Source organism: Pan paniscus, chromosome 1 (genome assembly GCF_029289425.2).
Source record: "Pan paniscus chromosome 1, NHGRI_mPanPan1-v2.0_pri, whole genome shotgun sequence".
Taxonomy (NCBI): Eukaryota; Metazoa; Chordata; class Mammalia; order Primates; family Hominidae; genus Pan; species Pan paniscus.
The window spans coordinates 190,989,601-191,133,779 of record NC_073249.2 but is presented as its reverse complement, the minus strand read 5'-3'; the positions used below and the strand labels follow the sequence as shown (position 1 = coordinate 191,133,779).

Below are 144,179 nucleotides of genomic sequence, written 5' to 3'. Positions count from 1 at the left end.
GGAAACCTCCCCAGGCTGGGTCCAGTCATTTCTGCCAGGGGTGGGGAGGAGGAGGGAGTATGTATGTGGCTCTGTGTCCCGGAGTGTGCATTTGTGAGTGTGAACGAACCATGGTGCATGTGTATGTGTGTGAACGGGTGTGGGGGCTGGTGCCTGCGCGTCTGCAGGTGCCTGGTGGGCATGAGCACGTATACCAGTGTGGATTTGAGGTCTGGCTCAGATCCCAGAACATCCCCATCTCAGGCTCCTCTTCTCACCACCTGCATCCTTTAACTCCTGGGCCTGGGATTCCAGATGCTACATGCGTCTCCTACCTGTGAGGGCCTTCTTGTCCTCTCCTAGTCAGATAAAAACAATTAACATTTGTAGACTACTTCCTGTGAGCCAGGCAGGCTCAGGTCTAAGCCCTTAACATCTGTTAACTTATTTAACTCTCAAGTAACCCTGTAAGAGAAGTACTCCCATTGTTCCCATTCTACAGTTGAGAAAAGTGAGGCACAAGTAATAAGTGGAGGATCCAAGACACCTGGGTCCACTCTGCACTAGAAATCACTATCCTCTGTTGCCTCCACTTCTACTGGGTCTCCAAGCTCCTCTTCCTCCAGGAAGCCTTCCTTGACCAGGCCCTTACAGATCTCGCCTCTCTCCTGTTCCTGTCACCTGTTCATGCTGAGAGTAGGAGCAAACCTACCTACACAGGGTTTCCGGTGAGGCTTGAAGGCTAAGAGGCAGGTAGACAGGTCACAGGCTGCCATCAGGGGGCAGTCAGTCTCCTTAGAGATAGCCATTATACAGAGCCCTAACAAGCCAGATCCCCCACCGGGGAGCCCACCTATGATATTCTGAAGACTTCTTCTGCAGTCTTCTAATGCTTTACCCTCTTACTCAGTTCCCAGTTCATTTTCTGCCTCCCTGCACTCAGGCTTTAACCCCATTTACTCTGATCATACTTGATGGGGCTGACCTAGTTGGTGTCCCTGGAGAGCAAGCAAGTTCTCAGTGGACCCAGCCTCACAGGCCTCTCTGCTAATCCCTTCCATGCTTTCCATCCTGTACCTGCAGCCTACTCAGGCCTCTGCTGTGTGCCCTGCCCGTGTTGGTCTCTGGGTCTCTGCTCCAATCTCATCCCTATGTCTCCTACTAAGCAAGACGACTCATGTCGCACCCAAAACCTAGGTTAGACTTCCTTGGCATTTTATTCTGGTGAGAGAGGTGAAGGGGTGGAGGTAGCTGACTGGCCAAACTCCTACCAAGTGCATGAACCTTTCCTACTCTCCTCACTGTCCCAGGGACTAAGGAATTCCTACCCCAATGACTTTTTTTTTTTTTTTTTTTTTTTGAGACAGCCTCACTCTGTCACCCAGGCTGGAGTGCAGCGGCACGATCTCGGCTCACTGCAACCTCCACCTCCCAGATTCAAGCAATTCTCCTGCCTCAGCCTCCCGAGTAGCTGGGATTACAGGCATGTACTATCATGCCCAGCTGATTTATATATTTTTCATAGAGACAGGGTCTCACCATGTTGGCCAAGCTGGTCTCGAACTCCTGACCTCAAATGATCCACCCGCCACAGCCTCCCAAAATGCTGGGATTATAGGCATGAGCCACCGCGCCTGGCCCAATGACTTTAAGACAACAACCACGTATAGAAGTCCCTGACTGAAAACTAGACAGACAGCCAGTCCTGCATTCCCCTCTCCTAGGTCACGAGTGGCTTGTGCATTAAGCTTTTGGGGTCTTTTTGTTGGGGAGGGGGTTGAGACAGGGTCTTGCTCTCTCACCCAGGCTTCAGTGCAGTGGTGGGATCATAGTTCACTGCAGCTTCAAATTCCTGGGCTGAAGTGATCCTCCAGCCTCAGGCTCCTGAGTGGCTAGGACCACAGGCATGTACCACCATGACTGACTAATTTTTTTCCCTTTTTGTAGGGATGGAGTCTTAAACTCTTGGCTCAAGCCATCCTACTGCCTCAACCTTCCAAAGTGTTGGGATTACAAACATGAGCCACTGTGCCCAGCCTGCACTAGGCTTTTGGATGCAAGTCTCATCTACCTGTGCACACCACAGCTCTCAAAGACAAGAGCAGGCTCCTCAGGGCCTGCAGGGGAGGCACACAATCTTCTTAATCCATACAGAGCATCTTCATGTCCATTTCCTCATTCAGCCCTTATAGTTGCCACAGGTGAGGAAACTGAGTCTAGAGAGTGTAGCTCAGATCTGCCTATGGGAGGTACTGTGGTCACCTCAGCACTTCCCATGATTAGGCCTCGTGGCCAGTGGACCTGATGGAGAACCACAATTCTTGGCTGAGTTGGTTCAGCCACTGGAGTCCTGCCTCCGGTTCCCTGCCCCAAACTCTGCCGTCCTGGCTGTGGCTCTATTCTTGCCAATCTCCTTCCCAAACCCATCATCCCCCAGGGAGTCCCTGACCTTTAGTGACTGGCAGGGGTCCTGTAAACATACAATTCACGACACATTCCCTTGGTCTCACCTTCTTCTTTTTCTCAGCTCAAAGAGTTCTTTTCTGGAAAGGAATATTAGGCAGCTTTATTTTTTAAAAGTCCCCTTCCCCTTTAAAGATGACATTCAAATTTTAGATTCAGCCAGGTGCAATGGCTCACACCTGTAATCCCAGCAGGTGGGGAGGCTGAGGCGGATCACTTGAGGCCAGGAGTTAGAGACCAGCCTGGCCAACATGGTGAAACCCCATCTTTACCAAAAATACAAAAAAATTAGCCGGGCGTGGTGGTGCATACCTGTAATCCCAGCTACTCGGGAGGCTGAGGCATGAGAATTGCTCAAACCCAGGAGGCGGAGGTTGCAGTGAGCCAAGATCACACCACTACACTCCAGCCTGGGCGACAGAACCAGACCCTGTCTCAAAAAAAAAAAAAATTTTTTTTTAGATTCCAATTTCATAAGAAAAAATGTTTTTCTATGAAAAAGCTGTATGTACCAAAAAAGTATGATTTATAATAATCATAACTCATTAATGTAATTTACTATGTGTCAGGTACAGTTCTAAGTCTTCTATATATTACATATTTATTTAATCCTTGCAGCAACCCTGCAAAGTAGTTATTACTATTATTCCCATTTTAAGACGAGGAAACTAAAGCACAGAAAAGTTAATTGACTTGCCCAAGGTCACAAAAACATAAAACAATGGGGACAAGGTCCAAATCCAGGGTGTCTGGCTTCAGGGTCTCTGTCCTTCACCAGGGGCTGTGTTCAAAAGAGCCCTCACACATTTAGAAAAGGGGCTCCTGACCGGGCACGGTGGCTCATGTCTGTAATCCCAGCACTTTGGGAGGGTGAGGTGGGCCGACTGCCTGAGCTCAGGAGTTTGAGACCAGCCTGGGCAACACGGCAAAAACCCATCTCTACTAAAAATACAAAAAATTAGCCAAGCATGGTGGCATGTGCCTGTAGTCCCAGCTGCTTGGGAGGCTGAGGCAGGAGAATGGCTTGAACCCAGGAGGTGGAGGTTGCAGTAAGCCAAGATCACACCACTGCACTCCAGCCTGGGCAACAGAGTGAGACTGTCTCCAAAAAAAATGCTCCTTATAAAAATTCACCCTCTTATGCTCTGAAGGTTTGACAGACGTCTTATTGTCAGAAATCTCCATTCAAATTTAGCCTTAGCCCTTTGCCAAAACATCTCTTAGTAAGTGGAATTTGTAAAAATTGGTTCAATACTATTTCTGTTTAAGTGTCAAGTGTGGAGATGACAAGAATTATTAACTGTTTCAGTGAGAAGTATACTTTGTGAGGTTTAAAATAAATATGTTGCCGGGCACGGTGGCTCCCAGCACTTTGGGAGGCCGAGGCGGGCGGATCACGAGGTCAGGAGATTGAGACCACAGTGAAACCCCGTCTCTACTAAAAATACAAAAAATTAGCTGGGCGCAGTGGCGGGCGCCTCTAGTCCCACCTACTCGGGAGGCTTAGGCAGGAGAATGGTGTGAACCTGGAAGGCGGAGCTTGCAGTGAGCCGAGATCGCACCACTGCACTCCAGCTTGGGCAACACAGTGAGACTCCGTCTCAAAAAATAATAATAAAATAAAATAAAATAAAATAAAAATGTTGGCCAGGCGCAGTGGCTCACACCTGTAATCCCAGCACTTTGGGAGGCTCAGGTGGGAGGATGGCTTGAAGCCAGGAGCTTGAGACCAGCCTGGGCAATATAGCAAGAAGCCATCACTACAAAAAAACTTAAGAATTAGCTGGGTGTGGTGGTGTGTGCCTGTAGTCCCAGCTACTCAGAGGCTAAGGTGGGAGGATCACTTGAGCCCAGAAGTTCAAGGGTACAGTGAGCTATGATTGCACCACTACGCTCTAGCTTGGGCGTATCTTGGAGACGCTGTCTCCAAAAATAAAGAATCAAATCAAATAAAAATAAAATACAGTATTTCAGATTTGTGAATTTTGGTATCCCTGGGGATCCTGGAACCAATCCCCTCAGATAACAAAGGATGACTGTATGTTATAACTACATGTGTGTCAAAACCATCTAAGGACCCGAAATCATAGTCATAGTCATAGCACCCTTCAGGGAAGTGATGACACCAGGGTACTTGGTGTTTTATTTTTTGTTTTATTTGGTTTTTTGAGATGGAGTTTCCCTCTTGTTGCCCGGACTGGAATGCAGTGGCACGATCTCTGCCCACTGCAACCTCTGCCTCCCAGGTTCAAGCGACTCTCCTGCCTCAGCCTACTGAGTAGCTGGGATTACAGGCACCCGTCCCCACGTCTGGCTAATTTTTGTATTTTTAGTAGAGACAGGCACCATGTTGGCCAGGCTGGTCTTGAACTCCTGACCTCAGGTGATCCACCCATCTCAGCCTCCCAAAGTGCTAGGATTACAGGTGTGAGCCACCATGCCCTGCCCAGGGTACAGTTGAGTATGTACGAGTGTATATGGTATGTGTCCCTCGCAATTCATTTAGGCCCAAAGGTGACACAGGACAAGGACAATCCCATATGGGGCTCTCAGTGTAGAAGTCAAGTCTCCTCTGTCACACTGGATGGCCCCTGAGAGACTTCTCCACCCCATTGGATCGCCAGGCACAGCAGTCTAAATTCTTCAGTGTCTTTCCCCAAAACCACCTCCCTAGCTCCTAGTCCAGGACCCTACTCAAAAGGGGAGCTCAGATGGTATGAAAAAGAGGCCATCAGACAACAGGTAGAAGAAAAACACATACTCAAGAAATGTAATTCTCTGCCCCAGTTTATTCATCTTGGGTTGGTCCAGAAGCCGGGTTTATACACTCAATATGCAAGAGCTACAGACAAAAAGTCTTCAGGGCCCACCCCTCACCCCCACTCTCTGGATCTTTCATCCATCCACCTGTCAGGGATGAAACTCTTTAGAGATAGGAAGAGCCCCCCACTTTGCCGATAGGGAGACTGAGGGCCAGAGGCTGCATCAGTGACTTCCATGCCACTGTTCACCCACCAGTGTCCCCTCTTCATACCACTGCTCACCCACCAGGATCTTGCATTCTCTTGGCTCCCAAGAACAAAGCAGAGAGCTAAGCTACCTTAGTCATTGGTTCTCTCCAAGACTCACCCACTCTGTAACTCACGGAGCCTGCCAATCCCTGTTTGAAGGGCCATGCAGTGAAAGAAGGGGTTAAAATTCAGCATCCTAAGCATTTCCAGAGGCTTAGGCTGACACCGTCCCCTTCACATCCCAGAAAGCCAACCTCTGGCTCCTCCTGACAGTCCGACTTCAGAGAAATGAACCAAACCAATTCAACATCCAATGCTGCTAAAGCCAGAGAGGCACAGCAAGGTAGAGGCAGAGACAGGGAAGCGATATTTTCCTCATCGGCCTTGGAACATCTTGTCTGTTACTTGCAAGCTTATAAACATACATTGCTTTTCATCAGAAGCTTAAATAAACAGGGTTTGCAACAGCTCCTTTTCCAATGGAGAGATGGTTTGTTTGGGAACTGGTATTTTAGAATTCCCATTCTCCTATTCTTCACAGGGTTCCACTGTTATCATCTTTCCTGTCCCCATCTCCCATGTGCCCAAAGGCAGAGTTCAAGAGGGACAGTCCCCTATGTCCTCTGTCCCCATCCCCACCATCATCTTCATCACTACTCCTGGTTCTCCTTCCTGATACCAGTTCTCCACACACTGCCAAAATTGCAGCCAAAATTCCATGGCAGGCCAGAGCAGCCACTAAACCTCCTACAAGTAAAGCCAACATCAGGGACAATAGCCTCAGCTGAGCAAGTCTGGGTTAAGTGAGGGAAAGGGAAAGGAGAGGTGGCCTGGGAAATCTCAGGAGAATGGGTCAGCCACAACCTTCAGATAAATGACAGCATGCTAGCCCTCTGTCTCCAGGGAACAGTGGGACCCAGTGGAGAAGAAAGGCTGGGGTAGGCCATGAGGAACACAAGGTGTGGGTGGACACCCACAGTGCAGCTGGATATATATTTGCACACACCTGCTCATGAGTCTGCCTACAAACACACATGCTCCTAACATACACCTCCCATGCCTGTGGCCAAACATGTGCACCCCTGCACACACAAGGGCTTCCTCACATACACCTAATACAAGCCTGCACACTCAAACTCACTCATAGACACACACATCTTCTGCCTATACATCCTCACTCATGCGCATATACACACACTGCTGGGTACCTGTCTACACATGCACATACAGAGTTCCTCATTCTTACATACTACACACACACACATATGTTCACTCTTACATGCTCACATATAGGTCTGCAGATAAATTAGCTGTGTGTACACATGTGCACACAGCACACTTAAGCTCATTTATACATGCTTATTCACACATGCCTACACACACCAGCCTACATGTTAGCACATACACACTCATGCCTACCTGCAATCATGCCAGCAAATTATGTACTTACTAGTGCGCCTCACACATGCCTGCAAATATATACATATACCCTTGCACACTTGTGGAGGCACACCCTTAGGCCTGGTCCTGGGGCCTGGATGGTGCTGCCCTCTGCTGGAGACAGCGAATAAGCTCCTTCCGGTTGTCTAGGATGGTGTCGAAGCTCTCCTGCAGTCGGGCCTGCTGGTCAATCAACTGATGCTGCAGGCCCCGGATCCACTGGAGCAGTGCCAGGCGACGGTACATCACCAAGTGCACGTGGTGCTTTTCCTTCTCCTGCTCTTTGTAGCGCTCCTGGACTTGTAAGTGCTGCACAGCCTGGGCCACTGAGGGCAGAAGGGGATCGGGAGGGCCAGGGCCTCGCGGGGTCCCACAGGCAGGCTCAGGACTGCTGCTACGGCTGTCAATGCTCAGGGAACTGCTGGCATAGCCGTTGTCCTCCAGAGGGGAGCAGACTGTGCCAGCACCACCCATCTTCTCAGGCTCAGCCCTGGGAATCTCTGCCCCCTCTGGGGGGCTGCGCACCCCTTCCTCAGGGGATCCAGGGGCCTGGAAGGCTTGGTTGTCAGAGGGTGACTCAGAGGAGCTCCTCCTCAGGATAGGTTCCACTCTGCCTGGCATCCCATGCCAATTCTCGTTAGCATCCTTGGCACTTGCCATGAAGTTGGAGTTGCTGTCTGGTTGGAGCTCGGGCTGACATACTCCAGGAGGTGGGTCCCCCAGGAATTGGCCCCCCTCAGCTAGCCCTGGCTGGATGGCGAACATCTAGTCTGTAAAGGGAAAGCAGGAGACCGAGTCACAGTAGGACAGGGTGGGGTGCCTGAAGTCAGGGCAACTTAGCTGCAGGGACAAGGCTGCAAGCAAGAGCCTGGCCACTCCCTGTCAAGCCCTTTCTCTTGACTCTGGTAACACTTCCCTTCGTGGTTTTCATCCTCCCTGTCTACCTGTTCATTCTCAGTCTCCTGCAGAGGGTTTTCCTCCGTCCTGAGCCAGGCTGTCTTCTGATTTTGTGCATTTCTCTCCAGAGGACCTCATTCTCTGCTGTAGCTTCAAGGACCATCATATGCTGGTGACTCTCAGATCTGTCTTCAGCCCAGATCCAACTGCTATCCAACCCTGCAACCAACCATAGGCTCCTCAAATTCTACATAACCAGTCCAGGCATGGTGGCTCATACCTGTAATCCCAGCACTTTGGGAGGCCGAGGCAGGCAGATCACCTGAGGTCAGGAGTTCGAGACTAGACTGGCCAACATGGTGAAACCCCATCTCTACTAAAAATACAAAAATTAGCCAGGCATGGTGACAGGCACCTGTAATCCCAGCTATTTGGGAGGCTGAGGCAGGGGAATCACTTGAACCCAGGAGGCAGAGGTTGCAGTGAGCCGAGATTGCGCCACTGTACTCCAGCCTGGGTGACAGAGTGACATCATCCCCCTCCACCACCGCCCCCCCGCCAAAATTCTACACAACCAAACAAGCTCTCCTTCAGTATCCTCAGCAAGATGGCTCTGTACTCCATCCGGAAAGCTGAGAGAATCCTGGGCTCCTCACTATCCTTCCTTCTCCCATCTCATTAATAACCACATTCTGACCATTCTTCCTCTTCCAGGCCATTTCTGACCTGGATTATTGCCTCGGCCTTTTCACTGATCTCTCTGCCTCCAGTTAAAAATGTAAATTTCACTTGTCACCACTCCTAATGCCCTCCCTGAATTCCTGCTAAACCTCTACCTGGCCTACAACACCCTGTTTGATCTGGCTCCTGCTCACCCCTCCATACCTGCCTCTTGCCACTCTGCCCCTCCCATCATAGCAAACTGCCCAGAGATCTCAAAACATACCATTGTTCTTCTTACAGTATTCCTTTGGCCTACAATATCCTTCCTCTCCCCTCCCTCAAAGCTCCTCCCTTCTCCACCCAGCAAATTCCTTTTTGTACTTCAAAATTAGCTGTAATATCCCCATGTTTCCATGTCCCCATGTCTCTGAAGCCGTCTTAATACTGCCCCAATCAATATTACATAAACAAGCATGGTTAGTTATGCCTTCCTCTGGGTCCCCACTGCGCTGGGTATACACTGTCTTATCCAACTTTGCATCCGTCCCTGGCATACATGGTCGACGATCAGTGAATGTCTATTCAACTGGCATTTTTGGTTTGTGGTAATGATCTTGTAATAGCAGTTTGTAATCTGGCTTGGACTTCCTGTATATATCCTCCATCATATTCACCAGAGTCAGCCAGCATAGAGCCCTGAACCAGGCTGTCTGTGCATACAGGTACTTGCTAAGTGAGTGAATGGGAGAAGAGACTGCAGTGAATTTCCATGCTCAGAAATCCACTCTCGACTCCCCAGGGCTGGAAGAGCTGGGTTCTGGAAGAGCTGGGTTTGGTTCCCTTTCCTACCCCAGCCAGGGAGCCCCGCCTTCCCCAGTGACAAGCTTTTCTTCTGAGCCTGCCCCGTTCCCTCCCAATGCCTCTGGAACACGGCCACTATCTTGCGTCCCCGTCCCTAGCTTGCTCCATCCTGAGGCCCTGGAGGGAGGGCATACCACACCACTCTTCTCTCCTCCATAACCTGCTTCTAACCAAAATTAGGGTTTGAACTGATAAAGGGATTCTACTGACCAAACAGCACTGGGATTAGAACAATTGAAGAGCATGAAGAGGAAGGATATTGTAAGTGGAGCCGGCACTGGAAGGCGCTCCATACGTGGCATGGACCCTCCCCACCCCCAGCAATGGGCAGAAGTCCTGGGGAGAAGGGTGTAAGAACAGTTCCTTTCTAATCGCCCTCTAAGCAAGGCTTGTGGGAAGGTGCCTAGAGATCTCCCCTCGCCCCAATTTTTTATTTTTCCTATACTTGGATGGGGCCGTGAAGAAGCTGGGATGGGGTGGGGGTGGCGCTAGGGATCACAGGGTTCTCAGAGATAGTAAAATGGGAACCCCGACACACCAAGACTAGGTCTCCGCCCAAACAGGAGGCAGCCTCCTTTTCTGGCCTTGCGGGAGTGAGAGACCACCCCAGGAGACAGAGACCATCCTTCCCTAGTCTCCTCGAAGGAGGCCGCTGTGACTCCCCGCTTCCCGCGGCTGGGCCCCAAGCCCCCCCGCCCCCGCGCCCCCGCCTCGGACTCACGGCGTAGAGGCGCCCGCTCCGGCGCGTCTGGCTCTGGCTCCGCCCGGCCCTGGTGGTGTCTAGTCCCTGGGCTGGGGGTTCCTCGGCCTGGGCGTCTCCGCGGTCCAGGCGTGGGTGCGGGGATCCCGGGCAGCGCGCCCAGCCCCAGGCCCGGACTGCGGAGTCAGGCGGCGTCTGCGCAGCTGGGCGGAGCTGCCGGTCCCACGTGGGCCGGTTCGGTTTTCCGCGGAGCCGCGCGCCAGGCCCCTGCGCCGGAACCGCTTCGCCCCCGCGCGGGGCCGCGTTGACCCAGGCCTTCCAGGTCCGGTGCTCTCTCCCATTGGCATTCGCTGGGCCCTTCCCATCAGTTAGCCTCGCTGCAGACACCGTGCCATTTTCAAGTGAAATCTGATTAGTCACCACCTTCCGGCGTTAAAGTCCTCAATGGCTTCCCCACCGCCGGGACAAACCCTAAGGCGGCAGCCGCGGGGCTCTGTGCGTCCTGCCCTTCGTCTGCCTCTCCGGCTTCGTCCTCTACCCTCCCTCTCCGCAGTTACCCTCCCGCACGCCCCTTTCCGCCACGCGGCTTTGGCACGCACTGTTCCCTCGGTCTAGCATTCTCTTCCCCCTCTCGACTTACTCCTATTTCAGATCTCTTCTCGGAGAGATCTCTGACTCCCTAGATCACATTCGTTCCCCCCTTTATGTCAGAGCACATTCCTTTTCTTCATAGCATTTATCACAATTTGGAATTATATATTCCTTTTTGTGCTTACTTGACTAAAGTCACTGAGGCCGGGTGCGGTGGCTCACGCCTGTAACCCCAGCACTTTGGGAGGCCGAGGCGGGCGGATAACCTGAGGTCAGGAGTTCGAGACCAGCCTGGCCAACATGGTGAAACCCCACCTTTACTAAAAATACAAAAATTAGCCGGGCTTGGTGTCAGGCGCCTGTAATCCCAGCTACTTGGGAGGCTGAGGCAGGAGAATCGCTTGAACCTGGGAGGTGGAGGTTGCAGTGAGCCAAGACTGCACCACTGCACTCCAGTCTGGGCAACAGAGTGGGACTCCATCTCAAAAAAAAAAAGAGAGAGAGAGAGAGAAAGAAGATCCAAGCCTGGGACAGGGCTCAGGGCTGATGTCCTGTACCCAGGACGGGGGCTCTCTGCAGGACACAGAGCCCACCCATGATGCCGTGAAGTGGGTACCAGTGCTTTTGCCCAGGTGAGGAGGAACAGCGTGATAAAAAAGGGTCTTGGGTTCCAAACTCCAGTGGATTCTTCTCAGAGCTCCACTCTACTGAAGCTTGATCCCCCTCACTCTTTTGCATCCTGGGGAAATGTGAAGTTGGGGGCCCTGTTTGGAATAAAAGAGAACAGAGTTCAGTAATTGCTGACCCTAATATATGAGGTGCCCTCTTCCAGTTTCAATTTGATTCCAAGTCACCATTCTGCAACCTAGAGACTAATTGGCAAATTAAATCACACCAAGAAATCCTATATGCAAAAAGAGAAAACGGAAAAGAAATTTTTATGATTATGATGACTATTTTAAGAGGGAAAAGGAAATAAGGAGAAGGCAGAAGTAATTCAAACTTTGCACACTCCTCCAGCTAAGAAAATACAGGTGGAGACGTCAGCCCCATTTCTACATCAGATCCTGTGGCCTAAGTCTTCTCCCTTCCCTTATCCACTTCAGGTTCCCCTGGCCTTCAGCCTGGGGTGACCCAAATCCTTTTTTTTTTTTTTTTTTTTTTCTTGAGATGGAGTCTCGCTCTGTCGCCTAGGCTGGAGTGCAGTGGCGCAATCTCGGCTCACCGCAACCTCCACCTCTCGGGTTCAAGAGATTCTCCTGCCTCAGCCTCCTGAGTAGCTGGGATTACAGGTGCATGCATCACGTCAGCTAATTTTTGTATTTTTAGTAAAGATGGGGTTTCACCATGTTGGTCAGGTTGGTCTTGATCTCCTGACCTTGTGATCCACCCACCTCGGCCTCCCAAAGTGCTGGGATTACAGGCGTGAGCCACCATGCCTGGCCCAAATCCTCACTCCTAAAGGCTCTCAGCTTTGGTGATCTAGGGTTATGCAGTTCTGCCCAGACCACAGAGCCATAAAGTCATCAATTGTTTGTTCTGCCCAGAATAGCCCTTCTCCGCCTCTCTTTGGACTCTGTCTCTCCCAGCTTAACCATGTGGGTCAAATGAAAGCCTGAAGAATCCAGGGATAGGAGTTCCACCCAGGTGAGCCAGTCAGAGTCCTTCTCTGGGATCTTCTGAAACGAAATTAAAGGAAGACGAGGCAGGGAAGAAACAGAGATGAGAGACAGAAGTTCTGATAATGTTGCAGACCCTGTTTCCTGCATCTAAACTTATAGTTTTGTATGCCTTATTTTGCCAAGCCTAACTTGAGTGGAATTTCTTTCACCGACAATCGAAAGAATGCTGATTAATACAATAGCACAAGGTGGTGACCCCAGGGTCTCTGGGTTCCACTCACGCATCTCTCAACACTTATTAAGTAACAGTAACTCCCTTTCTCCTTGATAGCCATGATCAGTCCAGTCTACACTGAGACCACCCCCTTCTCCTATTCCTCTAGTGCTACCAGGAGCCGAAATCCCAGGGAATCATCTTTGTGTTTCTTGGTTAGAAACATTCCTCCCATGATGCTATCACCATGTTTTTTTTTTTTTTTCCCAAGACAGAGTTTCACTCTGTCACCCAGGCTGGAGTGCAGTGGCGTGATCTCAGCTCACTGCAACCTCCGCCTCCCAGGTTCAAGTCATTCTCCTGCCTCAGCCTCCCGAGTAGCTGGGGTTACAGGCGCGTGCCACCACACCCGGCTAATTTTTGTATTTTTAGTAAAGACAGGGTTTCACCATGTTGGTCAGGCTGATTTCAAATTCCTGACCTCAAATGATCCGCCCGCCTTGACCTCCCAAAGTGCTGGGATTACAGGTGTGAGCCACTGTGCCTGGCTGATGCTATCACCTTCTGACGTGCAATACCCAGAATCTCAGAGACAGGAAGAAAACTCTTAGTCCTTAGGTAAATCATATAAGGTGCCACAACCACCGCTACCTCTTCTTCTTATGCATTCTGGCCACAAAGGACAAAGCATTATATACATTGATTTAAAGCCTATATTGGGCCTGGTGTGGTGGCTCACACCTGTAATCCCAGCACTTTGGGAGGCCGAGGCAGGCGGATCACTTGAGGCTGGGAATTCGAGACAAGCTTGGCCAACATGATGAAACCCCGTTTCTACTAAAAATACAAAAATTAGCCAGGCATGGTGGTGCGCGTCTGTAATCCCAGCTATTCAGGAGGCTGAAGCAGGAGAATCGCTTGAACCCAAGAGGCAGAGATTGCAGTGAGCCAAGATCGTGCCACTGCACTCCAGCCTGGGCGATAGAGTAAGACCCTGTCTCAAAAAAATAAAAATAAAAATAAAATAAATAAAGCCTATATCGTGCTCTACAGGGCAGCACCCCAGCCTGGATAGCTGAGTCATCAATTCCATTGTTCTAAAAAGCTAGTTATTCCTTTTTTTTTTTTTTTTTTTTTTTTGAGATGGAGTCTCTCTCTGTCACCCAGGCTAGAGTGCAGTGGCATAGTCTTGGCTCACTACAACCTCCACCTCCTGGGTTCAAGCAATTCTCCTGCCTCAGCCTCCTGAGTAGCTGGGACTACAGGCGCCTGCCACCTGGTGAATGTTTGTATCTTTAGTAGAGGCAGGGTTTCACCATGTTGACCAGGCTGGTCTCAAACTCCTGACATCAGGTGATCTGCCCACCTTGGCCTCCCAAAGTGCTAGGATTACAGGCGTGAGCCACCACACCTGGCCTAAAGCTAGTTATTCCTAAATAATACAATACCTGCTAAGTCAAGTGAATTCATTTGAAGGAAATCAGATTGTAGCCTCTTTCTTTTTTTTTTCCCTGAGACGGAGTCTTACTCTGTTGCCCAGGCTGGAGTACAGTGGTGCAATCTCCATTCATTGCAACGTCCGCCTCCCAGGATCAAGTGATTCTCATGCCTCAGCCTCCCGAGTAGCTGAGACTACAGGCGTGTGCCACTGCACCCGGCTAATTTTTGTATTTCTAATAGAGACAGGGTTTCACTATGTTGCCCAGGCTGGTCTCAAATTCCTGGCCTCAAGTGATCTGCCCACCTCGGCCTCCCAAAGTGTTGGGATTACAGGCGTGAGCCACCATACCCAGCCTGTAGCCAGTTTTGTTAATCAAGGGCAGTGTTGTATGGAATACTCTAGCACTGTATAATTAATACAGTCAGTGCTCACACAGCAGTCCTGGTCACTCCATAATTTTCAGAGCTCAAAGCCTGAAGAAAAAAAAGTTCCAAATGCAGGGATGTCCATGTCCACAGGAAGACAAAAAAGCAGCTATAGAGATGCCTGTTATTCATTTGCCAGAGGCTTTTCCAGTGAGGACACCAGAGAATAATTCACCCCCAAGTGAAAGGGTATCTGTGGCTGGGTTCACCTACCCACATATATGCCAGGAACTTAAGTGGCAAGGACACAGAAACCTCCAGAGATGGCCAGTATCAGCCTGAACAGGGCTTTACAAAAGGCCATGCCATCAAGACCCAATGATGGACAGCGGGTAAGCCTCTTGGCAAACAGATGTCAGAGCCAAGAGAGGCTAGCAGTGAGTAGCCAGATCCAGGTCCCAGGGCCTGGGGTGTCAGGCAAGGAGACCAGAGAAGATGAGAGGAATTTCTCATCCAGGAAATAGGACAGGCCTAAGGGTTATTCATAGGTGGATAATTTCTCAATATCAGTATTCTCAGGAAGAAAGGGGTGGGTAAGATCAAGGTGTTTCAGCTTCAAAGACCTTGTCCCTTCCCACCCATTCATTTACATGTATCATACAGTTACAGAGTGCTTACTTTGTGCCAGGTACTGTGTTGGGAATTCAGAGCAGTATCAGAACTGGTCGTGGTCTTGGGGAGCTCCTTGTTTAGAAAGGGAAACAGAAGTCATGGTGTGTTGGCTCATGCCTGTAATTCCAGCACTTTGGGAGGCCGAAGCGGACAGATCACTGGAGGCTAGGAGTTTGAGACCAGCCTGATCAACATGGTGAAACCCCGTCTCTACTAAAAATACAAAAATTAGCCAGGCATGGTGGCACACACCTGTAATCCCAGCTACTTGGGAGGCTGAGGCACGAGAACTGCTTGAACTTGGGAGGCAGAGGTTGCAGTGAGCCAAGATCACACCATGGCACTCTAGCCTGGGTGACAGAGCCAGACCCTGTCTCAAAGAAAAGGAATAGACAGAAGAATGGGCTATAACAATGTAATGGGCCCTGCAACAGAGCCAGGAGGCAAAAGTAGTAAGCCCAAAAAAGGGTAAGGAAAGGCTTCACAGAGGTGATTTTTTTTTTTTAAGAGATGGGAGTCTTGCTATGTTACCCAGGCTGGTCTCGAACTCCCAACCTTAAGTGATCCTCCCACCTTGGCCTCCCAACATTCTGGGATTACAGGCATGAGCCACTACACCCAGCTAGCACAGAGGTGATATTTGAGCCAGGCCTTGAGGGATGAATAAGAGCTCACCAAGAGAAAGCAAGAGAAGGCATAGGAGACTGCATTTTCAGAGTGAGTTCAGGAAACACCCCGTAGGCCAGTGTGGCTGGAGCTCGGTGGGAAATGGAGGTAAGGTGAGGCTAGAAGATAAAGTTGGCCCAGTTGTGAAAGTTCTTGACACCATCCCAAGGAGCTTGGGCTCCATCCTGGCGGCAGCAGGGAAATAACTGAGGAAGCCCTCAGAGTTTCCATATCAGAACAAAGCACAATCCTGGATTACAAACTACGTTGCTAACCTGCTTTCTTCTCTCTTCCTGAGGTCACATCATCTGTCAACTTCCCCACATGGCTTTGGGAACTTAGGCAAATCAAATCATTTTAACCTTTTTGGGCTAAATAAAATAATATGCCTTAAAAATTGTTCAATAACATAGTGGTGAACATTGTCACTTGGGCTCCCAAGACCAGGCACAACCCCAGAGGACCTTTGACATGCCAAAGAGCCATTAAGGCAGATTGGAACGAACATTATTCCCCAGAATTGGTTCATCTTGGGAAAGGAAGGCCTAGGAAGCTGATGACCTACTTGTTTTGTTCATCCATTTCTCTACTGCTTCTTAAAGGTAAAGTGCCTCTTTAGTCTATCAAGAAATTACTATGTGTTTACCTTAGGTAAAATATGCCCATTCCCCTATCTTCCATTTTGGCTGTTTTCCCAGCTGTAAAATGACAAGGCGGTACATTCAATTAGAAGTTTTAAAGCATTTTTAGAGCCTTGAAGTCATTTCTTTTTCCTCAACAAAATCTTTCCAATATATCCAGTTTGAGATCTGTCTTCCCCTAAACCCTCCACCTAAGGGCTCCGAGGGAACTTCAGAGAAGTTTTAAAAGTTCAGCAGGGCACAGCTGCAAATCCACTGCACCAGATGAACCTAGGAAATGAATCCTCCCCCTGTCCCCAACCCTGTTCCCCTTCTCACCCACCCCTTCCAAGGGAAAAGGGAGAAACAGGTCTTTTCGGAGCTGCTGGAAGAATGAAAGGTAATATAAATTCTTTCTCTCCAGTGCACTCAAGCGGTCACCAGGACATCAGAAAAGCCAAATCCAAGGTCCCAAGGCTCTTGATCATCCAGTGCCCACAACAGAGGGAGTAAGCTAGATGGGGAAGCTGAAGTGAAGGAGGAAAGAGAGAAGGGGGTGCCTGTTCCACCCCCTTCCTAGCAGCTGCCTCTGTGGGCTCCATAATCCCCATGCCCTCTCCCCCACCCCACCCTCCGGCCGCCCACCTCTCCTCCACCCACCCCATTCATCAGTAGGAGGGCACTGTATCAGTACAGCCTTTCAAGGCCTGACAGTTCCTTTCTGGGTGCCCCCCACATGTAACCACTTAACCCCCAGCACAAAGGGCCAGCCTGAATGGGCTTGGAGCCGGTGGCTCGTGCGGAGGGGGAGGCCTCAATAGGATTTGGGGAGCTGGGTGTATAAACCGCTCTGCTCCAGCAGCCCTCAATGGAGGAGCTGGAGTTGGGGCATGTGCCGAGGGGAGGAGCTCGGCAGCTGCATCCCGCCCCTGAACAATGATTTATTCATTCTCCTGGCACGCACAGAGAAGACAGGCTGGGGAAACATGGCCCTACAAATCGCCCTCAGCCTCAGCTGATTCCCACGGCAATCATTGCAGTTCAGAGTGCCCCCTCCCACTTGTAATGTTTTGCCTCAAGCTTGCCCTTCCTCTTCCTCGTAAGGAAGTAGACTACATTACGGGAGGCCTTAAGTAGCCTTAAGTTCTGGCAAGCATCGTTCTTTGAGTTGGTTGCACCCAAACTCAATCTCACTCTCTGAAAGCTTTCTGGCCAGGTTTTCCTCACACACCCAGAGAAACAGATGCAGACAAAAAAATAAAAAAAAAAAGCACATAGCAAAACCTGTCTCCAGGATGGCCCCCAGCAGAGAGTTGGGGAGCTTAGCCTAGAAGTAACTGACAGGTGATGGGAATGTAGTAAATGTTTGCTGGATGAGTTAATGGCTGCTAACAAAAGGTAGTGCGCTTGCTGCTCTCACTCCTCTTCCCAGACCCTTTCCTCCTTCTTGTAGTCACATCCATCTGGCTCCAATTCCCAGAAGAATCTCTTAGAAATCTTTGGGGATGAGGGGACAGAATGAAGACAGGTAAGCAAAGATGCTAAAACCTGTAAATAAACAATGCTGGGTGGTGGTGGTGGGGGTGCGGTTTCAAGAAGTCAAATTGTGACAAAAGGAAATTTGCTCTCGCCCTCTTGCCTCCATATGTCATGTCACCAGGGCCAGATCACACACACACATCATCATAATAAATAAAACTGAAAATCAATACCGTTAGCAGAACAGGGAGAGCCAGAATGAAGTGACCATCCTCAGACTGGCCCATGGGCCTACTGGCCCCAAGCTTGTAATTACCTTGTCACACAGAAAACAAATCTATTGTGGGTGGTAAGTGTGAGAGGTGGGGGATCCCAGGCACGGAACTTGCCGGCCGGGGAGCAGGGGAAGGGGCACAGTAGGAAGACTGATTGGCCTTCAGTGATGGTGGTGCAGGAGCTTGAGACTAACAAAACTAAGGCCTGGACAGTTTAAGAAAGTTTTGTTGTTTTAGTCAGGAGGGTGAACACCCTAAGGGAGGTGATCCTGCCCAATACTGGTGTGGGGCGTGAAGTTGCCGGGGAAAAGGCTTCAAGCCCACTCCTGGAGCTTCAGAAGGGCAGGTGGCTAGGATGCTGCTGCCCTCTGGTGGGCATAAAGAGACAGTATCCACACCTCCAACGCTGGAAATCCATTGCAAAGGAGTCTCCGTTCTTTGTTGTTCTAAAGGCTTGGCCACCAGGACTAGTGCATTCATAGCTTGGATTTCCCAGGAAGCCAACTCTGAGACTGTTTAATGTGCCGGATGTTTATTAAGAACCTCCTTTGGGATCAACAGCTGTGGAAGAATGAGAATGAGCAGGAGTGGGCAGAGGAAGAAGCTGATCTACAAGACAAGACAAGCCAGTGACAGCCTCAGCCAACCCCACAGGGAGCTCTGAAGCTAGAATGGCCCTTCAGAGTTGACCCAAAATAAGCTAAGAAGGCCAGGCCTTTATACACCTGTTGCCATTGAATGTGGGCTATCCTTGACCTTGGGCAAGGTGCTCTCTGAGGCAATTCCCACCCTGGAAGGCTGTCTGCATAGTGCTTCCAACAGCTAGGCCAACAAGGCCTTCATGGAAGGGTCCACCCTCCACACCATAACTCATCAAATATTTGTCAAAGGAACAGCAGGTTTAGATCATGCCTCAGGCTGCAGGCTCAGTTGGGACAGTCTACAAGTCTCAGTTACCGGGGCTGTTATGCACTGATCCTTGGAAACGGTGAGGGGGGCCTTAATGCTCGGATTCATGGATTCATTCATTCAACGAGCATTTGTTGAGATTTACTCTGTGCCAGGCCTTGAGGCAGACACTTTACAATTTTTTTTATTTAATCCTCACAACTGTGAAGCTAGTATTAACTCAGATTATTCAGATGAGATCAAGTTATTAAGTAGCTTTCACAGTCCAATGACACTTTGAAAAAAATGCCACTCACAATGGGACAAGGGCTATTGCTGCCGCCAAAGATTTCTCAGGCCAGAAAGGGTCTTGGCTGTCTTCTGTGTGTGTGCATATGTGTATGAACGGGATGGCTTGCTTTCTGCTTTCAGCCAGAACATTTCCTCTATGGCAGCCAAGAGCTATGCCTCAATAGCCTCCTGCTTTAATTCCTTCCTAAAAATGTTGCTGCTCAAGGTAACAAAACCACAAGCTTTTTTTTTTTTTTTCTTTTGAGGCAGTCTCACTCTGTCACCCAGACTGGAATGCAATGCTGCAGTTTTGGCTCATTGCAGCCACAACCTCCAGGCTCAAGTGATTTCCTACCTCAGCCTCCCAAGTAGTTGGAACCACAGGTGTATGCCACCATGCACAGCTAATTTTTGTATTTTTTGTAGAGATGGGGTTTTGCCATTTTGCCCAGGCTGGTCTCAAACCCCTGAGTTCAAGCAATCCCCCCACCTCAACCTCCCAAAGTGCTGGGATTACAGGCATGTGCCACCATGCCTGGCCCAAAACCACAAGTTTTACAAATTCCTGGTTGTAGCTACAGAGCAAGCCACCATTGCCCAAAAGAAAACTGGGCTAGCTCCTTCCCTAGATAGTCAATGGAGAGACAGCCCTGGATCCTCAGTGTTCTTTTAGCCATTTGATCATCAGAAAGTTGATGATAAGTTCTTCCCTAATGTCTAACCTCCATATTTGCTGCAACTCTTTGGGACAATAACATTGAAGGGACAAGAGGCACAGGTTTCTGTTTCAGAAAACTCTCAGTACCCTGCACCTCTCACTAACCTGCCCACTCTGTGTAAGGGACTGAGGGCTGGAAAGATAGAGAAAACTGTCAGCTGCTGTTCTTCTATAGCCCTGATGGGTTCTAATCCTTGGTCAATTAAGACATCCAGCAACCAACATGAAGATTTTAATTTTCTCATTTAGATTCTAATCATAAAGAACTTGAAGGAAAATGAAGGAGGGAGTATGCTTGGAAGTCATGGAACAATTTCTGGGTCTAACTACAGAGACATTCACTCAACCTCACCCTCCCCTCAACCATACACACACACACACACACACACACACACACACACACACACACACACACACACACAGATACGCCTTTCCTGCTGGGCCCCCAGAACCTAATTTTTCATGTTTGGAAAACCCAGATGATTTTTGCCTAGGTCCATCTGGTTTTCCAAATAACCTGTCTTTTTGATAAATAACGTAAGTTAAATTAGACAAGACAAACCAACAGAAGGGTGGGCAGTCAGCCTTTTTCCTTCCCTCAGCCTCTGAGAAAAAGAGATGAGGGCCAAAAAACCCAAACCACGGCTCACTCCCAACCCTGCCCCAGCACTTTCTACCCCTTGGACTAGGCAATAATTCTCCAGCCTGGAGCTGGGAGCTGCCTCTTCAACCCTACATCTAGCCCACCAGCCATCAAGAATTCCGCGGACTACGGTTCTCTCTAAAATGAAGGGAAGGAACTCAGGTGTCCACCCCAACTCCTTCCAATCACCCTTAGGCTGTAGCTACTTCAAACTCCCTTTTCCCATTATGAATCCCACCACAGGGAAGAACTAAATCAATAAACTGAAAATGAAAAACCTTTAAGGTGAGAGGAGAGAGGACAAAAAGAGGGGATGGGAAGGACGTGGATGATACAGACCAAGACAATAAAACTACTGGGGACAGAAACCAGGCACCTTGGTCTCAAAAGGTAAAATCTGAGGTGACACCAGCCATACACAAGCCATGTCTATCTCCCCAGCGCACTAGAGAGTCCAGGCATACACACAGGCCTCCATTTCTACTGCTATAACAAGTCTCAGCACATAGCTAGCCACCAATGGTGGACTATGGAGCTTTGTTGGGGCTTGGCTTCTCCTTCCCACTCAGCTCTACCCATTCCTCAGCAGTGAGTTAGCCTGCATTAGTGCAGCCTCTTAAATATGTACATTCACTTCACATTAATTTGTACCTTTGATCCTAACCATACCCTGTGAGCTAAACCAAGTCATTTCACATGAGCCCCATTTTCCAGTTGAGGAAAAAAGAGACTGACTTACCCAAAGTTATGATGCTTACAAGCTGCAGAAAGAGCAAGGACTAAAGCTCTACACCTCTATTCTGTCCTACACTAGAAAGCTCCTCTGTATATAATTCAGCTCTATGCTTTTCACCATTAGCTCTTCCAGGCCTCCCATCACTCACTGCTCAAAAAATTCATTGAATTATTTTATGTGCCAGGCATGGTGCTACCCAAAGCATACATTTTCCAACAAAACAGATATGGTCTGTTTTCACAGCACTTACAGTCTAGTAGGGAAAGCAAGCCTCAACAAACATTAAGGTAACACATCATGATGATAGACCCAAAAGAACAGGAAACCTAAGGCTGGGTGTGGTGGCTCATGCCTATAATCCCAGCACTTTGGGAGCCTGAGGTAGCTGGATCACTTGAGGTCAGGAGTTCGAGATCAGCCTGGCCAACATGGTGAAAGCCCGTCTCTACTAAAAATACAAAAATTAGCTGGGCACTAAAAACACAAAAATTAGCCAGATGTGGTGGTGCGCACCTGTAACCCCAGCTACTTGGGAGGCTGAGGCAGGAGAATTGATTGCCCGGGAGGCCGAGGTTGCAGTGAGCCAAGATCACGTCACTGCACTCCAGCCTGGGTGACAGAGTGAGAATCCATATTAAAAAAAAAAAAAAGAATAGGAAACTCAAACAGAGGTAACCTAATTAAGAAAGGGGTGGTAATGGTCAGAGAAGGCTTCTCTGAAGAAGTTAGGCTTAAGCTAACACCTTCCCTGTCTCTATCAAAAATACAAAAATTAGCCAGGTGTGGTGGTGCGTGCCTGTAACCCCAGCCCCTTGGGAGGCTGAGGCAGAATTGCTTGAACGGGGGAGACAAAGTTTGCAGTGAGCCGAGATCGTGCTACTGCACTCACTCCAGCCAGGGCGACAGAGCGAGAATCCATCTCAAAAAAAAAAGAATAGGAAACTTATACAAAGGTAACCTAATTAAGAAAGGGGTGTTAGGCTGGACTTGGTGGCTCATGCCTGTAATCCCAGCACTTTGGGAGGCCAAGGCGGGCGGATCACGAGGTCAAGAGTTCGAGACCAGCCTGACCAACATAGTGAAACCCCGTCTCTACTAAAAATACAAAAATTAGCTGGGTGTAGTGGCGCATGCCTGTAATCCCAGCTACTTGGGAGGCTGGGGCAGGAGAATCGCCTGAACCCGGGAGGCGGAGGTTGCAGTGAGCCGAGATCGTACCACTGCATTCCAGCCTAGGCGACAGGGCGAGACTCCGTCTCAAAAAAAAAAGAAAGAAAGAAAAAAGAAAGGGGTGTTAATGGTCAGAGAAGGCTTCTCTGAGGAAATTAGGCTTAAGCTAACACCTTGAGAATTATGCATTAGTCAGACAAAGGAGGAGGATGGGTGTAGGGGAGGGCATTCCAGGGAAAGAGGACACTTTAGATGCTCCTGAGGCTGCATGTCATGAGAAAGAAGAGTAGACAGGAGGTTGGGAGGCAGAGCTATGTCATGCATCGGCCATGAGAAGTTTGAACTTTGAGTGCAGCGAAAGACATTAAAAGATTTTAAGTAGGGAAGTGTCATCCTCCAAAGTATATTTACATAAAGGTCGCCTCTGGCTGCTGTGCAGATTGGATGAAAGGGAAGCAAAAACAGAAGTGGGGGGGCCAGGAGGCTACGGTAGGACCCTAGAAAGAAATTGTGGAATCTTGGACCAGGGGGCTGGCCATAGAGCTGGAAGAAATGAGCTGATTCAAGATGCAATTTGGAAGTAGAAATAACAGAACTTGGAAATTGTCTGATTACAGGATTAAAGAACGGGTCAAGAATGCTCTTCAGATTTCCAGTCTGAGTGACTGGATATATGGAGGTACCTTTTACTGAAATGGCAAATACAGGAGGAAGAGCAGGTTTTTAGAGAAAATCACATTTTCATTTTAAGTTTGAGATATTTGAGAAACAATGGGCCTTTCAGAAGTGGCCTACAATATATGATATAATTGTGATACTGGTAATTTCTTTCATTCTCAAAGGAGGTGAATTTCTTTTTTCTGGGAGCTACTGGCAATTTCTTATGCTTACAGAGTGGCACTTGACATAATGCACTGACATACATTTTCCAACTGAAGCCCCCCAGCAACTCTGAGACAGCCATGACGTAGTATCCTCATTTTATAAACAGAGGCTCTGAAAGGTGTAGTGTTATTTATTCAAACTGTGGTAGGTACCACTACATTCCAAGCTGTGTGCCAGGCGATGAGTAGGATATAAGGGTAGAAGATATAATACCATCTCAAGGATGACATAATCAAATAGTATCATGGGAACACTCCTCCCAGAAATACTCTCCTCTATCCTTAGGAGCACAAATCCCAGGACAGGATGCCACAAGAGTGATTAGACATAACCCTAGGAGATAAAAACCAAAAACACCCCCTAAAAAGTCTTCCAGCCTGAGCATTAGAAACTCTCAAAGTGAGAAGAAGTTTGTAGAGAAGCAGTTGAGAAAATGAGGGATGCCACAGAGATCTGAGTACCTTGTCTCTAGAGCTTTGGTGAATAAAATCTTATGGTTTATGGAAGAGACCCTAGTATGGCTGTGCAACTGTGAATTAATGAGATGAAATTAGAGACCTGTTTAAAGAGGTTAATACCATGTATCCCTACTCAAGTGTATGGAACAAGGAAGAAACAAAAACACTGACACTGAGCCTACCCTATCTCCCACACTCATGGGCTCTCATCCCTCCAAATATGTAATTTCCAAGCTAGTGAAGCTGAGTCCTCCTCAGAGCCATAGTGGCAGGTCCTGGGGCTTCAATTTCATTAAAACATAGCTGATGCTGCTGGCTCAGTGCTTTGGGCAAAGGGCATATGGGTCAGATCGAAACTGTCCATGTCAATCCTGTTACCAAGATCAAGGCTTAGCTTACTTTATAGCAGCCATCCTGGCATAAGGAAAAGTAACCCAGAGTTTGACTCAAGTTTTCTTTCTCCAAAGAGTGCTTTCTCCCAGGAGCCTCAATCAGAAACCATTTTCTTTCTTTCTTTTTTTTTTTGAGAGGGAGTCTCACTCTGTCGCCCATGCTGGAGAGCAGTGGCGTGATCTCAGCTCACTGCAACCTCTGCCTCCCAGGTTCAAGCAATTCTCTTGTCTCAGCCTCCCAAGTAGCTGGGACTACAGGCACCTGCCACCACCACGCCTGGCTAATTTTTGTATTTTTAGTAGAGACGGGGTTTCACCTTGTTGGTCAGTCTGGTCTCCAACTCCTGACCTTAGGTGATCCAGCTGCCTCAGCCTCCCAAAGTGCTGAGATTACAGGCATAAGCCACCACGCCCAGCCCAGAAACCATTTTCTCCCTGGATTTCTCAGGCACTAATTTTCTTTTTTTTTTTTTTTTAGAGTTGGGATTTCACCATGTTTCCCAGGCTGGTCTCGAACTCCTGAGTTCAAGCAATGCACCCACCTCAGTCTCCTAAAGTGCTGGCGTGAGCCACCGGACCTGGCTGAATTTTCTTATCCTCAGTTGTCAATTCCAATTGTCTTTTCTATCTCTCCTCAAAAGACATGTAGGGAAACAAGAGGGAAGAAATATCTAGCCTTCCTGCTCAGTTCTCTTTTGCCCAGCAAGGGCTACTTTGCCTTGGGAACTGTTTAGAGAGTTCAAAGAAAGAGGCAAAAACATGTATCTTGAACCCATGGATAAAATGAAGTACATACAAACTTAGCTAAAGAGAAAGGCCAATCAAAGCTGTAACAGGCTGGGCATGGTGGCTGAGCCTGTGACCCCAGCATTTTGGGAGGCCAAGGTGGGAGGATTACTTGAGGCCAGGAGTTCAAGATCAGCTGGGGCAACACAGCAAGACCCTGTCTCTACTAAAATAAAATAATTAGCTGGGCATGGTGGCATATGCCTGTAATGTGGCCCAGCTATTCCAAAGGTTGAGGAAGGAGGATGCTGAAGCCCAGGAGTTCAAGGGTACAGTGAGCTATGATTGTGCCACTGCACTCTAACCTGGGCAACAGAATGAGACTGTCTCTAAAAAATAAGTTTTTTAAACAAAGAGCTATAATAGAAGGTACTATTTATGTAAACTCAATTATCCTCTTCACCTGAGCTGAACCCAAACCACTTGGTAAGTTAACTTGATCAATTCACTAGGACTGAGAAGCCAGTGAGGGGACAATTGCAGCAGCCTCTCAGTTTAGACCCAGAGGGTTTCCCTGGGATGGAGATAACCTGAAAATGAAATGCTCCTCAAGGTTAGACAGGTACTGACCTACGAATGAGCATTCAAGCTGGACAGCAAATCTTCCCTTCAAGGCATTAAGATTTATTGAAAAACTACATACATATTAAAACATCTTTATACACATTTTCCCCATTATAAGATTACAAGTATACAAACATAAGTATTGTCAAAGTCAACATCTTGAGTATTAGAAAACTGTAGAAAACCGGCCGGGTGCGGTGGCTCATGCCTATAATCCCAGCACTTTGGGAGGCCGAGACGGGTGGATTACCTCAGGTCAGGAGTTCAAGACCAGCCTGGCCAACATGGCGAAACCTCATCTCTAATAAAAATACAAAAAAATTAGCTGGGCATGGTGGCAGCTGCCTGTAATCCCTGCTATTTGGGAGGCCAAGGCAGAATTGCTTGAACCTGGGAGGCGAAGGGTGCAGTAAGCCGAGATCGTGCCATTGTATTCCAGCCTAGGTGACAGAGCCAGCCTATGTCTCAAAAAAAAAAAAAAAAAAAGAAAAGAAAAACTGTAAAAAACCTACAACCTAATTGCATCAATTAAATTGGTGTTCCCATCTCCCAATAAAAAACTGGCACACTCTCTTCCAACTGCCCAAGTCCAGGTCCTGACACTGAAACCACAGTATTCACATGGAATGTTTTTCCAAAGCAGCACTGATGCTCAGTTCTGAGGGGAAAAACATTTGTCTAAAATTCTGAGAAGCTTGTGGTAGTTCAGGGAAAATGGAGAATGATGGCAATTCTCTTCGATAATATTTTAATTAAATTCCATGGTGGTCTTCTCTCAAAATTAGTAATGAAATGCTGAAATGTCCATTGATTAGTGAGGGCAATGTATGTAAGCCAGGAGAATGCAATAAATAAGGGTTATGTTTCTTCTTGTCAGACCCAGAAGGGAGATCTTTGAACAACAGTGCTTCAAATTGAGAATTCAGTCCCAGGAAGGGTCTCTCTGCCCCACAGACTATGGTGGACAAACACTGGGTGTAACACTTTATCTTCATCCCCAAGCCCCAGAAAATTAGAGGCACAGTCTTTCTGACTTGGGTACCAGTTTAAGTCCTTATTAAGCAGCAAAAATTAATTCAAAATTTGATGCTGCCTTGGGAAGAAGCATACAGGAAAATGAAAGGGGTAAGAGTAATACAGCAGCCCATCTGTTGGTTCCTAGGTCCTCCATCTAAGAAATCGTTCTTTTGGCTGGGCACAGTGGCTCACGCCTGTAATCTCAGCACTTTGGGAGGCTGAGGCAGCTGGATCACTTGAGGTCAGGAGATCGAGACCAGCCTGGCCAACATGGTGACTCCCTGTCTCCACTAAAAATACAAAAATTAGCCAGGTGTGGTGGCATGCACCTGTAGTCCCAGCTACTTGGGAGGCTGAGACAGGAGAATCACTTGAACCCGGGAGGCAGAGGTTGCCGTGAGCCGAGATTGCACCACTGCACTCCAGACTGGGCAACAATGTGAGACTATCTCAAAAAAAAAAAAAGGTATCTTTCTTTCACCGAGCCCCGGTCATCATGGTACGTATCTCATGGGTGTAAAGGAGTCATTATGGTACTGATTTTCACTGTTTAATCTGGAATGTCACACTTTTCCCTACTCTTCCTCTTCCAACCACTTCTATCAATCACAAAGAGATATTAACCCAGAAAGCTGCTACGATAAAATGTCAAATGTCTAATGGAGGAAGTGAAACCTAACCCAAGGCCAGGTGCAGTGACTCATGCATGTGACCAGCACTTTGTGGGGCCGAGGTGGATGGATCATTTGAGGTCAGGAGTTCAAGACCAGCCTGGCCAACATGGTGAAACCCCGTCTCTACTAAAAATACAAAAATTAGCTGGGCGTATTGGCACATGCCTGTAATCCCAGCTACTCGGGAGGCTGAAGGAGGAGAATCGCTTGAACCTGGGAGGCAGAGATTGTGGTGAGCCGAGATCACGCCACTGCACTCCAAGCTGGGCAACAGAGTGAGACTCCATCTTAAAAAAAAAAAAAAAAAAAGGAAACCTCACCCAAGTCACCCAAGTATTCCATGAGTTGTTGATGTTGTAAATACTGCAGAATTGAAATCAGTGGCCAATTCAGGGAATAATACTAGGAAAAGAGATGTCCAGAGCTGTGCAGTAGAAATCACTGGAATTTCTGTCTGCAATCTTATTGCATTGATTATGAAAGAAGGAAGGATCATTGGCTGGAGTGTCAATTCCAACTTTCAGTGCTAGAAACTTCTCAAAGCAGTCTCAATGTAGATTTTGGCACCTTTGATGGTGTTAGCTCTCCAAATATTTGAAGATGCTTCGCGTCAATCCTGAAGTGCTATCATCTGTTTTGAGGTGCTTAGGTGAAGGAGAAGTCATGAAAGATGGACCCCTTTTCTTCACCTAGAGAGCAGAGAGGGAGTCAGGGCCAGCTAAAGACCTTCATACAAGTATTTACCTTCAATTAGCTCTCAAGCAACTCATAAATTGTGGATGATTAACAACAGAAAAAAAGAAAGAAAGATAAACTTTCTCGGCAAGTTTAAAAGTTGATTACCTACTGGGGTAGCAATTCTCTTGTACCTTATCGGGGAGTGCAACATTTCAACATTGCAGCATAGAGGTTAAGCCAGAATTTTTGTTTTTAAATTTAAATAAATGAATAAATTCTGGTTTGGGAAGCCACCATATTAGTTCTCAAATTCCATACCTGAGACTTAGACGATTCCTTTGCCGCCTCAGCCTTGACAGGAGAAAGTGTATGAAAGACAAAGTTTCTTGAATTTCGAGGAGCACTGGGGTTACGGTCAGAGAGAGCAGCCAGTTTCTGAAGCACAGCTTTGGGCTGGTTTAGCAGTGAGCCTGTCTTCACCTGAGGAAAGAAGAGTCATCTGGTATCAAATCCCAAGTGCCAACTAAAGAATGAAAAGTCCTTCCCTCCCTGCTTCCCCCTAGATATTGAGGGTACATATGCCTACCCTATTCAAATAGAAAAGAAATAGCAGACTCCTTTGACATTAACTTTTTCCCTGCAGCCACCTCCTTCCTCTAATGACAGAGACTATTCTCTAAGCTGGACCTGGGCCTTTATAACCTGTAGACTATGATGTCAGATTAACAAGGTTCCCAACCAACCTGTTGAGCACTTCCTGGTCTGATGGCTTCAAAAGGATTTCTGAGCAAAGACTTTGATTCCTGAATAACCATAGGGCGACTGGCTGGAAAGAAAAGACAGAGAGGCCTATTCTGGGAAAAGCTGATTAGAATTACTTTTAAATCTAAACAAGCTAAGAAATCTTGTAACTAAATCAATATGCTAAAGCCATGGGAACTCTGTTCTATATAATGGTGACTTTGAAACTATAATAATTGGCTCCAAGAAGAGACACAACTAAGTTGAACAGTAATCATTTAAGAAAAACAGAAGTGGTCAGTGTAGGGAATAGTGAAGAGCTTCATTTCTGGAGTTAAATATTCTTGGATTCAAATCCTACCTCTAACACTTAGGTATACAATCCTGGGCAACTAGAGAAAGCCAGAATTAACTACTCTGAGCCTTAGAACATAAAGTAATACCAGCCACATATACTCATGAATACAGTCTCTACTGCCCAATAGTCTAAGATCTAAGTACACTGTCTCCCACCACCTCTGTGAAGCCTCTTTAAGACAGTATTAGACACAAGCTTATGATTAAGTTGCAACAGCTCCTGAAGGTTAGAGTCACCTCCAAAGCTCTACCACTAACAATCCAGGGGGCTAGACCCTAAGGAGAAACAAGAGCTCACCATTCTTCTGCAGTGCTTTGGCTGTAACTTTCTTGGCCAGTATCATAAACTGACTGTCCTCCCCAATTTCTTCTTCTTCTTCAGCTGTAATTTTCCCCTGCTGTGCCTGAAAAAAAAAAAATATATATATATATATATATATACAGCATTAAAAGTCTATAGCCTTCCTAAATAGTTAGCATGGCCTGGATTGTGAAACTAGAGTTCCTGGGGTATTTGTTTTCCTTTTTGCAGCCTTTGTTGCTTTAGACAAAAAAAAAATTAATCTTAAACATGAAGAGAACTGTCTATGGTATAGCCTTCTCAAAACACAAAAGATAGCTCAAAGATTAAAAGAGATAGCAATATGTTGCCTAAGATTTTGAAACTATCATGACAAGCTAAGATTTTGAAACTATCATGACAAGCTAAGGGACAGTCTCATAAACTAGGGTCAGAGTAGGTGAACTCCTACCATGTCCCGAAGCCACTGCTCTCGTTCAATTCGCTCCTTCCTCCACCTGGCTTCTGACTCATCAAGCTGTTCTTCGGTCTGATCATCATCAGAGTCTCTGTGGAACAAGTCCATCTGGGAAGCATCATCTAAACAAAGAGTGAAGGTAATCAGCATTCGGCAGTCCTCACAGGAGAGGGTGCTTGGACAGACAAAAAATAAACCCTTATCATTTACTATATAATGATGTAAACTTTTCCCATCCACTAACAGAAAACAGTTACAACTAGGTCTTCACATAGCCTGTTATAGTTTTGCTTGCCATTTGCCATCTGAAACTTGACAAATATGCATTGTAACTGTTTGCTTTTTTTTGAGATGGAGTCTCGCTCTGTCGCCCAGGCTGGAGTGCAATGGCGTGATCTCTGCTCACTGCAACCTCCGTCTCCCGGGTTCACGCAATTCTCCTGCCTCAGCCTCCTGAGTAGCTGGGATTACAGGCGCGTGTCATCACAGCTGGCTAATTTTTGAACTTTTAGTAGGGACGGGGTTTCACCATGTTGTTCAGGCTGGTCTTGAACTCCTGACCTTGTGATCCACCTGCCTCTGCCTCCCAAAGTGTTGGGATTACAGGCGTGAGCCACTGCGCTCAGCCCGTAACTGATTGCTTTTAAAGACAACAACCAAGATACCTATGTTTTTCCATCGAAACTTCCTCATTCGCCCAGGACCATCGCTGTGCAGATCCCCATCAGCAAGGTACCTCTCTTGGTATAAACGTAGCTGTCGCTTATCATCATCCAACATAGTTTTCCTGCAACAGGAGAAATAAGGTGTTCAAAACAAGGACCATTCTGGCTGGTTATAGGGCTTGTCTTAAGATGTACCCTATTACTCAGAAGGGCTTGTTGGGATACTGACATGTGTATTTTCTTGATTTGACTCTGCAGTTCCTCATCAGAAGGAAGTACTTCATCAATTACGTCCTCTTCATATTCATCAATTTCTTCCCCATCATACTCATCTTCGCTTCCCACATCACTTCCTGACACCTCTGCCTCATCCTCCAGGTATTTCCTCAACCTCCTAGAAAGAATTTTGAGGATTAGAAAATGCAACAATGAATATACTCACAGAATATGGAAGCAAAGAAAAGCAGAACAGAGTCACTTCTAATAATAATAAACATAATATATTTGATAATATTTAAATTTTTTTGTAATAGTCTCCACTTATGATGGTTTGACTTAATGATTTTTCAACTTTACGATGACATGAATGTGATACGCACTTAGTATGCTTCTCGATTTACGATGGAGTTATATCTGGATAATATGAAAGTGCATTTTCAACTTATGATGGATTGATCAGGATATAGTCCCATTGTAAGATGTGGAGCATCTGTATTTAAAAGTTGATCACTTAATATGTCTTGTGTGCTAATAACTGTGCTTTACAGGCATTAACATATTATCATAGGAATGGGTACTATTATTCTCTTCATTTTACAGTTGAGGGAATTGAGCCTCAGAAAGATTACATTTACCCAAGGTCACATAGCTAGAAGGTAGCAGAGCCTGGATTCAACTTAGATTGGGTGATTTGAAAGCCAGAAAACTCTTAATCTCTTCTACATGTATTAGAATACCTGCTGGAAGGTTCAAACTATTTCATTTTGCATTTGAGCACACCAGCTTTAAGAGACAAACTAGAGATGGTGTGGTGTAGAAAGGTAATAAACTGGGATCTTCTTACAGCCTAACAAATCTTGACCCCCACATCAGAAGGAAGACTAAGGCTCAGAGCTCCTGGTAATCAAAACGACTACTAGTTACTTCTTCTGACTTCGGCTCCCCCGGAGAATAAATCTGGTGTCACCCTGGATTCAAAGTCATCTTGGTCCCATGTGGTCCAAAATGGCAGAAGTTTGGTGGCTTTCTGAAAACTGATTTTTATCGAAGACCTATACTGTATTTTCTTTTCTTTTTTTTTTGAGATGAAATGTCGCTCTGTCGCCTAGGCTGGAGTGCAGAGATGCCATCTCGGCTCACTGCAACCTCCACCTCCTGGGTTCAAGTGATTCTCATGCCTCAACCTCCCGAGTAGCTGGGATTACAGGTGCGTGCCACCATGCCTGGCTAATTTTTGTTTTTTTAGTAGAGACAGGGTTTCACCATGTTGGCCAGGGTGGTCTTGAACTCCTGACCTCAGGTGATCTGTCCATCTCAGCCTCCCAAAGTGCTGGGATTACAGGCATGAGCCACCACGCCCAGCCTATACTGTATTTTCTTAAAGCTAAGTTGTTCTAAATCCTAGGGTTCCTAGAAAATTCCTTCAGGGGCCACTAGTCACTAAGTTTCCCAAACTTCCCACTTACCATCTTTGAACAGTTCAACTTTTATCTGTCATTCTTTAAAAGATTTTATTTGAACAAAGAGCTCTGCAGATAAGAACCACTACCTTAGAAAAATCTATGGATAACCTAATGCTGTATGAGAGTTAATTTGATAGGTGATAAATTAGAACCCAAAGTGAATCTTAATAGAATGAAATGATGGGATAAAAGCAACCATATAAATCTAATAGGGATCAATATGATGTCCTATATGTGAATTCCAAATCATTCACATACAATATAATATTAAATACCTATTAGAATTATCTTTATAAAACCTTTTTTTTTTAACATCATAGGAAAATGTTTCTGGATATGCTAAGTAGAAAAAAAAAGATGCAAATTATACATATAGAAAGATTGTACAAATCTCAACTATATAAAAATATATGCATAAAAAAGATTAAGGGGAACTAACTAACTTTCATTTATATCCTGGATGGTGGACATGGATAAGTTTTTATTTATATCTTTCTGTATTCTTTTTTTGCGGGGGTGGGGGGGAATGGAGTTTCTCTCGTCGCCCAGGCTGGAATGCAATGGCACAATCTCAGCTCACTGCACCCACCACCTCCCGGCTCAAGCGATTCTCCAGCTTTGCCTCCTGAGTAGCTGGGATTACAGGCACTGGCCATCACGCTTGGCTAATTTTGTATTTTTAGTAGAGACAGGGTCTCGCCATGTTGGCCAGGCTGGTCTCGAACTCCTGACCTCAGGTGATCCACCCGCCTCAGCTTCCCAAAGTGCTGAGATTATAGGCGTGGGCCACTGCACCCGGTTTGTATTCTTTTAAATATCCTAAAATAAATATTTTACTTTCATGACCAGAACAACATATCAAAAAAATGAGTTGGGCCGGCCGGGTGGGGTGGCTCACACCTATAATCCCAGCACGTTGGAAGGCCAAGGCGGGTGGATCGTGAGGTCAAGAGATCGAGACCATCCTGACCAACATGGTGAAACCCCGTCTCTACTAAATATACAAAAATTAGCTGGGTGTGGTGGCACGTGCCTATATTCCCAGCTACTCGGGAGGCTGAAGCAGGAGAATCGCTTTGAACCCAGGAGGTGGAGGTTGCAGTGAGCCGAGATCATGCCACTGCTCTCCAGCCTGGCGACAGAGCGAGACTCTGTCTCAAAAAAAAAAAAAAAAAAAAAAAAAGCTGGGCGTGGTGGCTCATGCCTGTAATCCGACTTTGGGAAGCAGAGGCAGGAGGATCACTTGAGGCCAAGAGTTTAAGACCAGCCTGGGAACAAAGCAAGGCCCCATCTCTACAAAAAATAGAAAGAATTAGCCAGGTGTGGTGGCACATGCCTGTTGTCTCAGCTACTTGGGAAGCTGAGGCAGGAGGATTTAAGTTAAAAAGTGGCAAACTATTAACTGACTGTTAGGGGAGATTTCACCTAATCTAAGTTGAATCCAGGCTCTGCTGCCTTCTAGCTATGTGATCTTGGGTAAATTTAATCTTTCTGAGGCTCAGTTCCTTCAACTGTAAAATGAGGAGAATAATAGTACCCACTCATAAGATAATTTTTTTTTTTGAGATGGAGTCTTGCTCTATCACCCAGGCTGGAGTGCAATGGGGCAATCTTGGCTCACTGCAACCTCCGCCTCCCAGATTCAAGCAATTCTCCTGCCTCAGCCTCCCAAGTAGCTGGCACTACAGGCGCCCAGAACCATGCCTGGCTAATTTTTGTATTTTATTTTGTATTTTGTATTTTTAGTAGAGAGGGTTTCACCATGTTGATCACACTGGTCTCAAACTCCTGACCTCAAGTAATATGCCTGCCTTGACCTCCCAAAGTGCTGGGATTACAGGCATGAGCCACTGTGCCTGGCATAAGATAATATGTTAATGCCTGTAAAGCACAGTTATTAGCACACAGGACATATTAAGTGATCAATTTTTTTTTTTTTTTTTTTTTTGAGACAGAGTCTCGCTCTGTCACCCAGGCTGAAATGCAGTGGTGCGATCTCGGCTCACTGCAACCTCCACCTCCTGGGTGCAAGCGATTCTCCCTGCCTCAGCTTCCTGAGTAGCTGGGACTACAGGCACCCGCCATCACATCTGGCTAATTTTTATATTTTTTAGTAGAGACAGGGTTTCACCATGTTTGTCAGGATGGTCTCGATCTCTTGACCTGTGTCACCAAGACCAGGCTGGTCTTGAACTCCTGATCTCAGGTGATCCGCCTGCTTCAGCCTCCCAAAATGCTGGGATTACAGGCGCAAGCCACCGTACCTGGCCTAGTGACCAAATTTTAAATACACCTGAAGGAATGGACATATTAATAACACGTACATTTGCCTTTTCAACTTCTCAGATCGCTTCAGGAGTTCTTCTTCATCATCATCTTCATGGTCTTCCAGTGCCAGATCATTACCAGAGTCACTGTGTTCATCCTACAAAATCAGCATCATATCCAAATTAAGCAGAATAAAATGCGTCCTCAATGAAAAAAGGATTTATAAACATCTGCCCAAATACCTCATTCTAGGAAATTGTTTCTGATAAGATGCCAAACTTAGAATTCTCAAGAACTGAGGGGAAAAAAACACTTGAGGGCAGCAATACATGGAGCTCAGTTATGATTACTTTGTTCCCTTCATACTCACCTCATCACTATCAAACTCATCATTTGAAACAAGCCGAAAGTCTCCAAATTCCTCCTCCTCGTCTTCCTCTTCCCTAAAATGTAAATCAATGAATCAATAAATAAGTTGTTGAAAGCAAACTACAAGTAGTCAGCCAAGTTAGGAATTTTAAAAAAATTTTGTGTGTGTTAATTTTTTTTTTTTCTCTGAGACAGTCTTGGTCTCTTACACCACCTGGAATACAGTGGCACCATCTCAGCTCACTGTAACCTCCACCTCCAGGGCTCAAGTGATCCTCCCACATCAGCCTCCTGAATAGCTGGGACTAGAGATACAAGCCACCATGTTCAGCTAATTTTTGTATTTTTGTAGAGACAGATTTCACCATGTTGCCCAGCAATCTGCTCACCTTGGGCTCCCAAAGTACTGGGATTATAGGTATGAGCCACCTCGCCCAGCCAAATTTAAAACTTTTATTATCACCAATAATCTCTTCAATAAACAGGAAGAAAATTTTTTAAATTTTCAATTGTGGTAAAATACACATAATATAAAATTTGCCTTTTTAACGATCTTTCTATAGTTCTGTAGTGTTAAGTACATTCATATTGTTAAGCAATCTCCAGAACTCTTTTCAGCTTGCAAAACTAAAACTCTATACCCATTACACTCTCCATTTCCTTATAACCTCAGTCTCTGGCAACCACCATTCTACCTTCTGTCTCTATGCATTTGACTACTCTAAGTACCTCATGTAAGTGGACTCATACAGTATTTGTCTTTTGGTGACTGGCTTATTTCTTTTAGCATAACATCCTAAGGTTCATCCATATTGTAGCAAGTGTCAGAACTTCTTTTTTTTTGAGACAGGGTCTCGCTCTGATGCCCAGAGTGCAGTGGCACAATCATGGCTCAATGCAGCATTGACCTCCCAGGCTCAAGCAATTCTCCCACCTCAGCCCCCTGAATAGCTGGTACTGTCGGCACACGCCTAGCTAATTTTAGTATTTTTTTATAGGGATGGGGTTTTGCCATATCATCCAGGCTGGTCTCAAACTCCTGAGCTCAAGTGATGCACCCACCTCAGCCACCCAAAGTGTTGGGATTACACGTGTGAGCCACCATGCCCAGCCAGAATTTCCATTTTAAGTTGAATATTCCTTTGCATATATACCGCATTTTGTTTACCCATTCATTTGCCAATAAACATAGGTCGCTTTCATGTTTTGACTACTTACTGTGAATAATGCTGCTTTGAACATGGGGGTGCAAATATCTGTTCAAGTCCTGCTTTCACTTTTTTGGGGTACAGACTAAGAAGTGAAATTGCTGGATCATATGGTCATTCTATTTTTATTTATTTATTTATTTTGAGACGGAGTTTTGTTCTTGTTGCCCAGGTTGGAGTGCAATGGCATGATCTTGGCTCACTACAACCTCTGCCTCCCGGGTTCAAGCAATTCTCCTGCCTCAGCCTCCCAAGTAGCTGGGATTACAGGCATGCGCCACCATGCCCAGCTAATTTTTTGTATTTAGTAGAGACGGGGTTTCACCATGTTGGTCAGGCTGGTCTCGAACTCCTGACCTCAGATGATCCACCGTGCCTGGCCTCTATTTTTAATTTTTGAGGAGCCATCATACTTTCCCTGGCAGCTGCACTATTTTACATTCTCACCAATAGTACACAAGGTTTCCAATTTCTCCACATTCTCACTAACACTTTTTGGGTTTTTCTGATAAAAGTCAGCTTAATGGGTGTCTCACTGTGGTTTTGATTGGCATTTCCCTATTAATGATATTAAATAGCTTTCAAATTCTTGCCTTTTTTACCCTGTTCTCCACCAAAGCATTATAATTTGCTTACTAGGCATATATGAGACTCAAATCCACTGCAAGATTCTCAGAAAAGGTGCAAAGCCCTTAAGATGATCAGTTATTTTGATTTTATCAAAAGGCCAGGCCTTCCCAAATTCCCAGCAATCTGAGACTTACTTGTCTGTGGGAAAAGAGCCTGAGCAAAGAGCAAGTGCTTCTTCCATTGGATCACCCATGCTGCTCTCCTTCTCCTGTTTATTTAACTCTGATGAGGCTGGAGTGGAGGCATCTACATCACAACAAGGAAAAGATGTGTCACCAAGGAATGATAGCTTTATACTCTTTTCCCAGCCATCTAAAGTCATGCCAGCTCGATACAGTTCTAAGGTAAGCTTGCCAAGAAGAGCCTACCATCTATTCATTCAACAAATCCTTATTTAGTGCTTACTATGTGCCATATGTGCCAGGCCACCAGGGATACAGTAATGAACAAACCACTATCCCAGGTCTCATAGAGCTTATGTTCGATCTAGCAGTTGTGTGCATTGGGGGCAGGGAACAGGAAGTAAGTTAACATTTATATGAAATTTATTATACATCAGACACTGTTCTAAACTTTGTACATACATTAATCATAAATGATGTATCATATGGGCAAAGCTAAAGCAGTCTTTTTTTTTTTCGAGACTTTTTTTTTGAGACAGTCTCTCTCTGTTGCCCAGGCTGGAGTGCAGTGGCACAATCTCGGCTCACTGCAACCTCCACCTCCGGGGTTCAAGCAGTTCTCCTGTCTCAGCCTCCCAAGTAGCTGCGATTACAGGCACGGGCCACCATGCCCAGATAATTTTTTGTATTTTAGTAGAGACGGGGTTTCACCGTGCTGCCCAGGCTGGTGGCGAACTCCTGAGCTCAGGAAATCCCCCGCCTTGGCCTCCCAAAGTGCTGGGATTACAGGCGTGAGCCACTGCGCCCGGCCTAAAGTAGTCTTAAGTTGATACGTTACCACTCTAAGAAAGTAAGAGTTCTAAATATCAGGGCACTAAGCAGTGAATTCAGTTTATACACAGATTCCATCACAGCCCTGTTTTCTGTGAACTTTTCACCTGAGGGTAAGGGGCTTCTTTTCTTTCTTTCTTTTTTTCTGTTTTTATGCAGGGTCTCTGCCACCCAGGCTGGAGTGCACTGGTGTGATCTCAGCTCACTGCAACCTTCACCTCCCAGGTTCAAGAGATCCTCCCACCTCAGCCTCCCAAGTAGCTAGGACCACAGGCACGTGCCACCATGCCTGGCTAATTTTTTTTTTTTTTTTTCGTAGAGATGGGGATTTGCCATGTTGCCCAGGCTGGTCTCAAACTTCTGAGCTCAAGCCATCCATCCAACTTAGCCTCCCAAAGTTCTAGGATTACAGGCATGAGCCACCCCACCCGCCCAGGGAATTCTTTTCAAGGGCACTGATACTTAGGTGTGGTAAGCCTGATACTCTTGGTTGGATATTTACCCTGAGAAGTGAATTTTCCTGAACAAAGGTTCAGAAGTTCCTCCATGTTCTCTTTCTTGTCACTCTTCCTGGGTAGATGTTTTTCAGCCTGAGATGTAAACTTTCCAGTACACAAATCCAACAGCTCATCCATGTTGGCATCCATGGCATTCTCATCCATACTGGCCAATGGCAATCGAGGCTTCAAAGCTTGGTACTGATTCCTGTGGTTTCTAACATTTAAGAACCTAAGAACCAATGAGCACAACGAATAGTGTAAAAAATTCCTCAGAGAGGGCCGGGCGCTGTAGCTCACGCCTGTAATCCCAGCACTTCGGGAGGCCGAGGCGGGCGGATCACGAGGTCAGGAGATCAAGACCATCCTGGCTAACACGGTGAAACCCCATCTCTACTAAAAATACAAAAAATTAGCCGGGCGTGGTGGTGGGCGCCTGTAGTCCCAGGTATTCGGGAGGCTGAGGCAGGAGAATGGCGTGAACCCAGGAGGTGGAGCTTGCAGTGAGCCGAGATCGTGCCACTGCACTCCAGCCTGGGCGACAGAGCAAGACTCTGCCTCAAAAAAAAATTAAAAAAAATTCCTCAGAGAAATGGCAAAGTAGGGGGTGAAAAACCTCTGAATTCATTTCCTACACCAGTTAAAAGCTGAATCTCAAACCAGAAAGCAAAAGATTCAAACTTTAGGCTTGTGTTAATCTAAAGAGGGAGGGAAAAGTTTTGTGAAAGAATAAAATGTTACTCAGAAGGTAAAGTGTAAAGGATAACTTTTAGCTTCAGATGATGCTAGAGCAGGGCTTGGCATTATGTCCTGTAATGTGCCACCAGTCTGTGAATTCTCAACCTTAGCCAACAATAATAACATAGCAGGATGGATACAGGGAAATTTGATGACCTTACAATACAAGATCTATGCATTTCAAATAAGACAGAATTGAAGGACCAGAATGTTAGCAAGAGCTATTTATGTTTATTTTCTGGACAGACTTTGTTCAAACTTATAGAATGTAATACTAATGGTCTGTACACCTTCTCTTTCTCAGAAGAGAAAGCACAGATGGAGTGACAGAAGCTCACTTATTTTTAAACAAAATTAAGCAGTACCCAGCACCATTCCCGCCCACAGAAACACAAAACTACCTACCCATCTGCATCCAACAGTTGGCTCTGAGTGTCATCTTCTAAACAGAACTGGAAGTCTCCTGCTCCTAGGAAAAGTGTCTTAGGCTCTGGGGAGGCGTTATACAGATCCTGGGAATCCTCTATGGGAAGTGAAGGCTCAGACAGTTTCCCTGAACTCTGGCACCCAAACAAAAACAAACAATAACAAAACATTTTACAAATGTCATTCATTGTCATGACAACAACAGAAGTTGCTATTTGCAATATTTAAGCTACTCTCAGGAAATTGTAGTTGAGGGGGACAATACACAGCCATGAGAAGCATAAAGAAAAATACCTCCAAGAAAGTAAGAATACTGGATGAAGCTTGTTTTTAATACACAAAGGGGGTGGATTTTTTAAACTGAACACACATAAGCTCAGTACTAACGTGGTGGGAGTTGGTTGGCTGGGACAAACTTTATTTAGCAATGTGGGAAGCAAAGAGAGGAGGAGATTAGAAAAACCATTACCATCTTACCTTAGAAGCTGAGCTGACCAAACTGGCTCGAAATAGCCCAGGGGAAGGAGATCTGAATCCTCCTGCTGTAGGGAAAAAACTGGTCCCACGGCCTGTTTGTCTGTTGCAAGGCTGATAGGATGGAATCGTGGAGCCAATCAGCTCAAAGCTGCTATTGTGGCTGCTCTCCTTTGTTAGCAATGAACATGAATCATCCTCATCTAAAGAAAGAGAAACACCTTTTAAGCACATGATTACAGAAATAAGGTGGATTTGTTTAGGAAAAAGAGTTGAGGATGAAACTGTCAGATAAAATTCATAGGCAAACCCCTCAAGTTATATGTTCCAAAACATTAAGTTAAAGGTAAATTACAGTACTAAGATAGCATTATATAATCAGGGCTTATTACTCTGAGCTAAGCGACACTTGAAAGTTCTTTTTTTTTTTTTTTTGAGACAGTCTCGCTCTGTCACCCCAGCTGGAGTGTAGTGGCGCGAATTCGGCTCACTGCAACCTCCGCCTCCCGGGTTCAAGCGATTCTCCTGCCTCACCCTCCCAAGTAGCTGGGACTACAGGTGCGTGCCACCACACCTGGCTAATTTTTTATATTTTTAGTAGAGACAGGGTTTCACCATGTTAGCCAGGCTGGTCTCGATCTCCTGACCTCATGATCCGCCTGCCTCAGCCTCCCAAAGTGCTGGGATTACAGGCGTAAGTCACTGCGCCTGGCCGAAAGTTCTCTTCTTTCTCTTATCCTTCCTAATGCCTACGATCACACTCTTCATTATCCAATCAATTATACGTCTTCCTTTGATCTACATACAGAAATATTTCATTGCTCAATCAACACACATTCACTAAGGACATTATGTACCATGGTCTACTATAAATAAACTGCAAAAAATAGACCAAGAAAAATATTCTAATTCATAAACCCTTTTCATAGCTACATATGAAACTGGGAAGTGACTAGATTTAAAAACATGGAAACTTACCGTACTGCAGTCCTTAAATATCAAAGCTGAGGGACAAAAGAAATGTTAAGTTCTGCACAAGAATCACTACTTACCCAGTTTGCTAGGCTGCTTGCCTGAGTTTTCATCTGTTTCTGATTTTTCTTCAGTAGGAAAGTAACTGCAAAATAAGAAAGTAAATTGGTTCAGTATCTGTTCCTAGTTTTTACAGGAGGGGCAAATCCTAGGCAATTTTAAGTTTTCTTAGAGAGAATCACTTACCCCATCTTGGAAGAGCTGTCCTTAAACAGAAGTAAAGTAGAATCTGATGAGAGAGACTTGGGAACAGAGAGGAAGCCAACTGCCTTGCCAATTTCACTACTGCCATCATTATTTTCTTTATCCATTTCTTTTTCATCTTTTGTTTCTATTTCTTCACTACTAAGAAGGAATTCTGCAGTCTTTACCAATCAGGCCACCACAAAACAAAAAATACAAGTCAAAACATTTAAAAGCAAATACACTGGTAGCCTAAAATATGGCTGATTGGTTACAGATCACATCTTAAATTCAAAAAGGTAAACTTGAAGGAAGTTCCATATGACCATTATCAACATAATTTTCCCTGACACGTCTAGAACTTTTTTGTATATATTTTTTTTTTACCTTCTACCCTCCCGAAATTGCTAAGATTATAAAGGACGACTGGATTATCATTTTATTGAGGCAGTAAGAGGTTAATCAGTCTAAGATTGCAGGCTGACTACTGATCTCAAACCAAGCACAGACTGAGACAGGCTGTATAGCTCAGCCATTGCTTTCTTTCCCCTTTACCCAAAATCAAATATTAACTCAAGTTGCTGGGCATGGTGGCTCATGCCTGTAATCCCAGCACTTTGGGAGGCCACAACGATGGGAGGATCACTTGAGGTCAGGAGTTCGAGACCAGTCTGGTCAACATAGTGACACCCTCATCTCAAAAAAATTTAAATAAATAAATAAAATAAAATAAAATAAAGTGATCCCAGCATACAAAAAGGAAAGCTTTTTTTTTTTTTTCTTTTTTTGAGATGCAGTCTTGCTCTGTCGCTCAGGCTAGAGTATAGTGGCACAATCTTGGCTCACTGCAACCTCCACTGCCCGAGTTCAAGCAATTCTCCTGCCTGAGTAGCTGGGATTACAGGTGTGTGCCACCACACACAGCTAATTTTTGTATTTTTAGTAGAGATGGATTTTCACCATGTTGGCTAGGCTGTTCTCAAACTCCTGACCTCAGGTGATCCGCCCACCTCAGCCTTCCAAAGTGCTAGGATTACAGGCATGAGCCACCCTGCCCGGCCCAAAAAGGAAAGTTTTTTAATACTTAACAATCGTATCATCACCTGTTTTCCCTAGGCAAAAAACAGTACTACGGAACAAGGGCAAGAGGCCCTTCTACAAATGCCTTCTTCTACAAAGAACGAAAATAACTCAGAAAGGCCTCTACCTCCCTAAGAATTTACTCCAGGCCTCAATCTAGCCAAGGTTAGGACTGCTTTTTAATCTGATAGAGAAACCTAAATAAACAACAAAGATAAAATTTCCTACGAATACAAAGCCATTTTTAATATTAGCATTATTATATTAAAATATATAAATAAACAGGTGGAAGCCCAGGCAATGGTATTCTGTCAGTACCACTGAATATCTGTATTCAGATATATAATGACGATCTACAGATATTCAGTGGTACTGACAGAACTGAAGTTCCTAAGATTTAGGGATATATGAGGTAGTTACCCTCATCATGCCCCTAAAACCTCTTATACAATTGAACATGCTTATTATACTCTTTTTCAAGTCTGACTTTTTCTCTCATATTCACCATGACAAGGTAACAAAACAACGTAATTGCCAGAAACCTCCTGATTTCCTTCTTCTTCCTCCTCCTCTTCTTTCTCCTCCTCTTCCTCTAGTTCTTCCTCTTCCTCTTCTTTCTCTACCTCCTCTTCTCCATCTTCCTCAGACTCATCTGTCATTTCTTCCTCTTCCTCCTCCTCTTCCTCAAACCCATCTTCATTATCTAATTTAAACAGTGCTTGGCGCTTCTGGCGCTCCTCAAACCTTCGGAGTTTCATTGCTTCTTGCAGTTTAGCTTTTAACACCTGAAGCTTTTCACCTGAACAGAAATATGTAGAAATGCTTTAGACATAATACAATAATTAGGTATGCATTTTAGGCAACTCCAGAAATATTCTAGTCACATCCCAGAAGGAAAATCTGAGACTCTAGTATTCTGGGCTTTTTTGTTATTTGAACACAAGAGTATTATGAATTGAAGTATCAAAGAGAACTTCTGCACCCTGGATAGTATACTACTCAGGGATTATAAAATAATTGTTCAAAAGAGAGAAAAGGTGGGTAGGGAGTAGAGCTTCAAGTCTGTGGCTCAAAAGCCATGAAGAAAAACATTGATAAATTTACCTATATTAAAGAAAAAGAGAAACGACTCGAGTAAAATGAGCTAATGATATGAACTGGCAGTTCACAGAAAAATAAACATATATTGTTAATAAATTAAAAGTAATGCTTAATCTCACTTCTAATTAAAGAGCTACAAATCAAAATAACGAGATACATTTTCGACATGTTAGTCTGGCAAAAATTAGAAGGTTTGATAATACCTATTATTGAGAGGAAACAGGAACTCATACACCGTGATTCAGAGTGGTAAAATCATTCTGAAAGACAACTGGATGATATATATCAAAATGTGATATATATCATGACAATTCCACTGTAAGGAATTTTGCATCTAATATACCACCATATATCTGGCACTGTAATATAACACTGTATGCAATAGCAACAACTGGAACAAACAAGACATCTGTCAATACGAGTATGGTTTAATGAGTCATGTTGTATTCATTCAATGGAGTATTATGCAGCCATTTTAAAAAAAGCCTCAAGGCTGGGCGCAGTGACTCACGCCTGTAATCCCAGCACTTTGCGGGGCCAAGGTGGGCAGATCACGAGGTCAGGAGTTCGAGACCAGCCTGGCCAACATAGCGAAACTTCATCTCTACTAAAAATACAAAAATTAGCCAGGCATGGTGGCGGGCACCTGTAATCCCAGCTACTCGGGAGGCTGAGGCAGGAGAATCGCTTGAACCCAGGAGGTAGAGGTTGCAGTGAGCTAAGATCGTGCCATTGCACTCCAGCCAGGGTGACAGTGCGGGACTCTGTCTTAGAGGAAAAAAAAAAAAAAAAGAGCCTCAAAAGCAATATAAAGTAGTAGATCTGAGCTCTGGAGTTAGGTGGTCTGGATTAGACCACTGGTCCTACCATTTATTAGCTGTGTAAACTTGAGCAAGTGTCTTAAGTGCTCTGCATATCAGTTTCTTCATATATAAAATAAGGATACTAATGTTATTTACCTCATAGGGTTGTAAGGATTAAATGAGATAAAACATATAAAGCACCTAGAGCAATGCCTGACAGGGAGTAAATGTTCAATGTCACACACATTCACAAAAAACGGTATATGGATAAAAATACTCCAATAAAGACATACAAGAAATTGTTAATAGTTATCTTTGGGGAGACTAGTTTTTCATTTGATACCTTTTTTCAGTGTTTAAAACTGTTTTCCATGTGATATATTACTTGTGATTTCAAGGGAGGGGTGAGAGCTGTCCTTAATACATTTCTAAAACACAAAGCAGAATGCATGTTATGATCACATTATAGGTGGGTTGTTTTGTTTTGGGTTTTTTGTTTTGAGACAGGGTCTCACTCTCTCGCCTAGGCTGGAGTGCAGTGCCACAATCATGACTCATTGCAACCTCAACCTCCTGGCTCAAATGATCCTCCTGTCTCAGCCTCCCAAGTATCTGGGGCCACAGGTGCAGGCCACCATGCCTGGATAATTTTTTTTTTTTTTTGGTAGAGATGAGGGCTCACTATGTTGCCCAGGCTGGTCTCCAACTCCTGAGCTCAACAGATCCTCCTGCCTTGTCCTTCCAAAGTGCTAGGATTACAGGCATGTGCCACTGCACCCAGCCTGTTTTTGTTTAAATACATATACATATGTGCAAAGAAGAGAGTTTAAAAGGATACACAATATGGTTATAGAACCTGTCTCTGATAGAAGATTAAGTTTTTCATTTATTCTATATATTTGTCTATAATGGGGTTTTTTATAATAAGACAAATGATATCTAAAAAAAGAATAAAGCCAGCTTGTCCACCCCACACCTCTAGGTGTGCTACACGTGAATCATGCCAGAGATACTGCTCTGCAAAGCCTCCAAGGAAAAAGATTCTATAACTTTTCATTATAAGGTTTTCAATAGCCTTGAAGATCTGTTAGAATACAAAGCAAAAAGCAAAAAACAAAACCTGTGGGCTCAAATACCTGGTTTTGTGTGGCTTGCTCCATCCAACTTCTTAGGTGCTAAAGTCACAGGTACCACATCTGCTTTTAGCTCTTCCTTTCCATCAGTGCCCACGTCTTTCACTATGACGTTCACATTCACTGTCTGACCAGCCCTGGGTTTGGCTGCTGGATTAGCATGCTTCCAGAAACGCTGCTTCAAGGCTTCCAGTTCTAAACCCAAACGCCAACCAGTGTGTCAGTTTGCCATGCTCAAAACTCTTTCCTTTAAGACTTATAAGCTAAGTTTTTTTTAGCTCAACAATGATGAGGGAAACCACACATACACAGAGAAACCAAAAACCCCTTGCTACTAACTCCTGAGTCAAATTCATACAACTTAACCCAAACTAATTGACTGCCACAACTGTTCTTCCTCAACGTTTCAAAAATCAGACTTTAAAAAATCAGACAGAAATTTATACCTGAAATTTCTAAATATGTGCAATTCTTTTGAACATTCTTTAAAAATTCTTTAAAAGTATTAAACTGGTAGGAAAAAAGATTATAATCTCATCTATTTAAGGGCTTAATTTTTCATGGGTTTTGGTCTCCTTTTAAAATTCCCTATTTGTTATTGCTGTTTTTTGTTTTTGTTTTGAGATGCAGTCTCACTCTATTGCCCAGGCTGGAGTGCAGTGATGTGATCTCAGCTCACTGCAACCTCCATCTCCAGGGTTCAAGCGATTCTCCTGCCTCAGTCTCCTGAGTAGCTGAGGTTACAGGTGAGCACCACCATGCCCAGCTAATTTTTTTGTATTTTTAGTAGAGACAGGGTTTCACCATGTTAGCCAGGCTGGTCTCGAACTCCTGACCTCAAATGATCAGCCCACCTTGGCCTTCCAGAGTGCTGGGATCAAATTCCCTATTTTGAATGTTTCATTATTGGCAATCTTACTAAATATAGGCAAAGTCAATTTTTTTCAAGAAGGGAAAATAAAATGACAATCCAGTCAGTGATATAACTAAGCAGCAGGACTGTAAAAAGTTTTTTGGTGAAAACTGTTACACTAGTACAATTGGTACAATGAGAAAGAAAATACTGCAGCCCCAGTACCACATGCTCAACTTGTATACAAACGGAAATATATATATACTGGGAACAGTAAGTTCAGCAATCCAATAGTGATATAAACTTACCCCTCTTCCCCACTGCAATATCTTAGAATTTCCTTCTCCCTCAGCTAGCTGTTACCTGGAACCAATCCCTACTCACTCTGCTTAACACTTCATATCATAATGGAATCTGTGATGAGAGCTGGCAGTTTTAAAGAGAAAGTTCCTTTGGAGTTGATGCACACGGGATATTTTCAGGCGGCCTTCTCGTCCATGATAAAATGGTTTATTTTTAAATGGAGTCTCGCTTTGTCGCCCAGGCTGGAGTGCAGTGGTGCAATCTTGGCTCTCACTGTAGCCTCAATCTCCCCAAGCTTAGAGGTGATCCTCTCACCTCAGCCTCCTAAGATAGCCAGGACTATAGGCATGTACCACCACACCCAGCTAATTTTTTTTTTTTTTTTTTGAGACGGAGTCTCACTCTGTTGCCCAGGCCAAAGTGCAGTGGCATGATCTCGGCTCACTGTAACCTCCACCTCCTGGGTTCAAGCAATTCTCCTGCCTCAGCCTCCCTAGAAGCTGGGATTACAGGCATGCGTCACCACACCCAGCTAATTTTTTTATTTTTATTTTTAGTAGAGATGGGGTTTCACCATGTTGGCCAGGCTGGTCTTGAACTCCTGATCTCAGATGATCTGCCCACCTCGGCCTCCCAAAGTGCTGAGATTACAGGAGTGAGCCACTGCGACTGGCCGATTTTTATATTTTTTGTAGAGACCGGTTTTGCCATGTTGTCCAGGCTGGTCTTGAACTCCTGGACTGAAATGATCCACCCTCCTCAGCCTCCCAAAGTGCTAGGGTTACAGGTGTGAGCCATTGTGCCCAGCCACTTTTCATTTGTCTTTTTAGAGACAGGGTCTTGCTCTGTTGCTCAGGCTGGAGTGCAGTGGTGTGATCACAGCTCACTGCAACCTTGACCTCCTGGGTTTAAGCATTCCTCCTACCTCACCCTCCCAAGTAGCTAGGACTACAGGTGCATGTCACCACATCTGGCTTTGTTATTTTTTGCAAAGACAGGAACTCACTATGTTGCCCAAGCTGGTCTCAAACACCTGGCCTCAAAGCGAACTTCCCACCTTAGTCTCCCAAAGTGCTGGGACTATAGGCATGAAACTTTGGCTAATTTTCTAAAATGCACTCAAATCATACTTTGGTGTTTTTGTGACTAGCATCTAGATGTGTTTTTTTCCTCTAGACGGTCTTACTAGAAAAAGAGAAAAATGAAGGAAATCTTTTTATCCTGAAACCCCAACATTATTAGCAGCAAAAACCCAACTCTAAAGGATGGTATGTTTACATTGCAAACAAAAGAGTAGAGAGACAAGCTGTAAGTCTGCCTCCTATTTTGCAGTGGTTCAGTAAAGCTGAAAGCAACAGGTGGTAGCAGGGAAAAGGGAACAGAAATAGGCAGGTTATTATGGGTGCCACTAGGGTAAGAGAAATGGTTGGGTGGGAAGATTACCTGGGACTTAAAATAGTACTCAGGCAAGAGGTATCTTCATTCATAACTGGAGAAAGCTAGGATCCTCAAAGCTCTTCCTCCCCCAACCCATTGGAGCAACCACTTTCTTTGGCCTTTATTACATGATGCAACCATCACTGTCTTCATCCTAAAACCCCTGTTCAAGTTCCTCTCCCTCCATTCGTCTCTATTAGTCCATCACCTCTCATCCTCCATCACCTCTCATTTCCTCTCTTAAGTGAAAAGTCTCTTTCCTAGCTTATCTCTATCAGCAGCATAAGAACTGTTCTCATTCACATTGCTCTTGTCCAGAAAGTAGAGGAATTAGAGGCAGGGATTATTCCATATGCTATTGCAAGCAACAGAAGTAATGTATTTCTGACATCACAAAATTTAAATTTACATGCATTTTCTCATGGAAACCTTATTCTATATGAGGTAAAGAAACTGAGCTGTTCCCACTGTTTTTACTCTTAACCCCTTCCAATGCATCCACCACAACAGCTACCAGATTTAACTTCCTAAAGTGAGTATCTGATTGAACATTTCCTTTGCTGAAAACCTTTCAGTGGTCCTCTACTTACAAAGAGCTAAAGTCCAAGCTCCTAGCATGGCATAAAAACCCTGAATGATCTGGGCTCTGATCACCAATGTCCTTGCTATCTTCACTTCAGCCAGGGAGAACACCCTGTGCTTTCCATTGTCTCTGACATCTGCAGGTCCAACCCCTTCACCAAAAAAGCCCTCCCTCACCTCTCTGCCTTGGTATCTCTACTGAGCTCATTTCAGAAACTTCCCTGACTTCTAGGCTCCAAGTAAGGTACCCTTCCTCTAGGTTCCCAATGCACCCTCAATTATATACCTTGATCGCAGCACTTACCATCCAGTATTGTAATGGTCTGTTTGCCTGTCTATCACTCCTATTACACTTCAATTTCTTTGAGAGCAGGGAGTGTTTTACGTGTATACACAGCACCCAACACAGTGCTAAATAAAAGTTTATTGCATGAATGAATGAATGAATGTTGATTCTAACTTCATGTATATTATGGCTGGTCTGGAAACCCAAATTTCGTGTCAATTATTTCTAAAGGAAAACATGTTCCAAGTTAAAAAATAAGTGCTCATTATATGCCAGCCACTGTGTAGGTCCCTTTATAAGCCAAGTATAATGCTGGAAAAATTACCTAACCTCTCTGAGCCTCAGTCTCTTCATTTTGCAAAATAATACCTGGCACTGTGAGAATTAAGAAAGACAACTAACAAAGAATGTACCAGTGTCTAATATAGTTGGTACTCAAAAAATGTTTCTCCCTTTCCTATCAGTCTAGGACTGTTTAGGTAACTTTTAGTCCCATATAACAAAAACTTCCCCTCAGTGTTCCGGACAACAGCTTATTCTCATGCTTCTTTGCTAATGGAGCTATGCTAGTTCTGTTATACAACTCTGCCACCTGAACCTCCAGCCCTGGTCAAACTGACTTTCGCATCTTCCCAATACGCACCACCATGCAGAGTTCTTTCTGTCCTTCTCTCCATCTCCAAAGTCAACCCATTCAATTATCAGACTCACTAAGCATATTTTACACACCAGATACAGTGGCTGACATAGCACTTGCCAACAATAAGCTGTTTAATCAAACAGAATCTTTTTTGTGTGTGTTTTGTTTTTCTTTTTGTTTTAATGAGACAAGGTGCGCTTTCTATCCTCTCCATCTCCAAAGTCAACCCATTCAATTAACAGACTCACTAAGCATATTTTACACACCAGATATAGTCACTGACATAGCACCTGCCAACAACAAGATGTTTAATGAAAGATAATTTTTTTGTGTGTTTTTTTTTTTTTATGAGACAGGGTCTCGTTCTGTCTCCCAGACTGGAGTGCAGGAGTGCAATTTCAGCTCACAACTCACTGCAGCTTTGACCTCCTGGGCTCAAGCAATCCTCCCACCTCAGCTTCCTAAAGTGCTAGAATTACAGGCATAAGCCACTGACTGTGCCTGGTTTAATGAAAGAGTCTTGGCTGAGTGTAGTGGCTCACACCTGTAATCCCAGCACTTTGGGAGGCCGAGGCAGGCAGATCACCTAAGGTCAGGGGTTTGAGACCAGCCTGGCCAACATGGTGAAACCCTGTCTCTACTAAAAATACAAAAATTAGCTGGGTGTGGTGGCGGGTACCTGTAATCCCAGCTACTTGAGAGCCTGAGGCAGAAGAATTGCTTGAACCCAGGAGGCGGAGGTTGCAGTGAGCCGAGATCGCAGCATTGCACTCCAGCCTAGGTGACAAGAGCAAGTGAAAGCCCGTCTCAAAAAAAAAAAAGTCTTGATGTGAACCATTTCACTAATAATAGTAGAAGCAGCAACAACTTTTTGAGTGCTTCTTTATACTATCCATTTGCATGCATTATTTCAACAAATCTTCACCATAGCCCACAAGTCATATAGCGCTTTTTTCTTTTTCTTTTCTTTTTTTTTTTTTTTTGAGACAGGATTTCATATGCTGCCCAGGATGGCCTTAAACTCCTGGGTTCAAGTGACCCTCTTGTGCCTCAGCCTCCCGAGTAGCTGGAACTACAGGTGTGCACCACTGTGCCTGGCTTTCTTCTCTTTTTTAAACAAAAGATGCTTGAAGAGGTCAAATTGCATATACAATGTTAAACAATTACTATGATAGTTCAGATTCAAATCCTGGTCTTGCTACAAAGTCTAAGCTCTTAACCACCATTCCATACTGCCTCAAGGCAGAGTGGGGAGCATCCAGCTCTATCTAAGAGTCAGGAAATTTATTCAATGTGGTAATACTTGAGTTCAGTGTTGAGGGATCATTCATTCATTTGATAAATACAAGTGCCTACAATGTGTCATCCACTGAGGAAGCACTAGGGATAGAGTAGGGAACAAGGCAGAAGATACCAACTCACAGTATAAAGGGAAGGCAGTGAACAAGTAATTAATCCACCTATTCTTCAGGCTGTCTTTTAACTATTCATTGGAAGAAATTTATGCTTCTCTGAATTCCCACAGTACTTTATTCTAAATTCAAAGTATTTCTTTAAGAAAATACTTTTCCTTTTTCTTCATGTTATTTTCCAATTATCAATGACATATTCATTATCAAAGACATCATTTACCATTTTCTCCTTTGTACTTCTTATTTGCATACTTCTTATCTCGCCCATTAGAGTAAAAGCATCTTAAGTATACCTTAAATGTCAGATTTATCTTGGTATGCCCCACAGCAACTTACTCATAGTAGATACTTTAATATTTGTTGAATGAGTGAAAACAAAAGAAATTCGGTTTCACAGATAATTTAAGTGAACCAAAATGTTTCTCTTTAGCAGTAAAAAACTAAATGATGTTTTCATCAATGTCTTAAGATTTGACTCAGGATTACAGAAAAAACTTAATTTCAGATTGGAAAGGCAGAAATAATAAATTCCTAAATACCATAACACAGTAGCAATGTACCTCTTTTTTATATTAACTATCAAAAACTTTTTTTTTTTTTTTTTTTTTTTTGAGACAGAGTCTCGCTCTCTCACCCAGGCTGGAGTGCAATGGTGCAGTCTCGGCTCACTGCAACCTCTGCCTTCTGGGTTCAAGTAATTCTCCTGCCCCAGCCTCCCGAGTAGCTAGGACTACAGATGCGTGCCACCATGCCCGGCTAATTTTTGTATTTTTAGTACAGACGGGGTTTCACTATATTGGCCAGGCTAGTCTCAAACTCCTGACCTCGTGATCTGCCTGCCTTGGCCTCCCAAAGTGCTGGGATTACAGGCGTAAGCCACCGCACCCAGCCAACAGACTTCCATTTTAAACATGGCTTAGATCATTCTGATACCCTGCCAAATTTCTCTAAAAAAGACTCTGCCCATATCTGGAACAACTGCAGGATAAGATCAAATGTGGTTATTGGTTCCTCCTGTGTTCTCTGTCCTCGACAGCAGTCAATAATCAAAAGCTACCAGGATAATCACTCCAGGGAGGCTCCCCACAATGTAAAGGATTACCTCTGTTGGTTTCAGGTTCAAGTATCACAAAGGAATCTTCATCAGCACCTAGCTGTGGTTTAATGGAAACATCTACTCCCAGTTGCTTAAGTCTATCCAGAGTAAACCGTCTCACTTTTTCAGGTGGCCCAACTGCTGATGATTTATTTTGCTGCTCAGGCTCTTCCACTTTCTCATCTGTTTCTTCTGGATTTTGGGGGCCTTCACCCTCCAGGGCATGAGGTTCAAATGCTACAAGCCCTCCAACCTGACATTCCTCACTGTGATTGTTCCCGAGGAAGTTGGATTCCTGTTGCAACACTGAGCTGTCCCCAGGTGAAGGTCTAATGTCACTCTGCTTCTGTTTCTCCTGAATTTCTAGCTCTTCATTTTTTACCAAATCCTTCCTGCAAGACTCATCTGATCCAGTAATGATCTGGGTTTCCTTTGAAACTACAGGGAGTGCATTAGTTTCCACTTCATTTTCTGCACCTGTTGTCTGCTCAGAACCTTTACTATGGTGATCACTGTTCATTTCAGTAGTATTTGCAGTGTCTATCATTTCTTTGTGATGGCTTGACTGATATTTAGATGACCTAGAGAAGAGAAAATGAGCTGGAGTTGAAAATTATCCTAAATGTGAAACATTCTCATCCCTTAGTATATATCAGTTAAATCAGTTTTAAGGGAGTGAGAAATCTGAACTTTTTATGCCAGATGTTTGCTACAAAACTAAATGTTCATGAAAATTATAATAAGGAAAGAGAGTTCTTACTTCAATAGTGCCATGGCATTTCCGTGGCAAGTGGGCCGGGGTTTACGTTTGAAGAAATCATGAATGGTTTTATTCTCAGGCATATGATATGGAAGGTTCAGTGCAGACTCTATAAAATGGAATAAAACAAGCAAATATATATACTGTATATTCTGAAATGTCACTTCATATTCAGTTAACTAAGCATAATAACCAAAGCCATCACTAGAAATAGAAAACTCCCCTTTAACAAAGGCAGAGGAGCTAAGTACAAAAAAGCTCCCTGAAGACCAGTGGCTTTTAAACCTAGATGTGAAATCAAAATGATCCAGGAAGTTTTTTAGAAATACAGATTCTTGGATCCCATTTCGAATCTACTGAATCAGAATCTCTGTGGGACCTAAACATTTATATACAGTAGTCCCCGCTTATCCAGACAGACATATTCCAAGACCTGCAGTGGATGCCTGAAACTGCAGATGGTACTAAACCATGCAGTGTTTTTTTGATCTGATAACTGAGAGGGCTACTAACGGACTAACAGGCAGGTAATGTATACAGCGTGATACTCTGGACAAAGGGATGATATTTTTAAATTCCATGGACCATGGCTGACACAGGTAACCAAAACTGCAAATAGGGAGGGATTACTACCTCTCCAAAGAATCCTGACACAATCAGTCCATAGACAACCATTAAAAAATTTCCTCCTTACCTGCACTACAGTTCTGAAAATTTCTTCAGTTTATACTAATGTTCCAAGGGCTTTAGAACAATGGCCTTTCACCAAGATCAATTCTAAACTTAATATTATAACCTGAGTTCACATTAGAAGTGTTAAAAAGATAAAAGTCCCCAACATCCAAGTTGAGCTTACAAAGAAATGTTGTGATTTTGCCTCAAAGTTTACTGGGTTGCATTACCTCGAATAAGGCGCTGAGTCTCACTATGCAGTTGTTTTAATGCTTCTTTACTTAATCTGGCTGCCTTTCTTTCCTTAAAGAAAACAAGAAGTGAGACTACATTAATTATATGAATATCCAGAAAGACAGATATTCATCCCTCAAGAGTTTGCTCTCTCCAAGAAAAGAGGAAAGGAAATAGTAAGCATGAGTAAGCCCAAATGCAGTATAAACTCAAGGAATTCATTTATTCCCAAGTCTCAGAGAATTTGTTCAATCCAATCCATATTTTGTTCCTACTATGTACAAAGCAATATGATGGGTAACAGAAAAATATGATAGACAAAATAAAATATTTATCCCTAAGAAATCTATAATCTCCTGTGTAAAGAGATCAGTGTGACTAATATACAGGGCTCTACCTCACCTTCCTCGTGGTTCCTTTTGATAACTCACTTCCTTCCTCAAATGAATAGACCCCACTCTCCAAAGATGGTTCTTTTTTCTAAAAGAAATGGCAGGTTGATTATTAGGACAAAAACGAAATTCAAATAAGAGGATGCTTTAGCTGAAGACTACTTTTGTAGTCCAACACCACATCATGCTACATTAATAAATCAATAATCATCAAATAGAAATTATTAAACACACAGCATCCTATTATGCTTAGAAAACAGATACCTCAAATGGAGTCTGGACCCTTATTTCTTTTACCTCTGCTTACATCTTTCCCTAAAGAGGGATAATAACTCGCAGGAAGCTAAAAAAAATCTTAGGAAGAAAAATTATGCTTCCAAACACTCGGGACAACAATGTTTTGACTGATGCCTCTCTTTGATACCCTTCCTGAAACCCTATAGGGTTCATTTCTCAAAGGCTACAGGATTGCAAAATTTACATCTCTTCCCTATTATTTACCTGCATCTTACTACACCATCAAGTATCTTAGTGTTTTTTTTTTCAGCATTCCTAAAAGGGTAATAACAAAACACTAGTTTCCAAAGAAGTTAGCATGTCTATCACTTGTACTGCAAGTCTCCAAAATTAACAGCTGAAAAACTTAAGTCAACTGACACAAGTTTTTCTTCAGTTAAAAAAAAAAAATTAAGGTTCCAACAGTAAATTAAAAATATAGCAAAGGTCAGAAGCAGTTGATTAACTCTTATCGCAATCACGCTTTACTTGCCTTGTGCTTTTTTACTTTGTTTTTTACAGCTGCTCTTATTGATTCTAATGACTCTTCATCTTCCAATGGAGAGTTATTTTCATCCTCCAACCCAGTTTCAAAAAGGTCTTTATCCACAAGAAGACAGCCACTGTCATTAAATGGCTGTTCTACATCATCTTCCTAAGTAATACATAAACAAAAAGCATAATCCAATCATTTAAAAATCCAGTATTTCACAACATCATATGGCAATTTGGATCAGGCCAGAAAAAGCCCATGTTTCATCAACAGACAAGCATATAAAATCTAGAACATTCTCACTGGTTCCTAACTCACATGTATCCTTTGAAGTCCAAGTTGTGATTTTATGCAACTGTCTAAAACTAACTTAATAAACAGTAAATTTTTTTTGAAGTAAAATACTTGTTAAGCAACTAGTTTATAAATTTGAGGATGGTTTTTCTAGTTAGCAAACAAGACTACTGACTGATAGATGCATAAAAAAGCCTTCTTTCAGTTAATTTTCATCAGCTCAGAGACAGCAAAGAATTACTCCATGTGCTCATAAAGAAAATCAGAAACCCATTTATTTGGAAATGTCCTCTGCATACCCAAAATAGAATAAGACCAATACGTTTTGTTTTTTTGGTTTTTGTTTTTTTTTTTTTTTTTTTTTTGAGACAGGGTCTCACTCTGTCATCCAGGCTGGAATGCAGTGGTACAATTACAGCTTCATTGCAGCCTCGACTTCCTGGGCTCAAGTGATTCTCCCACCTCACCCTCCCAAGTAGTTGGGACTACAGCTGGGACTACGGCCACCACACCCAACTAATTTTTAAAATTTTTGTAGAGATGGGATCTCACTCTGTTGCCTAGGCTGTTCTCGAACTCCTGGGCTTAAGTGACCCTCTGGCCTCAGCCTCCCAAAGTGCTGGGATTAGAGGTATGCACCACTGCACCTGGCCAAGACCAGTTAGTTTTAAATCACATACCAATTGAGAATAATTCTCAACACAAAATAGTCAATTCAAAGCAATAGTCAGAGAGCAGAAACAACCTCAAGTACTAACAGCAACCTTTTCTAAAATGTTAACCTACCCAAGCGATAGCAAATTATTCTTTAAAATGTACCTGGTTTTTTGTTTCCTTCTTTTTTAGCTGTCTAATTTTTTCCATTTTTCTCTCCTCTTTCTCAAGTCTTCTTTTTGATTTTACTTTTGCTTTTCCTGCAGTTCCTTCTTTATCATGTATGTGCTTTTTGGAACTCTTTCTGTCAGTGGTAAAGTCTGTAGAGTTTCCAGACTGAAGACTCAGCTCTAAGCAAGGTTTCACTTGCGCTTCAAGATTTTCCTGATACAAAGACTTTTCCATGTAACTTTCATCACTGTCTGCCACAGTTTTGTAAATCCTTTTGATTTTTGTATTTTTCCCAGCATATAAATTCTCTTTATTTTCCTCCTCGGCACTGTCATAGGTAGTTTTCTCTGGAGAGGCATTTGTGTCCTCTGTTTCGGAATCACTGTCTTGTAGAACCTTCCTGTTTTTCAACTTCTTACTTACAAATATCTCTTCATCTGAATCTGGAGGAAACAATTTTCTTTTAATTATACCATCATTTGATCTTCCTCCTAGTCCCACTACTCCTCAAAAATATATTTTTATACAAGTGATATATAACATTGTGAAATTACGTGACTACTGTTAAGAACTGATTGTAGCAAAGCAAATCTAAAAATACATTTTGAAAAACATTTTCCCTGGGAAAAATGTCTCTTACTGGGAAATGTAATTTTACGTATATTTACAATGTGTAAAGTTGTTCTAACCTCCGGCAGGTGTTAAAATTCCTTTTATTATAGGATGAATGCAATTAACCAGGCAATATGGTAGCTATTAGACATTCAACAATATAACATAGTTTCAAAAAGGTACAAGCACTGTTATTTTGCTTTTATAATAAAACAAACAATAAGGATGGGGCATTAATAATGTAATAAATCAAGAGAATAATGAAATCAATCCAATCTACTTACAACTGAGGCTCCCGCAACCTATTCCTAAAAATAAAAATACTATTACAAACCTCCTTCACTCAAGGGTCCAATTGTTTCATAGCTGCCCTGTCCACTATCTGAAGGACTATCTGCTTCCTCTTGTGAAATGACGTTTGGGTCATTGATTTCTAGGTGAACCTAGAAAATGACAATATACTTTATATTAACCAGCAGGTGACCGAAAGCTCCAAGTACATAATGACACACAAATCATCGTGGGATCATCAACCTGAACTAAGGAAAGAACCAAATACGATGGTTCCTTGAAGGGATGACATTTAGAATTACTGGACAACAAACAAACAAAAGTTCATTTTTCACCTTTGAAGGATGCTAACAGAACCAACTCTTTTAGTAATGGTAAAAAAAAAAATGAAAAGAATCAAGCATTTATTATGCCTTTTCTGTGTGAACTGTTCCCCAATATATCCATACAATTGATGAGGGGAAGTTTCTATTTAGAGAAATATCCTAATGAATTAATAAATGATAGAATTAGATTATCACTATTTTATCAACCCTCAATTAAATAACAGACCTAGGCAATTATCATTAATGGCTGCTAACATCACCAAAACAGAAACAACCAGACATTATGTGCTGCCTAATAGAAGTATCCAATACTAGCCATAAAGTATTCCTGACAGAACAATCAAATTTGAATCCTATCAAGTCTCTAGATCTAACTAGCAAGTTATAGGAAATAGAGGGAATAGGGGAACATGTTGAATAATACCACAGATATGCAATCTAGATGTGGGAAATTCTACAAGTCAAACTGGGTGGTTTCTTTCTCTCTCTCTCTCTCTCTCTTTTTTTGAGATAGAATCTCGCTCTGTCACCCAGGCTGGAGTGCAGTGGTGCAATCTCGGCTCACTGCAACCTCTGCCTCCTGGGTTCAAGCGATTCTCCTGCCTCAGCCTCCTGAGTAGCTGGGATTACAGGCGCACATCAACACACCCAGCTAATTTTTTCTATTTTAATAGAGACAAGGTTTCACCATGCTGGCCAGGCCGGTTGCAAACTCCTGACCTCAGGTGATCCGCCCACCTCGGCCTCCCAAAATGCTGGGATTACAGGTATGAGCCACTGCACCCGGCCGGTTTCTTTAACAATATATTGCAAAGAAAAAAAAAAGAGAGGGAGAGAAACCTATAAAGAAAGTTAACACATAAGTGAATGTATATATGTGTGTACGTATGTATATTTCTATATATTTATACATGTATGTATATTTCTATATGCTATGTGTATATTTCTTTTTTTTTTTGAGATGGAGTTTTGCCGTTGTCGCCCAGGATGGAGTGCAATGGCGCGATCTCGGCTCACCGCAACCTCTGCCTCCCAGGTTCAAGCGATTCTCCTGCCTCAGCCTCCCGAGTAGCTGGGATTACAGGCATGTGTCACCACGCCTGGCTAATTTTGTATTTTTGGTAGAGATGGGGTTTCTCCATGTTAGTCAGGCTGGTCTCCAACTCCTGACCTCAGGTGATCCGCCCGCCTCAGCCTCCCAAAGTGGTGGGATTACAGACGTGAGCCACCACGCCCGGCTATATGTATATTTCTTCTTTTCTTTTTTTGAGACGGAGTTTCGCTCTTATTGCCCAAGCTGGAGTGCAATGGCACGATCTTGGCTCCCTACAACCTCCGCCTCCTGGGTTCAAGCGATTCTCCAGCCTCAGCCTCCCAAGTAGCTGGGATTACAGGCGCGTGCCACCATGCCCGGCTAATTTTTTGTAGAAACGGGGTTTCACCATGTTAGCCAGGCTGGTCTCGAACTTTTGACCTCAGGTGATCCACCTGCCTCAGCCTCCCAAAATGCTGGAATTACAAGCGTAAGCCACCACAACCGGCCCTGTATATTTCTATATACATAAATGTATGCTTTATATATGTATGTATATCTTAAAATACATACATATATGCATATATACACATATATAATATAAACAATTACAAAATGCCAACTTCGGATGATGATTCAAAAAACTAAAAATGTAAATAATTATGCTAAAGTGGCATATAAAAATAAATGAAATATCTCTGAGTCAAAGAAATCTGAACACTGACTAGATACTTCTTAGGTGTGGTAATAATATCGTAGTATCTATTTTTGGAAAGCTCTTGTTTGTTAGATATGCACACTAAAATATTTGTGGTTCAAATAATATGATATCTGGGATTTTCTTCCAAATAATCCTGTAAGAGGAAAAATGGGTAGCTGTATGAATAAAACAAGATTGGCCATGACTTGAAAATACAGGTTGAACATCTCTAACCTGAAAATCTGAAATGCTCCCAATTCCAAAATATTTGAGCACTGACATGATGCCACTAGATGAAAATTCCACACCTGACCTCATATGATGAGCTGCAGTAAAACCTTTGCTTCATGCATGAAATTGTTTTAAAATGCTGTATAAAATTACCTTCAGACTATGTGTGTAAGGTATATATGAAATATAACTGAATTTCATGTTTAGACTTGGGTCCCTCCCCCAAGATATCTCATTATGTGTATGCAAATATTCCAAAATCCAAAATAAATCTGAAATTCAAAACCCTTCTGGTCCCAAGCATTTCAGACGAGAGATATTCAAACTGTAGTTGAAGTAAGGTGATGGGTTCATTATACCATCCTTTCTACGGTTGTATAGGTTTGAAAATTTGTAAATAAGACAGTTTAAAAAGTCGCAAATAAAAACCTAAGGAGGAGGGGTGTGTTAGGTGACTTGATCAGTTAGTGACCTTAAAGCTAACCCTAGATGCCAAGTCTACCTCCTTAGTGTTCTCAGGGCTCTGAATCAACTTATTAATAAAGGGAGAAATATGAACATCAGTAATGTAACAGGGCACAAGGCCTCAGCTGAGTGGTTTCTCAAAAAATTATTAAATTGGTCAGGCATGGTGACTCACGCCTGTAATCCCAGCACTTTGGGAGGCCGAGGCGGGTGGATCACAAGGTCAGGAGTTCGAGACTAGCCTGGCCAATACAGTGAAATCCCGTATCTACTAAAAATACAAAAATTAGCTGGGCGTGGTGGTGTGTGCCTGTAGTCCCAGCTGCTCAGGAGGCTGGGGCAGGAGAATCGCTTGAATCCAGGAGACAGAGGTTGCAGTGAGCCGAGATTGTGCCACTGCACTCCAGTCTGGGCAACAGAGCGAGACTCCGTCTCAAAAAAAAAAAAAAATTATTAAATTGATTTGAATGCAAGGTACAAATTTTTTTTTTTTTTTGATACAGTGTCTCACTCTGTCACCTAGGCTGGAGTGCAGTGGCAGGATCATGGCTCACTGCAGCCTTGACCTCCCAGGCCCAAAGGATTCTCTCACCTCAGCCTCCCGAGTAGCTGGGACCCAGTAGCTGGGACCACAGGCGACGCCCGGCTAATTTTTTTTTTTTTTTGTAGAGGCGGGGTTTTGCCATGTTTTCTACGCAGGCTGGTTTCGAACTCTTGAGCTCAAGCAATCTGCCGGCCTTAGCCTCCCGAAGTGCTGGGATTGCTGAGAATTAATATGTATGCACTGATGATCCTCTCAACAATCCAAAGCAGTAAAACTATTACTTCTGTTTGTGAATGTGGAAACCGAATTTAGGTAACCAGACAGCTCAAGGAATAGGGCTGCTTTGAATGACGATTATCTTCTAGGCAATTTGCAGCAACGTCAAAGGGCAGGGCCAGGAACAGGGTGGGGTGAGGTCTCAAAAAATTCAGTAATCAAAATGAATAACATTAATGCAATATTTTAAAAAAAATTAAATCAATAATCTACAGCTCATGAGGTAAATAATATGCCCGCTTTTGTAAATAAAGTTTATTGGAAACAGGGATGGAATTAGGGTGAGGTGATTGAGGCAAGGTCGTGCAAATGACTGGTCGGATCTCGTCTTTGTTTAAACGTCTGATATTTTGTTCAATATCAAATCATAAAAAGTTTTTGCATTAATTTTGGTTTTTAAAAAATATTGCATTAAAATATGAGTTTGATTGAGGGTTTTGGCGCCCCTTTAAATTTTGCTCCTAAGGCGGGAGTGCCTTGCCCGAATTCGGCCCCAGAAAGGACACAGCTCTGGAAACATCTGTTTTCTATGCCCAATTTCGCCAGGGAGCTGCCAGCCACCAGCCAGGAGCCCCAACGGTGACTTCCCCACTCGGGGCCCGGTCGGAAAACGCAAAGGGCCTGCGCGCGATGACCTCCAGGGCCCCTCCCAGGCCCAGTGTGGAACTCCCTAACACCCTCGCTCGCCCTCTCTCTGCGGAGAATCCCCCCGCACCACTGCGGCCGGGTTCGGCTAGAGCCTCCCGGCTTTCAGAGCACCCTGAGGGGAGGAGCTTCCGCGACAGGAAACGCGCCAAAGGGGAGGGCTGGCGGCAGGAACCGGCTGAAGAGGGGCTGGGCTGCCGGCAGTGCGCGCCGCAGAGACCTGGAGCTCTCCGGCCACGGAGCCCGAAGCGCGGGAAGCCCGGCGGCGGGACGGGATGCCCGGTCGGAACCCATCCCGGCCGAGTCTCGAGGCCGCGGGAGCCGGCGCGGCGAACGCCGGGAGCCGCAGTCCTCCCGCCCGGGCGCCTTGGGTCAGCGGGGTCTACCCCGGCCCCACCTAACCTCTCGGTGCCCGGCCTTCTAAGCCCCCGTGGGGGGCGTGTGCATAAACTCACCTCAGAACCCACCTCGCCTGTCATGACTTCTGCCTCCCCTGCGCTCCACTAGGGACGGAGCTGTCTCTGATTCCCTCAGCCGGAGAGCAGCGGCTCCCGCCGTCTACAGCCCAGCAGTGCTGTTCTTGCTTTCCCGCCCAGCCAGAGTGGAGGTCCCACCCAGATGGTTTGCACCAATCCAGAGGGGGCTTTCCAGCGAGTCCCCGCCCCCTTCCGACCCACCAATCACGCAGCGCCTCTGGCCGCCCAATCTCCTATTACCCAGGCTGAGTTGGCGGGTCGCAGCTGCTGGTAGCGGAGCCTGGGGGAGCTGGAGGTGCACGGGGGCGGGGCAGTCGGTACCAGGCGAGCCGTGGTCTTTGACCTTTGACACTTGCCAAAGCATCGAGTGCGACTGGAGGGGTGAGTCTTTCGGGGGGAAGTGAGCTGGGAAACGGTTCCTGGGCACCTGGGAGTGTCCTGTACCTGAACTTTTTAGAGGAATTCCAAGGTTCCCGTGGGGATTTTCTCCACTGACTTCATTTCTGGAGCAGCTAGATCCTGTCTGCCTCTTGTACATGACACTTACCACTGAATATATATATATATATATATATATATATATACACACACATATATATACACACACACATATATGTACACACATATATACATACACATATATACACATACACATGTATATGTATACACACACACTTTTTTTTTTTTTGAGATGGAGTCTCCCTGTTAGCCAGGATGAAATGCAGTGGCGCGATCTCGGCTCACTGCAACCTCCGCCTCCCGGGTTCAAGCGATTCTCGTGCCTCAGCCTCCTGAGTAGCTAGGATTACAGGCACCCGCCACCAACCCCTGGCTAATTTTTGTATTTTTAGTAGAGACGGGGTTTCACCATTTTGGCCAGGCTGGTCTCGAACTCCTGATCTCAAATGATCCTCGCCTCGGCCTCCCAAAGTGCTGGGAGGCCTCATACCCCTCACAGGCATGAGCCACTGTGCCCGGCCCACTTTTATTTTTTAAAGAGGGCCGGGCGCCATGGCTCACGCTTGTAATCTCAACGCTTTGGGAGGCCGAGGTGGGAGGATGGCTTGAGTCCAGGAGTTTGAGGTTAGAGTGAGTTGTGATCGCACCACTGCACTTCAGCGTAGGCGATAGAGGGAGACCTTGTCTCTAAAGAAAAAAGTTTTGTGGGCTGCTCAGATACCAAAGAATATGGTTGGGTAATCTTTATAATTCTCTGTAGGGTTAATTTGAGGATGTAGAAAGCACTCATCACTCCTAGAGGGCATTCTACCTTTAAACAAGGCTGGAAAAAGAATTGAAGCTCTGAAATCAGGTTTATCCCAGACACAGTTCTTTTTTTTTTTTTTTTTTTTTTTTTTTTTTTTTTTTTTTTGTTGAGACGGAGTCTCTCCCTGTCACCATGGCTGGGTGCAATGGCATGATCTCGGCTCACTGCAACCTCCGCCTCCCGGGTTCAAGCGATTCTCCTGCCTCAGCCTCCTTAGTAGCTAGGATTACAGGCGTGTGCCACCACGCTCAGATAATTTTTTGTAACTTTAGTAGAGACAAGGTTTCACCATTTTGGCCAGGCTGATCTTGAACTCCTGACCTCGTGATCCGCCCGTCTCAGCCTCCCAAAGTGCTGGGATTACAGGTGTGAGTCACCGCACCTGGCCTATCCCAGACAATTCTAATCCCAGTTTTGCCACTGTGCTGGCCATTATTTTTTGCCTCTCCAGGTCAATTCTCTGTCCTTCCTTTACCCTGGTGTGTGTCAAGGCAAGGCTGACCTCTCTAGACTGTATTATCCCAGCTCCCTTGCCCTTCTGGTTGGGTCAGGCCCCTGTAAAGACACCTTATAAGGTTACTGTAAGGAGATGAGAGGCCACCAGGAAAGAAAGGTCAGAGTATTTATTGCTCACTTCACCCTCCATGGTCATATCCACTGCCAGTGTGGCCAGCTTGGCCCAGCTTGCCCAGGACTTTCCTAGTTTTAGCACTAAAAGTCCTGCATCCTGAGAACCTCCTCAGTCACAGGTATACCAAATGGTTGGTTCTTCACCCAATCCACTGGCCTCCTCTTCCAAGTTTCCAGCTTTAGCTGGGTTCAGAAAAAAGCTCCCTCTCCACATCTTCATTTCTTTACTTCCCCACCATTTCTCAATCCACTTCTGTCCCCACCAACAAGAGCCCATCATCCATCCTCTTCTCTTTTTGTGTCTTGGTTTATCCACCTTTTCATCCATTTACTATTAATTTCTACATCAACGATTCCCAGGTATACATCTATGGCACTCCCCATCATATATGGAGGGCTAACGTTTATTGAAGCCTTACTCAGTGGCAGAAACAGTTGCAAGGATTTTATAAGTGTTATCTTATTTAATCTTCAGAGTAAACTTGTAATATTATTATCTCTTTCTTAGAAGATGAGGAAACCAGACTTTTAAAAGGCTAGAAACTGGTGGAGCCAATTTTCAGACTCGATGTGACTTCAGAGCTCATACCCCTCAGAAAGACCCTGCCTGAGCATCCTCTGTGTTCTACCTCCTTATCCTATGCTGGTTTCCCTGATAACACTTTCCTTTGCCTGAAATTTTATTTATATCTGTTTGTCTGTTGTTGCTCCAAGAGAACAGGCGTTTTGTTTTCTTGGCCTCTGTATCATTGCAACCTAGAATTGTCTTTCTTAAACTTGAGCATGCATCAGAATAATCTGAAAGGCTGGTAAAAACAGCGATTGTTGGGTCCTAGTGCCAAAGTTTCTGATTCAGTATGTCTGAAGTGGGGTCCAGAGATGTATACTTCTTTCTTTCCTTTTTTTCTTTTTCTCCCTGAGTGCAGTGGCATGATCACAGCTCACTGCAGCCTCAACCTCCCAGGCTCAAGCAACCCTTCCACCTCAGCCTCCCAAGTGGCTGGGACTACAGGTGTGCACCACCATGCCCAGCTAATTTTTTATTTTGTAGAGACGGGGTGTCACCATGTTGCCCAAGCTGGTCTCAAACTCCTGGACTCAAGCAACCTGCACATCTTGGCCTCGCAAAGTGCTGGGATTACGGGCATGAACCACCGTGCCCCACAGGAATGTATATTTCTAACAAATTCCCTGGTGATGCTAGTGTTGCTGATCTGGAGACCACACTTTGAGAACAAAGGACTTAGAACATCCCAGGTTCAAGGTAGGAAAACTGATAAATATTTGTTGAACTAATTAATTCATTCACTTGACAACTTCTTGAGCTCCCTCTGAAAGTGAATGAGTGAAATAATATTCCTTATATTAGTATTTTAAAATATCTTTGGGGAGCACCTTTTCACTCATCACAGAAGCTAAGAGAGAAAGCTCCAATTTGAACAACGGGTGGACATGGGTAAGCTAGGAAAGGAAAACCTTTCATTCAATTTTTATTGTGGTAAAACATATATAACATAAAATTTACCATCTTAACCATTTTAAAGTATGCAGTTCAGAAGTACATTCAAAGTGTTATGTAACCAATCTTCAGAATTCTTTTCTTTTTCTCTTCTTTTTTTTTTTTTTTTTTTTGAAATGGAGTTTTGCTCTTGTTGCCTAGGCTGGAATGCAATGGTGCTATCTTGGCTCACTGCAACCTCTGCCTCCCGGGTTCAAGCAATTCTCCTGCCTCAGCCTCCCAAGTAGCTGGGATTACAGGCACCTGCCACCACGCCTGGCTACTTTTTTGTATTCTTAGGAGAGACGGGGTTTCACCATGTTGGCCAGGCTAGTCTTGAACTCCTGACCTCAAGTGACCCATGCACCTTGGCCTCCCAAAGCGCTGGGATTACAGGTGTGACCCAACGGGCCTGGCCTAGAACTCCTTTCATCTTGCAAAACTGAAACTCTGTGCCCATTAAGCAACAACTTCATACTCCTCCCATCCCCAGGAAACTTTTATTTTACACATTAACTTGTGCCAAGATAAAGTGAGTCTGTATTTAGAATTAGCAACCTGTATTCTCAATTTTGGTGAATGGAACCATATCCACTCACCAGTTTAGAAACCTGTGAATCACCTTGACCTCTCTGTCCCTTCATTGTTGTAGTCATCCAACAATCCTTGTTTATCAAGTTGATAAATGGCAACAAAGGAAACATCTGGAGTGCTCACTTTACAGGGATTAGTCTGAACCTGTCCCATAGAGGGCTTCATAAACTTAGGTAACTAATTTAGTTTCTCAGAAACGTGTTCTTTTTTGGAGGTTGGGTGCAGTGGGTCATGCCTGTAATCCCAGAATTTTGGGAGGCTGAGGCAGTCAGATCACTTGAGGCCAGGAGTTTGAGACCAGCCTGGCCAACATGGTGAAACCCTGACTCTACTAAAAATACAAAAATTAGCTGGGCGTGGTGGCGGGCACCTGTAGTCCCAGCTACTTGGGAGGCTGAGGCAGGAGAATTGCTTGAACCTGGGAGGCGGAGATTGTGGTGAGCTGAGATCGTGCGCCACTGCACTCCAGCCTGGGTGACAGAGCAAGACTCCATTTCAAAAAAAGAAAAGAAACTTGTTCTTCTTTTTTGTAACTAGAAAACATTGGATGAGATCATGATTCTCAAATAGGTTTAATGAGTAGGGCACCCGAAAGTATAGCACTTCATAGGAAGCATTTTGCAGTACTGATGCTGTTAATCTGGTCATTTGAATGCGGAAACATTTTAACTAGTAGGATATATTATTATATTACAAAAAAATATTTAAAAAGCAATTCTGACATTACAAGTCTGGGAAAAAATCAGCCATGGAACTTAACATGCTCAGCCAGTTCTAAAAGTGCTCTATTTATATTGTGCTCCTTGGCAGACAAAAGCAGAAACCAAAGGCTTAAGAAAGTTTGGAGGAAGATAATTGACTGAATTATGTCTTTTATTTCTTTTTCTGCAAATTGAGGAAGATTACCATGTTACATTTTTAGTACTGCTATTCCTCTGGAGTAAAGTTTAAAACTACCTGCTTTTCCAAAGTCCTGGGCCGCTAAATTACCTTTGTCCCTGGGGAAACACTGCCACTGTGTGGCAGACCTTGGTTATGCCACTCTATCCTAAAACAATTTGAGACGTGGGGGTCATTTTAAGATTATTCAAGTTATTTAATTGTTCCTTTGGTGGGGTAAAATAACTGCATCTCCCAGTATCTTATTTTAAAAATAATTTCGGCCAGGTGAGGTGGCTCACGCCTGTAATCCCAGCACTTTAGGAGGCCGAGGCTGGTGGATTGCCTAAGCTCGGGAGTTCACAACCAGCCTGGGCAACACGGTGAAACCCCGTCTCTACTAAAAATACAAAAAAAAAAAAAAAAAAAAAAAAAATTAGCCAGGCGTGGTGGTGTGTGCCTGTAGTCCTGCTACTCGGGAGGCTGAGGCAGGAGAATCGCTTAAACTCGTGAGGCAGAGGTTGCAGTGAGCCGAGATCACACCACCGCACTCCAGCCTGGGAGACAGAACAAGATTCTGTCTCAACAACAACAACAAAATCATATTGTCATTCCATACAGTTATGAAGCTTCTCTTAGAGAGTACCCTGCTTGAAGGTCAGAGCTGTTTTTCTTGCTTATCATAGTAGCCTCTGACTTTTAAAATGGTACAGGGCCTCGGTGCAGTGGCTCAGCCTGTAATCCCAGCACTTTGGGGAGGCTGAGGCAGGTGGATCACTTGAGGCCAGGAGTTCGACCAGAATAATAGGAGCTAGACCAGTTAAGTGGGAGATTATGGGAACCTGAACTAGATCAATGGTAGTAACAATGAAGAGGAGAGGATGGTGAAACTCTGTCTCTACTAAAAATGCAAAAATTAGCCCAGTGCGGTGGCACATGCCTGTAATCCCAGCTACTCCAGAGGCTGACACACAAGAATCACTTGAACCCAGGAGTCAGAGGTTGCAGTGAGCCAAGATTGCACCACTGCACTCCAGCCTGGGCAACAGAGTGAGACTCTGTCTCAAAAAATAATAAGACACTGGGCACAGTGGTTCATGCCTGTTATCCCAGCACTTTGGAAGGCCGAGGCAGGCGGATCACTTGAGGCCGGGAGTTCAAAACCAGCCTGGCCAACATGGTGAAACCCCGTATCTGCTAAAAATACAAAAATTAGCCGGGTGTGGTGGCAGGTGCCTGTAATCCCAGTTACTCAGGGAGTCTGAGGCAGGAGAATCTCTTGAACCTGGGATGCAGAGGCTGCAGTAAGCCAAGATCGCGCCACTGCACTCCAGCCTGGGTAACAGAGTGAGACTCGGTCTCAAAAAAAAAAAAGAAAATAAAAAAAGGAAATAATAATAGAATAAAAGAAAACAGCACAGGGCTGGACACAATGGCTCATGTCTGTAATCCCAGCACTTTGGGAGGCTGAGATAGGAGGAGGCTTGAGCTCAGAAGTTCAAGACCAGCCTGAGCAACATAGTGAGACCTCATCTTTACTAAAAATTTTTTTTAAAATTAGCTGAGAGTGGTGACGAGCACCTGTGGTCCCAGCCACTTAGGAGGCTGAAGTGGGAAGATCACTTGAGCCTGAGGCTGTAATAAGCCATGATCGCACCACTGCACTCCAGCCTGGCCAACGGAGCGAGATCGTGACTCAATTTTTTTTTAAAGGTATAGGGCCTGATATATAGTGGGTGCTTAATAAATAATTGTTAAGGCCAGGCGCATTGGCTCACGCCTATAATCCCAGCACTTTGGGAGGCCAAGGCAGGTGGATCATAAGGTCAAGAGTTCAAGACCAGCCTGGCCAAGATGGTGAAACCCAGTCTCTACTAAAAATACAAAAAATTAGCCGGGCATGGTGGCAGGTGCCTGTAATCCCAGCTATTTGTGAGGCTGAAGCAGAGAATTGCTTGAATCCGGGAGGCGGAGGTTGCAGTGAGCCAAGATTGCACCACTGCACTCCAGCCTGGGTGACAGAGTGAGACTCTGTCTCAAAAAAAGAATAAACAAATAATAAATGATTGTTGAATAAGTGGTTAAGATACTAGGGACTAAACAAAAACAAAAACAAATAATGCCAGGGCCTTTTCCCAAGGTATATAAGCACACACCGTCAGCTAGTCTGTATGCAGAAGCTCCCTTCCCATGACACTGGGGAAATCTAAAGTACCTATAAAATATTCATCCACTTGAGCACCTATTTTAAGCCCCTACTAGATACAAAGAATATAAAGACAAATAAAATACAATCTTGTTCTCAGAGAGCTTCCCACTGCAGTCAGAGACAGGCAAGCAAACAAGCATGTGTGATATGGAAGTGTGTACAGGTAGCTTCAGGAGGGAGCTATTTGTCCTTGAGGGAAGGACAACTGACTGTGCCTGGGGTAAGTAAGTGGGGAGATGACTCCTGAACTGAGTTTCAAAGATGAATTGAAGTTCTCCAGGCTGGTACAGGGAGGAGAAGGCCTTCCAGGTATGTGAAGGGGCTTGAAAAAGCATGTTGTGTTTGAGGAACTAAAAGTAGGTCAGTATGACTAGAGCATGGTGTAGAGGTGTGGCCAGAATAAAGGCTAAACAGGTTATGAACAGGTTAGATAATGAAGGTTAAACCAGGAACAAAAGGTCTGTAATGCCATGCCTAAAAGTTTAGCTTTTAGACAGTATGAACAGAGCAGATGGGGTGTGGGGAGGGACTTTGTTAAGGAGAGCGATATGACCAGATATATGCTTGAGAAAGATTATTCTAGCAGCATATGAAGCATGGATTGGAAGGGGATTAGACTGGAGGCAGGAAGACCAGTTGTCTAAGTGGGAGATTATGGAAACCTGAACTAGGTCAATGGTAGTAACAATGGAGAGGAGAGGATGGATTGGGAAAAGAGGCAAAGCTGACAGGGCTTGATGGATGATTAACTTTGAGGGGCGAGGGACAGTGGAGCCAATGTGACTCCAGTGACACCCACATTTCTGTACTGGTGAGTGATGGATTGTGATGCCATTCACCAAAATTAAGAATGCAGGTCACTAATTCCAAATACAGACTCACTTTAGCTTGGTGCAAATTAATGTGTAGAATGAAAGATTTCTCCTTCCTAGCTCTCCCCGGTCTACTCATTGTCCAAATTGGAGTCACTTCTGGTGACTAAAGAGGTGGTCCCCAGGCTCAGCCTTTCTCTCCATTCTATTTCCAAACTGCTATCCCTACAGCACCCCAAACCTGAACTCTTTTGTATTCCATTCGCATATTTCTTTTTCTTTCTTTTTTTTTTTTTTTTTGAGACAGTCTCGCTCTGTTGCCCAGGCTGGAGTGCAGTGGCGCAATCTCGGCTCACTGCAAGCTCCGCCTCTGGGGTTCACGCCATTCTCCTGCCTTAGTCTCCCGAGTAGCTGGGACTACAGGCGCCCGCAACCACGCCCGGCTAATTTTTTATATTTTTAATAGAGACGGGGTTTCACCGTGTTAGCCAGGATGGTCTCGATCTCCTGACCTCGTGATCTGCCCGACTTGGCCTCCCAAAGTGCTGGGATTACAGGCGTGAGCCACCGTGCCCAGCCTAATTTTTGTATTTTTAGTAGAGACAGGGTTTTGCCATATTGGCCAGGCTGGTCTTGAACTCCTGACCTCAGGTGACCTGCCCACCTCGGCCTCCCAAAGTGCTGGGATTACAGACATGAGCCACTGCGCCCGGCCCATTCCTACTTTCTATTACATTTCAGCTCCCGCTTATAGATTGGCTAATATTTGACCCCCTTCAGGAATGCCAGATAATTCAACTATACCTAGAAGGGTAGAGCCTTATGAGAATACAGTAACTCCTTCAAACACAATATAGTTGGCATAGGGGAACACTTAGGAACTTCTAAGACAGGAGGTGTTATTGGACAGACAATATAATTTTGTGCTTACTATAGGCCCGAAGGATGGTTTTACCAGTGTTATTCAACCAGGGGATTTATCATGATTGTCAGAATGGCCCAGAATCTCTTGGCATTTTGTGGATAAGACCAAGGTTGCTAAATGTCAGTGAGAAACATTACAATAGGCAAAGAGAAGGAGAAGTATTTTAGGCAGAGAAAATAGAATGCGTAAAGTCATGGAGACAGGAATAATAGTAAGATATTAAGGGAAATGTCCAACTAATGACTTTAGAGGGGACTAGTAGGTGATGATGGTAAGGAAAGTAGGGAATAAGATCTAAAGATTGTTTAAATTCAACTCAATAAGCATCTACAGAGTGTCTATTTGGAGCCTGAATATCTGCTAGACTCATGAGATATAAGAGAAAACAAAACAAGTTATGTTTCTCTGAGGATAAAATATCATTACAAATAAATAAATTGTGAAGTAGATTGTGATGAGTGTTATAGAAAAGATATGAGATTTGTGCTCCAGAAGCACGATCATAGCAGACCTTGAATATGAAGAATAGAACTATAAGACATACAGTCATTCATTCACCACACAAACCTTTATTGAACATTGTGGTAGACTGAGAGAATAATGGTGACTGTGCCCTCTCCCTTTTTCAATGTGATTTTGCTGTACCTCCCATCTAATTCAACATCTCTTAAATCTGGGCTGTCCTAGTTATTTGTATTAATCAACAGAATAGGCTGAGTATGGTTGCTCATGCCTGTAAACCCAATACTTTAGGAGGCTGAGGTAGGTGGACAGCTTAAGCCCAGGAGTTCAAGACCAGCCTGGGCAATGTGGTGGAACCCCATCTCTACAAAAAATACAAAATTTAGCTGGGGCTGGTGGTGCATGCCTGTGGCCCCAGCTACTCAGAAGGGTGAGGTAGGAGGATCACCTGAGCCCGGTGAGGTCAAGCTACAGTGAGCCATGATTGCACCACTGCACTCCAGCCTGGGCAACATAGCAAGACCCTCTCCCCCACTCCCCTGCCCCTCCAAATCAACAGAATATATTGCAGGTAGCTTTGTACTGGGCACAGTGGCTCATGCCTGTAATCCCAGCTACTCAGGAGGCTGAGGTGGGAGGATCGCTTGAGCCCAGGAGGTCAAGGATGCAGTGAGCTATGATCACACCACTGCACTCCAGCCTGGGCTAGAGAATGAGACTCTATCTCAAAAACAACAACAACAAAAAGAAGGTAGCATTGTATAGTTTCTGAGGCTAAGCCTTAAGGGATTTTGCAGCTTTCAGTTTCATTATCTCAGAACACTGCGGCCACTATTTTTTTTTTTTTTTTTTTTTTTGAGATGGAGTTTTGCTCTTATTGCCCAGGCTGGAGTGCAATGGCACGATCTTGGCTTACCGCAACCTCTGCCTCCTGGGTCCAAGCAATTCTCCTGCTTCAGCCTCCCAGGTAGCTGGGATTACAGGCACGCACCACCACGCCCGGCTAATTTTGTATTTTTAGTAGAGACGGGGTTTCTCCATGTTGGTCAGGCTGGTCTTGAACTCCCAACCTCAGGCAATCCGCCCACCTCAGCCTCCCAAAGTGATGGGATTACAGGAGTGAGCCACCACGCCTGGCCTGTGGCCACTATTTAAGAAACCAAGTTATCCCATTGAATGGGCCACATGGAAGAGAATCAAGACACCTCAGCCAACAGCTAATTGCCAGACATGACCATCCTGGACCACCCAGCCCCATTTAGCCACCAGATGAATACAACCATGTGAGTGACCAAAGATGAGACCAGGAGAAGAATCAACCAGCTAAGCCCAGCCAAATTACAGAATTATGGGCCGGGCTCAGTGGCCCACGCCTGTAATCCCAGCACTTTGGGAGGCCAGGGCAGGCGGATCACCTGAGATCAGGAGTTCGAGACCAGCCTGGCCAACATGGTGAAACCCTGTCTCTACTAAAAATACAAAAATGAGCTGGGTGTGGTGGCACATGCCTGTAGTCCTGGCTACTTGGGAAGCTGAGGCAGGAAAATTGCTTCAACCTGGGAGGCAGAGGTTGCAGTGAGCCAAGATAGTGCCACTGCATTTCAACCTGGGCGACAAAGCAAGACTCCGTCTCAAAAAAAAAAAAAATTACAGAATTATGGGCAAATAAATGATTGTTGTTTGTTGTTTAGTATGGTTTGTTATGCAGTAATGGATAATTAAAAGACGCTCCCATCATGGGTTAGACATTGTTTGAATGAGGCCTTCCATATATATTATTTAGCTGACACAACAAACCTATAGAGTGGGTAACTCTTACTATCCCCATTTTTATAAATGGAAACTGAGGTCCAGAGTAGGAGAGAGGGTTTATTATTCAGGATCACAGAGCTAATTAATAGCTTAGCTGGGATTTGAATCTCACCTCTCTAACTCCAATTCCAGTGCTCCTTTCACTCTTCCAGGATGCTTCTTTGCTGTATTTACAGATGCATGACCCTATTATCTTCTTAAAAGATAGATATCAACTCTTGTTAGGAATGCCAAGTTTTAGAAAGGTGTTAGATATAAGAGTTCCCAATATAAGACTATGTATTTGATCAATAAGCCCAGACGCTACCAGTAATACTCAGAAAATCACCAAATGTAATGCCTGACACAATGATGCTATAATTTTTCCTTCTAATGGAACCAAATGAGACTTACATATTGTGACCATTAAATACGGTATTGTTATCACAACCTCTCTGCCATTTCTTATATCTACACGTCTGTATTGAGAGAGAAGGATAAATGAATGCAAATGCCCTTCTTTTTTTCATTTTTTTCTTTTTGAAACAGGGTTGCCCAGGCTGTAGTGCAGTGGCACGATGTCGGCTCACTACAACCTCCGCCTCCTGGGCTCAAGCCTGCCTCCTGCCTCAGCCTCCCAAGTAGCTGAGACTACAGGCATGTACCACTACATCTGACTAATTTTTGTGTTTTTTGTAGAGACGGGTGTTTGCCATGTTGCCCAGACTGGTCTTGAACTCCGAAGCTCAAGGGATCCTCCTCCCTTGGCCTCCCAAAGTGCTGGGATTACAGGCATAAGCTACCGCGCCCAGCCTTTTTCTTTTTTATTTTTATGAGTACATAATAGCTGTACATATTTATGGAGTACATGTGGTATTTTGAGACAAGAGTACAATGTGTAATAATCAAATCAGGATAATTAAGTCTGTCATCTTGGTATTTGTCTTCTCTTTGTTTCATCTGTTTCTCCTTTCCTGCCTTTTTTGGGTGAACTTAATATTCCACATATTTTCTCTATTGATTTTTAGCTATATTTTGTTTTGTTTTGTTTTGTTTTGTTTTTTTGAAACAGAGTCTCACTCTCTTGCCCAGGCTGGAGAGCAGTGGCATAATCATGGCTCACTGCAGCCTCAACTTTCTGGGCTCAAGTGATCATCTTGGTTTAGCCTCCCAAAGTGCTGAGATTACAGGTGTGAACTACCGCATCCGGCCTTACACTTCTTATAATAGCCATTTTAATTTCTCATATTTGGCTGGGCACAGTGGCTCACAGCTGTGATCCCAGAACTTTGGGAGGCTGAGGCACGAGGATCACTTGAGCCCAGGAGTTTGAGACCAGCCTGAGCAACATAGCTAGACCCTGTCTCTATGAAAAAAAAACTTGCCACAGTCTACTTTCAAATAATACTGTGCTCCTTTATAAATAATATAAGAAACCTTACAGTGGTATTTTATTTACCTACCTCCTGTCCTTTGAATCCTTGTTATATATTTATTCTGTAAATCTCACAATATACATATATAAATATATAAAACATACTTTATTAAAGATCATTTTTGAAAAGGTCTTTTATATTTATTCAGATATTCACCATTTCAAGTTTTCATTTCTTCCTGCAAATCTGGACTTTCATCTGGTATCATTTCCTATCAGTTTCTAGAACTTACTTTAACATTTCTTATAATACAAGTCTGCCTGGAACAAATTCTCTTAGCTTTTGTCTATCTGCAAATATTTTTATTTTATTTTTGAAGCATTTTTTTTTCTTCTAGCACTTTAAAGGTGTCATCCAGGCTGGGCCTGGTGGCTCACACCTGTAATCCCAGCACTTTGGGAGGCCAAGGCAGGCAGATCACCTGAGGCCAGGAGTTCAAGACAAGCCTGGCCAACATGGCGAAACCCCGTCTCTACTAAAAATACAAAAATTAGCCAGGCATGGTGGCGGGCACCAGTAATGCCAGCTACTTGGGAGGCCGAGGTGGAAGAATCACTTGAACCCGGGAGGTGGCGGTTGCAGTGAGCCGAGATCGCGCCACTGTACTCCAGCCTGAGTGACAGAGCAAGACTCTGTCTCAAATAAAATAAATAAAAAATAAAAGTGTTATCCATTGTCCTTTGGTCTCCCTTGTTTTTTCCTCTGTCTCCCTTCCTCCCAGACCCCAGTTTTCTGGTCTCCATTTCTGATGTCATTCATTCTTTGTATCGTTGTTTTCCTAGAGGCACTATGTCCATTTTCACTGGCTACTTTAAAAATGTTATTTTTAATATTTGGTTTCAGTAGTTTGACTATATGTCTAGGTGTGGTTTTATATGTAGTTATCCTGCTTAGGATTTGCTAAGCTTCTTAGATCTGTGCATTCTGTCTTTCATCTATTTTAGAAAAATCTCAGCCATTATCTCTTTAAATACTTCTTTTGCTGATTTTTCTCTCCCCTCTCCATCTGGGACTCCAATTACACATATGTTAGAATGCTTAATATTGTCTCCATTCTTGGACACTCTGTTCCATATTTTCACTCTTTTTTTCTCTTTGTACCTTAGTTTGGATAATTTATACTGACCTGTCTTCAAGCATATTGATTCTTCCCTCTGCTGTGTTCAGTCTGCTAAGCCCATTGAAAAACATTTCCTTTCTAATTTTTCATTTCTAGCTCTTCCATTTGGTTCTTTTTTATAGTTTCTACCTCTTTGCTGAAATTCCCCCATCTGTTCATGCATTTTATCCACCTTTTCCACTAGAACCTCTACATATTTATCAGAGCTATTTCAAAGTCCTTCTCTGATAATTTAAAATCTCAGCTATCACTTCATCTGCTTCTAGTACTGTTTTCTCTCTTGACATGGCCATACTTTTTTTTGTCCTTTGTGTGTCTTTGTGTGTTCTTTGTGTTTTTTATTATATGCTGGGATATTTTATGTAAAAGAACTGTAGAAACTAACAAAAATTTTAAAAAAAGGGAAGCCCCTTTTTGTCAGATCACTATTGTGGGGGAAATTAGTCAATGTGATCTGTAGTAGAGCTGGATCTGAGCTTTGTTGCAGCTTTAGTTAGATTCAGTTCACCACTGGCTTCACATGTTTTGAGGGCATATCAGGATTCCTTTCAGCAGGGCTTAGACTCTGAGCACCAGCAATATTCTAGTAAACTCTTTATGCTTTAAAGTGGGTTGCCTGTGTGGGAGGATGGCTTGAAGCCAGGAGTTTAAGACCAGCTGGGCAATATAGTGAGACCCTATCTCTAAAAAAAATTTTATAAAATTAGCCAGGCATGGTGGCATGAGTCTGTAGTCCTAGCTAGTTGGGAGGCTGAGGAAGGAGGATCTCTGGAGCCCAGGAGTTTAAAGTTACAGTGCGCTATAAACACACCACTGCATTCCAGCCTGGGTGACAGAGGAGATCCTGTGTCTAAAAAAAAATAGGGCCGGGCACAGTGGCTCATACCTGTAATCCCAGCACCTTGGGAGGACAAGGCAGGCGGATCACCCAAGATTAGGAGTTCAAGACCAGCCTGGCCAACGTAGAGAAACCCCGTCTCTACTAAAAATACAAAAAATAGCCAGGTGTGGTGGTGTGTGCCTGTAATTCCAGCTATTCAGGAGGCTGAGGCATGAGAATCACTTGAACCTGGGAGGCAGAGGTTGCAGTGAGCCGAGATTGCGACACTGCACTCCAGCCTGGGTGACAGAGTGAGACTATTTCAAAACAAAACAGCAACAACAAAAAATGAACCAAACAAACAAAAAAACCAACAGGCCGCCAACTTTCTGAACTGTGGAAGATCTCTTTCTACTTTATAGCTCAGCTGCTAAATTTGGGGATCACCTGAGATTTATTCTCACCCCCAATTTTCTGTGCCTCAGGAAATCCCTCTCCACCTTGCTGCCCTGCATCTAGCTTTTGCAAGGTAGCTTCTGTACCCCTGGCTAATGCCTGCAGTGCCCCTACTAATTTATTTTATATTTTATTTTATTTTGCTTTTTTGAGACAGAGTCTTGCTCTGTTGCCCAGGCTAGAGTGCAGTGGCGCGATGTCTGCTCACTGTAGCTTCTGCCTTCCAGGTTCAAGTGATTCTCCTGCCTCAGCCTCCCGAGTAGCTGGGACTAGAGGCGCACGCCACCATGCCCAGCCAGTTTTTGTATTTTTAGTAGAGACGGGGTTTCACCATGTTGGCCAAGCTGGTCTCGAACTTCTGACCTCAAGTGATCCGCCTACCTTGGCTTCCCAAAGTGCTGGATTTGCAGGCATGAGCCACTGTGCCCAGCCCCACCTTTTATTTTATTTCATTATTTATTTATTTATTTTGGATGGAGTCTTGCTCTGTCACCCAGGCTGGAGTACAGTGGTATGATCTCTGCTCACTGCAACCTCCACCTCCCAGGTTCAAGCAATTCTCCTGCTTTAGCCTCCTGAGTAGCTGGGATTACAGGCGCCCGCCACTAGGACTGGCTAATTTTTGTATTTTTAGTAGAGACAGGGTTTCACCATGTTGGTCAGGCTGGTCTCGAACTCCTGACCTCAGGTGATCCACCCACCTCAGCCTCCCAAAGTGCTGGGATTATAGGCGTGAGCCACTGTGCCCGGCCACCTTTCATTTTTTAACAGATGCATCCATAAGTAGATTAAGACTTTTTCCTTCATATCCCCAATAAGAAAAAAAGGAAATTGTAATAGAATTCACTATGGACCCACAGACTTTGTCCACTGGGAAAATCATGAAAATGAGAATGACCCTTCCTTCTAGTTGGTACCACAACTCAGACCAAGCGCTGAAGTACTCAGAGACTCTTCTGCAAGGGTGCAGGCATCTCTATCACTAACCCCAACTACAAAGAAGCAATACGACCTCTGGGATTCAGAACTATTCAGATAGTGGAAGAATCTCATTTTTAAACAGAGGGCTAAAATCAGTGAGGGTACTATCGAGATATGGTATAGGTGTTAAATATGTAGAAAATAAATAGTATATAAAAGCCTTTGATTGGTTTCTGAGACTTGGTATCCTAAAATTTCATCTTATGAATTAGACAAAACAAAATACAACCTAAGAAGAGAGGCAGCATAGATTAGGGGTTACGCACATGGACTCTGGAGTGACAGCCCCTTGCCCTAGGCTTGTATTTAACTCCTTTGTGCTTTGGTTTCTTTAGCTATAAATTGAAGATAATGGCAGTACCTCCTTCATAAGGTTATTGAAGATTATATAGTTAACCTATAATTATTTATTTTATAAATTAATAGACAAGCACATAGAATATTACTGGCTTATAACAAGCATTATGAAAATGTTTTAAATTATTATCAGCACTAACTTTGGCAGATTTAGAAACACCAGGATGTGTATACAATAATGTAAGTTAAGATTTGGGGCCCAGGGCCGGGCACAGTGGCTCATGCCTGCAATCCCAGCACTTTGGGAGGTCGAGGCGGGCATATCACTTGAGGTCAAGAGTTCGAGATCAGCCTAGGCAACATGACAAAACTCCATCTCTACAAAAAATACAAAAATTAGCCAGATGCTGTTGTGCACGCCTGTAGTCCCAGCTACCTGGGAGGCTGAGGTGGAAGATCACTTGACCCTGAGGGGGCAGAGGTTGCAGTGAGCTGAGATGGCGACACTGCACTCCAGCATGGGTGACAGAGAGGGACCTTGTCTCAAAAAAAAAAAAGCTTTGTGGCCCAAATTGCCTTCACCCACTCCATACACACGTTCTCAGCCCAAAGTTTCCAAATATTTTCTCCATATAACTTAAAGATGACTTTTCCTAACTACCCTCACTTTAAGGACTTAATACAGTTGTACATATATTTCTGCTATGTGGATCTCAGACACATAAGGCTTGGCAACAGGGAGGAGACAACCTCAGTTGGCTCCTCGGGAAGTAGGACATGCCTCCACAGTCAGATAGCTGGAAAACAGATGGATGGACCAGGCAGAAATGCTTCTGGACCATTTCTAGCCTCTGGGAAAAAGAAAACAAGGAATACTGTGGAGCTCCAGAGGTACCAAGAACTCCAAGGAATGTGGCTTCTACAGGGAAGAACTTATATCTTTCCTGAAATTGTGGTCCCAGAACTTTAAAAATTGCTGGATATTTGATAATCTGGATATTTGATTCCTCCTGTGAAGGAGGAACAACGGTGGTTTGAACACATATATTTATCTCCTTTCCTGGAGCCCCAGAAAAAATGAGAGCAAATGAATAAAACCAGAATAAACCCACAAGAACAAAGAGAGTGGGAGAAAAACATCAGAGGATGAGAAGATGGAAAGCTAAGTGGAAAAATCAGCTGTGGTGAGAAAGCTGTATACCAAGTGTCTGCAGAGGTGGTGCTCATGAGAAGCTAGCCATTTCCTGCCACAGAATTCCAGCTAGGCTCAAATACTAGGGGATCCAGGAACCCAGGAAGAAGAATGGGTGAAAGACAAGAGGATTGGTTGAAAGTCTCTAGGCCGGGTGTGGTGGCTCACGCCTGTAATCCCAACACTTTGGGAGGCCGAGGCGGGTGGATCACGAGGTCAGGAGATCGAGACCACCCTGGCTAACACGCTGAAACCCCGTCTCTACTAAAAAAAAATACAAAAAAAAAAAAAATTAGCCGGGCATGGTGACAGGCGCCTGTAGTCCTAGCTATTCGGGAGGCTGAGGCAGGAGAATGGCGTGAACCCGGGAGGCGGGGCTTGCAGTGAGCCGAGATCGCCCCACTGCACTCCAGCCTGGGTGACAGAACGAGACTCCTTCTCAAAAAAAAAAAAAAAAAGGAAGTCTCTATAAGGATTAGGTAGCCTCTAGAGCCCTCTATGATCTAGAACCTTTCAGGAGTCTGGCAGGAGTCTAGAGGTTTAGTCTGTGGAGCAACTGAACCAAAGGGGAGCCTTAAGAGAAAGAGAGCGAGCCACTGGAAGTCTACATATTGAACCATGAGACACACCCTTCTCTGTCCATTCCTACCCCAGCCCCCACAGTCTCCTTATCCTGGTGGCTAGGCTGCTCCCTCCCTAGGCATGCAAATGGGGGAATTTTCAGGAGAAACTAAACAGCCCCAGAGAAATCACCTAAAGTTGGGGCTTCCATTATGAAAAGCTACCAACGGACAAACCTCATACATAGATACAGAATTCAAATCAGTCTTTTAATACCTACCTCTTTGATGTGAATGGACAAAAAAGGATCACCAGACTTTTAAGGAAAGCCCGAAAATAAATGAGGGAGACGAAAAGAAAAAGACTAATAGAACATGTAACTCCCTTTGTTTCTGGGGTTTCCCACACTGTTCTCTTCCTTCTACCTCCTTGGCTGATCCTCTCCAATCACCTTTGCTGGATCTCCCTCACCTCCTTGACCTTTACATGTTGCAATGCCCAGGACACAAGGACCTCTTCTTTTCTCCATCTACACTCACTCTTTTAGTAAGCTTATCAGCCTCGTGGCCCTAAATATTCTTTATATGCAGTTGACTCCCAAATGTATATTTTTAGAGCAATTTATCTTCTGACTCCAGACTGTATATCTCTATGCGTACTCAGCCTCTCCACTTGGTGACCTTACAGGCACCTCAAAACTAATGTGTTCAAAATATATTACCGGCTGGGAGTGGTGGCTCATGCCTGTAATCAATCCCAGCACTTTGGGAGGCCAAGGTGGGCAGATCACCTGAGGTCAGGAGTTCGACACCCGTCTGGCCAACATGGTGAAACCCCGTCTCTACTAAAAATACAAAAATTAGCCCGGTGTGGCAGTGCATGCCTGTAATCCCAGATACTTGGGGGAGCTGAGGCAGGTGAATGCTTGAACTTGGGAGGCAGAGGTTGTAGTGAGCTGAGATCATGCCACTACACTTCAGCCTGGGCGACAGAGTAACACACTGTGTCAAAACAAAACAAAACAAAAACCCAAAATGTATTACCAATCTTCTCTCCAAGAATCTGTATCTACTAAAGTCTCCCTCATCTTAATAAATGTCAACTTATTAATAATTTTTTTTGAGACAGTCTCTCTCTGTCCCCTAGGCTGGAGTGTAGTGGCACAATCTTGGCTCACTGCAACTTCCGCCTCCCGGGTTCAAGCAATTCTCCTGCCTCAGCCTCCTGAGTAGCTGGGATTACAGGCACACAGCACCATACCTGGCTAATTTTTTTGTATTTTTAGTAGAGATGGGGTTTCACCATGTTGGCCAGGCTGGTCTCGAACTCCTGACCTTGTGATCCATCCACCTCGGTCTCCCAAAGTGCTGGGATTACAGGCGTGAGCCACCGCGCCCGACCAATAAATAAATATTAATAAATATCTTTCCAGTCGCTCAAGCCAAAAATGTTATTAGTTTGTTCCCCTAAAAGTGTTCAAGTAATTTATTTTAGAAGTACAGGGACCACTTGAAGGAGAGTGGGAAATGACATGTGGAAGGGACAGCAGCCAATAAAGGGTGTGTTATTAAGCCAGCTACCACTGATTGACTGGATCTCAGTCCTGCAGGGAAACTCTAGGAAATAGTGTAGAACACATGCCTCAGAATTATCCCACCTGAGGGAGAGAGAGCCAGGAGTATTTATACCTCAGCTCCTGAGAATCACTGGTTGAGGGCTTCCCCCAGGCAGGATAATTTTTCAGCACTTTCAGTCTAAGGTAGGAACTGTTAGAGTGGCTTTCCTTTTGTACTTCTGGCAAAGACCTCAGGCTCAGAAATGCAGATGTCTGGGGCACTGACAGCACTGAAATTTTTAAATTATTTTTAATGCCTCCCCTTTTCTCGTACCCCATATTTGGTCTGTTATCAAATTCTACCTTCAAAATGTAGTTAGATCTATAGTGACGACCTTCACTCAGGCCACCATCAACACTGACCTGAAGCCAAGCACTAGTCGGCCTTGTGGTCTCCCTGCTTTCACTCTCGCTCCCTGGGTAGTTTCCTAGGACTGTGTAACAAAGTACCAAAAACTAGGTGGCTTAAAACAACAGAAATATATTGTCAGACCGGGTGCTGTGGCTCACACCTGTAATTCCAGCACTTTGGGAGGCCAAGGCGGGTGGATCACCTGAGGTCGGGAGTTCAAGACCAGCCTGACCAACATAGAGAAACCCTGTCTCTACTAAAAATACAATATTAGGCCGGGCGTGGTGGCCCACGCCTGTAATCCCAGCACTTTGGAAGGCCAAGGCGGGTGGATCATTATGTTAGGAGATCGGGACCATCCTGGCAAACATGGTGAAACTCCGTCTCTGCTAAAATTACAAAAAATTAGTTGGGCATGGTGGCGCACGCCTGTAGTCCCAGCTACTCGGGAGGCTGAGACAGGAGATTCCCTTGGATCTGGGAGCTAGAGGTTGTGGTGAGCCAAGATCATGCCATTGCACTCCAGCCTGGGCAACAAGAGTGACACTCCGTCTCTTAAAAAAAAAAGAAAAAAAGTTAAGCCGGGCACACTGAACTTTGGGAGGCCGAGGCAGGCAGATTGCCTGAGCTCAGGAGTTCGAAACCAGCCTGGGCAACATGATGAAACCCTATCTCTACTAAAAATACAAAAAATTAACCAAGCATGGTGGTAGGCACCTGTAATCCCAGCTACTCAGGAGGCTGAGGAAGGAGAATCGGTTGAACCTGGCAGGGAGGAGTTGCAGTGAGCCGAGATCACTCCACTGCACTCCAGCCTGGGCGACAGATCACGACTCTGTCTCAAAAAAAAAAAAAAAATTAGCCAGTTAGGGTGGCGTGTACCTGTAGTCCCAGCTACTGGGAAGGCTGAGGTGGGAAAATCACTTGAACCGGGAGGCAGAGGTTGCAGTGAGCCAAGATTGCGCCACTGAGCTTTGCCCTGGGCGACAGAGGGAGATTCCAAAAAAAAAAAAAAAAAAAAGTTTTGTCTCACAGTTCTGGAGGCTGGAAGTCTGAAATGAAGGGGTTGGCAAAGCCATGCTCCTTCTGAAACCTCTAGAGAAATCCTTGCCTCTTCCTAGCTTCTGGTGGTTTGCTGGCAATCTTTGGTGCTCCTTCGTTGGTAGATGCATTACTCAAATCATCTGTCTTTACATGGTGATCTCCTTCTGTGTCCTTACGTAGTCTTCCCTGTATGCATGCCTGTGTCTGTGTCCATATTTCCCATTTTTATAAGGACATCAGTCCTACTGGATTAAGGCTTATTCTAATGGCCTCATCTTGACTACATCTGCAAAGACCCTGTTTCCAAATAAAATCACATTATGAACTACAGGAGACTAGGACTTCAACATATCTTTGTTTAGGTACACAATTTAACCCATGACACTCCCACCCCCCCATAATCTATTGTGGTCCTTTTAAAGCTCAAGTAAGATTATGTTACCCCTGCTCAAAACCCTCTAGTGGTTTCCTAACTAATTCAGAGAAACATTCCTAATTCCTAAAATGGTCTACAAGGCCCTAATTGTCAGCATACTCATCATCTTCTCTCTGACTTCCTCTCTTATCATTCTCCTTGTTCAGTTTCAGTCCACTGTCCCTACTGTTCCTGTTAATCCCATAGTGAACCACCATCAAACAGAGAGTTAAGTGAAAGTCTATATATTGAGTGGTGATACCTTCAGCCCTCTTCCCTCACTTAGTTCTGACAATGTTACCAGCCAAGTTTGTATCTTCAATCTAGAGACTGGAGAATCTTTCCCTATGGAAACTTACTAAGCCAAGAGAAATGCGTACAAACTCAGATAGCTGAGAGTTCTCCAACGATAGTATCCAAACAGATAATCTTATGAATGAAGCCCACCAGAAAATAAGCCATTCCTGTATACACAAAAATTCCAGTCGACTTTTTTTTTTTTTTTTTTTTGAGACAGGATGAGGCTGGAGTCCAGTGGTATGATCACAGCTCACCACAGCCTTGACCTCCTGGGTTCAAGTAATCCTCCCACCACAGCCTCCCGAGTAGCTGGGACTAGAGATGCACACCACCATGCCCAGCTAGCTGGTTTTTTTTTTCTTTGAGATGGAGTTTCGCTCTTGTTGCCCAGGCTGGAGTGCAATGGCGCTATCTCGGCTCACCTCAACCTCCGCCTCCCGGGTTCAAGTGATTCTCCTGCCTCAGCCTCCCAAGTAGCTGGGATTACAGGCATGCACTACCATGCCTGGCTGATTTTACATTTTTAGTAGAGACAGGGTTTCACCATGTTGCCCAGGCTGGTCTTGAACTCCTGACAGGGTCTTACTCTGTCGCCCAGGCTGGATGCCTCACTGCAGCCTCTACCTCCCTGGCTTAAATGATCCTCCCACCTCATCCTCCTGAGTAGTTGGGACTACAGGCTTGTGCCACCAAACCCAGCTAATTCACAATGTATTTATTTTATTTACTTATTTTTTGAGTCAAGGTCTGGCTCTATCTCCCAGGCTAGAGTGCAGTGGTGTGATCTCAGCTCACTGCAACCTCTGCCTCCTGGGCTTAAGCTATCCTCCCACCTCAGCCTCCCGAGTAACTGGGACTACAGGAGCGTGCCACCATGCCCAGCTAATCTTTGTATTTTTTGTAAAGACAGGGTTTCGCAATGTTGCCCATGCTGGTCTCAAATTTGTGAGCTCAAGTGATCCACCCGCCTCGGCCTCCCAAAATGCTGGGATTACAGGCGTGAGCCACCACACCCAGCCTGATTATCTTAATATGAAAATACGAATGTTTCAGATAATAACCTAAATATTTGTACCAATGGACTTTAGTTTTACTTTCATTTCTATTGCACAAATTTGTACTTATTGCCTTTAATCTATATTATGCAGTCTAGTAATAACACCTCCATACATACCAAATAAATCTAGATATAATCAGTTATAAAAATATGTTTAGGCTGGGCGTATGCCTGAAATCCCAGCACTTTGGGAGGCCAAGGTGAGCCAATGGATTGAGCCTAGGAGTTCAAGACCAGCCTGGGCAACGTGGTGAAACCTCATATCTACAAAAATGCAAAAAATTAGCCAGGCATGGTGGTGCATGCCTGTGGTCCCAGCTACTTGGGACGCTGAGGTGAGAGGATCACTTGAGCAGGGAGATAGAAGCTGCAGTGAGCCATTGTCATGCTACTGCATTCTAGCCTAGGCAACAGAGTGAGACCCTGTCTTAAAAAATAAAACGGTAGGCTGGATGCAGTGGGTCATGCATATAATCCCAGCGCTTTGGTAAGCCAAGGCGGGTGGATCACTTGAGGTCAGGAGTTCGAGACCAGCCTGGCCAATGTGGTGAAACCCTATCTCTGCTAAAAATACAAAAATTAGCCAGGTATGGTGGTGGGCACCTGTAATCCCAGCTACTCGGGAGGCTCAGGCACAGGAATAGCTTGAACCTGGGAGGCGGAGGTTGCAGTGAGCCGAGATTGGACTATGAACTTTTTTAAAGTATCATTTTTGTTCTTTGTAGTTTCGATTGCTGATTGCACACCTTTTCATGCCTTCTTATGTGAATTCCCATTTTTTCTACTGCATTGTTAATCTTTTACTATGGACTTGTAGTAACTCTTTATAGTTAATTTTATGATGGTTTTTGGGAGAAGTTTTAATTTTTCGTGTAATTAATATATTAGGTTTTTTTATGGTTTCTAAATTGTAGGTCTTGTTCAAAAATGCCTCTCCTTCTGCTACCCTAAACTTGAAAATATTCTATATTTTCTACTATTATTTTATTATTTTGTTATTTTATTATTATTTTATTATTTTGTTTTTGTTTAATCAAACTGGAATTTATTCTGTATATGATATAAAGAATGACTGGAACATATAATTTTTTCCAAACGGATAACCAGTTGTCCCAACAATATTTACTATAGTCATTCTTTTCCTTTCTAATGTGAAATGCCATGTTTATCATGTACTAAAGTCCACCAGAAAAGTAGGTAGCTAGGTAGGTAGCTAGCTAGCTAGATAGATAGATGGGTAGATAGATAATCTGGATTTGGAGATTTAACTGTTTTTTTATGTTTATTTAACTTAAGCCAAAATAATTCTATTAGAGTAATTATAGCTTTATTACACATTTTGATATCTGATAGGGTTTCTCCTCCTGCTTGGTTCATATTTTTGGCTATTTTAACATTTCTTGTCAGCTTGCTTAATTTCACTTTAAAAAACACATTAATAGATTAATTTGAGGAGAAATGACTTTTTTTTTGAGACGGAGTTTCACTCTTGTTGCCCAGGCTGGAGTGCAATGGCACGATCTCTGCTCACTGCAATCTCTGCCTCCTGGGTTCAAGCGATTCTCCTGCCTCAGCCTCCGGAGTTGCTGGGATCACAGGCATGAGCCATCACGCCCGTCTAATTTTGTATTTTTAGTATAGACGGGATTTAGCCATGTTGATCAGGCTGGTCTTGAACTCCTGGCTAACATGGTGAAACCCCGTCTCTACTAAAAATACAAAAAATTAGCTAGGCATGGTGGCACGTGCCTGTAATCCCAGCTACTCAGGAGGCTGAGGCATGAGAATCACTTGAACCCGGGAGATGGAGGTTGCAGTGAGCTGAGATCGTGAGATGGCGCCACTGCACTCCAGGCTGGGCAACAGAGTGAGACTGTCGCAAAAAAAAAAAGAAAAGAAAAACCACACACACACACACATACACACACACACACACACACATACACACACACAAGTTCCAACTGCCTTTCTTGCAGAAATGGACAAGCATATCCTAAAATTCATATGGAAATGCAAGGGACCCAGAATAGCCACAACAATCTTGAAAAAGAAGAACAAAGTTGGATGACTTGCACTTCCTGATTTCAAAATTTACTACAAAGTTACGGTAATTAAGGCAATGTGATACTGGCATAAGGATAGACATAAGATTGACGGGATAGAATTAACAGTCTAGAAATAAACCCTTACATGTATAGTCAACTGACTTTCTTTTTTATTTATTTATTTATTTATTTATTTTTTGAGATGGAGTCTCACTCTGTCACCCAGACTGGAGTGTAGTGGCACAATCCCGGCTCACTGCAATCTCCGCCTGCCAGGTTCAAGCAATTCTCCTGCCTCAGCCTCCTAAGTAGCTGGGATTACAGGTGCCCGCCACCATGCCAGCTAATTTTGTATTTTTAGTAGAGACAAGGTTTCACCATGTTGGCCAGGCTGGTCTCGAGCTCCCAACCTCAGGTGATGCACCTGCCTCGGCCTCCCAAAGTGCTGGGATTACAGGTGTGAGCCACCGCCCCCAGCAGTCAACTGATTTTCTTTTCTTTTTCTTTTCTTTTTTTTTTTTTTTTGAGATAAAGTCTTGCTCTTGTGCCCCAGGCTGGAGTGCGATGGTGCGATGTCGGCTCACTGCAACCGAGTTCAAGAGATTCTCCTGCCTCAGCCCCCCGAGTAGCTGAGATTACAGGCACCTGCCACCATGCCTGGCTAATTTTTGTATTTTTAGTAGGGACGAGGTTTTACCATGTTGGCCAGGCTGGTCTAGAACTCTTGACCTCAGGTGATCCACCTGCCTCGGCCTCCCAAAGTGCTGGGATTACAGGCGTGAGCCACCGCGCCCAGCAGTCAACTAATTTTCAACAAGGGTGCCAGACCATTCATTAGGGGAAAGAATAGTCTTTTCAACAAATGGTGCTTGGACAACTCAGTATTCATATACAAAAGAATGATTTTGAACCCCTACATCATGCTGTATACAAAAGTTAACTCAAAATGGGCCAAAGACCCAAATGTAAGAGCTAAAACTAAAACTGTTAGAAGACAACATAGGAATAAATCTTCATGATCATGGATTAGATTTCTTAGATAATAACAAAAAAGCACAAGAAACCAAAGAAAAAAATAAACTGGACTTCATCTAAATGAGAAACTTTTGTACTTCAAAGAACACCATTAAAAAAGTGAAATAGTTCAGTGTGCAGGAAGGAACGTTAAAAACAAAAAGAGGAAAGTGAAATATCCAGCAGAACGTAGGAAAGTTTTGCAAATCACCTGATAAGGGACTGGTATCAAGGATGTATAAAGGACTCCTGCAGCTCAATAACAAAAGAGATAAATTATCCAATTTTTAAAAGGACAGAAGATTTGAATAGACATTTCTCCAAAGAAGACATACAAATGGCCAGTAAGTACATGGTGTTCAACATCATTAGTACTTAGGAAAATGCAAACCACAAGGCGATACCACCTCACATGCAGAAAGATGGCTATAATATTTTTAATCTAAAAATAAGTGTAGGCAAGGTGCAGTGGTTCATGCCTATAATCCCAGCACTTTGGGAGGCCAAGTCAGGAGGATCAGTTGAGCCCAGGAGTTCAAGACCAACCTGGGCAGCAGAGTGAGATTTTGTCTCTACTCTCTACAAAAAGTACAAAAATTAGCTGAATGTGGTGGTGCACACCTGTAGTCCCAACTACTCAGGAGGATGAGGTGGGAGGATGAGGTGGGAGGATTGCTTGAGCTGGGGAGGTTGAGGCTACAGTAAGCCATGATTGTGCCACTGCACTCCAGCCTGGGAAACAGAGGGAGACCCTGTCTCAAAGTAAATAAATAAATAAAATTAAGTGTTGGCAAGAATATGGAAAAATTAGAACTCTCATACATTGCTGGTAGAAATGTAAAATGATACAGCTACTGAGGAAAAACAGTTTGGCAGTTTGTCAAAAGTTAAACATAGTTACATATGACCCAGGAATTTTACCTCTAGGATTATATCCAAAAGAACTGAAAATGTATGTCCACACAAAAACTTGTACATGAATGTTCATAGCAGTATTATTATAGCCAAACAGTGAAACAACCCAAATGTCAACCGACTGATGAATGGATAAATAAAATGTGGCATATCCACACAGTGAAATATTATTCAGCCACAAAAAGCAATGAAGCCCAGGCGAGGTGGCTCATGCCTGTAATCCCAGCACTTTGGGAGGCCAAGGCAGGAGGATCACTTGAGCCCAGGAGTCTGAGACCAGCCTGGGCAACATGGTGAGACCCCCATCTCTTAAAAGAAAGATGCAAAAGAGCAAAGCTGCCAATTGAGTAGGAGCAGGTGGGCCGAAATTCTATTCAGATGCCAGGTGGTGGCTCGTGGCAAGCTGGTCTAGTTCAGTAGTGTTCAATGAAGGTCTCTGTCCATCTCTAACAGAGTGGCTCCACTTCAGTTTACATTGAAGATTTTTATTTGAATAACGGGTTCCCCAGCTAAAGAAGAATTAAAACCCCTGGCCCAACTGATAAACCAAAGAAGCTCCACCTCAACTCCTAAGCTCCACACTTTGAGGAAAGCTGAGGTAAGGAAAGGCTGGGGAGTCAAAGCACTGACAGAGACCAGTGGCTCAGAGTGCCCCATGCAGCACTGGTAGCTGGAGCCCTGCTTTCTAAAACAGCTTTCTAAAACAGCATCCACTAGTAAGGCTCCCCCTGGCAAGGCCTAGCTTCAGGCAAGCATTGATATATTCAAGAAGTTCAGTTCCACTTATACACCTTGATCAAAGATGTTCTTTGTGCCTGGCTCTCACCCCAAGAGGGGTGAGCCAAGGCCCTGTCTTCAGGTGGCTCAGGCATAAGACATGTAAACATGCTCAGTTCTTGAGGGCTCTGCTCTCCTCTTTTTTTTTTTTTTTTTTTTTGAGACGGAGTCTCACTCTGTCACCTAGGCTGGAGTGCGGTGGCACGATCTCGGCTTACTGCAACCTCCACCTCCCGGGCTGAAGTGATCTCCTGCCTCAGCCTCCTTGAGTAGCTGGGATTACAGGTGCCCGCCACTACGCCCAGCTAATTTTTGTATTTTTAGTAGAGAAGAGGTTTTTTCATGTTGGCCAGGCGGGTCTTAAATTCCTGACCTCAGGTGATCTGCCCACCTTGGCCTCCCAAAGTGCTGGGATTACAGGCTGCTTTCCTTTCTTGACTCAGCTGAGATCTTGAGCTCAGTGTCTCTCAAAGGACAGCATGACAGCAGCATGGGAGAAGAGAGACATCACATTGTGACTTTTTGCAGGGGGAACAGTAGGAAGGAAGGAGAACTAGTAACTATCTCTGTGCCAGATACACAGGAGCAGGCACATATATAATTTAACTTCCTCCTCAAGACATCCTTAAGCAGTAGGTGATGAGACATACCTGAGACACTCAGAGCTTGTGCATTAAGGAACTGGGATTTGCACCCAGGACCATCTGATTTGAAAATCTGTGCTCTAGAGAAGCTGGCATCTCACCCAGAGTTTTTCACCTTGGCCCCTCTACTGGACCATTTTTAGCTTCCACAATTTATACATTCACTTATTCATTCATTCACTCCATAAATGTCCACAAATAGTCATTTGGTGCCTGGTAGGTTGGTAGACAACAGAGAACAAACCTGAATGCTTGAATGAGCCCTGCCCTCAAGGATTTTCACTATCATGGGAGCCAGGCCTGGAATGAAACATAAGACCAAGAGTTGAGTTAACTACACCCCCAAAGGAGGCTCTGTGATGGTGTGGCTAGATGGCAAATGGTTTTATTTACTTTTTTTTTTTTTTTTTAATTTTTTTTTGAGACGGAGTCTCTCTCTGTCACCCAGGCTGGAGTGCAGTGGCGCGATCTCGGCTCACACCGCAACCTCTGCCTCCAGGATTCAAGTGATTATCCTGCTTCAGCCTCCCAAGTAGCTGGGACTACAGGCGTGTGTTACCACGCCTGGCTAATTTTTTTGTATTTTTAGTAGAGGGGGTTTCACCGTGTTAGCCAGGATGGTCTTGATCTCCTGACCTCGTGATCCGCCTGCCTCGGCCTCCCAAAGTGCTGGGATTACAGGCGTGAGCCACTGCGCCCGACCGGCAAATGGTTTTAATATGAAAATAAGAATTCAAAGTTTCGTATGATGGGGCAAATATGTTGTCAATTCTTTACTCATGCCCTACCCTGTCCTGGAGGCATGTGCGATGTGGAAGAATGAGCAACCACCATCAGAGAGAGCTGCAGGGGAAGTGACATTCTGGGTCATGGCTTCTCAGCCACAGCAGGAAGTGGAGGGAGGGCTTGCTGAGCAGGCCAAGGTTTAGAGGAGTTTATTGACTACAGAAATTTGGTTTGGGAGGGTTCTGTAGGAATAGTTTTTGGAAAAGGAACAGTGGGTGTTTGAGTGAGAGTTAGTTTTGAAATGAGAAGGTAGATGATCAGAGTAATCAAGAATCACTCTGTTGAGTGAGACATTTCGGTCCCAACTGGAACTATGGGGTGAATAAATTTCATACTTCAGTCTCTAAAGCTAGTGGAAAAACTATTTTCAGTCCAGGGAACAAGCTGTGGTCTCTGCTCAGGGTAGCAAATAGAATATGGAGAAATTTTGTTAGGAAGTGGGGTTGGGAGAGTCAGCCACAAACCAGGCTATTGGAGACACCGGCATTGTTTAAACTGTAGGTGGAACTTAGCGTGAAGTGAAAAACTTGAACTTTAGTTGGTTTTTCTTTTTTTTCCTTTTTTTTTTTTGAGACGGAGTCTCGCTCTGTCGCCCAGGCTGGAGTGCAGTGGCCTGATCTCAGCTCACTGCAAGCTCTGCCTCCCAGGTTCACACCATTCTCCCGCCTCAGTCTCCAGAGTAGCTGGGACTACAGGCGCCCGCCACCACACCCGGCTAATTTTTTGTATTTGTAGTAGAGACGGGGTTTCACTGTGTTAGACAGGATGGTCTCGATCTCCTGACCTCATGATCCACCTGCCTCGGCCTCCCAAAGTGCTGGGATTACAGGCGTGAGCCACCGCGCCCGGCCAACTCTAGTTGGTTTTTCTTTTCTTAGCTGTGCAGCAGTCTGATCGTTTAGTAAATACTTTCTCCCCTTTGAACATTCTGTCCCCTATTACTATTTCCAGTTACTATCTGGTTTAACAGACAGGTAGCATGATGCTGTGAAAAGAATATAGAGTATGGTGGCCGGGCATGGTGGCTGGGCATGGTGGCTCACGCCTGTAATCCCAGCACTTTGGAAGGCCGAGGCGGGCGGATCACGAGGTCAGGAGATCGAGACCATCCTGGCTAATATGGTGAAACCCCATCTCTACTACAAATACAAAAAATTAGCCGGGCGTGGTGGCGGGCACCTGTAGTCCCAGCTACTCGGAAGGCTGAGGCAGGAAAATGATGTGAACCCGGGAGGCGGAGCTTGCAGTGAGCCGAGATCGCGCTGCTGCACCCAAGCCTGGGCGACAGAGCGAGACTCCGGGTCAAAAAAAATAAAAGAATATAGGGTATGGTATCAGTAGACAAGAATATAGGCACTAGATTAAAAGTCCCAGTTCCGGCCGGGCGCGGTGGCTCAAGCTCGTAATCCCAGCACTTTGGGAGGCTGAGGCGGGCGGATCACAAGGTCAGGAGATCGAGACCATTTTGGCTAACACGGTGAAACCCCGTCTCTACTAAAAATACAAAAAAAAATTTAGCCGGGCGTGGTAGCGGGCGCCTGTAGTCCCAGCTACTTGGGAGGCTGAGGCAGGAGAATGGCGTGAACCCGGGAGGAGGAGCTTGCAGTGAGCCGAGATTGCACCACTGCACTCCAGCCTGGGCGACAGAGCGAGACTCCGTCTCAAAAAATAAAAAATAAAAAAATAAAAGTCCTAGTTCCATAGCCAATCAGGGAGAGAATTAGCCAGGACTTAAATGCAAGATTTGAACTCCAATTTTTCCCATGCTTCACTTCAGCATCATGTAATGCAAAGCCCGACTTACTTAACTTCCCTGAGCTTTGGTGTCATCATCTGTACAAATACCTTTCTTAACAATATCTACCTTACTGGTGGTTGTAAAGATTGAGTGACAATGAGAAGCCCATAGCAGAGTGCATGGCCAGGGTGTGATGCTAATATTTTTTATCATTACATAAAAAAACTACCTGGCTCTATGACAGCACATGGCAGGTGCTCAAATGAATATCCCACCACACATGCTAGGGGCCTAAATTATCCCCCACCCCAATAATTTGTATATTGAAGTCCTAACTCTAGCACCCCAGGATGTGACTGTAATTGGAAACAGGGTCTCTGAAGAGGTAATTAAATTAAAACGAGGTCACTAGAGTGAGCCCTACTCTAATAGGACTGCTGTCCTTATAAGAAGAGGAAATTTGGACACAGACATGCACAGAGGGAACACCATGTGAAGTCACTGGGAGAAGGCCACTATCTACCAAGTGAAGGAGATAGGCCTCAGAAGGAACCAACCCTGCCTACATCGTATCTCTGACTGCCAGCCTCCAGAATTGTGAGAAAATAAATTTCTGTTGTTTAAGCCACCCAGTCTGTGGTACTTTGTTACGTTATGCCGTAGCAAAGGAATACAACACACACACACAAACTCATCGTACCTTTTCAATTGGTGGACAAGGGGCTCCTTCATTCTGCTGACTAGAAACTGCTTCTTGGCCTGTTGTCCAGTGTTCTCCCACTCAAAGTCCTTACTGAAAGCCCTAAAGATGCTGTGCCTGCTGGGCTGACCATGCTGCCTTGGAGGTGGTGCTGCTCCCTTGGCTTTTGTCTGCTAAGGGGAAGGCATCCAAGAAAGCAAGACCTTTCTCTCTCTCTCTCTCTTTTTTTTTTTTTTTTGAGACAGAGTCTTGCTCTGTCGCCCAGGCTGGAGTGCAGTGGCCCGATTTCGGCTCACTGGAACCTCTGCCTCCCGGGTTCAAGCGATTCTCCTGCCTCAGCCTCCCAAGTAGCTGGGATTACAGGCGCCTGCCTCCACGCCCGGCTAATTTTTTGTGTTTTTAGTAGAGATGGGCTTCCGCCATGTTGGCCAGGATGGTCTCAAACTCCTGACCCCAGGTGATCCACCCGCCTCCGCCTCCCAAAGTGCTGGTATTACAGGCGTGAGCCACCACGCCCGGCCAAGACCTTTCTCTTCTAAAGTGACTGGTGATTTGCTGACCAGAGGCGCTTGTCATGGGACCAGGGAGGGAATGCATCATTCATCAGGGTCCATTCCCGTGGTGCCTTCCGGCTATACGGAGAGGGACGCGCAGTTGGGTGTGTGGTGCTGAATGAAGGGATGAAGGAGGACTGCTAGCGTCTAAGGTGACCCTAAAAGACGAGATGACAGAAGCGATCTGGGGTGGGAGGAGGGAGGAGGGAGGCGAGGTGGCTCCTGTGAATCTCAGTACACTTTCCACTCACAGAAGTGGAAAACTGAATCTGTGGGTCAGCGGAACTGGAATCCAGATCTTTTGCAGGACGCCCTGGGGGGATGGCACGTAGCCCCCAGAGCCGTTGGCCACCGGACGGCCTCCTCGGGTGGACGGGGCAGAGCGGGCCAGCGGGCGCGTGCCCGACACGTCCACCGGGCTCTGCACCCTCCGGGCGCGCGCTCGTCCCCCGACCCGCCTCGCCGCCTGCCGGGCTCTGTGGACCCCGCGCCCGGGGCCGCGCACGCCCCCTCCGCCCGCCGGGACCCTGGGCCCGCGCACCCCGCGCCCCCTTCCCTCCCGGCGGGCGCGCGCGCTGGCTCCCGCTCCCGCTCCCGTTGGCGGCGGCGGCGGCGGGGATTGTTTTTGTTGTCGCTGAGGCCGGAAGAGCCGGAGCCGGGTCCCTGTCCCCGGGCCGGGCGCCGCCGCCGCCCCCTGCCCAGCGCCCGCGTCTCCGCGGCGCCACCCCAGCGCCAATATTCCGGAGATCAAGCGTTACGCGGCGGCGGCGGCGGCGGCGGCGGCGGGGCCCGGAGCGGGAGGCGCCGGGGACCGGGGCGAGGCGGCCCCCGCCGCCGCCATGGAGGCGCTGGGACCCGGTGAGGAGCGAGCTCGGGTCGGGGCGGGACCCGGGACCCGGGACCCGGGGCGGGCGGCCGGGACTTTCGCTGCCCCGTCGCCTCGCCGGGTTCGGGCCGCCAGGCCTCGGGGAAGGGGACCCGAGCCCCGCAGCACGAAGCGGAGGGAGCTGACCCGGGCCTGGGGGGCGGTGACCGCGCCCCAGCCGGCCGTTGGGTGGATCCCGAGGTCCAGGGGGGAGGTTCGGGAAGGTGACCGGCGCTGCCGGGCGGAGGCCACTCTTAGCCCCACCTCGGGGAGACGATATGTGCCCGGGGTCGCGACGAGGGTAGTTTGGGCCTCAGAAGGGGGCGATCCGCTACCCAGTGCGCGCGGAGGCCTGGCCCAGACCGGGAAAAGGGCCCCGCTGCCTACTACCAGCCGGTAGTCCTGGTTTGGGGCCGCGCCCCTATTTTTCTTTGCACTGGCAGACGGTCCAGAGCCTTCAGATGAGGAAGAAGAACTTCATCCAAACACCTCTCATGATCTCTGAAGGTCAAGGGACAAAATGCCCACCCTTTCTGAAAGGCCCTGATGTCCCAAAGAACATGGTCCTGTGCCTCTGTCACTCAGTCTGTGTGTTAGTCCCAGAGTGGTCTGAGCCAGCCTTTGAGTGACACAGGAGTTGCCAGTCAGTCTGCTCCACCACAGGCTTCAATGCCCTGAGTTCTCTTCTAATTGGGTTATGAGTGGTTGTGAGGATCAAATGAAGGAGAAAGTGCTTTGGAAACTGTAATTTGTTGTGGATATGGATGGCCTCTGGTTATTTCTCTCTATCCAAACCAGAGGAACCATTCCAGGCTGTAACAAGTGTCCTGAGTATTGGGGCCTGGTGCTTCCACCTCAAAGCCCAACAGGTTTCTAATGCCTTGGCTAAGTAGCTCAGTGTTTAGGGGCTGTGGTGGAATTCACTTTAATATTCAAACTTTACCTACATAATGAACTTAGTCGTAGAGTGTTTCATCTTTTTAGTGCGTAGAAAATTCGAGTTGCCATTTGAGTTTGGAAACTTGGCACGTTTGTTTACTTAGCACTTGTTTGCATAGCTGAGTGATTAAACCCCACCCTAATTTGCTTCTTAAAGTATTGTTTAAAGGCCCTCATAATCAAATTTCATATGCCTTTTAAAAATAAATTGGCTTGCCGCATTAATATTGTTTGATAAACTTCAGTGTATTATGCCAGGTTAACTTCAGATATGTCCCCTGGCTAAAGACATGCTCAGGTCTTTAGGAATGTAACAGATTCAATCTAGTAATGTAATAGTTGTATGACCCTGGGCAAATTACTCAATTCCTTTGAACTTTCATTTTCTCGTCTATAAATTGAGGGTAATAATAATTATGTTCTGTAAGATTGTTGAGAGAATGAAATGAGAGTATATGATAAGTATGATAAGTCTTATTGTAGAGACTAGTGCCTATAGATGCTCAACAGATGTTTCTTCCCTCCCCCTAGTAATTCATAATTGAAACAACTGTTGCATTTATGATCTGATATCGAAAGAAATTGTGTAACTGTGGGCATAAACTGAATTTCATGGAAAGGATCAACCTGGTGATATTAGGCACTGCCCAGGGACTCTTTTTTTTTTTTTTTTGGTTTGATTTTAGCTTTTGCAGGTTTGAGGACTTAGTGGTTCACTCAGGATTGTTCAGATTGTGGAAAATTAATTCTCACTAACCACATTTATAAGACACTAATGAATAAGCCAAAATGTCACATGGATCTTTTCTGTTGAGTGGAATATTTTCCTGTCTGCTCTCTAGCAAACTCCTTTTTTGGTGTTGCAGTACCTTGGAAACCCAACTAATAAGTAGCTGCCTGCTAAGCATAGAATCAGAGCAAAGGGAGTTGATCGTCTTGTGGGATGATTCATCCAGGCTGTTTTAGAACCTAGAGAATCATCCCTGCTTCTTTGGCAGAGCACACCTGGATCTAGTGCTTTGTGCCCTCCTCACTTGAACAGTCCCTGAAGCCTTCTAGTCTTGTTCTATACCTCCCTGCCCACCGCCTCCCTGCAACCTAGTTCAGTTTCTGCCAATACTCAGAAATATAATTAATTAGATTTCCACTTATTTTGGTAATATGTTGTTTGCAGTACTTTATAGTTTGTAAAGTGCTTTTATAACTATTAGCTCATTTGATCCTCTGGGAGGTAGGCAGGGCAGGTAGCTATCCCATTTTACAGATGAGAAAAGTGAGGTTCAGAGAGGATGAAGTGACTTCATTAGGGTTTCAAAGGGTCAAGTGGTGAAATAAAGACCTGAGTTTGGGTCATTTGACTTCTAATCTAATCATCTCCTCTTCATTAAGGCTGACTTCATCTGTTCTATGTTGTCATATCAGTTGCCCTTTCAGATAATGCAGTTATCTGACTTTGTCACCACATTTTTGGGATACCCTGAAAATAAAACTGTGGTGGTTCATGCCTGTAATCCCAGCACTTTGGAAGGTTGAGGTGGGCGGATCATTTGCGGCCAGGAGTTCGAGACCAGCCTGGCCAGCATGGTGAAACTCCGTCTCTACTAAAAATATAAAAATTAGCTGGCTAAAAATATAAAAAGTAGCTGGGCATGGTGGCATACCTGTAGCCCTAGCTACTCTGGTGGCTGAAGTGGGAGGATGGCTTGAGCCTGGGAGGCAGAGGATGCTGTGAGCTGAGATCACACCTCAAAAAGAAACTCTGCCTCAAAACAAAACAAAACAACAAAAAAAACCCAACCAAACCACAACAAAAAAACACCTCAGGGGCTGGGCACAGTGGCTCACGCCTGAAATCCCAGCACTCTGGGAGGCTGAGGTGGGTGGATCACCTGAGGTTAGGAGTTCAAGACCAGCCTGGCCAACGTAGTGAAACCCGTCTCTACTAAAAATATAAAAATTAGATGGGTGTGGTGGTGTGCTCCTGTAGTCTGAGGCTGCCGCAGGAGAATCGCTTGAACACAGGAGGCGGAAGTTGCAGTGAGCCGAGATTGCGCCACTGCACTCCAGCCTGGGTGACAGAGCAAGACTCCATCCAAAAAAAAAACAAAAACAAAAAACAAAAAAAAAAACAAAAACCAACCACCTCAGGGACCTTTGAACACTAACTATGATTATAACATTTACAAATGCAATTATAATAGCTAACATTTACTGAGCGTTTACTATTGCAAGGCACTATGTTATACGTTTTTTTTTGTTGTTGTTTTTTGAGACAGAGTCTCGCTGTGTCGCCCAGGCTGGAGTGCAGTGGCGCCATCTCGGCTCACTGCAGCCTCCACCTCCCGGGTTCAAGCAGTTCTCTGCCTCAGCCTCCCGAGTAGCTGGGATTACAGGCACCCACCACGCCTGGCTAATTTTTGTATTTTTAGTAGAGATGGGGTTTCACCATCTTGGCCAGGCTGGTCTTGAACTCCTGACCTTGTGATCCACCCGCCCCGGCCTCCCAAAGTACTAGAATTACAGGCATGAGCCACTGCACCCAGCCTTTATGTTAAACCTTGAATACACATCATCTCATGGGATAGATGCCATTATTATTACACACATGCCCATTTTATAAATGAGGAAACCGAGATGCAGAGAGGCCGAGAAACTGGCCCAACGTCATGCAATTAGGGAGTGGTGAGACCAGGATTTAAACCTAGGTAATTTGGTTCCAGAGCTTTAGCCACTGTGCTTTATTGCTTCATTAAGTAGATAGCTGGCTAAATTCAAAGAAACCAGATTTTTCCCAGCCTTCAGAGCTGTACAAATAAATTTCTGTTGTTTAGCCCAAATTAAAAAAAAAAGAAAAAAGAAGAAAAAAGAAATTAACTTCCAGAATGAAAAAAGTTATAATTTTCAAACTAAATCTTCTAAGCTTATTAAAAGAAATTATCACTCACCATCTAACTTTTCTCTTTGCCAAGGAAAGGAGATACAAATAATATGTACTTTTTGCCACTTCTTAATCGTTTTTCTTTCAATTCTTCTGCCTCTGCCTCTTTGACTTTCAAGTACTTCAGATAATAATACATATCACAAGATTATGAAGTATATTGGGAAGAAAAAGTGCTAGGCTAGGAGTTAGGAGATTTGGATTCTAGTTAGTATTTAAACTCAAAGTCGTATGTCCTTAAGCAAGTCATTTGATCCAAGTTTCTGTTTTCAAATTTCTATTATAAAACTATATTTCTTACAACATTTTTTTTCTTTTTTTTTAAGACAAGTCTCATTCTGTCACCCTTGCTGGATTGCAGTGGCGTGATCTCGGCTCACTGCAACCTGCACCTCCCAGGTTCAAGCTATTCCCCTGCCTCAGTCTCCCGAGTAGCTGGAATTACAGGTGCCCACCACCACACCTAGCTAATTTTTGTATTTTTAGTAGAGACGGTGTTTCGCCATGTTTGCCAGGCTGGTCTCAAACTTCTGACCTCAGGTGATCTGCCCGCTTCAGCCTTCCAAAGTGCTGGGATTACAGGCATGAGCCACTGTGCCTGGCCTCTTACAACTTTATGAATGATACAGTGATTGCTTAAGTGTATCTTGAAATATGCAGAGTTGACTTATTTATATGATTTAATTGGGTTAATTCAGTATGTTTATCACCTCTCACATTATTTACTATTTACTTCTTACCTTGTTACCTTGTTTGTAATTGTCTTATCAATTGTATTGATAGGTCCCCTTGTACACTAGAAGTAGAACTCAACTCCAAGCAATAAGAATACTTTTAGTGGGCCGGGCGCAGTGGCTCACGCCTGTAATCCCAGCACTTTGGGAGGCCAAGGCAGGCAGATCACAAGGTCAGGAGATCAAGACCATCCTGGCTAAGATGGTGAAATCCTGTCTCTACTAAAAATACAAAAAATTAGCCGGGCATGGCAGCATGCGCCTGTAGTCCCAGCTGCTGGGGAGGCTGAGGCAGGAGAATGGCGTGAACCCGGGAGGCAGAGCTTGCAGTGAGCCAAGATTGCGCCACTGCACTCCAGCCTGGGCGACAGAGCGAGACTCCATCTCAAAAAAAAAAAAGAATACTTTTAGTATAAATTATGTGCTTTTGCTTCATTGAAAAATAATTGTCAGCTGGGCGTGGTGGCTCATGACTGTAATCCCAGCACTTTGGGAGGCCTAGGTGGGCAGATTGCTTGACCCCAGGAGTTCAAGACCAGCCTAGGCAACATGGCAAAACCCCAAACCTTGTCTCTACCAAAAATACAAAAATTAGCTGGGGTGGTATCTCAGTTACTCTGGAGGCTGAGGTGGGAGGATCAGTTGAGTCCAGGAGGTCGAGGCTGCAGTGAGCCATGATTGACCCACTGCACTCCAGCTTGGGCAACAGAGCAAGACCCTGGCTCAAAAAAAGAAAAAAAGAAGAAGAAGAAGAGGAAGAGGAAGAAGGAAGAAAGAAGAAAGAAGGAAGATGAAGAGAGACACTTTGGGAGGGCAAGGTGGGTGGATCACAAGGTCAGGAGTTTGAGACCAGCCTGGCCAATGTAGTGAAACCCCGTCTCTACTAAAAATACAAAAAATTAGCTGGGCATGGTGGCGGGTGCCTGTAATTCCAGCTACTTGGGAGGCTGAGGCAGGAGAATCTCTTGAACCCGGGAAGCGGAGGTTGCAGTGAGCCGAGATCGCACCACTGCCCTCCAGCCTGGGCAACAGTGTGAGACTCCATCTCAAAAAAAAAAAAAGAGAGAGAAAGAGAAAGAAGAGAGAGAGAAAAAAGGAAGGAAGGAAGGAAAGAAGGAAGGACAGAAGGGAAGGAAGGAGAGAGAAAGAAAGATAATTATGATTTTTGTGTTTAGATTCTATCTGGGATTATTGATACTGTTCAGTTCAACATTTATTGAATTCTTATAACATGATGGCTGTTGCATTAGATATTGAGAAGATTAACAGGAGGTTCATTTCTTTTTTTTTAAATTTTTTTTATTATACTTTAAGTTTAGGGTACATATGCAGAATGTGCAGGTTTGTTACATATGTATACATGTGCCGTGTTGGTGTGCTGCACCCATTAACTCATCATTTACATTAGGTATATCTCCTAATGCTATCCCTCCCCCCTCCCCCTACCCCACAACAGGCCCCAGTGTGTGATGTTCCCCTTCCTGTGTCCAAGTGTTCTCATTGTTCAATTCCCATCTATGAGTGAGAACATGCGGTGTTTATAAGAGTTTGCAATCTAGTGAAGGAGACAGAGTAACTTAACAAGTGGTTTCTTATACTTGCTCTATGGGTTCCCCTGTAGAGAGAGTCTTTTGAACACAGAGGACGGATCCTCTAGTCTGGGAGAATCAGGAAAGGCTTTCCAAGGAGGTTACATCTAAACCTAATTCTGAAGGATAAGTAGAATATAGTGGGAAAATGAATAATTAATATGTAAAATGATTTTTAATACTTTAAGTGTTAGAATATGGTGATCTGTAACCATAAATATCATAAAGTATTTGCTCTAATTTTCCTAAGTGATGTTGGAACAGAACAACTTCTTTTTGTTGTTGTTTTAGACTGAGTCTCCCTCTGTCGCCCAGGCTGGAGTGCAGTGACACAATCTCAGCTCACTGCAACCTCTGCCTCCCGGGTTCAAGCGATTCTCCTGCCTCAGCCTCCTGAGTAGCTGGGATTACAGGCATCCACCACCGTGCCCGGCTAATTTTTGTATTTTTAGTAGAGAGGGTTTTACTATGCTGGCCAGGCTGGTCTCAAACTGCTGACCTCAGGTCATCTGCCTGCCTTGGCCTCCCGAAGTGCTGGGATTACAGGTGTGAGCCACCACGCCTGGCCCAGAACAACTTCTTGCTTCCAAGTTTTCTCTCCTTAGTGAAGTCTTTGTTCTCAGTGAAATGCCATTGCAGTAACAGAACCTGTTGTAACTTTCCATTGTAACCACAGCCCACTTTGCTCAGTGCCTATTCATAGCAGAAAAGATGTTCATTTTTTAGGCCAGTATCCACTTGATATTGTCATCAAAAAGGAGTAAGATTTTCTCTAAACGAGTGTCTCCCAGACTGTGCTCCACAAGATCTTTTTCTGCTGAGTATTAATAGATGTTCAAATCTTAGAGAGAGAGAGAGAGTTCTGTGGGGAAAAAAAACAGTTAGCTAAATGATGAGGTAAAATTAACCAGGTTTATTTATTACATGACTTTTTAGAGAATTTAATATGATAATATGCATTGAAATTTTAAGAGGGGAGAGAGTATGCAAGGTTTCTTTAACTTATAGAATCTTTTCTTTTTTGAAATAGTTTGGAAATATTACTCTATCTACACCAGGGTTTCTCAACCTCTTTCTCAGCACTATTGATATTTTGGACTGGGTAATTCTTTGTTGTGGGGGGCTGTCTTATGCATTGTAGAATGCGTAGCTGTATCCTGGGTCCTTTCCACTAGATGCCAGCAGCAATTCTCAGGTTGTGACAACCAAAAATGTGTCCAGATATTTGCCAAATGTTTCCTGGGGAACAAATTTGCCCCGGGTTGAGAACCACTGGTCTAGACTGTACATTCTTTGAAAGAAGGGGCTCTGTCTTCGTTCTGAGTCCATAGTACAGGTTAGGCATGTTATAACTGAATAAATGAATAAATGTCTGTGGAATAAACTAGATCTTATGAGCAAGAAATCTCAGATTGTCCAGGTTCTAAAAATATCAAGTTATAAACGAGAAGATCTAGCTTTATTGGTATTGTTTCACTATCAAAATTAGCAAATAAATTGATAAATAGAGCTGCGGTTTAATCTTCTCCTATATGTACAGTTTATAATGATGCAGGCTAATTTGTGAGAGATTAATAGGTCATTTCCAACTCTGGGGGTGGTGGCTCCAGAGTTTAGAGATAGTTTTTAAAATGCATATAATTTTGTAAGTCTAGCTATAGAGCTTTACTAATGCTCATGCAAGATTTTATACTGTAGCCTATACTTGAGAGGAATTCATCATTCTAATTTTGATGTCCTTATGTTAAAAATAATAGCAACTTGGCAAAATATTTAGAAATCTAGAGAACCTTAGGTCGAAAGACACCCCAGATTCTTTATATTAGAGTACATACAGTGAATAATAAGATCTCAATAATTGTAGCCATCATCATCATCATCAAGAAGAAGAAGAAGAAATAGCACAGCAGGCCAGGTGCGGTGGCTCACGCCTGTAATCCCAGCACTTTGGGAGGCTGAGGCAGGTGGATCACGAGGTCAGGAGTTCTAGACCAGCCTGGCCAATGTGGTGAAACCCTGTCTCTACTAAAAATACAAAAATTAGCCAGGCCTGGTGGCAGGCTCCTGTAATCCCAGCTACTGGAGAGGCTGAGGCAGGAGAATCGCTTGGAACTGGAAGGCAGAGGTTGCAGTGAGCCAAGATCAAGCCACTGCACTCCACCCTGGGTGAAAGAGCGAAACTCTGTCTCAAAAAAAAAAAAAAAAGAAACAAAGAAAGAAAGAAAGAAAAAAGAAAAAAAAATAGCACAGCAAATGTCTTTCAATCTCTTTAGGACCTCCGGCTAGCCTGTTTCAGCCACCTCGTCGTCCTGGCCTTGGAACTGTTGGAAAACCAATTCGACTGTTAGCCAATCATTTTCAGGTTCAGATTCCTAAAATAGATGTGTATCACTATGATGTGGATATTAAGCCTGAAAAACGGCCTCGTAGAGTCAACAGGTAAGGATTAGAAACAGTGGTTTTCTGTATATTTAAGTGCATATAATTTATTTATGTATCATATTGTTCTCTAAATTCATCCAACATGTAGGCTTTGTTATTCTCTAAGATGATAGGTTTCTTAATAGCAGGTTTGCTGTCTCATGCTTGGTTATCCTCTGTAGGCTCTAGCAAAGTGCTGGATATATTATTAGTCAATCAGTAAACACTTATTTAATTATGAAAAAGAAAGGTCGCTCTTTCATTGACCAAGGGTAGCAAAAATTTACTAAAATAGGTGAAGACATTAGTGTCTGTGGGAAATAGAACTATCTGGAAATTCAAATTTTATTATTATATGTTGGCTTTGGACATGAGAAAGATGTATATATATATATAATATCAATACAGAAGATTACTTGCAGATTTTTTCTTGGGGGAAAAGAAAGACAGAAAAGTCATCTTGGAGTACTGAGAAAACTAAGCACAGAGAGAAGCTCTAGTTATTTCTAGCATTATCTAAGAGTGGTCCTGATGAGAGGATGTAAGTATTGTGGTCTGTATAGCAGGAATTTACCTGGTGTGAAGACAGCCCTGTAGCAAATATTCTTACAGTGTGCTGAGTATACATCCACTTTTGTTTTCTCTGTTTCTATGCAGTGACATTCAGGCAATATTTGATATTAAGATTCTTGCTTTTTTAAGATTGCTCTTTGCTGTCAAGTTAAATATTTTGTGCCGCTTGATATTTTTCTCATTATGGATCAAAATTTGGCTTTCTGGTATAGTTCATTCTCATGTAAACCCATTATTGGCTATTGTGTAACTGAGATCAATAGTAGTAGAAGTGGTGGTAATGGATAACATTGATCCATCCAACGAATATTTTATTGAATGTTTATTTTGTGCCAGGTATTGCCCTGTGCTCTGGGAATTCACCATGAACAAAACAGGCAAAAGTTTCTACCTTTGAGGAGCTTATATTCTAATGGGGAAGACCAACAATAAATGAAGAAGCAAACAAAACATGTATTTTATTAGTTGGTAATAAATGCAATAAAGAAAAAGAAAATAGAGATGGAAGATAGGAAATGGGGATAGGATGAGCACTGAGATTTATATATGAATGAATATATATGTTTATATATACATATACATGCATATGTAGATATACACACACGTATGTATATGTATATATGTATGCAAATACTTAGGGAAAGTCTCACTGAAAAGTGATATTTGACCTAGAGGAGGTGAGGGATATCTGCATGAAGAGTGTCCCAGGCAAAGTCAGAAGCTTGGTGAGTTCAAGAAACAGCGGGCCGGGCGTGGTGGCTCATGCCTGTAATCCCAGCACTTTGGGAGGCTGAGGCGGGCAGATCACTTGAGGTCAGGAGTTCGAGACCAGCCTGGCCAACATGGTGAAACCCTGTCTCTATTAAAAATACAAAAATTAGCTGGGCGTAGTGGCACGTGCCTGTAATCCCAGCTACTTGGGAGGCTGAGGCAGGAGAATCACTTGAATCTGGGAGATGGAGGTTGCAGTGAGTGGAGATCATGCCGCTGCATTCCAGCCTGGGCAACAGAGGGAGACTCTGTCTCAAAAAGAAAAAAAGAAAGAAAGAAAGAAACAGCAGATAATTCTGGATTGCTGGAGCAAGTGAGTGAGTGGGGGAGAGTGATAGGAGATGAGGTTGGAGAAATTTCAGAAGGCCTCTATCATGCAGAACTTGTAGACATTCATAACACTTTGTCATTTATTCTGGTTAGGTGAGTTTTAAATACTAAACCCACAACGTGACTAAATAAATCTAAGACATGACAAACTTATATTTTTAATGGATTGCCCTGGATGCTGTGCTGAAATTAGACCCTAGCAGGTAAGGGTGTAAAGCATGGAAATTAATTAAGAGGCACTTGGAATGATTCAGGTGAAAAGTAATGGTGGTTTAGACTTGAGTAGTATAATTGATAGTGATGAGAAGTGGTCAGATCCTGCAAATATTTTCATACTAGTGTCAATAAGATTTACTGATGGATTGAACATGTGGTGTGAAAGAAAGAAATTAGTCATGATTAATTCCAGGGTTTATGTCCTGAGCTACTGGAAAAAAAGGAGTTGTCATTTATCAGATGGGGAAAACTGCAAGAGAAGCAGAAGCAGGGAGTAGCAGATCAGGAGACCTGTGCGTTTTGGACATCAGGGTTGAGATGACTATTAGACATGCTAGTGGAGATCGGCTGTGGTAGCTCGTACCTGTAATCCCAGCACTTTAGGAGGCTGAGGTGGGAGGATTGCTTGAAGCCAGGAGTTTGCAGCAAGCTTAGGCAACATGGCTAGACTCTGTCTATATTAAAAAAAACAAAAGGCCGCGCGCGGTGGCTCACATCTTTGGATGTGAGCACTTTGGGAGGCCGAGGTGGGTGGATCATGAGGTCAGAAGATTGAGACCATCCTGGCTAATATGGTGAAACCCTGTCTCTACTAATGATACAAAAATTAGCTGGTCATGGTGGTGTGTGCCTGTAGTCCCAGCTACTCGGGAGGCTGAGGCAGAAGAATCACTTGAACCCGGGAGACGGAGGTTGCAGTGAGCTGAGATCGTGCTACTGCACGTCAGCCTGTTCGACAGAGTGAGACTCTGTCTCAAAAAAAAAAAAAAAAAAAAAAAAATAGCACCACTGCACTCCAGCCCAGGTGACAGAGTGAGACTCTGAGTCTTAAAAAAAAAAAAAAAAAGGAGGTTGAATACAGTATTAAGGTTGGATTCAGGGAACAGTTCAAGGCTGGAGACAAACATTTGAGAATCATGAGCTTATTGATGATAAAGCCATGAGACTGGATGAGATTATGTTGAAAGTGAGTGTGTGTGGAGAAAATAAGGCTCCTACACTGGGTCTTGAAGCACTCCAATATTTAAAGATTTAACTGAAAGATTAAAGGCGATGAGGAAGTATCAGCAGGAAGATTGGCATGGAGAGACCACTGGGATAGGAGAAAACCAGGGGAGTGGTGCTCTGGAGGCAAAGGAAGAAGATGTTTTAAGTTGGAAGGATGGATTATCTAATGTTCAAGGAGCATTGAATTTAGCTATATGGAGCCCACTGGAGGACGTCGATAACAGTAGTTTGGTAGAGAAAAAGCCTTACTTGAGAAAGTTCAAGGGAGAAAGGGGAAGAGGAATTACAGACAACTCCTTCAAGGGATTTTGATACAAAAGGGAGCACAGAAATAGAATGTTCAGACGGGGAGAAACTGAGATTAAGAAAGTTTAATTTTTTATTTCTGTATTTTTTTTAAGATGGAGTCTCACTCTGTCACCCAGGTTGGAGTGCAGTGGTGCGATCTTGGCTCACTGAAACCTCCACCTCTGGGGTTCAACTGATTCCCTTGCCTCAGCCTCCCGAGTAGCTGGGATTACAGGCATGCACCACCATACCTGGCTAATTTTTTATTTTTAGTAGAGACGAGGTTTCACCATGTTGGTCAGGCTTGTCTCAAACTCCTGACCTCAAGTGATCTGCCTGCCTCTGCCCCTCAAAGTGCTGGGATTATAAGCATGAGCCACCCCGCCTGGCCCAAGAAAGTTTGATTTTTTTTTTAAGATGAGAGAAATTAGAGCATATTTGTATGCTGAAGGGAATAATCCAGTAAAAAGGAAAAATTTGATGATTTAGGAGAGAAGACAATTCTTGGAATGATATCCATGAGCAGATCAGAGTACAAAGGCTTATTGTGGGACAAGCACCATTCTAAATACTCTATGTGTTTTACCTAACACTGTATAAATAAATAAATACTCTGTGTATTTGCTCAATTAAGACAACCACTTTTCAAGGGGAGTATTATTATTATCATAACTTTACATATGAAGAAACAGACAAGTGAAAGATTAAGTAACTTGTCCAAGGTCATGCAGTTCTGCCACTTAATCATTGTGTGATCAGGGACAGGCCACTTGCCCATTCTGAATTTTTCTTTTTTCTTTTCTTTAATATGAGGACCATAATCATTTTCCTATTTGTTTTACGAGGTTGCTGTGAAGATTAAATGAGAATAGAGGTGAAAGTAGCTCTTTACTCTAAAACTTTTTGGTCAGAATTTAAGAATGTAAGATGAGAAATTACTCTTTTCTAGTATGAAAATGTATAGTTCTTAAGTTAGCTCTTTAAAATGGAGATTGTACGATACCACGTCTCTCCGTCAATTTTTTTCAGTCGCATGATTTGGTTTGTAAACATGACTTTCCCACAGATTTCATTTGTAGTAATATAAATGTATTAGCTAGTTGTGATGTATTTTGGCTTTTAAGATATTGTTCCCACACATGAAACTCACAAACATTGCTAAGTTAAAGCACCTAACTTTTCATTGACTCTAGCATTCAAAAATCTCACAAACCCTGGTCTGTCCATATCTTAAACTCTATACACCAGTTTTTTTGCCACTGCATTTATTCCACAGCCTGCATACAGTGTGATCTGGCATATATGCAAGAACACTTAAGTAAAGTTCTGCATGCTTGATTGAGAAAAAGACTTTTATTCTAAAAACAAAGAAGCTATATTAATAATCTTTTTGGAAAGAGAATATTTTACAACATTCCCTTGTCTACACTGCTTGGAATAAGCACTTTGAAATAAGACAAGCACTTTGGAATAAGACAAGACGGTATACAGAATAATAAATCACTGGCATTAGGCAAAGGGGTTGACTTATTTGTTTGTGTATCATGGATCTTAGATTTACTGATCCTCAGATTTTTAAATTCCTGCTGATTCTCTTTCTCAAAACCAATATACTTGAATAAGGATTTTTTTTTTTTTTTGACAGAGTTTTACTCTGTTGCCCAGGCTGGAGTACAGTGGAACGATCTCAGCTCACTGCAACCCCTGCCTCCTGGGTTCAAGCGATTCTCGTGCCTCAGCCCCCCAAGTACCCGGGATTACACCATGCCTGACTAAGTTTTCTATTTTTTTTAGTTGAGACTGGGTTTCACTGTGTTGGCCAGGCTAGTCTCGAACTCCTGACCTCAAGTGATCCACCTGCCTCGGCCTCCCAAAGTGCTGGAATTGCAGGCATGAGCCACCACGCCCAGCCAGGATATTGATTTGATGACAAACTTATCATCGTTCAGTGATGTACCTCCGTGTCAAACTTAGATATCCAAGATAGGTTATTCTTTTTTTTCTTGAGACAGAATTTCACTCTTGTTGCCCAGGATGGAGTGCAATGGCACAATCTTGGTTCACCACAACCTCCGCTTCCCAGGTTCAAGCGATTCTCCTGCCTCAGCCTCCTGAGTAGCTGGGATTACAGGCACGTGCCACCATGCCGGCTAATTTTGTATTTTTAGTAGAGACAGGGTTTCACTGTGTTGGTCAGGCTGGTCTCGAACTCCTGACCTCAAGTGATCCACCCACCTCAGCCTCCCAAAGTGCTGGGATTACAGCCGTGAGCCACCACACCCAGCCAGGTTATTCTTATAAGGCTGTGTTTATCACAGGAGAGGATTTTGGAAAGAGGAGGTTGAGAGGATACCATAAATGTTATTCTCTCTTTTATTCCCCATTTCTGATATCATCTTACAGTTGTTTTTGTACACTTTATGCTACCTTTCTTTAGTTAACTATTTTTTAAAGTACTCGAATCAATTGTAACCTTAACTCTTACTTTTTCCAAGTAATACTGAACCGAATTTAAATGATTAAAGTATGATGATGCTTTTCTTACTGTTCACCATTTCTGAAAGCTAACTGCCATTATCTCCATTACTGTGAAGGGAGGTAGTAGATACAATGGTGCGGCACTTCAAGATGCAAATATTTGGTGATCGGCAGCCTGGGTATGATGGCAAAAGAAACATGTACACAGCACATCCACTACCAATTGGACGGGATAGGGTAAGTGTTAAGAGCAAGAAATACTTAGTTCATTTAGTAGTAATTATACATGACAAAAATATTTCCTTTTCTTCCCAACACACGCAAAAAACATAAATGTTTGAGGTGATGATATCCTAATTAACCTGATTTCATTATTACACATTGCATACAGATATCAAAATATCACATGTACCCCAAAAGTATGTACAACTGTCATATATCAATTTTTAAAAATCTGTATGTGAGCAGAAAGAAAAGTTTCTGTAATAACACATCAATTCTTAGAAATTTTTTTTTTTTTTTTTGAGATGGGATCTCGCTCTGTCACCCAGGCTGGAATGCAGTGGTTTGGTCTCCACTCACTGAAACCTCTGCCTCCCAGATTCAAGTGATTCTCCTGCCCCAGCCTTCCGAGTAGCTGGGATTACAGGCATGTGCCACCACACCTGGCTAATTTTTATTTTATTTTTTTCCTTGAGAGACGGAGCCTTGCTCTGTTGCCCAGGCTGGAGTGCAGTGGCGCGATCTTGGCGCAGTGCAACTTCCACTTCCTGGGTTCAAGCGATTCTCCTGCCTCAGCTTCCCAAGTATCTGGGACTATAGGCGTGTGCCACCACGCCCAGATCATTGTTGTATTTTATTAGTAGAAATGGGGGTTTCACTATATGTTGGCCAGGCTGGTCTCGAACTCCTGACCTCAGGTGATCCACCCGCCTCAGCCTCCCAAAGTGCTGGGATTACAGGCATGAGCCACTGCACCTGGCCTTAATTTTTATTATTATTATTATTTTTTTTTTTTAGTACAGATGGGGTTTCACCGTGTTGGACAGGCTGGTGTCAAACTCCTGACCCCAGGTGATCCACCATCTCAGCCTCCCAAAGTGCTGGGATTACAGGCATGAGCCACCACGCCCAGCGAGAGTTGTTTTTTATAGTGATGATAGATTTGTTATTCTGTCCATATTCTCTTGTCTTAGTTAACTGATAATTGAAAATGAGATGAGCATTAGGATTGAGGTTGATTATGTCATCTTTACGTAATTTCTCACATTAACCATGTACTTTAACAAAGTACTACCTGAATCTGAACAACAGGGTTTTATAAATTATAGAAAACTATATAATACTCACTTATGAAAATAGATTATAATAGCACAATACTTTTTTAAACATTTATTTTTTTTAAATTAGAAAAGTACTGTGTGAACATATGCTCATAATAAATTTATCCAGACAATCTAGAAATGCTGTGATTTACTGCCTCCACCACTTATCTGCACCCTCACTACCATTTTCCTTTCCAAAGGAAACTACTATAGTAGTTTGGTATGTATCTTTTTAGATATGTTATGTATATTAGCTGCTATTTATACATATGTTGATGTGTATTCTTATTGTTTTGCATGTCACTCTATGATTTGCTTTTCATTTAACAATATGCCTGAAAGATCTTTCCATTTCTATACATTTATATCTACCTTATTTTTTTTTTCAAATTTAAGTTTTTATTGTTATAAAATAATATATAACATAAAATTTACTATTTTTGGCTGGGTGTAGTGCTTCACCCAGCCAAAAATCCCAGTGCTGTGGGAGATCGAGGTGGGAGAATTGCTTGAGGCCAGTAGTTTGAGACCAGCCTGAGCAACACAGGGAGACCCATCTCTACAAAAAAAAAATTTCTAATTAGCCAGGCATGGTGGTGTGCACTTGTAATTCCAGCTACTTGGGAGGCTAAAGTGGGAGGATCCCTTGAGCCCAGGACTTTGAGGCTACAATAACTTATTATTGCACCACTGCACTCCAGCTTGGATGACAGAGCAGGACCCTGTCTCAAAAAAAAATTATGATTTTATGTTACAGTTTAATGGCATTATGTACGTTCACATTGTTGTGCATCCATCATCACTATCCATTTTCAGAACTTTTTCATCATTCCAAATGAAAACTCTGTACCTATTAAACAATAATTCCCCATACCCTACTGTCCCTGGTCCCTGAGAACCGCTATTCTACTTTCTGTCTCTTTAAATTTGACTATTCAATGTACTTCATAGAAATAGAATCATGAAATATTTGCCTTTTTGTATCTGGCTTGTTTCATTTAGCATAATGTTTTCAACCGTCATCCATGTTATAACATCTACCTTATTTTTTCACTATTGTATAATGTTACATATTAAATTATACCCCTACTCATGGACACTAAGTTGTTTCCAATGTTACGCAATTGTAAAAAAAAGTTAAATATCCTTATGCATGTATCATACTGCATATTCTTGGGATCTTTCCCACAGCCATTGTAAACATTTGTGTTTGTATTCATGTATTTTTTTCCTTAGGTTGATATGGAGGTGACTCTTCCAGGCGAGGGTAAAGACCAAACATTTAAAGTGTCTGTTCAGTGGGTGTCAGTTGTGAGCCTTCAGTTGCTTTTAGAAGCTTTGGCTGGGCACTTGAATGAAGTCCCAGATGACTCAGTACAAGCACTTGATGTTATCACAAGACACCTTCCCTCCATGAGGTTAGTACCTTGGTTTGGATTATTTCCTACAAATGTCAGACTTTTTTGGTAGGTTGTACTGGAGCCATTGAAAAATTTCTGCATAAGTCATAGTTCAAATTTGATTTCAGCTCCCAGAGTTGAGAGTGAAATGAAGGACCTTTCACATGTTTAATGTGACACATGCAAACTCTTATTTCTTCAGGTACACCCCAGTGGGCCGTTCCTTTTTCTCACCCCCGGAAGGTTACTACCACCCTCTGGGAGGGGGCAGGGAGGTCTGGTTTGGTTTTCATCAGTCTGTGAGACCTGCCATGTGGAATATGATGCTCAACATTGATGGTAGGATGGAACTCTCTTTATCCAATAACTCTTTGGGCTGGTTTTTGTTTGTTTGTTTGTTTTGGCCCTTCCCTTTTCCCTGAAGTGAAGTATCCTTCTCTGTTTGTTAGTATCTGCAACTGCTTTCTACCGGGCTCAGCCTATCATTGAGTTCATGTGTGAGGTTTTAGACATTCAGAACATCAATGAACAGACCAAACCTCTAACAGACTCCCAGCGTGTCAAATTTACCAAAGAAATCAGAGGTAAGTGTTTGCATTAATGTAGTCTTGGAGAAGCAGCTCAGCATGCTGCACGTTGCCTGTGCTCTGGAGTCACACAGACCTGGGCTTCGGTCTCAGGCTAACCACTTCTATCAATGGGACCTTTGTCAAGTTCCTTAACCACTGTGAACCTTAGTGTATTCATCTCTAAGGTAAAGATAATAATATATACCTTGTAGAGTTGTTGTGAGAATTAAATGCAATTAGGCTTATAAAGCTTTCTAGCATAGTACCTGTCACATATCAGGCACTCAGTAAATGCTACGCTTACCCACTTAAGAACTTCCATTTTAATAAAATAACATAAATTCGTTTATTATCCTTCTGGGATTTCTTTTCTTCTTGTTATTAGTTAGCTTCCCTCACTAGAATATAAACTTCACGAAAGCTGTCTCCAGACCTGAAAATAAGCATCAGAACATAGTTGATGCTTAATAAATATTTATTGGATGAAATAATAAACTAAAGGAGATTGAGCATCTTAGGTCATCTGAGTTCTAATTTATTCTGCTTAACTCAGGTTTTTTGCCTATAACGATGAAATTGTCCCCATATTCTTGCAATTTTTATCCTGTACAATGTCATGACATTTTGAAGACAACATTTGAATCTGTTTTTGCCACTGTGATTTTAATTAACTGATGTTTTGCCTTTTAAAAAAAATTTCAGGTCTCAAAGTTGAGGTGACCCACTGTGGACAGATGAAACGAAAATACCGAGTTTGTAATGTGACTAGACGGCCAGCCAGTCATCAAACGTATGTTAACCACATCTAAAGTAATACAATTACATTTTTAGTAACAGAGAGAGCTACTATAATTGTTTTAAGAAACTGGTTATTGGCCGGGCACAGTGGCTCACACCTGTAATCCCAGCACTTTGAGAGGCCGAGGTAGGTGGATCATGAGGTCAGGAGTTCAAGACCAGCCTGGCCAAGATGGTGAAACCCCATCTCTACTAAAAATACAAGAAAATTAGCTGGGCGTGGTGGCGGGCACCTGTAACACCAGGTACTCGGGAGGCTGAGGCAGAGAATTGTTTGAACCTGGGAGGTGGAGGTTACAGTGAGCCGAGGTCACACCACTGCACTCCAGCCTGGGCAACAGAGCAAGACCCTGTCTCAAAAAAAATTAATAAATAAAAAGAAATTGGTTATCTTGGCCGGGCATGGTGGCTCACACCTGTTATCCCAGCACTTTGGGAGGCCGAGCCAGGCAGATCACTTGAAGTCAGGCATTCGAGACCAGCCTGGCCAACATAGTGAAACCCCGTCTCTACTAAAAACTACAAAAATTAGCCAGGCTTAGTGGCAGGCGCTTGTAATCCCAGCTGCTTGGGAGGTTGAGGCAGGAGAATCGCTTGAACCCAGGAGGCAGAGTTTGCAGTGAGCCAAGATCACACCTTGTACTCCAGCCTGGGTGACAGAGTGAAACTCCATCTCAAAAGAAAAAAAGAAAGAAATTGGTTATCTTATACTGAAATTTTCAAGATCACCAGAATCTTTGCTTTTAACACCAAAGTTTTAAAACATTTTCTGAATATTTTTGGTAGAGGTATTTATAAAACACATTCCTTGCCTTTAATTCAATTTACCTCTTAAGTAGAGTATGTTAAACATAGATTAACTTTTATTTAATCTATGTTTTATTTAATCTTTTTATTTAATGATGCAGAGTCATTATAAGCTTTTTTTTATTATACTGTTGTCATTCTTCTTTTTTTTTTTTTTTTTTTTTTTCTTTTGGAGACAGGGTCTCACTCTGTCACCTTCTGGGCTCAAGTGAACCTCCCACCTCAGACTTCCAAGTAGTGGGATTACAGGCATGCACCACCACACTCGCCTAATTTTTTTTGTAGAGGTGGGATTTTGCTATGTTGCCCAGTCTGGTCTTGAATTCCTGGGCTCAAACAGTTTGCCCGCCTCAGCCTCCCAAAGTGCTGGGACTACAGGTGTGAACCAGCACACCCAGCCTACTGTTGTAATTCTTAATACATGGCTCAAAAGGTCTATTAAGGCCTAGATATCATATAAGGCTGTCAGGAGAAGACATACATGTAAATAAAATATATGAGAAGACATTTTATATGTATGTATGTATCTTCTAAAAAAAATACAGACACACGTATATATATATAGTGCTTGGCACCGTCATGGCCCACTGCAGCCTCAGCTTCCTGGGCTCAAGCAATCCTCCCACCTCAGCCTCCTGAGTATCTGGGACTACAGGCACGTGCCACCATGCCTGGCTAATTTTTGTATTTTTAATAGAGATGGGGTCCCACTTTGTTGCCCAGGCTGGGAGAAGACATCTATTGCTTTGTGTTTTGTGTGGATTTCTCTCCCTCCCTGTGTAGGTAGCTGTCACTTCTTACAGCTGTTGGTGTCTATGGCATCCTCCAGCAGCATACTCCTTTCCATTTCCCCAATCTCATTTTCCTAATCACCCAACACTTCTTTTTTTTTTTGAGACAGAGTTTTGCTCTTGTTGCCCAGGTTGGAGTGCAATGTCGTGATCTCTGCTCACTGCAACCTCCACCTCCCGGGTTCAAGCGATTCTCCTGCCTCAGCCTCCCAAGTAGCTGGGATTACAGGCACCTGCCACCATGCCCAGCTAATTTTTTGTATTTTTGGTAGAGACAGGGCTCCTCTATGTTGGCCAGGCTGATCTTGAACCCCTGACCTCAGGCAATCCACCCGCCTCGGCCTCCCAAAGTGCTGGGATTACAGGCATGAGCCACTGCGCCCAGCCCATCACCCAACACCTCTAATCTACTGAAAACTGTGCCTCAGTGAGACACTATATGTGAAAGTGCTTTAAAAATTATATCTGTATCTTATTCTTGTAATCAAGATCATGTCTGACATAAACATAAATATTGGCTCTTCTAAATAAAGAGTTAAATATACAGTATACACTTTACTACATTTACATTATTTTGGTTACTCAGAGCCCCCCCCCACACACACACACACACCTTTTTTTGCTTATATTCAAATCTGACTTTGTTTTAGATTCATGATTCTTAATTTTCAAACTTTAGTGCATATCAAAATCACCCAGAGGGCTTTGTCTAGATAGTTGAAATTTTCAGATGGCTTCTGGATAAATAAAGTGCATTATTTCAGTCTGATTGGAATAAATTCTTCAGTATGACCTCATGTACATACTACATGAATTTCTTAAGAGTGGTAAATTGGTATTTCATGTATTATTTGTATTATACCATTGACTTCTTTCTCAGAAAAAAAAAAAAGTTACCAAAACCTTATGAAGTCACTGTTGAGAATTGTAGCATTTGTTCAAGAACTGTGCTCTTTTCATTATTTAATTATTTCACATAACCCTGTTAGAATAATTAGACTTATAGACGTATATAATCTTTGCTGAAAGATTATAACTCATATATTTAAATATCACATAGATGACCCTTACTGCACCACTACTTTGTAAGGCTGTGGCACTTAAGAAAGCAAGATTAACGGGCTGGGCGCAGTGGCTCACGCCTCTAAATCCCAGCATTTTGGGAGGCCAAGGCAGGCAGATCACTAGAGGTCAGGAGTTCAAGACCAGCCTGGCCAACATGGTGAAACCCTGTCTCTACTAAAAATACAAAAATTAGCTGGGCATGGTGGCAGGCATGGTGGCAGGCGCCTGTAATCCCAGGTACTCGGGAGGCTGAGGCAGGAGAATCACTTGAACCCGGGAGGCAGAGGTTGCAGTGAACCGAGATTGCACTCTAGCCTGGGCAACAGAGTGAGACTACATCTTAAAAAAAAAAAAAAAAAAAAAAAGCAAGATTAAAACCCGGCATGGTGGCTGACAACTGTAATCCCAACACTTTGGGAGGCTGAGGAAAGAGGATTCCTTGAGCCCAGGGGTTCGAGACCAGCCTGGGCAATGTGGCAAGACCCCTCTATAAAAAATACAAAAAAATTAGCCAGGCATTTGTCCCAGCTAGTTGGGAGGCTGAGGTGGGAGAACTGCTTGAGCCCAAGTGGTGGAGGTTTCAGTAAGCCAAAATCATGCCACTGCACTCCAGCCTAGGTGACAGAACGAGACTCTGTCTCAAAAAAAAAAAAAAAAAAGCAAGATTAAAGTTATCATTGTACTAAGTATTTGAGATAATTTGCCTACTGGAAAAGCCAAATAGAGTATCTTAATTATGCCAAATATTCTGGCACAGTCTCAGATTCATGTATTTGGTCTTGTTGTCTCCAGATCCACATGTATTTGTTCTAGTTTTAGGATCTAAAAATTTGGGAATCTAAAAATGTGGCCCCAATAACTATGCTACACTCATTTTACATAAAGTTATCTTAAGGGAACAAAACACCTACATGGATTACTCCAAATCTTTATGTTAATTTGAAGCCAGCAAGAGGTTGTATTTGTACCTGTAGGTGTTACCTGACCTCAAGTGAGTCTATGTATGTTCTGGTTCTGCAGTATCTTCTTGTTTTAAGTTATTTTTTTAAAATTCTTCTTAAATTTTAATTTAAAAAAATTTCTCATCCAAGCTTTAACAAACATGGAAAATTTCAATGGAATCATTGTTCTGGTTAAATACTAAACTTACTTAAGTGAAAATGCTCAAATAAAGATTAACTTTTGTTTTTTGGCTGGGCATGTGGCTCACACCTGTGATCCCAGCACTTTGGGAGGATGAGGCAGGTGGATCACCTGAAGTCGGGAGTTCTAGATCAGCCTGGCCAATGCGGTGAAACCCTGTCTCTACTAAAAATACAAAAATTATAGGTGGTGGCGCGCACTTGTAATCCCAGCTACTCGGGAGCCTGAGGCAGGAGAACCGCTTGAACCCGGGAGATGGAGATTGCAGTGAACCAAGATGGTGCCACTGCACTCCCGCCTGGGCAACAGAGTGAGTCTCTGTCTCACAAAAAAAAAAAGAAAAAAAAAAGAAAAAAAAAAGAAAAAAAAAAAGATTGACCTTTGTTTTTTTAAGTGACTGATGAAGGTAGGAATTATTAGTGGGCTTTGTTTGTTTATTGTTTAGAAAAGAAAGAATTTGGCCAGTCACAGTGGCTCACGCCTGTAATCCCAGCACTTTGGGAGGCCGAGGTGGGCGGATCACTTGAGGTCAGGAGTTCGAGACCAGCCTGACCAACGTGGTGAAACCCTGTCTCTACTAAAAATACAAAAATTAGCTGGGCATGGTGGCACACGCCTGTAATCCCAACTGCTTGGGAAGATGAGGCATGAGAATCCATTGAACCCGGGAGGCGGAGGTTGAGATCACGCCATGCACTCCAGCCTGGGCGACAGAGTGAGACACTGTCTCAAAAAAAAAAGAAAAAAGAAAAGAAAAGAAAGAACTTGAAGAAATATTCTAAAAAAGACATTCTCTCCTATAGTTTTCCTTTGCAGCTAGAAAATGGTCAAGCTATGGAATGTACAGTAGCTCAATATTTTAAGCAAAAGTATAGTCTGCAACTGAAATACCCCCATCTTCCCTGTCTCCAAGTGGGACAAGAACAAAAGCATACATACTTGCCACTCGAGGTAAGTTAAATTTTCTTTTGCCAATTTGCTGATCTCTTGAATGAGTATATGTTTTTAAGTAGAGTTCTAAACTAGTGGTGAAATTTAGTGTTAATTTCTAAAATATTTTTGGCAGATGATTTCACTATATAACCAAATTTTAATTTTTCTGGAAATAGAGGATATAAGATATGGTTTGGCAAAGGTTTAAGATGTGGAACCCTTTACACAAACCAATTTCTCTTTGTCTCTTGGCAGGTCTGTAATATAGTGGCAGGACAGCGATGTATCAAGAAGCTCACAGACAATCAGACTTCCACAATGATCAAAGCTACAGCAAGATCTGCTCCTGACAGACAGGAAGAGATCAGTAGACTGGTCAGTAAGGCATGGTCTTCAAGATGAGCTAGCTTTGAGATGACAAAAAACAAAAGAATAGAAAACTCCTCCTGGGACACAGTTACTCTCTGGTTTTTATATATGCAGGCTTTCCTGTTCTTTAGGTGAAGAGCAACAGTATGGTGGGTGGACCTGATCCATACCTTAAAGAATTTGGTATTGTTGTCCACAATGAAATGACAGAGCTCACAGGCAGGGTACTTCCAGCACCAATGCTGCAATATGGAGGCCGGGTAAGCTTTTTATTTTATTCAGCAAGCTTCTTCCACAACCAGTCAAAAAGAGAATAATCCAGGGTTTCTCTACTCTGCCACTGCTGAATTTACCCATAGTTTTGTTCATTATTGCCTTTTGTGTTCTGGCTCATACCTAATAGAATTTTGTTTATTCACTCGTCAATAGTAAAATGGCCTTAGATTGTAATGTCTTTTCTCTTTTCTTTTGTTTCTTCTTCTTCTTCTTCTTCTTTTTTTTTTTTTTTTCAAAGAATAAAACAGTAGCCACACCCAACCAGGGTGTCTGGGACATGCGAGGAAAGCAGTTTTATGCTGGCATTGAAATTAAAGTTTGGGCAGTTGCTTGTTTTGCACCTCAGAAACAATGTAGGGAAGATTTACTAAAGTGAGTATCTTCATATTTTCAGCTTAGTAATATCCCTTCCAGATATGAAAATACTGTCTTTATGTGAATGTGCTGTGTACACTGGCACTAAATCCCTGACTCCCATAGTGACACCATCTGGCTATATGAAAAAGACCTTGTATTATAGTAATTTGCAAACTTGGGAATTACATTAAAAATCTGACTCAGCTTCCTTACATGTAGAGCAGAAATTTGTGAGTAACAAGGTGGAGACAATGTTGGTTGGCAAATTCTTGAGTTCTTATTGAAGCTTCCTTTGGTATTAATTGTATCTTTTCAGCTAAGATCAAAAACTAGCTTACTTTTAATCGTTATAATTTACTAATGAGCTTGTTTTATTGCAAGGTCTCTGGGTAAGAGTAGGTTCGCATCTTACAGATGCAGCTATCTATATAAAAGAAGTTAGTGGCCAGGCTCAGTGGCTCACACCTGTAATCCCAGCACTTTGGGAGGCCGAGTGGGTGGATCATGGGGTCAGGAGATCGAGATCATCCTGGCCAACATGGTGAAACCCTGTCTCTACTAAAATACAAAAAATCAGCCAGGCATGGTGGCACGCGCCTGTAGTCCCAGCTACTGGGGAGGCTGAGGCAGGAGAATCACTTGAATCCAGGAGGCAGAGGTTGCAGTGAGCCAAGATCTCACCACTGCACTCCAGCCTCGCGACAGAGCAAGACTCCGTCTCAAAAAAATAAAAATAAAAAAATAAAATTAGGGAGAAGAGTGAAAAAAAATTAAGAAAAGGGAACTAGAGTGAAAGAAAGGAATTCTACAAAATATTGGCAAATGCACCAAAGGAATTCTGAAAGCTTTATACATAGATTGAAGTAACTTCTTAAATCTAAAATTTAAAACTTCAAAGTGAATTTTGCTTTTTTTAAGTGATGATTTCTTTTGACATTTTTATTGAACCAAATCTGTTCCAAGTTTGAATGTAGTCCTAAATACACTGATTTTGTAACAGCATGTTTCTGTGTTCTCAGTTGAGCACAAGCTTACCCAGCTATTTCTGTACCAGGCTTACCAAAATGCACGTTACCTGAAATTTTGACCCTGCTTTTCTTCAGTCCAGAATTATTGATTCGAATGTTTGAAAGATCTTTGAACAGCAATGCTATTCTAGTTCAGCTGCGCATAATTATTTAAAAATTTCAGTTGATAATCTGATAGCTTAGTAATACAGATTCTTTTCTGTTTAACTGCAAGTTAAATTGCAAGTTTAATTGCAATTGCCAGTCCATTTTTGGCAACCAGTTAAAGATTTTTATTTATTTGTTTACTTGTTTCTAAATTTGGCTAAGAATTTACAAAACTGAAGGAAGTATTTCAGAGGAAAATGAATGCTAGAAATGTACTCTGAAATGAAAAAAACCGTGTTACTGGTTCTATTTTAACAGGAGTTTCACTGACCAGCTGCGTAAAATCTCTAAGGATGCAGGAATGCCCATCCAGGGTCAGCCATGTTTCTGCAAGTATGCACAAGGTGCAGACAGTGTGGAGCCTATGTTTAAACATCTGAAAATGACTTATGTGGGCCTACAGCTAATAGTGGTTATCCTGCCTGGAAAGACACCAGTATATGGTATGGACCCTTTTAATGCTGAATGAGGGATGATTTCAAGCAGTAGATATAACAGTCAGGATAAGCTAGGTTATGCTGCAGTCACAAACCTCAAACTCTCAGTGGTTCACAAAAACAAAGATTTGTTTCTTGCTCCTGTTATGCGTCCACTGAAGGTAGACGCGGCCTCTGCTCTGTGTCATCATGTCATCTCCATTTGGGGACCCAGCTTGGCAGAGCAGCTGCTATTTGGAATGTTGCTGGCCCCACATTCTTTTTTCTCTCTGCAACTCCTTGGCCACAACCAGCCATATGGCCTTACCCAACTTGCGTGGGAGCAGTGGGGATGGGCATTGAGAATGTAGTGTGATACTACCATAGGCCTGGAAGCTGAGAGAACTGGAAATATTTGGTGAAAAGCACTTAGGAATATGAGAGTGAGGAAGAGTGCCACTTCCAGAAGAGGATTTGCTTACTTTGTATCTATTATAAGAAGAATGATACAAAGTTATTTTGGCTATCATTTAAATAAAGGATGTAGGAACTATTATTGTTGATGAGACAGAATCTCAGCTCTGTCACCCAGGCTGGAGTGCGGTGTCATGATCACTGCTCATCTCAGCCTCACAATCCTGGGCTCAAGTGATTCTCCCGTCTCAGGCTCTTGAGTAGCTGGGAATACAGGTGCCCACAACCACGCCCAGCTAATTTTTGTATTTTTTATAGAGATAGGGTTTTGCCGTGTTGCCCAGGATGGTCTTGAACTCCTGGGCTCAAGCCATCCACCTGCCTTGGGCTTCCCAAAGCATTGGGATTACAGGCATGGGCCAGCACGCCCAGCCAGTTTTAAACCTTTTTTTTTTTTTTTTTTTTTTGAGGCAGGGTCCTGCTCTGTCATCCAGGCTGTAGTGCAGTGGCGCAATCTTGACTCACTGCAGCCTCCGCCTCTTGGGTTCAAGTGATTCTCCTGCCTCAGCCCCCCAAGTACTGGGACTACAGGCACGTGCCATCTCCTGCCTCAGCCCCCCCAAGTACTGGGACTACAGGCACGTGCCATCACACCCAGCTAATTTTTGTATTTTTAGTAGAGATGGGGTTTCACCATGTTGGCCAGGCTGGTTTTGAACTCCTGACCTCAAGTGATCCACCCGCCTTGGCCTCCCAAAGTGCTGAGATTACAGATGTGAGCCACTGTGGCTGGCCCCAGTTTTAAACTTTATAAAATGTCTTTAACCTTCTCTCTACAGTTATCTCTAGTACTTAAAGAAAGAAAAAGGAAGCAAAAAAAACCAAAACAAAATAAAATAAAATTCAAAGGGCCGGTGTGTGTACTGAGAGGGAGGAGCTGGGAAGATCGATTCTTTTGCTAAATCAGTCATGTGGGAAGAGGAGCATCAAGGAGCTAAGCAAGTCGTGGCAGGCAGCACAGAGAATAAAGGAAGCAGACTGGCTGCAGGGCCTGCAGGAGGGAAAAAAGGAGAGAAGGGAGGGCCTATCCAAACACAGGGGGAAAAATTGCCCTGGGGTTTAGCAGATAAAAGGAAGACACATGAGAAGCATCTAGCACAGTGTACAGTATATAGTAGGTTATAAAGTTAATGTGTGGGTTTTTTTTCCTTTTGCTTTTAGTAATTAGGAGACCATTTAAACATGTTAAAATTAATAAATTATTTTTGTAGCGGAGGTGAAACGTGTTGGAGATACCCTTCTAGGTATGGCCACACAGTGTGTCCAGGTAAAAAATGTAGTGAAGACCTCACCTCAAACCCTTTCCAATCTTTGCCTGAAGATAAATGCAAAACTTGGAGGAATTAACAATGTGCTTGTGCCTCATCAAAGGTAAGATTCTGAATGCTTTCTCCACTTTTGTTTAAGATCTAACTTACATAATTTATGGGAAAGCACACAAATATTATATATGCATCTAGATTACCTTTTCTCTTGTATATATATGCACCCATATACCCAATACCCAGATAAAGATATAGAACATTTCCAGCACCCCATCAGCCTTCCTTATGGCCCCTCCAAATAGATAACCCCCAAAGGTGACCACCATTCTGATGTCTATCACCTATCCAGATTACTTTTGCCCATTTTTGAGCTTCATATAAATGGAATCATGCAGGATGTACTATTTTGTGTTGGTCTTCTTTTGTTCAACATTATGTCTGTGAGGTTAATTTGTGTTGTTGCACTTGGGAGTAGTTTATTCTTTTTCATTGTTGTGTATGATTTCATTTCATGAATAAACCACACAATTTTAATTTATTTTACTATTGATCACTCTGTCCCCCAAGGTTGGAGTGCAGTGATGCGATCTCGGCTTACTGCAAGCTCCGCCTCCCGGGTTCACGCCATTCTCCTGCCTCAGCCTCCCCAGTACCTGGGACTACAGGCACCTGCCACCACACCCGGCTAATTTTTTGTATTTTTAGTAGAGACGGGGTTTCACCATATTAGCCAGGATGGTCTCAATCTCCTGACCTCGTGATCCGCCCGTCTCGGCCTCCCAAAGTGCTGGGATTACAGGCGTGAGCCACCGTGCCTGGCCTTGGATATTTTCATACATTCATTATACAATTCTACATTTTTGGTGAACTGAAACACTCTTTCTGTTGTGTGGAATTCCAGGAGTGTAATTACTGAGTTACAGAGAATAGAGTTACAGAGAATACATATATTTACTATTAATAGATACAGTCAAATAGTTTTCCAAAGTGGTTGTACCAATTTACACTTACACTGAGAGTTCTACTTGCTCTATATTCTTACCAACACTTGGTAGTATCAGTCCTTTTAATTTTAGCCATTTTGCTTGGGGATAATAGTATCTCATTATAGTTTTAATTTGCATTCCCTTAATGAGTAATGATGTTAAGCACATTTTCATATGCTCATTAGCCATTTGGACATCTTTATTTTTTTGTTTGTTTGTTTTGTTTTGAGATGGAGTCTTGCTCTGTCACTCAGGCTAGAGTGCAATGGCATGATCTTGGTTCACTGCAACCTCCACCTCCCAGGTTCAACCAATGCTACCACCTCAGCTTCTTGAGTAGCTAGGATTACAGGTGCACACCACCATGCCCCACTAATTTTTTTGTATTTTTAGTAGAGACAGGGTTTCACCATGTTGGCCAGGCTGGACTTGAACTCCTGACCTCAAGTGATCCGCCTACCTCGGCCTCCCAAAGTGCTGAGATTACAGGCGTGAGCCACCACGCCTGGCCTGTTTTGTTTTTTGGGACAGGGTCTCACTCTGTCTTCCAGGCTGGAGTGCAGTGATGTGATCATGGCTCACTGAAGACCCAAACTCCTGGCCTTCAACTGATCCTCCCACCTCAGCCTCCCAAGTAGCTGGGACTACAGGCTCATACCACCATGCTCGGCTAATGTTTTTATTTTTTATAGAGACGGTTTTGTCCTGTTGACCAGGCTGGTCTAGAACTCTTGAGCTCAAACAGTCCTCCTGGCTCAGCCTCCCGAAGTGCTGGGATTACAGGCATGAGCCACCATGCCTAGCCTAAACATCTTCTTTTATAATGGACCTGTTCAGTCCTTTGCTCATTTTTTTATATTGGGTTGTGAGTCTTTTTCATTAATTTGTAGTAGTTCTTTGTGGTTTCTGGTCCTTCACAAGATACAGATATCCTATAGGCAAACAGGATAGGCAGATTATCTTCTCCTAGTCTGTGCTTTGCCTTTTCACTCTCCTAAATTGTGGGTTTTCTGTTTTTTTCTTTTTAAGACAAGGTCTCACTCTGTCACCCAGGCTGGAGTGCAGTGGGGCAATCATGACTCACTGCAGCCTCAATCTCCCCAGCTCAAGCGATTCTCCCGCTTTAGTCTCCTGAGTAGCTGGGACTACAGGAATGTGCCACCATGCCTGCCTATTTATTTATTTATGTATTTATTGAGACAGAGTCTCACTCTGTCACCCAGGCTGCAGTATAGTGATACAATCTCGGCTCACTGCAACCTCCGCCTCCTGAGTTCAAGCGATTCTCCTGCCTCAGCCTCCCGAGTAGCTGGAATTACAGGCTCATGCCACCATACTTGGCTAATTTTTGTATTTTTAGTAGAGACAGGGCTTTACCATGTTGGCCAGGCTGGTGGTCTTGAGCTCCTGACCTCAAGCAATCGGCCCACCTTGGCCTCCCAAAGTGCTGGGATTATAGGCATGAGCCACTATGCCCGGCCTTAAATTTTTTTTTAAAGATGAGGTCTTGCTATGTTGTCCAGGCTGGTCTTGAACTCCTGGGCTTAAGTGATCCTTCCACCTTGGCCTCTGAAAGTGTTGGAATTATAGACGTGAGCCACCATGCCTGGTCAACAGTGGCTTTTGATGAACAGAAAATGTTAATAGGACTGAGTTGAATCAATCTTTTTATGTCCTTTTAAGAAACCCTGTCTGTCCCTCCCTTCATAGGTTTTTTTTGTTGTTGTTTAAATTTGAGTTTGTCAGATTGACTCTAGAGTAAGCAAACACCAAGGCAAGACAGGGATATGATAGACAAAGTGCTGGCTGGGCATTGGGAGATTTGAGTATTGTTACGCATGTGAATTTCTAATATCTCTGGGCCTCAGTTCCTTATCTATCCAGATAATAATATCTGCCTTGTTAACTTGAAAGTGTTGTTTTTCTGTGAAATACTATGTGTGAAAGTGATTTGAAGAGTTAAATTTGGGGCTGTGGTATTAGTCATTGCCATACTTGAAGATGAAATTGAGTGCCTTGCTCTTATGCAATCATATCACAGTTCTCTTTTTTTTAAATTTAATCTTAGCATATTTTGTCAACTTGATTAGTTGATTTCTTATTTCTTATTTATTTATTTTTTTGAGACAGTGTCTCACTTTGTCACCCAGGCTGGAGTGCGGTGGCACAATCTCGGCTCACTGCAAACTCCGCCTCCCAGGCTCAAGCAATCTTCCCACCTCAGCCTCCCAACTAGCTGGGACCACAGGTGTGCACCACCACGCCTGGCTTATTTTTTGTATTTTTCATACAGACGAGGTTTCTCCATGTTGCCCACACTGGTCTCAAACTCCTGAGCTCAAGCAATCCACCCGCTCAGCCTCCCAACACAGTTCTCATTTTTGTCCTTGGATGAAACTTCTAGGTAAATAAATCCCTCCTTAAACATTAGTGATGAGATATATGGGCCATAGGGGAAGTTAACCTAAAGTCTGTCTTCATTTAATTTTAACCCAAACATTTGAGACAATATAGTGTAGTGGCTTAGAGTGCATACTTTGGCGTTAAACTTCTTTGGTTTGGATTGCAGCTTTTCCACTCCTAGCTGTGTGATCTTGGGAACATTCTTTATCCTCTTATGTATTATTTTTTATCTGGAAAAATTGAGACAATAATTGTACCACCCTCATAAAATTTTAAGGACTAAATGAGTTAACACGTGTGAAGTGCTTAGCATAGTGGCTGGTACGTTGTATATGTAAGCTGTTATGTTATGTATATGTGTGTTGCCTATATATGTCCACTGTTATTAACTTCTCTGTGCCAGGCTTATGTTCTGTGATGATACAGAGAGATAAATGGGACACAGCCTCTTCTCCCATGGGACCTCACCTTTAGTACCTATTATATGAGGTTGTCAAGTATGGGATGCCTCTTAAATTACACTTGAAGAATTAACACTCGCAGTCCCAAATCCTACCTTTAAGAATTTATCCCAGCTATCTGGAAGGCTGAAGTGGGAGAATCACCTGAGTCCAGGAGGTTGAGGCTGCAGTGAGCTGAGATCATGCCATTGCACTCTAGCCTGGGCAACAGAGTGAGACCCTGTCTCAAAAAAAAAAAAAAAAAGGGTATTGTTTTGTTTTGTTTTGAGATGGAGTCTTCCTCTGTCACCCAGGCTGGAGTGCAGTGGCGTGATCCTGGCTCACTGCAACCTCTACCTCCTGGGTTCAAGTGATTCTCCCGCCTTAGCCTCCCCAGTAGCTGGGATTACAGGTGAGCGCCTCCATGCCCGTCTAATTTTTTTTTTTTTATTTGAGACAGTCTTGCTCTGTCACCCAGGCTGGAGTGCAGTGGTGTGATCTCGGCTCACTGCAACCTCCACCTTCCTGGTTCAAGTGATTCTCCTGCCTCTTCCACCTTCTGAGTAGCTGGGATTACAGGCACACACCACCACACCTGGCTAATTTTTGTATTTTTTAGTAGAGACAGGGTTTCACCATGTTGGCCAGTCTGGTCTCAAACTCCTGACCTCAAGTGATCTGCCTGCCTCAGCCTTCCAAAGTGCTGGGATTATAGGCGTGAGTCACCATGCCCGGCCTTAATTTTTGTATTTTTAGTAGAAACAGGGTTTCGCCGTGTTGGCCAGGCTGGTCTCCAAATCCTGACCTCAGGTGATCCTCCTGCCTTGGCCTCCCAAAGTGCTGGGATTACAGGCGTGAGCCACCACGCCCGGCCTCTTTTCTTTTTTTAAAGACAAGGTCTTACTCTGTCACCCAGGCTGGAGTACAGTGATGTGACACAGTACAGTGTAGTATAGTACATAACTCACTGCAGCCTCAAACTCCTGGGCTTAAATGTTTTTTTCTGCCTCAGCCTCCCAAGTAACTGGGACTACAGGCAGGCGCTGCCACGCTGGGCTTTCTTATTTTTTGTAGAGACCTGGGTCTTGATATATTGCCCAGGCTGGCCTTGAACTTCTGGGCTCAAGTAGTCCTTCCTCCTTGGCCTTCTAAAGTGCTGAGATTATAGGTATGAGCCAAGGTGCCCAGCCTAGGTCCTGTTTTTTAAATCTTCTCTTCCTACTGTTATAGAAGAGCCATGTTCACTTCTTCAGTCAGTCCAGAGTCACTGTACTGGGTGACATCAATATTCAGTGGTCCGTAGTGTTCTTTCCCAATGGGCTTAAGTCTTTGTTCTCTCTTATAAGGTTATATCTGATTATATGTGGTGATATAATCTTGCTAAACTCAAACATTTTCACTTATATGTCTGAGTGGCAACATCTCCTTAAATCTGAGCAGGCCCTCGGTGTTCCAGCAGCCTGTCATCTTCCTGGGAGCGGATGTCACACACCCCCCAGCAGGGGATGGGAAGAAACCTTCCATTGCTGCTGTGGTTGGCAGTATGGATGGCCACCCCAGCCGGTACTGTGCCACCGTTCGGGTGCAGACTTCCCGGCAGGAGATCTCCCAAGAGCTCCTCTACAGTCAAGAGGTCATCCAGGACCTGACTAACATGGTTCGAGAGCTGCTGATTCAGTTCTACAAATCCACACGCTTCAAACCCACTCGGATCATCTATTACCGTGGAGGGGTATCTGAGGGACAAATGAAACAGGTACTCTCATTATCCCTGTTGCCCTTCGGGGCCCCTAGGAGTCTGAGGGAGATTCCTCTCATCTACCATTCTGGGTAGATCTGAGAGATACTAGGCAAATTCTCAATTAAACATAATTCCATTTCTGTCTTCTAGGTAGCTTGGCCAGAACTAATAGCAATTCGAAAGGCATGTATTAGCTTGGAAGAAGATTACCGGCCAGGAATAACTTATATTGTGGTGCAAAAAAGACATCACACACGACTCTTCTGTGCAGATAAAACAGAAAGGGTAAGAAGATATAATATAAGCTTTGTTATCTGAGGCTCTGGCAAGAGATGTATATATGCATATATATATATACACCATTTTTATACAATTTTTTTCTTAAAAGCAGAAATGCCTGATAATAATTTAATAAATACAATAACTGCAGTTGGGTTTAGATGACCAAGTCTGAATGATACGAGTTTTGAGACTGAATATTTTATTTCTCTTGTATAACAGAAATGCTGATTTCTCGAGTTGTTTTTGTGTCGGGGGGAGTAGGTCAGAAACATGCCAGGTACATTGTGATGATATAGGCAACCTTCTAAGGGGTGCTTTTGTTATTTGTTACTTTTTGCTGCACAGTTCTAGGGTATAAAGAAGAATTTATCTTCCAAATAATTTTATATCCGCATAGGACACGGGTCCCCAACCCCCAGACTGTGGACTGGTAACAGTCTGTGGCCTATTGGGAACCAGGCTGCACAGCAGGTGAGTGGTCAGTGAATGATCATTACCACCTGAGCTCTGCCTCCTGTCAGATCAGCAGTGGTGGAACAGTTTCATCCCAAAACCATCTCCCCACCGCTCCCCTACCCTCATCCATGTAAAAATTGTCTTCCATGAAACCTGTCCTTGCTGCCAAAAAAGTTGAGGACTGCTGGCATAGAAGATTCATAGGGCACAGACTTTGAATATTTATAGTGTCGCACTTAAACCACAGTCAAATTACTCAACTTCTCTAAGCCATAATATTCTCATCTGTAAAATGTGGTTAAGAACAATATCTGACCTGGTGCTGTGGCTCACGCCTGTAATCCCAGCACTTTGGGAGGCTGAGGCGGGCAATCACTTGAGGTCAGGAGTTCGAGGCCAGCCTGGCCAACATGGTGAGACTCCATCTCTACTGAAAATACAAAAATTAGCTGGGCGTAATGGTGCACGCCTGTAGTCCCAGGTATCCAGGAGGCTGAGGCAGGAGAATCGCTTGAACCCCGGAGCCAGAGGTTGCAGTGAGCCGAGATCATACCACTGCACTCCAGCCTGCACAGAGCAAGACTCTGCCTAAAAGAAAAAAAAAAAAATTAAAATCCAAAACACCTCTAATCCCCAGGCATTTCAGGTAGAGAATGCCCAACCTATATTATCAATAGATAATCTTGCTTCTTTGATATTTTTTAATGACTTTACTTCATCTTGTCCAGGCCCTCTCTGATCCACCCCTAGGAAGACCAGATCTTTCTGTTGCCTAATCATGTAATCTTGTTTGCCACTCCCATTATTTTCAAGTACACTCTAGTTTTTTTGTCTGTAATCCGAGGATGGTTTCTTTTTTCTCTTTTTTTGAGACCGAGTTTTGCTCTTGTCACCCAGGCTGCAATGCAACGGCACAATCTTGGCTCACTGCAACCTCTGCCTCCCGAGTTTCAAGCAATTCTCCTGCCTCAACCTCCTGAGTAGCTGGGATTATAGGCGCCCACCACCATGCCCAGCTAATTTTTGTATATTTAGTTGAGACGGGGTTTCACCATGTTAGCCAATCCAGTCTTGAACTCCTGACCTCAGGTGATCCACCTGCTTCGGCCTCCCAAAGTGCTGGGATTACAGGTGTGAGCCGCCGTGCTTGGCCTGAACTGTTTCTTTTTGTTTTCTGAATCAAGGTTGTTTTCTCATTGGGCCCCAGATCCAATCAGCTTAGATTAAAAGGACTGTCTTAAATTAAAAGGGCTGTTTTAAATTAAAAGGGCTGTCTTTAAATTGCTGAAACCATGAGTTAATAGTACTTCTTACCAACTGGGCTTTACCTCTCTGTAACATACACATATAAGAAATCTGTACCTGTGCCCCCAAAATATATAAAAATTTAAATAAAAAATAGACCAGCACATGTCAAATAAAATAAATAAATAAAAGATATGCTGTGAAAAAAAAAATAGTACTTCTTAGACTTTGCTAATACAAATTTGTTGAACTCTTGCCTGACCTCTGGGCCCAAAACCTCCTGCCACCTTCTCCTTAACTGTTGTCATCTCTCCACCTGTCTGTCAACTTGTTATCCATGTAGATTTAAGATCTTCTTCTTCAGGCTTGTCTTCCTAAACTATCTATTAAGCTATTATTAAGCTATCTCATAGTTTTATTCTTTAAACCTTTCAAAATTGACAGTTCCAGTTCTTGGTCTACTTTGTACCCTGACATTTACTAATATCTTCAATTCTCTATGCATGCCTCTTGCCAATCCACTTGCCCATTTATTTTGCCTCTACTCTTAGGCTGATAGAAATTGCTGGGGGGAAAGTGGTGGATTTTATTTTTTTGGAACAGGGTCTCATCTCACTCTGTCACCCAGGGTGGAGTGCAGTGGCATGATTATGGCTCATGGCAGCCTAGACGCCCCCAGGCTCAGGTGATCCTCCTACCTGAGCCTCCCAAGTAGCTGGGACTACAGGCACTCACCATCACTCTTGGCTAATTTTTTTGTATTTTTTGTAGAGATGGGGTTTCACCATGTTGTCCAGGCTGATCTTGAACTCTTGGGCTCAAGTGATCAGCTCACCTCAGCCTCTCAAAGTTCTAGAATTACAGGCGTGAGCCACCACACCTGTCCAAAAGTGTCTGTTTAATAAAGAACCATATTACAAATTCATGAGAGCAAATCTCAGCCAGGCCTTGGATGCTGCCGTTTTTTCATTTACCCTATTCCCCATAGCATCTGTTCCACACCTTTATACTCTTCTCAAGTCCCCTACCCTATTCATAATAACTCTATTGCCAACAAAGTCCTATCGTCTATTTCCCTCCAAAAACAAGATCTAGAAGGCAAGAATTTTCTCAGCTGCCTCTCCTCTACTTTCAAACTCAGTTACATCTTGTATTTTCCTATCTCCTTCCTCGTATCTCTCCACCTATGCTTTCCTGCCCCCATCCTGTGCTTTCAATCCTAATCCCTCCTGACTTCTCTAGAGCCTTACTTGGTCAATTACGCATTATTTTTCAAAACGTCACTCTTTCGTGTTCTGTTGCCTCCTTCTCGCCCTATAAAGGTGGTTTAAATCTTCCTGAGTTCACCTCACCCTGCTTCTCCCTCAGTCTCACTGCTACCTTATCTTTTCTTCCTTTCACGACTAAACTTTGAGAAAAACAATCACTTGACTTTCTATCTGTACTTTCTCACATCAAAGTTTAATTTTCTGTAGCCTAACTTCAATTTCAGTGACTCCATTGAAGTTGTTGTCTCAATGACTTGCTCATTTCAAATCAAGAGATACTTTGTCAGATTCCCACACTGACTTCTTTGTAGCACTTAAGACAATGATTGCCTTATTTGGCCTTAGCAAAGTGACTTTCCAGCTTTACTACCCACCTTTGTAATCAGACTTTTTTTTTTTTTTTGAAATGGAGTTTCTGTAATCAGACTTTTTTTTTTTTGAAATGGAGTTTCTGTAATCAGACTTTTTTTTTTTTTTTGAAATGGAGTTTCTGTAATCAGGCTTTTTTTTTTTAAGATAGAGTTTCACTCTGTCATGATCTCGGCTTGCTGCAATCTCTGCCTCCCGGGTTCAAATAATTCTCCTGCCTCAGCCTACCAAGTAGTTGGGATTACAGGCGCATATCACCATGCCCAGCTAATTTTGTATTTGTGGTAGAGACAGGGTTTCACTATGTTGGCCAGACTGGTCTCGAACTCCTGACCTCAAGTGATTCACCCACCTCGGCCTCCCAAAGTGCTGGGATTACAGATGTGAGCCACTGTGCCCGGCCTGTAATCAGACTTTTTTGATTCCTCTTTCTCCCTCTCTCCATTAAACACTGATATTTCCCGACATTTCATACTTCTCTCTCTTTTCTTCTCAATTTCAGCCCTCTCTATAGTGTCATCCACTTTTCTGGGCGAATTCCCTTGCTTGTAGATTCCTAAATCTGTATTTCCAGCCCCAATCTACTCTTCAGCTCCTGATCTGTACTCCCAGTTATCTACCAGACATATTTGCTTAGATTCTCTATAGGCACTGCATCAGTCAAGATAGGCCAAAAACAACAACAAAAACCCAAATCGTAGTGGCTTACAAAGACTTGTTTTTTGATCATATTACACATTCATTGTGGCTCTGCTGCAGCTGTGACCCTGCTGTCCTCCCTTTGGAACCTAGGCTGACAAAGAAGCATCTATCTGGAACATTGCCAGTCATCCTGGCAGAGAGGAAAAAAGATACATGACAAGCCATGTGCTGGCCCAGAAGTAACACATTTCAGGCCACATTTTATCAGCCAAAGCAAGTCACCCCTGAGATAATTGGGTGTGGATGTATAATCCTCCCCCAGGCAGGGGCATGGGAATGTTTGGCACCAGTAATACAATCTACCACTGGCATTTCAAGCAAAGCATGTCTAAACCTTCTATTTATTGTTTTATCCCCATCCAAAACCTATTCCTCCCCAATTTTCCTTTTATTCTATTACTTGGCATCACTGTATATTAAGTCAGCCAAGCTAGAAACTTCAGAGTTGTCTTTAAATTCTTTGCCCCATTTCCAGTCCCTCCATACGCATTTAGAAAATAGTCCTCTGTGGGCCAGGTGCGGTGGCTGACACCTGTAATCCCAGCACTTTGGGAGGCTGAGGTAGGCGGATCACAAGGTCAGGAGATCGAGACCATCCTGGCTACCACGGTGAAACCCTGTCTCTACTAAAAATACAAAAAATTAGCCGGATGTGGTGGCTGGCGCCTGTAGTCCCAGCTACTCGGGAGGCTGAGACAGGAGAATGGCGTGAATTCGGGAGGTGGAGCTTGCAGTGAGCTGAGATGGCGCCACTGCACTCCAGCCTGGGAGACAGAGTGAGACTCCATCTCAAAAAAAGATATATATATATATATTTAGGGACAAGGTCTAAGTTTGTTCCCCAGTTTGGTCTTGAGCTCCTGGACTCAAGTGGTCCTCTCACCTCAGCCTCCCAAAGTGTTGGCATTACAGGCATAAGCCACCATACCTGGCCCTAGTTTTGACAAATACATACAGTTCTGTAGGCATCACCACAATAAAAATACACAGTCATCCCTCAGAATCCATGGGGGATTGGTTCCAGGACCTGCTGCAGATACCAAAATCCACATATGCTCAAGTCCCTGATATAAAATGGTACAGTAAGCAAGGCGTGGTGGTGCATACCTGTAGTCCCAGCTACTTAGGAAGCTGAGACAGTAGGATCACTTGAGTCCAGGAGTTTGAGACAAGCCTGGGCAACATAGCAAGACTCCATCTCAAAAAACAAAAATGGTATAGTAATTGTATATAACCTACGCACATCCTCCCATATGTTTTAAAACAGGGGTGTCCAATCTTTTGGCTTCCTTGGACCACATTGGAAGAAGAATTTTCTTGGGCCACACATAAAATACACTAACCATAGCTGATGGGCTAAAAAAAAAAAAATCACAAACAAATCTCATAATGTTTTAAGAAAGTCTACAAATTTGTTTTTGGTCTTTTTTTTTTTTTTTTGAGACTGAGTCTCGCTCTGTTACCCAGGCTGGAGTGCAATGGCTCAGTCTCGGCTCACTGCAACCTCTGCCTCCTGGATTCAAGTGATTCTCCTGCCTCAGCCTCCCGAGTAGCTGGGATTACAGGCACATGCCACCATGCCCAGCTAATTTTTGGATTTTTAGTAGAGATGGAGTTTCACCATGTTGGCCAGGCTGGTCTTGAACTCCTGACCTCAAGTAATCTGCCTGCCTTGGCCTCCCAAAGTGCTGGGATTACAGGCATGAAAGCCACTGCTCCCGGCCCAAGTTTACAAATGTGTACTGGGCCACATTCAAAGCCATCCTGGGCTGCATGCAGCCCACGGGCTGCGGGTTGGACGAGCTTGCTTTAAAAGATCTCTAGATTACTTATAATACCTAATACAATGTAAAGGCTTAAATAGTTGTTATACTATATTTTAAAATGTGTATAAGTTTTTACTGTTGAATTATTTTAAATATTTTTCTAGTTTGCTTTAGTACCGAATATGGTGTAAATGCTATGTTTTATTGTTTTAATTTTTTTCATATTAAAATTAAATTTTTAAACATGTTAATAATTTTCTGTATTTGTGTCAGGTCTTTAAAATTTATATTTTTATTTATTTTTAATTGACATAATAATTATACACATTTATGGGTTACATAGGAATTCTTATACAAATAATGTGCAGTGATCAAATCAGGGTATAATTAGAATATCCAAACCTTTTTAAAGAATATCCACAGTTGGTTGAATTCCTGAATGCAGAACCTGTGGATACCAAGGGCTGACTGTATAATAATTCTGTCATACCAAAAAATCTTCAGGTGTCCTTTTGTAGTTAACCTTTCTCCTTCACTCCCAGCCCTTGGCAACCACTGATATGTATTCTGTTCCTACAGTTTTGCTTTTTCCAGCACATCATATAAATAGAATCATAGCCTTTGAGTCTGGCATTTGAGATTCATCCAAGTTGTGTATATATCAGTAATTTGCCCCTTTTTTATTGTGAGTGGTATTTCATAATGTGGATGAGCCACAGTTTGCTTATCCATTTCTGAGTTTAGGGGTATTTGGAGTGTTTCCTGTTTTTTACCCAACTTCCCTTTTCAGCTCCTACTTATAAGGCATGGCTCACCTATTTCCTCCTCATCAGCTTTTCCCAATGCTTCCCATATGCCCTTATGACATTGTATTACAGTTTATTGTATACACTTTTCATGAAGTCAGGAAGGCAAGTTTATTAGTTCTCTTGATGCCCCTGGGTGTCATCCCCAACATCTGCTGCGGAGCCTAGCAGTCATATGGGTGCTCAAGCAATAACTGGTGAATTGAAAAGGCCTGGATTCCCTTGCAATAACTGGTGAATTGAAAAGGCCTGGATTCCCTTTTCTCCAAGGCATCACCTCTTCAGGCTGTCATATGTAGAACCAGAGAGTTTTTTTTTTTTTTTAAGGGTAAAATAAATTTAGAAAATGCTATATACTCTATATCCCTTTTAAAGATTATACATGACTAAATAAAGGTTTTGAGAAGTCATACAGTAGAAAAATACTTTTAACTTTAATTTGATCCCATATTTCTCAGGTTTGTTTCACCATAAAATACCTAAACACATCCTGCAAAGCTAATATTCCTAAAGAACACACTTTGGGGAAAAAAAAAAATGCTAGAACCAACTAGATTTCTTCTGATCCAGCTAGGAACCCAAGATCACATATGCATTTGATGGAAGGAGATTTTTCTATACTCATAGAGTTATGTATGCATAGGTGTATGATCTTCAGCTTAAGGTAACAATAGTTAAAATGGAGCCAAATAAACTCCCATCAAATTTGTGCCTGTATGCTAAAGAAATGTGTTCATACTGAACTCTGCTGTACAGCAGAAGAGGGTGACCAAATAGCAAGATGTAATTTCTTCCCTTGTAATCCATTTCTGAAGTTCCCCTCTTGCCTTCCTAGAAATTTGATTTTCAAATTTTGTCTGTAGAGTTTTTGCTTGGAATTTTAAAAGGGTAAGAGAACATCACCTAATTTTATAGATGATTAGATTGAGGTGTAAAGATAATAAGCTTTGTTCAAGGTATATAGTTGCAAGGCTAGGCCTAGATCTGAAACTGATTTTTTAGTTCCCATTTCAGTGCTTTCTTCCTGATAACCATTTGCCAGTAACTTTTTTTTATTATTAATAAAGTATTTGTTATTGCCAGATGTGGTAGCTCACACCTGTAGTCCTAGCACTTTGGGAGGCCAAGGTGGGAGAATTGCTTGAGCCCAGGAATTTGAGTCCAGCCTGGACAACAAAATTAGACCCCGTGTCTCAAAAAAAAAAAAAATAGCCAGACATGATGGCATGTGTGCCTATAGCCCCCGCTACTCAGGAGGCTGAGGTGAAAGGATTCCTTGAGTCCAGGAGTCCAAGGTTGCAGTGAGCTGTGATCCTCCCAGTGCACTCCAGCCTGGGTGACAGAGTGAGACCCTGTCTCAAAAAAAAAAAAAAAAAAAAAGTACTAGTTATGTTGAACCTGGTAAACCAGTTTAAAGATTCCTTAATCTTTTACTGAAAATTGTGAAATTTTTTTACTCCAAGTAAGGAATAAAACTTTTTTTCTCAGAAAGTTTATCTATCTTAAATATTAAATGTTTTTTCCCTTTGTGAACATACCACTGTGTCATCTGTAAATACATAATAATGTTGTAGCCCAAAGCCACGGGTAAAATATTTTTGTCCGTATCCTCCTGAAGAGATCCTGGAACATATTTGTTTGTGAAAATACTATAGGTTAAAATGGTTGGGCTAAGGGAAAGTTACAGAGGATTCAACATCTTGAATGAAAGTGATTTTCAAGACTTAAGAGACATTTACCAACTTGCTCCCAATTAACACACAAAAGAAAAAAATGGCCTGACCACAGTTTGGCACTTTGATGACTAATTACTTTTTTTTGTTTTTTGTAGGTAGGGAAAAGTGGCAATGTACCAGCAGGCACTACAGTGGATAGTACCATCACACATCCATCTGAGTTTGACTTTTACCTCTGTAGTCATGCAGGAATTCAGGTAATTTGGAAGCTGGTTCAGATCTTTGACTTGATAGGGAGATGTTTGCAAATTCAGCAACTAGCTTGAGTAGACTTGTTATTTAACACCGTGCCTAACTTTGTTAATGCTTGTATCCTAGAATTATCTTTTGGTCTAGGTATCTGCTTGTAGGTGTGCTAGGCAGAAGTATTTCTGAGTTTAAGGAGTAGGTTTCAATTATTTTATCTTCTCGTGTCATGTCAGAAATATATTAATCAGGCCAGGCACGGTGGCTCACGCTTGTAATCCAAGCACTTTGGGAGGCCGAAATGGGCAGATCACCTGAGGTCAGGAGTTTGAGACCAGCCTGACCAATGTGGTGAAACCCCATCTCTACTAAAAAAAACAAAAATTATCTGGGCATGGTGGCGTGCACCTATAGTCCCAGCTACTTGGGAGGCTGAGGCAGGAGAATTCTTTGAACTCCAGAGGCGGGAGTTTCTGTGAACCAAGATCGTACCACTGCACTCCAGCCTAGGTGACAGAGTAAGACTCCATCTCAAAAAAAACAAAAAACAAACAAAAAACAAACAAACAAACAAAAAACATTAATCATAAAACTCTCTCCCCAGGGAACCAGCCGTCCCTCACATTACCAGGTCTTGTGGGATGACAACTGCTTCACTGCAGATGAACTCCAGCTACTGACTTACCAGCTGTGTCACACCTATGTGAGGTGCACTCGCTCAGTCTCTATTCCAGCCCCTGCATATTATGCCCGGCTTGTAGCATTTAGGGCAAGGTATCATCTGGTGGATAAAGATCATGACAGGCAAGTTTCTTAGGCACAATAAAGTCTCTTTATATTTTAGTAGCATGTTAAAAAAAATGAGCTACAATAGAAAACTTTTTTAAGGATTTAAACTTTCAGAGTTTAAATTGTAAGAAGCAAATAAAATTGCATGTGCCTCTGAGAGCTTGTAATGTGACTTTTGGTCCAAGAAGTGCTCAGGCTTGTTTATACTTGTGTTGTGTCTCTAAAGGAGTTTAATTTGGAGCTGCTTGTGGTTCTCCCATGGAGCCAAATGCATTTCAGTTCTGCTCAGGTCCTAAGTAGCCTCAAAAAGTGGTCAACACAGTACCCTGGCTCCGGTCAAAGCAGTCACAGGGCTGTGGATTCCACTTCATGCAAGTGAGGAGGCCTGACCAGTTCACTTTGCTTTTGGTACATTCTGGAAAAATACCCCAGAGTGAACCTGGATGTGTGTGTGGGAGTGGGGGCACAGATGATTCTCACTCTCAAATAGGCATCTCAGGAGAATCAGAGAATCTGTTATTTTGACCTATTCCTGAGCTACTATTAAATAGTTACACAAGCTCTCTGCATTAATTTTCTTTTCCAAATGACCATCTGTGAAGTGTAGCAGTTTCTGGGCTCTTCCCCAAGTCTGAATTCAGCTGCTAAATAGTAGACATTCCACTGCAAGTCTATTTCTGTGAGGGTTGAAAATACACTATTATGGAAAATGTCCAACTGTGGCTTTGTACCTTCCATTCTGTAATGTGCTTTCATTTATTTGGCATATTTATTAGGTATTGACTGTGTGCCTAGTACTGTGCTAGGTGCTAGAAATACTAAGATGAGTAAGACATGTTTCTTGTCCACGGGGATTTTATGTTTCAGTATGGGAGACAATACAGGCAAATATACAACTGACAAGTAGCCCAAGTCAGTACAGATAAAAGTGCAATGGGACACGAGAGGAGAGGCTTTTAGAGAAGATTTCATAGCTGGATGGATAGAATGGCTCTACAAAAAAGAGAAAAGAATTTTCAGGGCAGAGAGAACAAGGGACACAAAGGGGAGAAAGCAAGTGACATGTTTGTACAGTAGCAAATTTTCTTTGGCTGGAGGATATTAAAGGGGAACAAGCAGGTATGAGGCTGGAAAAGTATGTTAAAGCAAGACCGTGTTTGTTAAATGTAAAATGCTGTTCCTAGGATAGAATAGATAGGACTTAACAGTTAATTGGATATGCATGTCAGAGGAGAGGGTGAAGTAAAAGATGGCTAAGATTTTGAGCCTAGATGATAAGGATAATAATCACTTAAAGAGAAAGTCAGAAGAGGGATGGGGATTTACAGCTTGTCAAGCCCTTTATATCACATGGTATCCTTAAGTAGTATGTTTAGAAGTTGTTGTTGTTACTCCGAAAGACCAAAGTTCAGAGGAGTTATTATGTGTCCAAGGTTATATAGTTAGTGAAGGGAAGACAAGAAGAGACTGGTGGCACAATAGCATTTGCTGGGAATTTCCTATGTTCCATCACTATGCTAGGTACATAGATGCATTCATTCAACTAATGGTTTATTGAGACTTTGTTGTATTATGTGCTAGACACCAAGGATACAGTGGTGAGCAAGGTGGACAAAATTGCTGCTTTCTTGGAGTTTATATCCCAGTGGGAAAATAAATAATTACCCAAGTAATAATTTAATTTCAATTGTGTTTAGTACCATGAAAGAAACATATAGGATTCTGTTAAAGCATGTTCCAGGTGGCTCTGACCTGGACCTTAAAGTCAAAGAAGATTTCTGTGCAGAAAAATGACATTTGACTGAAGCCTAAAGAAATTAGCCAGACATAGTGGGCAGTGGAAATCTTTATATCGATACTGTTAAGGATTGTGTCTTTGCAGACATTATATTATTTAATTCTTGCAGCAGCCCATTAAAGAAGTTCAGTTGGCCTGGCGCGGTGGCTCACGCCTGTAATCCCAGCACTTTGGGAGGCCGAGGCAGGCGGATCACGAGGTCAGGAGATCGAGACCATCCTGGCTAACATGGTGAAACCCCGTCTCTAGTAAAGATACAAAAAAATCAGCCGGGTGTGGTGGAGGGCGCCTGTAGTCCCAGCTACTCGGGAGGCTGAGGCAGGAGAATGGTGTAAACCCGGGAGGCAGAGCTTGCAGTGAGCCGAGATTGCGCCACTGAACTCCAGCCTGGGAGACAGCGAGACTCTGTCTCAAAAAAAAAAAAAAAAAAAAGAAATTCAGTTGAGTCAACTGATATTTAGAAGGACATAACAAATTATTCAAGAAGCTAAAGCTTAAGCCTAAGATATTCTAGAATCTAGTACTGTTTGTGCTATTTGAAACATGTGAAGTTTGAAGTGGTCTTCTGTTACACCTGTTTTTTGTTTTTTGTTGTTGTTGTTTTTGGTTTTTTGTTTGTTTGTTTTGCTTTGTTTTGTTTTGTTTTATTCTCTTTACAGTGCGGAAGGCAGTCATGTGTCAGGACAGAGCAACGGCCGGGATCCTCAGGCCTTGGCTAAGGCTGTGCAAATCCACCATGATACCCAGCACACGATGTATTTTGCCTGAGAGTCTCAGAAAAAGAACTCAACCAATTTGGCACCCCATGCAGCCTCAAAATGTTTCAAATGCCTACCGCCTCTAGATCGAGCCAAGTTGACTTCAGGTGGTCTTCTACCAGCAGCTCGGAATAGTTGCACTGAATCTATACTTTGCAGCACTGTCTGATGCGTCAACAAAATTGAGCCATTTTTTTAAAGTAATAGATACTCATAGATTATCTTTTCTGATGCACTGGACTGAATTTTTACCTCAATGTGCAAAGGCTGATCAGCCTGAACTTTCTAAAGGACTTTACAAGAAGGGTTTCTATGGAATATTTTGCTAGCTGTGGTGTTCACCGCATCCCTCTAGTCTTAGAAGAGAAGATTATTCCTTTTTTCTGTAGTCATTGAGTGGGGTATATGCATAAGTGGGAGAGAAAAACCAAACAATCTACTTCAGTTCAGTGTAACTATTTAATTGTGTGGGTCCATAGACTTTTTAATGAAGATTTCTGACTTTGCCACTGTAAATGCCTTTAATGAGCATTAATTTTTGAAAGTTTTACAGAGTTTTATTAGTTTTACTACTTTATCTTATTGATCTCTGCAGACTTGTGCTGGTGCAAGTACATGCTGACAGGCAATTTGCACTATATTTGGCTGCAGATTCAAATAGGCAGTTCTCTTATTTGGTCGACTTTTGTGAATGTGTGACATAAACAGATGTAATGCATGTCACAGTGACGGAGATAACACTGCCATGATAAAAGTACTCATGTTTCCCCTATTTGGAAAAAAAAATTGCTTTTAGTATTTTTCCAAGTTTTCAAAAGTGCCCATTTTATGCTGCTGTGTGGTTTGTTAAATCTAAATGATTTTTAAACTTTTCTCATAGAAACTTAACTTTGGCAATAAACATTTTTTAAGGTCTCTCCTCTTCCTTCCCCAACAATGTAGTTTTCTAGATGAGATTTCAGTATGATTTTATCAGCTATTTCTTATATATCATAATCTGGCAATTTCTGAAACCAGTCAGAAAAGACATATATTTCCATGCCTTTTTAAAGAATTATTTTTACCTGTTTTATATTCACAGTTGGTGTCCTGTCACTTTGTTTTAAAATAAGCTAGAACCAGGATGCTTCCTTATTGGAAAGGCTTTGCCAGTCCTTAAGGTACAATGAGTGATGCTGCAACTTGCAAAAATGTACCAGCATTTAAAATTTCTTTTCCTGGGAATCAAGGTAACTCACACGACTACTTGCAGTACAAATTTTTTGCTTCTCTTTCGACATGAAATGTACTTGGTGGGTTTTCCTTCCTTTTATTAAACTAAAACTGTGTGGAAAAGGTTGATTTTTCTTCATAGATTCTGGATTCCACTCACAGGGAGATGGGATTCCTTTCTTGTCCAAACAGAGGGAGTTGCTCTAAAGCGAGCATCAGTTAAAATGTAGGGGAAAATGTATTCTGTATGTAGTGTAGATAATACTTTGTGAATGGACAACAGTTACATAGTGTCTTGGTAGCACCAGCCAGTGTTTCCCAGCCCAGAGTTTACTGACTTGTAATTCTCTATCCAGGACATCAGGAGTGAGGGATGGAAAAGGGGATAAAAGGCCTGGAGCCACACTCTATATGGCTGAGGAAGGAGCTAGGGAAAGAGATAGACACAATGGGGTGAAAACAATTTTGCCGCCCCTGCCTGGAAACTGCTGGTGGGGAAATGATGGTGAAGCGTGTTTGCTTGAACTCATGAGACAGTCCAAATCTCATAAACTAGCCTTCTCAAAATCCCAGCAATATAAAGCACTGTTTTTCTTCAGTCGTTTAAATAAACTTGTAAATACATTGAAGTTTACATTTCCATGTGCTGTTGATCAACGGCGCCACCTGTGTTTGCTGAGACTGGTCTCTGAGAGAGTTTTATGTCGATCGAGGCCTGTTGCTCATTAAGCTGAGTGCAGACATCCTTAATCCCTGCAGATAGTGGGATGAAAGCAAGTTCTGTAAAATGAAGCACAACATAGCCAGGAGTGAAGAGACGGCAGATGTTAATTTCTTAAAATTTTCCTTTTTTTTTTTTTTTTTTGCAAATACCTCACTTGGATAATACAAATCAGGACATGTTGGTGAGGGGCTGGCTGCTTGGCTGCTGCTTTTATTCACACTTGTTCAGGGAGAGCACAGAGAATACCCTTCAGCATGGCCACTCTGGACCCAAGAGGAGGAAAAAACGGAAGCTTTTTTAGGAGAAGGAGGACTTGCTGGAATCCAAGATGTGAAGAACTCTTGGTGACTGGCTGGCTGGCCAGCGGGCACCACACCTGCACTTGAGTGCCTCGGGCTTGCTTATTAATAACGCACAGAGGAAGCATCACTTCTCACCATCTCCTGGCATGTATGGAGCAGGGAGCAAGGCTATGTTCCCGAAAGCCCTGATTAGCTTGTCTTGCTCTACGCTCGACCTCGAACAATACAGCTTGTAAGACCTCAGTCAGTCCTGGTACACTGGGGTAAATCAGTGTGGTGGTGGAAGAAAAGCCGGGAGGCCTATTTTTATAGGAAAATAGTACCATTAAAGGTGCAATGCTGTCATTTTGGACAAAAGGAAAGAAATTTGGAAGAGCTGGGATTATTGGCAAAAACTTGCTGAGGGGTGAATCTTTAGAGCTAATCACTGCAGAATCAGAGTTGCAGCAATATGATTGCAAGCAAGTCTGAATGCATAGTTTTACTTTAATTCGGCTTGACAATTTGAATAGGTAACCCCCTCGGGACTGACTGAGTCGTTATGCATGTGTCAATCAATGGGAGGTGTGCATTCTCTAGAAGTAGTTTTAGGCTGTTTGGTTTGGTTTTGGTTTTGGTTTTTAAATGCAGCCTGTTGAGGCACTGTCATGTGGTGTGAAAGATTTAAATGTAGCAACGCTAAAGAGTAATAATTTGGGGATAAGAAGTGGGGACATTGGCCGGGCGCGGTGGCTCACGCCTGTAATTCCAGCACTTTGGGAGGCCGAGGTGGGCGGATCACCTGAGGTCGAGAGTTCGAGGCCAGTCTGACCAACATGGCGAAACCCCATCTCTACTAAAAATACAGAAAATTAGCTGGGTCTGGTGGTGGATGCCTGTAATCCCAGCTACTCGGGAGGCTGAGGCAGGAGAATTGCTTGAACCCAGGAGGTGGACAGTGCAGTGAGCTATTACTCCAGCCTGGGCAACAAGAGCGAAACTCTGTCTCAAAAAAAAAAAAGGCGGGGGGACATTAAGAGAGTGGTGATGACCCAAATGTTGAACCAATTATGTTTTGGTGGTGGTGTTCTTAGCTGTTGAATCCTGAATGGTTTATAAAGTGAACTAGCTGGCTTAATGCAGCCAGCGTTCTGGGCAGCAGAACATATTCATTCTTACTGTAAATTCTATTTGCTGCTTCCAAAGGTGATGATTTTCAAGCAGACATGTTCTATATGGTCTGTGTTTTAGGATCTGGTGCCCAGCCTCTATCAGAGCTTGCCTACCTGGCAAAGCTGCCTACCCTTCAAGTGGGAAAATATAATCCACTGTTTAACAAGGCTCACCCTCTCCACCCTGTCCTGACGACCTTTTGTGAATGTGCTGTGATATTTTCTTGCTCAATAGCAAGGTGGTAGCTCTGCTTTCATTTTAAGAAAGTGGAGGCTGAGGGCATTGTATCAATACTGTTGCAACTCCAAGAAGTTTTCCTTGTAAAATTAAAGGAAAGATCTTGTTATTGATTAACCATTTTCTTATGCCTTGCTATTGACATATTCATGCTCTTTCTACGTCTAGTGGCTGAAAATGTTTGCATTTGTTCATTTGACTAATGGTGTGATTTTTGTTTCTATATTATTAGACCTGTAATGTTTTAAAATGTATTTTATTAAATTTGGACTGGATGTATGTCTCTAGCAATACGAGGTACTTTCTAAACTATTAAGGGAGGGGTTGTATCCTCATGTTGAGATAAGATGATGGTCGTTTAAATTTTGCAATTTTTTTTGGCCTGCAGGGATATTTTGTGTTTATGTGTCCAAAAAAGGAATAAATTGGCATTCTTGTGCCAAAAGTTGTTTTTCCTGTCAATTGTCTAATAAGTATGCAGTACACTGTAATGGCAACATACATGGTTGCTTTTTAAAAACAATTTCCTCAGTATGAGAAATTTTACAAAGAACAGTGGAAAAACTTTGTGTTTTTAACTCTTGGGTCTCCCTATTTTTAAAAATTGCTATTTGGTATACAATTATTATGTGTCAATCAAAACTAAAATAAAACTTTAAAAAAAAATTTCTATTTGAGAATTTTAGAAGAGCTTTTCAGCAACACTTCACTTATGAAAACTTTTACAAAATTGATCAGAGTTCTGGATATGGCTCTTAATGGGAAGATCTATTTAAGCAATGCTTGAGAAGAGTCTGCAGTCTCCAGAGGGCAGTGTGGCCACACACTTTATGAGACTTAACTTCTCCAGAGGAGAAGCTGCTCAAATTCATCCAACCTGGGGCTATCCAGTCTCATCTTTAGAAAAATTCTCACCAGGAAGTCCTTTTGCTAAGTCATGGCAGGGACAATTCCTTAGGGAATTTATAGTTTGCCAGAGGAGAAAGTTCTGCATATAACTCTACTAGAAGGCGGTTGTTTTTTCCATCTGTGGAGATAACTATCTCCACCATATTTATCAGTTATCAAACATTTATCATGAACTGGGTACATGCCATGTACTGCCTAGGTGCTGGGAACACAGAAGAGTAAAAAATTATTCAAAGAATTCATTCTAATTTGGCATGAGATGGAGGAAGAGGCAGCGAGATTAACACTGAGTGCCTACTATATGTCAGTCACTTTATTTATTTATTTATTTATTTATTTATTTATTTATTTTTGAGACGGAGTCTTGCTCTGTCGCCCAGGTGCAGTGGCGCAATCTCGGCTCACTGCAAGCTCCTCCTCCTGGGTTCACGCCATTCTCCTGCTTCAGCCTCCCTGGTAGCTGGGACTACAGGGGCCCGCCACCACGCCCGGCTAATTTTTTGTATTTTTAGTAGATTTGGGGTTTCACCGTGTTAGCCAGGGTGGTCTCAATTTCCTGACCTCATGATCCGCCCATCTTGGCATCCCAAAGTGCTGGGATT

At 43.6% G+C, this 144,179-nt stretch overlaps 3 protein-coding genes across 10 annotated transcripts; 1 reads left to right on the top strand and 2 right to left on the bottom strand.

Annotated features, from left to right (window-relative positions):
• Positions 1-5,211: 5,211 nt before the first annotated feature.
• On the bottom strand, positions 5,212-10,562 carry C1H1orf216 (chromosome 1 C1orf216 homolog). Its single transcript, XM_003812575.5, has 2 exons — positions 10,036-10,562; positions 5,212-7,663 (listed from the first exon to the last, which is right to left on the bottom strand). Exon 2 carries the CDS (start codon positions 7,656-7,658, stop codon positions 6,969-6,971), a length of 690 nt encoding a protein of 229 aa, XP_003812623.1. The 5' UTR covers positions 7,659-7,663; positions 10,036-10,562; the 3' UTR covers positions 5,212-6,968.
• Positions 10,563-11,379: 817 nt separating this feature from the next.
• CLSPN (claspin) lies at positions 11,380-61,459 on the bottom strand. Of its 2 annotated transcripts, none has more exons than XM_014344492.4 (25): positions 61,103-61,459; positions 56,459-56,567; positions 55,507-55,955; positions 54,394-54,555; positions 53,635-53,712; positions 53,229-53,301; positions 52,327-52,435; positions 51,573-52,147; positions 44,961-45,152; positions 42,463-42,719; positions 40,844-41,022; positions 40,678-40,742; positions 39,629-39,828; positions 39,131-39,285; positions 37,993-38,219; positions 36,672-36,783; positions 34,701-34,773; positions 34,387-34,487; positions 30,610-30,774; positions 30,381-30,502; positions 29,710-29,837; positions 29,256-29,361; positions 28,603-28,685; positions 28,178-28,339; positions 11,380-12,284 (listed from the first exon to the last, which is right to left on the bottom strand). In XM_014344492.4, the coding sequence occupies exons 1-25, from the start codon at positions 61,112-61,114 to the stop codon at positions 12,132-12,134; spliced, it is 4,047 nt and encodes a 1,348-aa protein (XP_014199978.1). In that variant the 5' UTR covers positions 61,115-61,459; the 3' UTR covers positions 11,380-12,131. The 2 variants fall into 2 exon arrangements, with proteins under 2 accessions (XP_014199978.1, XP_003812625.1); XM_003812577.7 differs by lacking the exon at positions 11,380-12,284 and adding an exon at positions 25,530-27,870 and having other exon boundaries at positions 61,091-61,458.
• A 31,593-nt stretch (positions 61,460-93,052) lies between these two features.
• On the top strand, positions 93,053-143,120 carry LOC100977537 (argonaute RISC component 4). 7 transcript variants are annotated; one of them, XR_010113504.1, is made up of 20 exons: positions 93,900-99,291; positions 102,336-102,501; positions 108,264-108,384; positions 110,709-110,890; positions 111,075-111,211; positions 111,322-111,456; positions 112,144-112,231; positions 116,849-116,996; positions 117,234-117,353; positions 117,479-117,607; positions 117,862-117,995; positions 119,414-119,598; positions 121,257-121,416; positions 126,580-126,895; positions 127,031-127,165; positions 135,606-135,707; positions 136,301-136,500; positions 138,943-139,148; positions 140,123-140,270; positions 141,150-143,120. XR_010113504.1 is itself a non-coding variant. In XM_055095468.2 (19 exons), the coding sequence occupies exons 2-19, from the start codon at positions 99,264-99,266 to the stop codon at positions 139,049-139,051; spliced, it is 2,595 nt and encodes an 864-aa protein (XP_054951443.1). In that variant the 5' UTR covers positions 93,771-93,855; positions 98,066-99,263; the 3' UTR covers positions 139,052-143,120. The 7 variants fall into 7 exon arrangements, 4 of the variants coding, with proteins under 4 accessions (XP_008963289.1, XP_034817127.1, XP_054951443.1 ...); XM_055095468.2 differs by adding an exon at positions 93,771-93,855 and having other exon boundaries at positions 98,066-99,291; positions 138,943-143,120; XR_010113503.1 differs by having other exon boundaries at positions 140,123-143,120.
• Positions 143,121-144,179: the final 1,059 nt, after the last annotated feature.

Excerpts from the sequence above, each read along its gene's own strand:
- C1H1orf216 (XM_003812575.5), bottom strand. The coding sequence starts at position 7,658 with ATGTTCGCCATCCAGCCAGGGCTAGCTGAGGGGGGCCAATTCCTGGGG.
- CLSPN (XM_014344492.4), bottom strand. Across the intron at positions 53,713-54,393 it reads ACAAAGTAAAAAAGCACAAG|AAAAAAGAACCATCTTTGGA; the intron begins GCAAGTAAAGCG and ends CATTTCTTTTAG. Across the intron at positions 34,488-34,700 it reads ATGAGTTTGATAGTGATGAG|GATGAACACAGTGACTCTGG; the intron begins GTGAGTATGAAG and ends CTGATTTTGTAG.
- LOC100977537 (XM_055095468.2), top strand. The coding sequence starts at position 99,264 with ATGAAGAGAGACACTTTGGGAGGGCAAG. Across the intron at positions 112,232-116,848 it reads CGGCCAGCCAGTCATCAAAC|TTTTCCTTTGCAGCTAGAAA; the intron begins GTATGTTAACCA and ends TCTCTCCTATAG. Across the intron at positions 116,997-117,233 it reads ATACATACTTGCCACTCGAG|GTCTGTAATATAGTGGCAGG; the intron begins GTAAGTTAAATT and ends GTCTCTTGGCAG.